Source organism: Puma concolor, chromosome C2 (genome assembly GCF_028749965.1).
Source record: "Puma concolor isolate L17-30 chromosome C2, mPumCon1.1.hap2, whole genome shotgun sequence".
Classification (NCBI taxonomy): Eukaryota; Metazoa; Chordata; class Mammalia; order Carnivora; family Felidae; genus Puma; species Puma concolor.
Genome location: NC_141675.1, coordinates 131,056,595 through 131,178,490, shown reverse-complemented (window position 1 = coordinate 131,178,490; position 121,896 = coordinate 131,056,595). Strand labels below are relative to the sequence as shown.

Here is a 121,896-nt window from a genome sequence, read left to right as displayed (position 1 = left end):
AATAATTAATAAAATGTAAGTTACATTGACACAAGAGGGCAGCCTTTTCCTATAGATTTTTCAAATAAATTTCCGGGACTAATTCTGTAGATACTTTAGCTCACTTTAGAAAAGAGATTGAAAGGAATCCCAAAGCAAAATTAGTTCTTCAAGGTGATTATTTTACCCTATTCTTTATGTAATCACTGGCAAGTAGTCCTTTAATTTAAACTATTTTATGTCAATACAATAGAACAAGCAGAAAAACACATTTTAACTACAATAAAACTTAATTGATTTAAATGTTTTATGGAGAGGCAAAAGGCTATGGAGATAGAATCTTATATTGCGAAGCTAGAGTAATTAAAACAATGCAATATTATTGTAAAGCCAGATGGTTCAAAGGAATAGAATAAAAAATACACTTTGCTGCAAGAAACAAACAAGTAAAATTTTATTATATGACAGAAGAGTCATTTTAACTAACCATTTGGAGAATGAACAAGGTTAGATTCCTGCCTTATATCACACAATAACATTAATTCTAGATTGATTATATATTTTAATGCTAAGTATGAAATAAAATACGAGAAGAAAACCTGGAAATAGTCACATAATTTAGTAGGAAAAAAAAAAGGGTCTTCCTGAGAATGTCATGCATGGCAGGTACCACAAGGGAGAAAATGGTAGACTTGAATATAAGCTAAATTCTCCAGCTCACAGGTACCTAAACAAAACTGGAAGCAAATGACACACAGCGAAAGTATATTTGCAACAAGTATAAATGGTAATCAAGAATATTCCTTCTATGTAAGGACCTCCTTAAAAATAATTAAGAAAAATATGATACTCCAAAAGAAAAAAAATGGACAAAAGACTTAATTCACATAGAACAGGAAATGATCAATAAGTTAGAAAAAACGTTCATGTTATTTTTCTTCATAAATTTTATTTGTAATAAAATCTATGAAAACTTAAAAAAGAAAAAAATTAGCACACGTGGCTTATTAGATTGGCAATTATAAAAGAAACTAAATATTGAATAAGGGTAAGGTTGTTGGAAAATGAGCTAGCTGTCTCATTTTGAATGTTTGTATTCCCTAAAATTCATATGTTGAAAACTACCCCTTCAAGGTAATGATATCAGGAAGGGGGACCCTTGGGAGATGATTAGGAATAGATGAGGTCATCAGTGGGGAGCACTAAGCCCTTTGGGATTAGTGCCTGAAGAGTCAGGTGAGAACCTGCTTCACCTTTGTCCTTTCTGCCATGTGAGGATACAATAAAAAGAGCATTGTCTGCAAATTGGAAGTGTGCTCTCCCCAGAACTTGACTTTGCTGGCATTAGACATCCAGCCTCCAGAATTATGAAAAATAAATTTCTTTTATTTATAAGCCACCTAGTCTATGCTTTGTTATAGCAGCTTGAACTAGTGCTGCTGATAGAAATGTAAATTAGCATAATCTTTCTGAAGAGAAAATCAAAACAAGAAATATTAAGCAACTTACCCTAAGTTAACAGCTAGGAAGTGACCGAAATCAGATTGAGATACAGAGATCACTACCAGTTAAACCTATGGTCCTTACATTACCATAAACTCTTGGATTTAAGGAGTGCATCATTTAGGATGCAAATCAAACACCCAAGCCAAAGAAAGGAATTTATTGTAAAACTACAGGGGTCTTAGGTTGATTTTTTGAATGAGGGTCTCAGATATTCTTGTTACCCTCTTTTGTTTCTTTCTGTTTTTCTCCACATATCTATGTTATTCTATTCTGTAAAGGACTTCATCTGTTTTCCTTACCTACAAGATGAAAAGCCAGCTGTAGATAGCCCCCAAATTTTCATTTTTTGAATAAAACCACTCTTTCCTTTCCTTTTTGTATTTTCAGTCAGAAAAGACCATGATTGAGCCTCCTTGGATTGGGTGCCAATCCCAACCAAGCACTTTTGACTACAAGTGGGGGGTGACAAGGATTGGCTTGGGTTGGGTTTTATGCATGTATTCCAAACATGTGCGACTAAGGAAACAGTGTCCTTTTATGAAATTGCTGTTATAACGTGATCATGGTGAGGCAGGATTGGTCTTTAAATGAGATTATTTAATGTGAGGCAATCCACAATATGTGTGCAGACATAATCATAATCAGGTTCCTGAACTTCAAAATGGAGGACTAGACTCTTTATAGACTCGTCATTTTGAATTTAACAATTTCAGGGAGAACTTCAGCATCCTTATGTTTTCTGAGGTGTTTTCCTCAGTACTAACATCTGGCATGCAGTAGCCTGAATAAATAGTAGTTATTATGGTTATTAACCTTGTACAGCTCCACTCTATGGGCAACAACTCTGCTTTATATTGCACCTTTCAAATCTCAATATAGTCAATATGCCTCAATTTCAGGTTTCTTGAAGCTAGTGACATAAAAATTTAACCAAGCAGGAGCTCCAGGTGGCCCAGTCAGTTGAGGATACAACTCTTGGTTTCAGCTCAGGTCATGCATGATCTCATGGTTTGTGAGATGGAGCCCCATGTTGGGCTCCACGCTGGGTGAGGACCCTGCTTAAGATTCTCTCTCTCCCTCTCCCTCTGCCCCTCCCCCACCCAGACTGTCTCAAAAAAAAAAAAATTAACCAAGCAAAACCTTCATTAGGAAGGTTGCTTTTCAGGGTGTCTGGGCAGCTCCATCGGTTGAGCACCCACCTCTTGGTTTTGGCTCATGACTTCATGGTTCGTGGGTTCAAGCCTGCGGCAGGCTTGCTGCTGTCAGCACAGAGCCCGCTTTAGATCCTCTGCCCCCATCTCTAACTTGCCCTCCTCCACTCATGCTCTCTCTTCCTCTTTCTCTCTCTCTCTCAAAAATAAACATTGAAGGGGCTACTGGGTGGCTCAGTTGTTTGAGCATCTGACTTTGGCTCAGGTTATGATCTCATGGTTGATGAGTTTGAGCCCCACGTCGGGCTCTGTGCTGACAGCTCAGAGCCTGGAGCCTGCTTCAGATTCTGTGTCTCCCTCTCTCTCTGCCCCTCCCCCACTCATGCTCTGTCTCTGTCTCAAAAATAAATGAACATTAAAAAATATAAAAAAAAACATTGAAAAAAAAAGAAGGTAGCTTTTCATTGTCACTCATCTTGGCAGGAGGTGATTTCCTTGCATTTAAAAGCTTTTTTAAAAATATTTTTTTCTACTGATGTCCCTCTTAAATACACAAACACTCAACGAGTCCATTTAAAATTTCTCACATTGGGACATCTGGGTGGCTCAGTCAGTTAAGCATCCGACTCCTGATTTCGGCTCAGGTCATAATCTCATGGTTTGTGAGATTGAGCCCTGCATCAGGCTCTGTGCTGACAGGGTGGAGCCTGCTTGGGATTCTCTCTGTCTCCTCTCTCTCTATCCCTCATCTCTCTCTCTCTTTCTCATCTCTCTGCCCCTCCCCACTTTTGGGCTCTCTCTCTCTCAAAATAAATAAACTTAAAAAAATAAAATTTCTCATGTTATGGGGATAAAAGGTACAGCATAGAAAATATAGTCAGTGGTATTGTAATAGCATTGTACGTACAGATGGTAGCAATACTTGTGGTGAGCACAGCATAAGGTATATATAGACTTATTGAATCACTGTGTTGTACACCTGAAACTACTGTAATATCGTGTGTCACCTGTACTTAATACATGTCTCATGTTTATATTTCCTAAATGGTACATGTTATCTGGAGAAAAAAATAATTGAAATCTGGAGAAATAAAACTGAAATCGGATGATTAAGGTATCAAAGAATAAAAAAGCAGTTTTGCCATAAAATGGTTCTCTTGCTCAGAATATTGTTGGGAAGCTTCCATTTAGTTTACCCGAAGTAACTTTAATAGATTTGAAATTTATCCTCAGTTAGGGCAGAATCTTGATAGAGAGCCTCATTTTTAGTCCCACTGACCATTGGGCCCCAATTTCTATGAAGGAGATGTGACAATGACATTCAATCTAGCATGAGGTAATTATGATATCTGCTTACAAATTTTTCTCAAAAGTACTGACCAGTTATTATAGATCCTGTAAATAAATTTTTAGTACCAACAGTATAATAACATATTTAGAGCACTGGAACAGACCTCACAAGACTTATATTCTAGCCTTTTCTCTGCTGAAAAAAGATGTGTGTTTTTGGGCAAATGAGCCTCAGCTTCTTCATTTATAGGGTATTTTTCTCAGGACTAATGTCTGGCATTCAGTGGCCTGAATAAATAGTAGTTATTATGATTATTAACCTTGTACAGTTTCAGCTCCTCGTTCGTTCATTCATTCATTCATTCATTCATTCATTCATTCATTCCTACTCCCCAAATCCAGTAATGAATACTTAAGCAGTAAACAAAGAAAGTTTGATTAATGTTCTTATTTTTTTTTTAATATTGCCTGAAAATTTAGTTCTTTGAAGCAGTTCAGTGAGTTTATCTGAGTGTTCTTCGGAAAAGTACATGATGGAATTCTGAAAAATTCTTTTCATAAAGTTCCCAATTGCTTCTGTGGGCAGTGGGTGAGAATAATTGTCTTTGTCCTATTTGGATGGCAGGGGAAGGAGGGAAGTAACTGCTGTGTGGGCAGCTGGATAACCCGTAGGTAGAAGGTAGAGATTACTAGTTTATGAGAAAGGCAAACCTGAGATTTTCATCAAAGAAATGACTTGTAACCACCTCACTCCCATTTTCACACATAACCCATTGGCTAACGTTCTGGAGTTCATCTTCTTATTTTCTAACAATGACATTTATTTTGATCAGATTTTTCCTGTGTGCACATATTCTAAGGAAAGAAATTGGGCCAAATGGCTGGTCTCATTTGCCTTCCAAGATCCTGTGACATGGCCCTGAGCTATGCCACTACCTAGGAATGAGGTTTTAAGCTCAGGATATTTTAATTACATTTTAAAGCAATATAGTCACTAATATAAGAATGTCTGGTTAAAGAAACATGCCAATTTTCCAGACCTAAGTATTGTACAAGCATTTGAACAATAAAAAATAGTATGATATATGGATATACATACAGAGGCATGTTAGTTGAATCAAACTGTCTTAGCTCATAGGAAATACAGTTTAAATATTACTGAATTTTCACCATTTAAGATGTTTTTTTAAAAATATAGTATCAGGTTCCTTATATAAATATAAACAAGCAAGTATATTTGCTATTAAAGGGACCAACAACCCATCAGAGTGGTTTGAGGATAACTTTAAACTGAAAACATCTGAACAAATAGCATCCTCAGAAAGAAACTTTATCTAACTTCCCATTATGGCCTTAAGTAGAGCCATAAACTTTCTCCTGAAGGGGCTCATGTTCAAGAGAATACTGATCCTTAACCCTGTCAGATGAGAGTTAGGCTGCCATAAACGCCCCTTTGGGAGAGCTTCAAGCCAGGAAGGAAACTGCCTATCAGCACCTGCATGAAAACATGTAAACACATGTAAACAAAAGAATCTTCCATACTTTTCCACTGAAGCCCTAACCCTCTCCGCTCATTTGGCAAGCTGGTGTATAAACCATTGGCCCTTGCAATTTGAGGAGCCAGTCCTTATAGTATGCTCCCACATGCATGTGAAGTAAACTTTTCTTAAATTCATTTATTCAGGCAAATAATTTCAAACAAAATTACTGAATTAACCTTTGTCAATTTAATTTTCAGGCTCCAGACTACTTACACCTAAGTTGGTAGCAGAAAAGTTTTCCTCCTAACACTACTCACCTTGGTAATTAAAGATAACCCACTTGAATACATACCCCTACTTCCCATGATGTTAAACTCCAGTATCTTTACAGGAGGCAAACATATCACAGCTTGACAGTTTGGAAACAAGGTCCATTTTCTTAATCTTTGTGTCTTTGGTTTCCGAGAGTAGCTTATAGATTGTTGTCTGTAAGATGGGTCACTTTGGAGTCACCAGCTGTCTTGTGATAGGACTCAGGATGAATTTCTCCTCATCCCATTGATGGGTTCAAGAGGAGACTCCATTGAAACTTAGAACAAGAAAAGAGAAGGCACGGTTCACCGCCCTCCAATTATTCCCTGTGAGAAGCTGCGTGCCTGTGTCTGTGGGCCATTGCAGGGGTCACTGCTGCCCCGAACTTAAAGACCTTGGACACATAGGAAGTTGCTGTCTCCGCTAAGAGAGAAAGGTGGGAGGAAGCCACTTATCCCCTAGGGAATTGAGCTTAAGTTGAACACTTGTGGCTGGAAGCAGCAGCAGGAATCCTTATTTTGGCCAGCTCCTTTTCAAAGTAGGCATGTGGGTTATTTTCAGACAATCCTGCTCCTTGTATAACAACTGACAATTTACTTTTCCTTAGAGGTTCATTCATGTATTTTCTTAGATGTTTTTATTTTATGAAAGCAGACATATTTCCTAAGCTGTTTTAAAAAATTTTTTTTAATGTTTTTATTTTTTTGAGAGAGACAGAGCATGAGTGGGGGAGGGCCAGAGAGAGAGGGAGACACAGAATCCGAAGCAGGCTCCAGGCTCTGAGCTGTCAGCACAGAGCCCGATGTGGGGCTTGAACTCCTGAACCCTGATATCATGACCTGCACCAAAGTCAGACGCTTACCTGACTGAGCCACCCAGGAGCCCCTCTAGGATATTTTAAACTGTGTCATATTATTATTTAAGATTTCCCTGACTTAAACTATAGTTAACTTTTAAGTTTCTAAACACCATCAACTGTATCTTACTTCAGTTCGTTAACTTCCTCTAATTTTATTTGCCATATTCTGATTATGCTGTCATTTTCTTACCTCTAAATATTCATTTTGCTGAGAAATAAGCTCCTCATTCTGGATGTTTCAAAATACCACTCATTGTTCTAAATTCAAGTTTAATGTCACCACCTTCATAAACTCTACCTTGTCACCTTTGTTGACTACACTGTTTATTCTGTGCAAAAGGCTGGCATCACTTCTTTAACTTACTTTCTGCTCCACACTCCCATGACAATGGGTGGGGGCAATAAATTCGGTCACTGGGAGTATTCCCTCCTTCCCTCAGGACTGTATCCTCTACAGGAGTATCTAACATACAAATACAATCACTATTTTAATATAAAAAAAAAACCCTTTGGCAAGCATTCCGAAAGAAATTCAAAATTGTTTATATTGTACAAAAATCTAAAGATTTTACCTCTTCATATCCTAAAAAAACACACCATGATCAAAGATTTATGTGTAAAATTGAATTCGGAAAAATTCTAAAACAAAATAGATTTTTTCTTAATCTTTGATTATGGAAGGCTTTCTGGGAAAAATCCCCAAAACTATAAGAAAGACTAATATGTATGATAAGATATTAACTATGTCGTGGACTCTGGGTCTAAAGTTCTCTCTTGTCTAGCAAAAGCGCTGGATGCAGGATTGAAAGTGAGAGATGGCTAATGTCCGGGAAAAGACAAGAGGTCCTTGCCCTGTTTTTATTCAGATCAGAAGGCTTACAAATGTGATGGGCATGTACAAATAGACAAAGAAACTGGGAACATTAACTTGGGCATGTGAGGGAAAAGGGGGTATTTGAAGATATACAGTGTTTGGGGGTTTGGATCAATATAACACAAAATCCGGGCACAGGGCAGTTGGGAGAAAGGTTGTTTACCGCGGATGTGAGGCAGCACCTCTGTTTATCTTAGCTAGCCTAGGGCATGAGGCAGGTAGGAGGAATAAACTCAGGGTTGACAAGGCACCTTTTCTTTTGGTCACCATCTCTGCTCTGGGCTGCTTGCCTGTAGTGCAGGGTCCATAGTCCAATTCAAAAATTTACCTAACCTGGCTCTATCCTACTGTGAAAGCAGCTTTTCTGCCACAGTACTAAATTGGGGGTGCTTCCACCCTGAACATCTAATCTCGTTTATTTCATATTCCTATGTATTGGTCACCTTTGCACTGTTCCTATTTTAGGCCTTTGCCTCTCCCTCTCTATTCTGGGGACTCTGCACCCCCTCTCTATTTTGGGGTGCCTTTGCACCTCCATATTCCTGGCGCCTTTGCACCTCACTATTCTCAGGGTGTTTTGCACCCCCTATTCTTGGTGTGCCAATCTGGTTTACCCAAACTTGGGTGTGAGCATTTTATGACTTTGTATTTCTTTATGCCTTGTTAACCCATTGGTATAAACCCGGGCCACTCCTAAGCTTATCCCCCACAAACTATATGAAAATTAAAATCTGCTCTGGAAATTAAATTAAAAAAACCCTGGAAAATTATTTAAATATATATAAAAAGGAGTGAATTTTCTTAAGATAAAGAAGGATTTAAAAATCAGCAAATAGAAATTCCTTTTAGACCTGACACACTGACATACTGAGAAACAGAGTTTTATCTCCTCGTTCTCCAAAAACCGATTAAAACAAGAATAAGAATTTAAAAAAAGAAAAAAAAAATATTTAAGCAGCAGAAGTTGGGAAAAGGGCCAACAACAAAATTTTTGACATTCTCTAGATTTTTAAGAACATAAACTAACCAACCCAATAAAAATCTCTTAACCACATATCTTCCTTATGTCCCTTTCTCTCCTCCCTTTCACAGGAAGAAACTTGAATAAATTATCCTTTTGCAGTCCATTAGTTATAGTTATTTTCTCATTCTCACTCGAAATCAGTCTGATCATGCTTGTGCCAGAATCATTTAACCAAAATGTCTTATATGAAACATCATTGCTAAATCCAGTGACCAATTCTGAGTACTTATCTTACCTGATCTATCAATAGCATTTGACACAACTAATTATTTCTTCCTCCTGGAAACACTGTCTTCGCTTGGATTCCCAGATACCATGTTCTGTTTGTCATTCTACTGCGGTTCTTCCTCATCTCCCTATGGTACAAATACTGGCAATACCCAGGGCACAGACCTTGGAGCTCCTCTCCTTTCTACCTACACACACTTCCTAGATGGTCTTATCCAGTCTTAAGGCTTGAAATACCACTGATATATAATATTTAAATCTTCAACCTAGATCTTCCTCTGGACTGCAGATTTATATGTACAAATTTCTTGATATCTATTAGATTTATGACATGCAAATCATAATTAACATGTCCAAAATTCTCCAGATATTGCTCTAAAACTTACTCCTCCATGGTTTTGCCCATATCAGTAAATGGTAATTCTTCCAGTTGCTCTAACCAAATACCTTAAGAGTCATTGGTTACCCTTCATTCCCTCTTTCCCATGATTAGAATGCTTAGTGAATGGTCATCTTTACCTTTAAAATACATCTAGAACCTGACCACTTCTATTGTTACTGTTTTGATCCAAACAACCATGTCCTCTTGACTGGATAACTTCAATAGTCTCAATATTTCTGCCCTTGTCCTACCCTCACTCCCCACACCCCATCCACAAGACATCCCTGCTAAGAATAATATGTCAAGGTTGTTACAATGACCTGTAAGTTCCCATTATCTTCTGTTCACATCTCTGCTGTGATCAACCTCCTCCACCATATTAGCCATATTCTCTTTCTTCCCTGGAATGCTTCCCCCATGGGGTCTTTGACTCTGCTGTTCCCTTTGCCTGGTGTTCATTCCTCAGATATCCACATGGCTTTCTTTCCTGCTTTGAGTTTTTAATCCCTAAACATGTTCTTTAAAAATATATATATGTGTGTGTGTGTGTGTGTGTGTGTGTGTGTGTGTACATATATATGTGTGTATATATATATCTTTTTTCCTCAGCAGTTCGCTGTTATCAACATCTAACTTTGTTATTGACCTTAATTTTTCTCTTTCCACTACACTATTCCATAAGAACATGATTTAAAAAATACATTGCATAACCCACGTTCCTGTATCCTTAAGAGGTTGGGGTGATATTGACAAGAGGCAAACCATTTTACTAATACAGGTTTAAAACTTGGAGCCATTCTTCCAAGGATGGGTAAAGAGCAGGCCTAAAAATGTGAGAACAGTTGAGAGTCAGGATAGAAAACTGGACTTCTAGGTATTCTCCCTTTTTTTCTGTGTATTCGGGTGACTGCCTTTCTTCCTCCCAGGATTTATTGTCTTGAGGAATGGAGACTCTCACGCCCTCCTATTGTGCTCTGTTTACCTCTACTATAACATTATCCTGAAATCACCTAACTCTGCATCTATGCCAGAAGACCATAAACTCCTCGAATGTTGGGATCAAACTTTTCCAGTGATGTCTGTCACCTCAGCACCAAACTCTGTGTTTGGAATGATAATCATTCCTTGTTGATTGATTTGCTTTAATGAGTACTCCAAGCAGGAAATGAAGAGAACCTGAACAAGGTCACAATGAGGAGTTAATGACTACTTAGAAATCGGAGTGACAGGAACTGTCTAGAATAACTCCAAGGGTTTTGATTGGCATGCAAGAGAATCTGCAATGTTTTCCCTTGTGATTAACTTAGAGGTGGGATAAAATCAGTGAAGATTTGTTGCCAGCCTGGGGCAAGCAGCTGGGGTGAAAGTTATTTTCCCATCCAGGATATTACTAATTTTCTCATATAGAAATAGAAGCAAAGACATTAATTATTAGGATTCATAGTGTATGGGACTGATTAACAGTATTCACTTACAGTATGTTTTCATTTATTAAACTCCCCAAGTAAGGTCCAGTAGTTGAAACAATTATTGTTATATCCAGGTTCCTTGCAGTAGATGATGTTCTATAAACTTGTTGAAAGCCAATAATTCTCAGAGTTTATAACACAGGAAATATGTGAGCTTGTATCCTTCCTTACATACTGGTTATGTTTTCTAATTACAATGCAAGTAGCACATGTGTTTCTTAACCCTAATACCTGTTAATGATATAACAAGATGGTATTGGAAACTGAAAAGGAAATATTACTGGGAACCAGGTAATAGATTACTTGATCTCATCTGCTAAAGCAGTTTCTACACACACATGAAGTAATTTTTGCAGGTTGGGCATGACTGGTAGTAGACTTAGTCCACAGTTGTGGCCTCACGTGACCTTGTAGAACCTTCTGATCAAATAACATCATCACTATCAACTTCAGAAAATATCACTTAATGCAAACCAGAGAAGTTGTGTTCACTGAACTTCCTCAGGCTTGAGGTACAGAAGCATCCTTTGTAAAAAAAGATGTCCTTTGAACTTTCTGCTTTAAAATATAATTTCTACGGAAATTCAGAGCCCCTCTCTCTCTCTCTCTCTCTCCCCCTCTGTCCCTCTCCCCTGCTCCTATTCTCTCTCTAAAATAAAAAATAAAATAAATGAACCAGAGACAAGAAATATGATTTGATAATAAATATTAAATACCATACATTAATGAAGTATCATTCTATTTATTGTTCATCATCAAGATTTAAGTCTGTCAAATACACTATATCAAACCCAGCTGACAAAAGAGGTTGGGTAATACGGTCATAGCTAATTTTCATGAACTACAATTAAGCGAGAAGTAAAGAGGCAGGTATTCCTATTTCTATACAGTTACATAAAAAGGGAAGGATCTAAAAACCAGTCCCATGATAATAAGCTTTCCTTTGGTATCCTCATTTTATGAAATAAAGCTGCAGGAGAGTAAGGCTCAGAAACACCATATTTAGACATAAAAGATAAAATGTTATTCACAAAGGAAACTAAAGCCTGCTTTTCCATCTTTGTTAGGAACAACATGCAACTCCTAAATATTTACACTAGTTTTCATTCAGAAAATCCACTGCTCCATATAGGCAACAGTCTCGGAGAGCAGGGTGCCTTATCCACAAGTGCTCAGGAAGTGACTTCTGATTGAGAAGTTAGTGCAATGCCATCATCAGTACTAAAATATAATAACTCAAAGCGTATTTCTTGTTGACAATGTGTCAAAAATACTATTACAAATACAAAAAATACTACATTATATTATTTTTAAGTTTCTGTCATTCAAGACAAAAATTTTTGTCAATTAACAGGAAATCAGATGTCATATTATTATATATTTCAAACAGCACAAGAAAGCCACGAAACTGGTCATTTAGGAGAATACCGGTTGTTTGTGTTTTTGTTTTTTTTTTTTTTTAAAGAAAATGAAGAGCAGTATAGACAAATTTCATTTGAACATAATCCCTAATATCTTTTCTTTTTCTTACACTTTCGGAACTTTTGGCTATATTCATTTCCTCTATTATTTTCTGTGCTACTGTCACTGTCACTGGTTTGTTTTTGCCTCTTTCGTTTATTCGTCTGATGAAGGTCAGGTTCGCTGGGCTGTTGGTGAGTCCATTCATAAGAGCTGGGTCCAGCCTCTAGATCTGGAACACAATTTAGGGGAGAAGACATGGCCGTGCTACTGGGAAGCGGTGCTGTCACCTCGTAGTACGGAAGCTGCAGTGCTGGATTATACGCGTTCCACTACCATGAAAAAGAAGATAATCTTCTACCAAAACAAGCCCAAACGTTTAAAAAAAAGTTAACAGTTACAAATAACTACGAGCAAACTAAACCGCGTGTTAGAAGGACAGTGACTTTTCAAAACGGCAATGTGGTAGTTTCCTTAAATGGTTAACGTGAAGATTGAAGGTAGTATATGCCTTATTACAATACAGATTAGTGCTGCCTTACAGAAATACAGTACAAGCCACAGATACAGTTTTATATTTTCTAGTAGCTACAATACGAAAATATTTTGTTTATAATACTGTTTCTAATATTAATAATGTATTTTATTTATCCCAAAATATCCCAAATACTGTCATTTGAACATGTGAATAATATAAGAATTATTAATGAGCTTTTTTACTTTCCCTTTTCCATACCAAGTCTTTAAAATTTGGTGTGCATGTTATACTTATAGCACGTCTCAATTAAGATGCTACATTTGCACAGACGATACTTGATCTGAATTTAGATTATCCAAAATTTACATTTGAAAAAGGAGATTCACATACCCAAGGTTTCAAATATTCTTAAAAAGATTCTAATAACCGAGGGCGCCTGAGTGGTTCAGCCCGTTAAGCGTCCGACTTCGGCTCAGATCATGATCTCCTGGTTTGTGGGTTCAAGCCCCGCGTCAGGCCCTGTGCTGATGGCTCAGAGCCTGGAGCCTGCTTTGGATTCTGTGTCCCCCTCTCTCTATGCCATTCCCCTGCTCATGCTCTGACTCTCTCTCCTTCAAAAATAAACATTAAAAAAATTAAAAAAATACTCTAATAACTGAACCGAGTTATCTGTTTTTAAATTTTAATAAAAATTAAAATTAAGTAAAATTAAAACTCAGCTCCTTATTCTCACATGCGGCTAATGGCCATCGTACGATAGAGCATGTTTGTCCACTATTAAGATAGACACTTTCTTGTTTTTAATTCAAGTTTCTAACTACACAAAGTAGATGAAAGATTAATAGAGACAAAATGAACTTGTGTGTGTGAGTGCATGCATGGGTGCGTATGTTTCTCATCTCTACCAACAACATGACATGTAGGAAGAAGGATATTGACAATTTTGAACGAGAACTAGTTGTTTGTTAGTATCTCACTGTAACTAAGAAAAATTTTTTCCAGAGGTTCAATTCTCGATGTTCCTTATGTTTACAAAATGAAAATGCCTACGTGAAACATCTGAAGCTCACATACATGTTGGGTATTTAAAAAAAAAATCACAACCTGTGAATCACACTACTTGTGTTACAATCCCACATCTGTCACTGACAAGCTGTCTTGGGCCTATTTGTATCCCTCAGTTTTATTAGGCATAAAATGAAGAGTTAAAAGAAAAATATTTTCCTAAGTTCCCCTTTAACTTATTGTGACCATACTTATAATTTCTAGGCTGGAACTACATTTTTGAGAGCCTTTGGAAATAATGCAGTTTACTCTACCAACTGAGAACCTAAATTAAATTAAATTTAAATTTAAATGAGAACTCTCTATTCAAATCTTCCTTGGACCACAGTGCATCCTCACTACCATCTACCCGCTTTGTGCTGACACACTCGCTCAGGTACTAAGTTTGAGACTGAAGATGCCTGTGTTAGAGCCGACCACCACTGGGCAGAAGACAGCCTCTGCCTTCACTCCAGGTTGGGATTTGAAAACCGTAAGTTCCACCATAGTCTGTATTATATTATCCATCGAACCAAAGGCATATCAAACTTACCATTTTCTGAAAGAAAAAATATTCTTGAGGTAAAGTTGCACCATTAATTGGAAAAAACTGCATGGGAAAGGAAGATCTGCCCACAACTTCTTCATTTCTTTGGGAAGGGAAAAGAAAAATTAATGAACAGTTAAAATTCTTACACACAAATGTCCTTTTTTCTAAAAAACAATAAAAAAATAATAAAAGCTCTTTGTAATTAAAAAACAAAGCTTCCCTAAGACAACTCGATTAAGATTAACTTGAAACATATACATACAAATGATCAGACATTATACTGATAAAATAGTGACCTCATAGTGCCTTATATCTTATTAATTGCTAACATACTGAAATCTAAATATATAGAGTCACATCTGACTTTCTGATAGGAAAATGTTCAATATGTTATATTTGTACAAAGAAAAAGAACACTTAGATATGAAGACAGCAAAGCTAGTCATTAGTAACCACCAAGAATGCATTTAATTTTCTACAGATATAAAAAGTGAAAGAAATACAGAATTTATCCTCAATTTATTTTGGAAGGTATCTTCACTGTTTAACTATAAAAATTATGCTCCTTTCCTAAATGGACTGTTAATGTTACCATCAAGCCATGTTTGTTGATTTCTTTCACACATGAATTAAGATAATAAAAATCCCTAATTCAAGAACAGTTGTGAGCTAAAGTTTCATTTGTAAGTGTAATATTTGCTTCTATGAAGATGTTTAATAAATTCCAATGTTAGAACAACTAGCCTTCATTTGCTACTTGCTCCTCAGTATTCCACAATTTTAATGCTAATACGACTAATCCTTAGGAAAGAGATGTGCTGGGAAAAAGGGTAAAACTAACACAGGCATGTTTTTGGGACCTGGGAAGATGGCGGCGTAGGAGGACGCAGGGCTCACCTCCTCCTGCTGATCACTTAGATTCCACCCACATCAGCCTAAATAGCCCAGAAAACCATCAGAAGACTAGCAGAACGGACTCCAGAGCCAAGCATAGACAGAGGCCCACGAAGAGGGTAGGAAGGACAGAGAGGCGGTGCATGCTACACGGACTGGCAGGAGGGAACCAGGGCGGTGGACGGGCAGCCCGCCTGGCAGGGCAGAGCCCCAAGTCTGAATTGCAAAAACGGAGGGGCTGGACTCCGTGAGTTCTGACAGCCAGCGGAACTTAACATCTGGAATGTTATAAGTCAAAAGCTCTGCTCTTAGAGAGTGGGGAGGGCGAGAGGATGCCAGGAGAGTTGTTGAGCCCCAGAAGACAGAGCTCAGCTCAGCTGGGGAACAAAGGCACTAGCAAGCGCCCTCTCCCTCTCTCATTCCCCAGCCAAAATTCCAAAGGGAACCAGTTCTCGTCACTGAACTTACTTGCACCCTGCAAACACCCAACGCTGTGCTTCTGTGGATCCATCCCTCCGACAGGCCTGCCTCCCTCCAGGTGCTGCAGGGCCCCTCCCGCAGGGGACCACCAACGTCAAAGTGAGCTAAGCCTGCCCCTCCTGCCCCTATGCACCTTGCAGATCCACCCTGGCTAATACGCCAGATCCCATCGAAGCAGCACCACAAGCCTGGCAGTGTGCAAGTAGCCCAGACAGGGGCTGCACCACTCCACAGTGAGTCCTGACTCTGGGAGAGGGGGAAGATAAGGTACACACCAGTCTGACTGTGGCCCCAGCAGTGGGCTAGGGGCAGACATTGGGTCTGACTGTGGCCCTGCCCAACAACACAAGTTACTCCAAACAGCACAGGAGAAGTGCCTTGCAGTTTGGAGCCACCACAGGGACTACCCAAAACGACAAAATGGAAGAATTATCCTCAAAGAAACTCCAGGAAGTAGCGACAGCTAATGAATTGATCAAAAACAATTTAAGCAATATAAAAGAACAAGAATTTAGAATAATAGTCATGAAATTAATCGCTGGGCTTGAAAAACACATACAGGACAGCAGAGAATCTATTGCTACAGAGATCAAAAGACTAAGAAATAGTCATGTGGAGCTAAAAAAATGATATAAATGAGCTGCAAAATAAAATGGAAGTGGCCATAGCATGGTTTGAAGAGGCAGAGGAGAGAATAGGTGAATTAGAAGATAAAATTATTGAAAAAGAGGAAGCTGAGAAAAAGAGAGACAAAAAAATCCAGGAGTATGAGGGGAAAATTAGAGAACTGAGTGATGCAATCAAATGGAACAATATCCATATCATAGGAATTCCAGAAGAAGAAGAAGAGAGAGAAAGGGGCTGAAGGTGTACTTGAACAAATCATAGCTGAGAACTTCCCTGATCTGGGGAAGGAAAAAGGCATTGAAATCCAAGAGACACAGAGAACTCCCTTCAGACGTAACTTGAATCAATCTTCTGCACGACATATCATAGTGAAACTGGCAAAATACAAGGATAAAGAGAAAATTCTGAAAGTAGCTAGGGATAAACAGGCTCTAACTTACAAAGGTAGACACATAAGAATAGTAGCAGACCTATCTACTGAAACTTGGCAGGCCAGAAAGGAATGGCAGGAAATCTTTAATGTGATGAACAGAAAAAATATGCAGCCGAGAATCCTTTATCAAGCAAGTCTGTCATTCAGAATAGGAGAGATAAAGGTTTTCCCAAAGAAACAAAAACTGAAGGAATTCATCACCACTAAACCAGCCCTACAAGAGATCCTAAGGGGGAATTCTGTGAGTGAAATGTTGCAAGGACCACAAAGTACCAGAGACAGCACTACAAGCATGAAACTACAGACATCATAATTACTCTAAACCCATAACTTTCAATAATAACACTGAATGTAAATGGACTAAATGTTCCAACCAAAAGACACAGGGTATAAGAATGGATTAAAAAAAACAAGACCCATCTATTTGCTGTCCACAGGAGACTCATTTTAGACCTGAGGACACCTTCAGATTGAAAGTGAGGGGATGCAGAACTATCATGCTACTGGAAGTCAAAGGAAAGCTGGAATAGCCACACTTATATCAGACACTAGACTTTAAATTTCAGGCTGTAACAAGAGATGAAGAAGAGATGAAGAATAATAATTACAGGGTCTATCCATCAGGAAGAGCTAACAATTATAAATGTCTATGTGCCGAATATGGGAGCCCCCAAATATATAAAACAATTAATCACAAACATAATCAATCTTATTGATAAGAATCTGGTAATTTCAGGGGACTTTTAATACCCCACTTACAACAATGGATAGATCATCTAGACACAGGATCAATAAAGAAACAAGGGCCCTGAATGATACAGTGGACCAGATGGACTTGACAGATATATTTAGATATATCTGCATCCCAAAGCAACAGAATATACTTTCTTCTTGAGTGCACATGGAACATTCTCCAAGATAGATCACATATTGGGTCACAAAACAGCCCTTCATAAGTATAAAGGAATTGAGATCATACCATGCACACTTTCAGACCACAATGCTATGAAACTTGAAATCAGCCACAGGAAAAAGTCTGGAAAACCTCCGAAAGCATGGAGGTTAAAGAACACCCTACTAAAGAATGAATGGCTTAACCAATGGAATCAAATGAAAATACAACAATCCAAACACTTTGGGATGCAGCAAAGGCAGTCCTGAGATGAAAATACATTGCAATCCAGGCCTATCTCAAGAAACAAGAAAAATCCCAAATACAAAATCTAACAGCACACCTAAAGGAAACAGAAGCAGAACAGCAAAGATACCCCAAACCCAGCAGAAGAAAATAAATAATAAAGATCAGAGCAGAAATAAACAATAGAGAATCTAAAAAGTTGTACAGCGGATCAATGAAACCAAGAGTTGTTTTTTTGAAAAAATAAACAAAATTGATAAACCTCTAGCCAGGCTTCTCAAAAAGAAAAGGGAGATGATCCAAATAGATAGAATCACGAATGACAATGGAATTATTACAACTAATCTGTCAGAAATACAAGCAATTATCAGGAAATACTATAAAAAATTATATGCCAACAAATTGGACAACCTGGAAGAAATGGACAAATTCCTAAGCACCCACACACTTCCAAAACTCAAACAGGAAGAAATAGAAAACTTGAACAGACCCATAACCAGCAAAGAAATGGAATCAATTATCAAAAATCTCCCAACAAATAAGAGTCCAGGACAGATGGCTTCCCTGGGGAATTCTACCAGACATTTAAAGCAGAGAAAATACCTATCCTCCTCAAGCTGTTCCAAAAAATAGAAAGGGAAGGAAAACTTCCAGACTCATTCTATGAAGCCAGCATTACTCTGATCCCCAAACCACATAGAGACCCAGCAAAAAAGAGAACTACAGGCCAATATCCCTGTTGAATATGGATGCAAAAATTCTCAATAAGATGCTAGCAAATCGAATTCAACAGTGTATAAAAAGAATTATTCACCATGATCAAGTGGGATTCATTCTTGGGCTGCAGGACTGGTTCAACATTCACAAATCAATCAATGTGATACATCACATTAATAAAAGAAAAGATAAGAACCATATGATCCTGTCAATCGATGCAGAAAAAGCATTTGACAAAATTCAGCATCCTTTCTTAATAAAAACCCTCGAGAAAGTCGAGATAGAAGGAACATACTTAAACATCATAAAAGCCATTTATGAAAAGTCCACAGCTAATATCATCCTCAATAGGGAAAAACTGAGAGCTTTCTCCCTGAGATCAGGAACACGACAGGGATGTCCACTCTCACTGCTATTGTTTAACATAGTGTTGGAAGTTCTAGTGTCAGCAATCAGACAACAAAAGGAAATCAAAGGCATCAAAATTGGCAAAGAGGAATTCAAGCTTTCACTTGTTGCAGATGACATGATATTATACATGGAAAACCCGGTAGACTCTACAAAAGTCTGCTAGAACTGATACATGAATTCAGCAAAGTCACAGGATACAAATTTAATGTACAGAAATCAGTTGTATTCTTATACACTAATAATGAAGCAACAGAAAGACAAATAAAGAAACTGATCCCATTCCCAATTGCACCAAGAAGCATAAAATACCTAGGAATAAACCTAACTAAAGATGTAAAAGATCTGTATGCTGAAAACTATAGACAGCTTACGAAGGAAATTGAAGAAGATAACAAAGAAATGGGAAAACATTCCATACTCATGGATTGGAAGAATAAATATTGTTAAAATGTCAATACTACTGAAAGCAATCTACACATTCAATGCAATCCCAATCAAAACTGCACCAGCATTCTTCTCAAAGCTAGAACAAGCAATCCTAAAATTTGTATGGAACGACAAAAGACCCCGAATAGCCAAAGTAATTTTGAAGAAGACCAAAGTGGGAGGCATCACAATCCCAGACTTTAGCCTCTACTACAAAGCTGTAATCATCAAGACAGCATGGTATTGGCACAAAACAGACACACTGACCAATGGAATAGAATAGAAACCCCAGAATTGGATCCACAAATTTATGGCCAACTAATTTTTGACAAAGCAGGAAAGAATATCCAATGGAAAAAAGACAGTTTCTTTAACAAATGGTGCTGGGAGAACTGGACAGCAACATGCAGAAGAATGAAACTAGACCACTTTCTTACACAATTCACAAAAAATAAACTCAAAATGGATGAAGGACCTGAATGTGAGACAGAAAACCATCAAAAGCCTAGAGGAGAAAGCAGGAAAAACCTCTCTGACCTCAGCCGCAGCAATTTCTTACTTGACACATCTCCAAAGTCAAGGGAATTAAAAGCAAAAATGAACTATTGGGACCTCATCAAGATAAAAAGCTTCTTCACCGCAAAGGAAACAATCAACAAAACTAAAAGGCAACCGATGGAATGGGAAAAGATATTTGCAAATGACATATCAGACAAAGGGCTAGTATCCAAAATCTATAAATAACTCACCAAACTTCACACCTGAAAAACAAATAATCCAGTGAAGAAATGGGCAGAAGACATGAGCAGACATTTCTCTAAAGAAGATTTCCAGATGGCCAACAGGCACATGAAAAGATGCTCAACGTCGCTCCTCATCAGGGAAATACAAATCAAAACCACATTCAGATACCACCTCACGTCAGTCAGAGTGGCCGAAATGAACAAATCAGGAGACTATAGATGCTGGAGAGGATGTGGAGAAACGGGAACCCTCTTGTACTGTTGGTGGGAATGCAAACTGGTACAGCCGCTCTGGAAAACAGTGTGGAAGTTCCTCAAAAAATTAACAATAGATCTACCCGATGACCCAGCAATAGCACTGCTAGGAATTTACCCAAGGGATACAGGAGTGCTGATGCATAGGGAGACTTGTACCCCAATGTTTATAGCAGCACTTTCAACAATAGCCAAATTATGGAAAGAGCCTAAATGTCCATTAACTGATGAATGGATAAAGAAATTGTGGTTTATATACGCAATGGAATACTACTTGGCAATGAGAAAGAATGAAATATGGCCTTTTGTAGCAACGTGGATGGAACTGGAGAGTGTTATGGTAAGTGAAATAAGTCATACAGAGAAAGACAGATACCATATGGTTTCACTCTTATGTGGATCCTGAGAAACTTAACAGGAACCCATGGGGGAGGGGAAGGGAAAAAAAAAAAAGTTAGAGAGGGAAGGAGCCAAACCATAAGAGACTCTTAAAAACTGAGAATAAAGTGAGGTTGATGGGGGATAGGAGGGAGGGGAGGGTGGGTGATGGGCATTGAGGGGTGCACCTGTTGGGATGAGCACTGGGTGTCATATGGAAACCAAGTTGACAATAAATTTCATATTAAAAAAAACTAACACAGGGGCGCCTGGGTGGCGCAGTCAGTTAAGCGTCCAACTTCAGCCAGGTCACGATCTCACGGTCCTTGAGTTCGAGCCCTGCGTCAGGCTCTGGGCTGATGGCTCGGAGCCTGGAGCCTGTTTCCGATTCTGTGTCTCCCTCTCTCTCTGCCCCTCCCCCGTTCATGCTCTGTCTCTGTCTGTCCCATAAATAAATAAAAACGTTGAAAAAAATTAAAAAAAACAAACAAACAACAACAACAACAAAAAAAACTAACACAAGCAGGTAAAGGCAAAAATGAGGACAGGTGAATGACAGGAAGCAGTTAGGTGGATAGGCGGAGATCCCATTTATAAGCGGTGACAGTACTGCAAAAACCAGAGGAAGAGTAAATTTCATTAAGGAAGGAATTAGACAGCTGTCAGTTATAAAAGAGGAAGTGTATGGGAAGTAAGGATGTGAAGGATAAAGATTTTTCGGGGGGGGGTGGGGAATATAATAGCCTGATTTGGAGACAAGGTGCAAAGACCAGAACATGTGTATAGAACAAGCGATAGTAAAGAAACAAATGGAAAGTGCAATGAAATTCTAGAGTAGGGAAGATATGACCTCAGTAGCAGAAATAGTGAAATTAGCACCATCATGAAAGCAATTACAGATTCTCTAAAACCACGATCCTTCCTATGTGAGTATCTGGGTATGCACAGTTGTCTACATAGAAGAATTGCATGTAAATTGGGAAGGGTTATGAGCTAAACTGTCGCCTCCAAATTTATTATTTTGAAATCCTAACCCCCTATACCTCAGAATGCGACCTTATTTGGAAATAGGATTGTTGCAGATATAATCAAGAGGAGGTCATACTAGAGTAGCATGAGCCGCTAATCCAATAGGACTGGTGTCTTTATTTTTTTATTTTTATTTTTTTTAATGTTTATTTATTTTTTTTTTTTGAGAGAGAGAGAGTGAGAGACTGGGGGGAAGGGGAGGCAGAGAGAAGGAGAGACAGAATCCCAAGCAGCCTCCATGCTGTCATGTGCAGACGCTGATGCGGGGCTCAAGCTCATGAACTGTAAGATCATGACCTGAGCTGAGATCAAGAGTTGGACGCTTAACTGACTGAGCCACCCGGGTGCCCCAGGACTGGTGTCTTTATAAAAGGGGGAAATTTAGAGATGGGTGCACACAGGGAAAACACCATATGAAGATGAAGGCAGAGATATAGGTGATGGGTCTATAAGCTAAGCAGTATCAAATATTGCCAAATAACCAGGAGATGCTAAGGGAGAGACACAGAACAGACTCTTTCTCACAGCCCTCAGAAGGAACTAACTCTGTGGGCACCTTGATCTTGGGCTCCTAGCCTTCAGAACTGTGAGACAAAATATTTCTGTTGTTTAAGTACCTATTTGTGGTACTTTGTTATGACAGCTTTAACAAACTAATACAGGAACTATTTATTTTATTTTTTTTTATTTTTATTTATTAATGTTTATTTATTTTTGGGACAGAGAGAGACAGAGCATGAACGGGGGAGTGGCAGAGAGAGAGGGAGACACAGAATCGGAAGCAGGCTCCAGGCTCTGAGCCATCAGCCCAGAGCCTGACGCGGGGCTCGAACTCACGGACCGTGAGATCGTGACCTGAGCCAAAGTCGGACGCTCAACCGACTGAGCCACCCAGGCGCCCCAGGAACTATTTATTAAAAACAGAAGGTATGAGAGGCAATCAATAGAAGCACAAAAACCCTTTCCAAGAAAGACCAGTGAAAGACGAAGGGTTTGACATGTACACCACTTTTCTCTGGACATTACTATAACCTATTCTCATTTTTCCTTTATAATATAACAAATAACTAGAAGATAAGGTACTACTACCGGTGAAGTGTAGTATTATGGAATATACTTATATTTCTGATTTTCTACCCTAGATTTTGTGATGAGTTAGTTTGTCAAACGTAAGTACAGAATACAAGAGTTATGTTAACATCTTATAAGGTTTGTCTTGTCTTTCTACTCTGCTCAAATCATAGCAATAACTTGTTCCTTCCTAATTCCTGAGAAAAAAGAGGTATATTTTACCACGAGAAGAGGGGAAACTCTCATATTAAATATATAGCTCAATTCAGGAGTCTATAGCACTTCCCCTACCAACACAGTTAATTACTCTCTCCTTTTTGGTAACACTGGCTGAAAGTATTCACTGAATACTTGCTATGTGTCCAGTATTTTAAATACATTGCATTTATTACAAAATTTGATTCTCATAATAATCTTTGAGGTATTATCTTTGTTTTATTTTAAGTTTATTTATTTATTTTGAGAGAGAGAGGGAGAGAATGAGCAGGGGAGGGGCAGAGAGAGAGTGAGAGAGAGAATCCCAAGTAGGTTCCACACTGTCAGTGCAGAGCCCGACACGGGGCTCGAACTCATGAACTGTGAGATCATGACCTGACCTGAAACCAAGAGTTGGATGCTTAACTGACTGAGTCACCTATGTGCCCTTTATCCTCATTTTAAAGACAGGTTATGGTGTGGTGAAATAACCTGTCCAAGGTCATAACATTAAAACAGTGGTAAAAGCAGAATTCAAATTCAGGCAATTTGATGTCAGTACCTACTTTTTAACTTCTAATGTCCCTGATACAGAAATGCTGGGAAGAAAGATGATGTGAAGCACACTGTGTTTTATTTGGGATGAAATAGTTTTACTACAGATAAGCCTGTGTAATTGTCAGTCCTAAGAGGCACTGTCTTATGCCTCAGAGGGACAGGAGTTTCGGCTACAGCTAGTTTACTTGAGAATATTCGGTTCTGCTGCAGAAGGCAAAAACAAACACGATGGATGAAATGCTTGTAATAGACCCTAAGTAAGCTGGCGGTTTATGGAACAGTGATGAAGCTGGGTTAGAGATAGAATAAGCAAATCACTTGGGAGATAAAGGCAGAATTTATAATATATATTAAATATAGATAGGAAATAAGTTAGTATCCTGCCAGACATGCTATAGATAGATTCAACAGAATATAGGATGGAATAAGTAAGAACGTTACTTATGGACAAAAAGGGAAAGAAACACCATGTCCTCATCATGTCACCTCCGGGCTAACAAGTATGTTGCTTCTCTTATCTTTGCTCTGCCTCAGAAACTCAGATAAAACCTGGGGGCATCTAGCAGACTAACCAACAAGTTACTTGTGTGGCCAGGTGTATTTGCTCCTGACCCTCTCTGAGAAGGAAAATTCTGGGAATATTCCATCTGAATGGATATCCTTATTGAACCTCAACTCTAGTTCTCAGAAGCACACTAGCAATAAGGAAGGCTGATGCAGCAGAGCGAAAAACGGTGCATGAATATTAGTGTCACCAGAACGCGGTACGCTGGTCCTTCGGCCCACTTGTACCCACTGCTTAAGTGTGCTAACCTATCCAGTATCTTTCCTGTTGCTTTTCACTGTGTCTTTTAAATTGGTTTAATAAACAGTGTGACTCAAACATCTTAATTCAGTTTGAGAGTCCTTCTGTTCCATGACCTCTGGGATAGCTTGCCTGACAATGTCCTTAGAGGCTAACGTTGCATCGAAAAATCAGCCAATGCAAAATTTTAGAATATTTGGAATATTACAATAGGGAAGTTCTAAAAAGTAGTAAAATAAATAACAGAATGGCTTAATGGCAGAAGGCTTTATTTCAAGACTAGCCACTACCACTTTTTCATCTTCATGACCTTAAAAATTAGTTAACGTTTGCATTTCAATTTATTCAAATATAAAATATGGATAATGGTATCTCTGTGATCATCACAATGACACCTTGGATGCTTAAGTAATTTAACAACTATGACAGGCACAAGGTAAACCATAAAGAACACTAGAAACATAGATCTCTCCCACCTACTGATGAAAATATTAAAACCCCACTTTAAATGAAAATATTTTGTCACTTTTCATGGTTTCAGAAAAAAAGTGAATTGATTAATTTTATCCTATGTCTAAATAGTAAGGTTTTACAATAGTCCAGTATATATAAAAACTACTGCTGGTATAAGAACACATTTATTTGCTTTACCTTTTTGAAAAAAAATATTTTTAATTACCTGTAGCTGTGTGAATTTATCTTAACACAGCTCTCGAAACTTTGGTTGGCTGCTTCAGAAGAGTGAGAGCTCCCTATGGAAGAAATAGAACAACTGATTACTTAATGGTACTTTTTTTTTTTTTTGAGTTCTAACATTAAGCCATACAGAAACTCGAAACCTGAAAGGATTTAGCACTGGTTAAAATTCCTTAATCATATAATTAAGATACCCAAATATATCTTTGATTTCCCAAGTAATATTTATAAATTATTTACATCACTGCAAATGAATGAATTACAACCAAGATTTGTCCAAAGTAATGGCTGTACAGAAAAATGATACTGAAATGGGACCATAAGGTCCCTGATGTTGTATTGTTCTACATGCCTGTAGACTAACAATGGCAAACATTTGTGTTATTTGCATCCTTTGTAGAATGCATGAGTTCTCCAACCCGCACTGGCAAAAGCGGATGCAACCTCAGGATGCTGAGCAGCTGGCTGGGATGTGTCAGAACATACTATGTCGTGGCCCATTTTACCAGTCCTTGTGAGTTAACCGGAAAGTACTTGAGAGCATTATACAGCTAATTAGCTTTGAGAAAACATTAACAAAATAAATAAAAGAAACACAAGGAGAAACCCTTTTCCTTTGCAATGAGGTATTATTTTCTTATTCTTATTCATTTTTAGTATAATGAGAGGAATAAAAAACAAAAAAGGAATACATCAATATCCTTGAATAATCTGGGGAGGGAGGGAACATAAGCATCCCAAGCCCTGCACCATGAGCATAAGCATCGCCTCTATCAGTCCCTCAAAGCATGAAAGAGGTAGAGCAGTAGCACAGTGTTCCCTGGTATTTAACCAGTTGTTGGGGGGTATGCAGGAGAAGGCATTTGAGGTCATTCATGTCAGGAAGCTTTCCTCCAGTTACTGAGGGTCACTCTGCAGCCACTTTCAGCCAGCTGCTCTTGCAGGGACTTTGATCCAGGGCAATATGTAGAGCATGGTTTTCCCAGAAGAATGACTAAGACACTCACTATACCTTCCAAATAGTAGGTATTTGATACCATACATTAGCACTGACGAGAAGATTAGCAAATAGCCTTGCTGTATAAAGGCTAGAGCTGTGTGTCCGCAGTTCATTTAGATTTGCTTAATTTAAAACAGCAAATAGCAGTATCGTAGCTACCTTCTGGCTGGGACTAAGATAGAACATTTTAAATTTTCATATAGAAAAAAGTGCTATAGAGTTGGCAATACTAATTAGTCATACAACATTTTCAATGTCCACATGTATTTTGAGAAAATTTAACAGAGACCACAAGGGCCCTATACATCATATAGAACACACACTATTTACACCTCTGAGAACAACACCATCAACAAAACACACTTGGAAGATTCATCGATGGCAAGACCTACCAAATCGATACTGTACATTAATTGGTCTTCCATATAAACGAATTCCATTCAGCAAAGCTATGGCATAAGACACTGATTCAGGGTGTTTAAAGCAGACAAATCCAAAAGACTTCGGCTTTCCTTCTCTGTCTTTGCATATAGTCACTTTGGTTAATGGCCCAGCCTATAAGAAACTTAAAAATTATTTTCTCATAAATCTAAAGATTTTTTTACATTCAGATAAATAAGTATATTCAACTTCAAAGTTAAAAAATTTGTTAGCAATAATAGCTTTATGTAGTTCTGCAAATATACATTTTACTAACAGTAATATTTCATCACACTTTCTGGTATTTTTTGGCTGATCAAGGAAACACTTGTAGTATTAGGAACAGAAAACCCCCTGTTAGGCTTAATAAAACAATGTAGAGAGCATTTAAATCTAAGAATGAAATACTACTTTTCTCCATACATATTAACTGTGTAAACTCAAAAATAAATTGAAATCACCAACCTAATGTTATTTGAGTGATCCTAAAAAAAGCGTTAATATTGTATTGAGGCCTAATTTCTTTTGTCAAGATTAAACATTTTTACAAGAGAAACTAAATTTATCATGTGTTTTGATCTAATAATCCTATTTGGTAAATATTTCCAAAGAAAAAAAAGTTTTAATATCTTTAAAACTTTTAAGTAGGTGCACTATTTATATGAGTGAAAAATTAGAAAGATTCCAAATCCAACAATGGGTGAATATTATTCCATTGTGTATTGCTAAAGTGGGATAAAATAAATTTAAAATATTCAGATTGTATTTACAGTAAAACCTATAATTAGCAAAACAGAGTTAAAAAGTAGAAGCAAATATTATAAAAAAGTGTTAATTAAAACTAAAAACTTACATCTCCCCCATTATAAGTGTTACAGGTAGTACCCACAAAGACTTATAAACAAGATTTAATGGCAAATGGCTCATACTTTTTAATTGTATATTAATGATTGATTACTTTTCTCTGTAGAGTTTGGATAAATAAACTGCCTTTAAAGAAAAATGTTAACTATTATCCTTAAAATTATACTATATTTTAAGATTCAGTCTTTCTTTTTTTTCATTTTCTGCTTTCCCAGGGACTAGCTCATCCTTCCCTCTGACTTTAAGGACCACTTCACCAACAAATCTGTTATGCTCATGACTCTTAGAGACCTCTGTGTGACTGTACTTAAGACTCAACACATTTGAAACTGCATTCATTATCTTTCTCCCCCACATCTTTACTTCAGTATTTCTTAGTCAAAAGTACAAAAATATTAAACCTGATTTTCTCACGTCAAAGGATAATGAGAAATTAAAAAAAAACTAGTAAAAGGATAAATACACAGTAATAAAATAAAATCAATTTTAATCAGTATTGTTCTTCTACAGATAGTAAATATATAAAATCACAAATGAACAGAATATGCTTAAATGCTTTGAATTTCACAAATTCAAAGATATACCAAAGCATTTTTAAAGATAAATTTCAATAAGATTTGCTCATAGCAACAATCCCATCACCTTTCAATCTTTTTAAAGACTAAGGTTATGTGTTTTAAAAAGCCTTTTTAAAAGATACCTCACTTTAGCAAATCCTTCCAGAATACAGAAGGACCAAGGCAAAAATAAAAACATATGCTTGGTTGCCTGATCTCTAATGGTGAAATTATAAAAAATGAAAAAAATTTTATATATTTGTATATAATTTATATATTACATTATAATATAATATAATATAATATAATATAATATAATATAATATAATATAATATAATATAATATAAATATATACATATATATGTATATAAATAGATGGATCCAGGCCATGCTGACTAGAAATAATGTAAGTGCATGGGGCCTTCATGATTATCCCCAACCCCTTTACCAACCCCCCGCCTTCTTTTTGGAAGCTCATCATTAAAGAAGCCTTCACGGGAAAACAACTATAAGGCTTCTTTCTGTTTTCCTTCCTTTCTTCCTTCCTCCCTCCCTCCCTCCCTCCCTTTCTTTCTTTTTTTTTTTTTTTTTGTCTTAAATTTTTTTTTTCTTTTAGTTAGAGTCATAAGTTTCAAATGATATTTGGGGAAATAACTATAGGAAACTATCAGAACAGATTTAAAAAGGCCAGTTTTTTAAACTTTTTAAACTTAAGTATGTTTTTAAGAGGGCATACTAGAATAAGCATAAAAGTCTTAAAATCAACAATATTTTTCAAATAATAACAAGTTTTATGTTCCTGGGGTGGGGAGGGAATTCTCTCTACCAAATTGTGTATATCTATAATTAGCAGTAGACAGACACAAAGTTAGGGCTTTTCAGAAACTGTATCAAGAACCCTTTTCACCACCGGTACTCATACTTCGTCCTAGAAATTTAGTTTTGCTATAGTCTCCCTTGGAACTTGCCCTTATTAGGACAGAGAGAAGTCATTCTTTCTTGATTTCTCTTGATGTTAGTAGTAATAGTAATACTATCAGTAGTAGCAGTAGTTTGCAGCAGCAAACGCTTAAAAGTGCCAGACTCAATTCTAACTGTTTTACCTGGATTAATTTATTTAACCTTCACACCACATCATACTGTAGATGTTATTACTACCATTTGACATTTAAGGAGACTGAAGTACTGAGATATTCATTTACTTGCCCAGTGTCACTTTGCTGACATCAGAGTTAAACAACTACGCTATATTACCTAACCCCCTCTTTTGTAGATTATCTTAAATCAAAAATTTAATTAAAAATTTTCCCTTTTAGAAAAACCAAGGCGTATCTCTTAAATTTGTATGCTCAGCATCTTACTTTGTGTTTGCCATGTAATTTCTGTACCATTAAACAGTTAGATAAATGGCTGGGTGAAGATATCTCTTTAGCAAGTGACACCTACGTGTATATAATAGGTGAGTGTTTAGAGGAGACAGAGGAGGCTTACTCATGGAAGTCCTAGGTCTCAAAAAGTTTCCAGAAGGTCCTCTTGGATGAAATACAGGGAGCTTCCCAAGGAATCAATTGGTCAGCTATGATGCGGCTGCCAAATCACTAAATTTCATTTACTATACTGGAGTAAAAATACCCTCCATATAAAAGGGCTTGGGGGCATAAGTAATGTATAGGGCAACATTTTAAAATCTGTACCTCTCATTTCGCTGGATGTAAGGCGTGAGGGTGCTTATTGCCTGAAGGAAGGCAGTGACAGGGCTGTTTTCTGTTTGCCCAAGATACTCAAGGCCCAGGCAGTTTCTGGGAAGCCCTCACTCAGGGCTGGGCGCTGGGGAGAGCCAAGTCACCCCCTACCCGCAGAACTCTACAGTGGGGACGGTGATAGGACGCACATTATAGCACTTCAATACCAGCTGCTCACGTAGGGACAGGTGCGCCCAAACGGAACTGAACTGTAAACCTAGGCACAGGATGGGGCGGGAAGGGGGCCGGGCACCGGGTGGTCCAGGTGTGCCCCGCCCCTCGGGCTGCGCTTCCGGCTTGACGCTCCCCGCCCCTCCGCCGCCCCCCGCAGACGGTACCTGAAGGAACAGCTCGTAAAGAATCTCTTCCCGTACTCGGGCCTCTAAATTCCCCACAAACACCGTCCTGTCGGCCTCCTCCTGAGCAGGGAACATCCCTCCGGTCTCGGGCCGAGGATAGAGGAGGCACCCAGACCCCGCCCCCTCTCGCCGTGTTACTGCGCCGCTCGGACTAGGGGAGTCGGACGGACGACGGGAGCGCGCGCGCCAGGGGCGGAGCGAGGTAGGGGCTACGCCCCCCGGCGCCCCGCGGGGCCGCCCACCATGCCGCTCCAACGCCCTGGTTCCGGCCGGGACCGAGGGGGTGTGAATGAGAATAAAAAAGATTACTGTGTTCGGGGCTTGCCCCTCTTGCTTGTGGAGTACCCTCCATTTTCTTGGGCACACCGTTATTAATTGACTTCGGATTTATTCAATAAAATTTTTCAATAAAATGTGTGTAGAGAGGCTTTTAAGACGTACTACCTGCTGTACAGTCGCTCCTAGGCTAATGGGGCTAAGATTTGTTTCCAAAGAGTAAATGTATAAATCACTAGGATTTTGAATGTATATTCTGTACAAAATACTTTTTGAAAGAATAAATCCATGCATGCATGTCAATGGGTGTGGAATACAATGGAGTGCTAGAATTAAAGTTTATTTACCTAGGAAGCGCACCCTAGAGAAGTCTTTGAAATGGGCATAGACGTTTTAGGTGGACTGCAGAAGACATTTTTCAGGCCAGAAGGCATGAGAAAACATCCTATACCTAAGAACACTAGAAAGAGTATAGCAGGTTTTGTGACTGAAGCCAGAATTCTTGAGGATGGCTGCAGGGCGCTTGTAGCGGGATCCAATGTTTGTATACAGTGACCAGGGTGAAGAATTCATTCTTTTTTGAGGAGGGTTAGGAAAAAAAAAAAAAAAAGAAGAAGAAGAAGAAAGGTAATTAAAGGGGGAAGAAAACCTACTCAGAATGTCAATAGATTAATAAATCAACTGACAGCTATTAACTTGGTTTCCTTTTGAAGAATCCATGTCTCCAAAAGACCCTGAAATTATCCTGTAAATAAACAAGTAATCAGGACATCATTTGGCCTTTAGTTAGGAGTGGTGATAATTCATTTTGCATTGCACGCATTTACTTAGTTGGTGGACAAAAATGCCCTTCTTTTCTAATGAAAAGGAACACATCTTTGGAAACCTGATTTCTAATTGAACTGTGACATTATTTAATTTTATGATTTTATATAAGTAATTTCACTTTTAGGAATTCAAATTCTATTTCTTAAGGAATGTATTGAGCTAATGTAATTACAGTACTTCATTTAATATTTTCCTATACAAATAAATACAACATAATGTGTCAGTAACTTCAGCAGTCACCTTCTGTTGATATATCATAAGTATACAGGTCCTGTCTCCATTTTTCCTTTCCTCTGCCATCAACATTATTGTGGTAGGGTAGGAAGGGGTTAAAGAAACTAGCACATTGTAGTTATATAACAAATATGTGTTGATCAAATGAATGGATACCCGAAGATTTCTATTATGTATAATTCTATTGATTTTTTTTTTTTTAAAGAGAAAGAGTGTTTACAATTTTTTTTTTTTCAACATTTATTTATTTTTGGGACAGAGAGAGACAGAGCATGAACGGGGGAGGGGCAGAGAGAGGGGGAGACACAGAATCGGAAACAGGCTCCAGGCTCCGAGCCATCAGCCCAGAGCCTGACGCGGGGCTCGAACTCACGGACCGCGAGATCGTGACCTGGCTGAAGTCGGACGCTTAACCGACTGCGCCACCCAGGCGCCCCTTCTATTGACTTTTAAAATTCATTTATCTCATAAATCTTATCCAAATGAACATATTTTTCGTTTCCCCTCAGTCACACTGATCTGGGAGCTGTTATCTTCAGGTTTCATTGTAAAATTTGCAGTGCCCATGTATATGATTGTGAATGATACAAAACTTTAGCTATATTTACAAATAGTTAATGATCATGTTGTCTTGCTATATTGAGGTTTGCATCATAGTTTTGAGGTTTGCATCATAGTTTTTTTTTTCTTTTTTTAGAAATGTGTATGATTTTCATGTTCTTATCAATCCTCTTTTCTTTTGGCAGGACTAAGTTTATGGTGCTTGTATTTCTATGGTACTTTTTTTTTACAGTTATAAGCTCTGGGGTGCCTGGGTGGTTCCGTTGGTTAAGTGTCTGACTCCTGATTTCTGCTCAGGTCATGATTGAGCCCCATATCATAGGCTCCGGCTGCTCGCTCTCTCTCTCTCTCTCTCCCTTTCCCTCTGCCCCTCCCCCGCTTGCTTATATGGGTGTGCTCTCTCTTTGTCAAAATATATAAGCATTAAAAAAATTAATGTTATGAGCTTTGAAAGCTCGTGCAGTTAACTGTTCAGAATTTGACCTTAATATATGTCATTTTTCTAATGTAAGCTTACTGTACTTCCTAGCTTCTGTTGAATGAACACGTAGTAATAAACCTAGCAGTAGCTAAAAAATAATTCACTTATTTTTAATGTTTACTTATTTTTGAGAGAGAGAAAGAGAGTGAGCGCGGGGGAGGGGCAGAGAGCAAGGGGGACCCAGGATCTGAAGTGGGCTCTGCTGACAGCAGCTAGCCTGACTCAGAGCCCAAACCCATGAACCATGAGATCATGAACTGAGCCAAAACCAAGAGTCAGCTGCTTAACCAACTGATCCACCCAGTTGCCTCAAAAAGCCACCTTCTTAATGGATTTTAAAAACTTCACTTTTTGCTTTTGCTTGGTTTAATTTTTTTTTTTTTTTTTTCAGAGAGAGAGAGAGAGAGAGAGAGCGCGAATACAAGTGGAAGAGGGTAGTGGGAGAGGGAGAGAAAGTGAGTTCATGACATAAGCCAAAGTGGGACACTCAACTGGTGCCCCCAAATATGATTCACTTTATTCTCAGCATTTCCTGGACCATTAGCCAAATATAAGTTTCAATGTGTTAAGTGCATGGTACACTATAAAGAATTAGCCTTTCTTAACTCCTATCAGGATGTTTTGTACCCCTAACTTTATGTATTCAAAAATGAAAACGTTTATATATAATAATATATGTAAAACTATAAGCTATGTATATAAATAAATAAATGTATCTATTTACCTATCTATCTAAAACTAGAGCTTCTTTCTTCCCTTCTTTGCCCAACTGACTCTTACTCTCTTTGGCAGTTCAGCCCAGGCAGCATGTCCTGAAGGTCTTCCCTGAAGTCTGCACTCTAGATTAGCTGGCGGTCCTGCTGTGTGGTGCCATAGTTTCATAGATACGCCTTTTTCAAGCCCTCCTCACTGTGAATTGCTATAAGGTAAATAAATATATTTCAGTACTTAGGACAATCCCTGACATATCTGTGGATATATCATAAATAATTGTTGATATAGTACAGTTTGAATAAACAAATGTCTCTACTTTGTATGTTCGACAACTACATTATACCTGGAAATTAGTATATGCTTAGTAAAAGTTGGATAAATGAATGAATGAAAGGAGAAACTTGATAAATTAGTATTAAGGGACTCCAGTTAGTGGATGCTTTTTCTAAAATTGACCTCACTTTTGACTTCACTTATTTCCTACCTTCATTTTTTATTTATTCTGATTTTCTTAACTGTATCTGTCCCAAGCTTTTTTGTTTGTTTTACTTGTATTAGATACTTATTGTAAAGAAATATTTTTAATGTTTAAAGAAATAAATAAGAAAGTAAAAATCATCAATAAGTCTACCATGCAGACATAAACATTTTGGAGGAAAACCTTCCTTAGTTTGAAATATACATGTGCATATACATATACATATATACATAAAACATTTTAGGAAAATAAACCTTACCATACATACTGTTTTGTAGCTTACCTTTTCTCCCCTTGTGCTATGTAACGGAGACTTTCTTTACCAATAAATAGTGATTTATACACATCATTAGTTTTAATCCACCGTATGTATCCAATTAGACTAATCCCCCACTATTAGACGTTTACATTGTTTCCATTTTTTTTGCCATTAAAAAAATACTGATATTAACATCCTTGCTCATATGCCTTTGTGCACATATGTTAGTAAAAAATTTATGTAGGAAAATATCTTGGATGTTTAATTGCTGAATCAAAGGGTAATAGCCATTAAGCATTTTGACACATATTGCTAAATTATACAAAAGATTGTGCCAAAATATATTCTGATAAACAATGACTACCCCATCTCAATATACACTACTCAGCTACCTATTATAATTACCTATAAACTGCCTGGAAGCCTGCCTGGTACACAGAGCTCAATCAATTTTATATCTTCATCCTCATCATCCTCATTATCACCTTTATAGTATTATTAATAATGTATCCATGTCTGTAAGTTTAAAATAATTTTTTGTTTCTCAGGAGGACTAAGAAAAGCACAGAAATATTGTCTTACTAAATTATAGACATTTTATATAATATTTTGTTACTGCTCAGTATTATGCTATTTAATGCAATGGACATTCATCTGTTTTATCGCTATTGACAGTAAGTAAAAAATATGAAAACAGTATAATTTTTATATTTTGTTACTGCTATGTATTGTACTGTCTTAAATGCCAAGTTGAGATTTTCTTTTTTTTTTTAATTTTTTTTTTTAACGTTTTTATTTATTTTTGAGACAGAGAGAGACAGAGCATGAACAGGGGAGGGGCAGAGAGAGAGGGAGACACAGAATCTGAAACAGGCTCCAGGTTCTGAGCTGTCAGCACAGAGCCGACGCGGGGCTCGAACTCATGGACCCTAGATCATGACCTGAGCCAAAGTCGGACGCTTAACCGACCAAGCCACCCAGGCGCCCCCAAGTTGAGATTTTCAATATAAGCTCTTTAGAATGACAACGATGAAAATAATGTATAAGATTCATATTACAGTGTCACATCAAAAGCACAAAATAAAAGAAGTATATGTTAAATAGGAAAGGTTTATCTTTTAATTTAAGTATAAACTTGTTAATAATCTCTTTTAACATGTACAACAATTGCATTACATTTTTTCCCACATTTTGAAGAGATGTGGTTTATTTATATTTTTGTTAGAGAAGTACAGTTGTTACAGCTAAGTGATATTAAAGGACATAGGTTATTTGGTGGTCTCCAGTCAAATTATAATAATGGCCCCCTTCTAAAAATGAAGTTTCACATAAACCCCCTAGAGATCAAACAATTGAAAATGATGATTTTTACATTTTTCACAGTTTTTAAATGAATATCTCATTTTGTTTGTGGATTCTTTGAAATATTTCCCTAGACTTCAGATTAGTTTCTGCTGATACTGTTCTTAAAGTATCTTTGCAAATTTACAGAAACTTGAATTTACAAAAAACAAATTTAATTTTTGAACTGATAATGCATGTACTGAAAATGGTTCTCTATTTTCCTGACCTACTAAAGTCTATTACTGGAAGGAAAATAAGGGGAAAAATAAACATGCGAAAAGAAACCTATAATAATTTTAAAAAAATGTTTGTTATATTAAAAACAAAAATATGTTTTTTTGATTTTCCAATTGTAGAACTCAAGAGACAAGCTAGCATTTTGAATTTTAAAATAGCCACTGAATTTGGGTTGCAAAATGATATAAACATGAAAAGGTCATATTTTATATCTGACAGCTTGATGGATATGGATTTTATTATTGATTTTATGGTATATGAAGACAGCTTGGTTTGTAATCAAAATGAACATAAACCACAACGTTTTCTGACTTTTTCCATTTCTAGCATTTTCTAACATCACATTTGCTCTAGGCTTTCAATAAACATATTCTTCCTGACCGATTCTGAAATTCTGAGGTTAAGAGGAATAAGGAAAGATATAATTAGCTTTTTCTTTCCCTTCAATTCAACTTGTGCAGCTGTTTGTGACTTATTACAGAGTTTTGACTTAAAAATCCTCTTACAACCACAAGCCAGATGAGAGGGGAAAAAAAAAAAAAAAACAAAAAAAACAAAAAACCACCCTACCTTACCTTTTCAACAAACAGGGAGGAGCAAAAGATCAGGGATCTTTTATGATAAAACCTACCAGACTCTGACAATCTTACAAAAGAGAAACCTTAATGAATTTCAGAATTTCTTTTGTGTTGAATCTCAGAGCTGCTTTTACTTTTACTGGATTCCAAATGAGAGTATACATTTTTCTTTGTTTGATGTGCTGGGCAAGATCTGGTAAGAACTTAATAATTTGATTTATCTTACCAAATTGTGTGTCAAATAATGAGTATAGTATTTTGATTCTGGGATAAAAAATTCTGTGACATCATGGTATGAAAGGAAATAGTATGACTGTGAATACTAACTATATCAAATGGTTAATTATGAATAAAGTTTGCGTGTGTGTGTGTGTGTATGTGTGTGTGTTTGGTAAATTTTATATTCTGTATTTTACTTAATTTCCAGTTAATAACTAAGTAAATAGAGAACAAATATTCAAGAGACAGAATAATTCAGTAATAGAGAAATTAAATCTATTTGAAAATCATGACTTGATAAACATCTTATTTCAATTTGAATGCTCAAATAATCTTACTTTTGAGGAAAATGTTTATATAGGTAAATTGTCAATTGCAAAACTAACAAGTAAACGTATACTACAACTTTTTTTTTGTCCTATTATGCTCAAGTGTGACTAAAACCAAAATTAGTTTATAGTAATAAAGTAGAACTTTATTCTCCTGTTTTACAGATTTATGGTAATAAAGTTTACTAATGTTAGTAATATCATTTATTTCTTTCTGGTAATAAAGTAGAAGTACTTGTTCTACTTTATGATAATGTTATAAATTTAAAATTCATGATGCATATAGATTTTTGTCCCTTGCAAAGGCAGATGATTTTGTTTTAAATTTTCTTTTAAAAAATTATTGACTGCATACTTGAATAACCTTAAAATATCACCTAGAAATTCAAATCATTTCTTGTTTCTTTTCAATTAGATATTTGAGTTTATCATAAATTCTAGAAATGTTTGAGTTTTATATTCAAATGCAGAATCTAAATGGTGCTAATATACAGTTTATTATATTTTTTCTCATTTAGATTTTTCTTGGTAGGCATTTTATATTTGTGTAATGCATGATAGTGCCACCTTAAATTGGAAGTCAGAGAAATTTGAAGTCTAAGCCCCTAACTTTTATGTCATTTAGAGTTGGCATTATCTTAGTATCATAGTTTCTACTCCAACCTCATGTGGCAGACTTTCTAAGATTATTGTTTTGATTAGTAGTTAGGAATTACCTAATTTTTCAATTGGAAACCCTCAGATATAATTACTAAGTATGTTTCTGTCTCTGTTGACTGAAATAGAACACAAGACCTTTTAGATATTAATAACAGTAAATAGAAAATAAGGTGAAGAATTCATATATTCTCAAAATCATTTGTAACCCATGCAAACTCTTGTGCTCTCTGTCATTTTCCTTGAAATCCCACATGCCTAGGGAATTTTGTTGAATTTTCATTAATTACTTTCATGTAAGTATGTTTTATTTAAACCATACATTCTCCTCCCTTCTCTGCTAGAGATTATTATAGATGTCTCTTAGCATCTCCTCAATCCTCACACTCCTCAACATGAGAATCATTATATGGTTATATCTGCCTTCAACAAAGGAAAAACATTCTGAAAAACTGAGATTAGTCAAATGTTTTTAAAAAAATTTTAATGGAAAAAATGGGAATGAAGAGATAGCTGAACAAACTGTACAGATATGTAGCGGTATGCATATATATTCAAATTATATGAATATACATTCTTGTTACAGTTTTTTGCTCATATAAGTGCTTAAACGGTAGTTGTAGTTGCTGCTATTATCATAGCAAGGGGCAGCAAATGTTTCTGAAGGGCTGGTTGATCAATATTTAAGGCTTTGAGGGCCATATGATTTCTGCTGCATCTATTCAGCTCTGTCATCATAATGTGAAAACTGCCATAGATAATTCATAAATTAATGAGTATGGTTGTGTTCTAATAAAATTTATTATAGACACATTTGAATTTATTGTAATTTTCACGTGTCACAAAATATTATTTTAATTTTTTTCAACCATTTAAAAATGTAAAAACCTGCCTTATCTTGCCAGCCGGATTTGGCCTACTGGCCATACTTTGCCAATTCTCTTGTTCCGGTAATCTGGAAGAGATATTAAAGATAAATTAGGGATTCATAGGGGGCTAAGTCAGGTAAGCACCTGACTCTCGATTTTGGCTCAGGTCATGATCTCATGGTTCGTAGGTTCTAGCCCTGCATCAGGTTCCATGCTGTTAGCATGGAGCCTGCTTGATGTTCTCTCTCTGTCTCTCTCTCTCTCTCTCTGTCTCTCTCTCTGCTTCTTTCCTGCTCATTCTCACTCTTTCTCAAGATAAATAAGAAAGAAACTTAAAAAAAATAATTCTTCTTTCTCATTTTACAGTTGAAGAAAGTGAAATTCAGAAAAATGGAGTCACTTTTCTAAGATGATAGATAGCACTTATCATATGTAATACAAAACACCTGGGAGTCTTGTTTAAAATACAAATTCTTATCCCATAGGCAGGAAGTGAAGTCTAAGATTCTGCAGTTCTCATAAACTCCCAGAAGATGCCTGTGGGTATATGGGACTGCCCTTTGAGTAGTGAGAGTATAGACATTTGTAGAACTTTATTTAGTGGGCTGTTTGTAGGGCAGTGGTCTTTCTGAAACTCATGGCATTCTAAGCTCATGGACTCAATAAATTCATCATTATGTAATTGTATAAAAATTTATATATTTGTATAAAAATTTTGTACAATTTATGTAAATGTGTATAATTTGTATTTAAAAATCTGATATGACTAGTAATTCATTTCCACTGATCTGCTAAAATCAGATGACTACAAGCAACTTATTGTACAAAATTTATTGGTACAATTTATTGTACCAAATTGTCTTTAAAATAAGGGGAACATGCAAGAACATGGAATTTGCAATTGAAAGACCCAGATTCAAGTCCTGGCAGCTTATAATCCCAGACAAATCACTTAGCTTCTGTGAACCTCAGTTTCCTCATTTTTAAATGGAAGTAAAAGTTATAATACTGTCTCACTGCATTGAGAAGCTTAAAGGAGATAAAGTACGATTTGGTCAGTTATAAATTAGGTTAGAATAATCCCCTGTTTTCTTCCCATATACCTTTTCTCTGTAATTGTCTCAGATTAACTTCCAGGTATAAGCCTTCATGTTATATCTACCTGTACACAGTTGTGGTAGACTTGTATGGACTACCTATATCGGAATCCCCTGGGTTATGCATTTTAAAATGCAGATTTACCTACGAAACCAGAATCTCTGGGGATGGGACCAGGAAACTACACTTTGAACAAACGTTCCCAGTCATTTTTTACACCCATTTTTTAAAACCATGCTTGAGAATTCTTGGCCTCAAGACCTATCAGACATCAAGTTTATTTTGTGTGTGTGTAGTCAGCTTCATTTTTAACAACTTTCCAAATATTTGCACAGTTAGAAGAGTTGTGGATTGAATATCTGGACTACTTATGACTTGTTAAATAAGTGTACATTTTCTAAATGTGCTTTGGTTGCTTCAGAATCAGAAAATTAAGGATACTTTTACCTTTAATTTTGCTTTCTGCCTTTAGCCTTCCGAGATATTACAGTTCTACCTACAGTTTTGTGTCTTAACTGGCTCTATGACCATAAAAATCTCTGATTTTGTAGCTATAAAGTCAGTCTACTGTTTGGTACCTGATATTTTGCTAGCCCCCAAAGGTCTTCATTCTTTTTATTACACATGAGTATAATTAAGCTAGTGAACTTATGTTGCTCAACTGTTTACATAGTAACTTGTGCTGTGAATATGGTTATGCTTTTCAGATATCACTCATAAATGTTCTGTTGCTTCTAATTGTGTGACCTTTCTTCATATATAAAATGAGGGAAAGGATAGCAAATACAAAAGCACCACAGTGCCCAACACAGAGTGAGTGCTAAATAACCATTAGCCATTATTACTATCATTGATGGTTTTGTTTATAGGTGTTAACAAATATGTTTTGTTTTCAGAAATGGGGAAAAGAGAAAAGAGGTTTTCATGGAGTCTTTTTAGGGTGAGTGTGGGATTTCCGAGGATTATCAAAGGAAGTAGCAGTAGACCTTTCCAGAATGTGTTGGGATTTTTGGCTTTCTTTGGTTGGGTTTTGAGGCTCCTCTGTTATTGGCTTGGTCAACACTGAAAGTTACAAGGCAGACTAACTGGTCTTAGCAGCTTACTAAGTATGAAAATAGGTTTGGAATCAAAGAATGTTAGAATAATACAAGTCATAGGGAGCATTTGCTTCAACTCCTTGCATTTAAAGAAACCAAGACTCAGAGATGAGAAGATTTACTCAGAGTCACAAGAGATATTTGAGGAGGCTAGAGGCACTTGGGTCTCAGCTGCCCATGTCCAGGGCACTGTCCATGTTTCTGGACTCTGTCCATTTTGATCCCCTTGTCTTCATCACAGCCATTGTCACTGTAATGGAAATATATTTCAGAGATACAACTGAACAACTTAGAATGATTATCCTAATTCCACCATATGTCTTTGATATTTTTTAACAATTTTACTGCTTCTGGAATTGAAGTCTCAGAAGATTTTCAGAATTCTTTCTCAGTGTACCTCTGTTGAGATTACTAGAGTCATCATCTCCGTACATATTTGGCAATGGAATCTGATACTGTGCCCCTGCTACTGAATTTCTTACCACAATAGAATTACTTACTGTATTCTCTAGACCCTCAATTTGTTATTTTTCAAACAGGATTTAAAAAAATGATACTTGCCTTTCTGTTCTCAATATATTCATCCTTTTGCTGTTAACTTATTTTTGCTATTGTCATTATCAATTAATTGAAGCCTATTTAAATCATTTTTCATTAGTGTAAAATTAATGCATATTTTAGATCTAGAACATTTAGAAAATGGTGAAATACAAAAAAATAGAAAACACACATAAAAATACAGAAAAAACGACTCCAATATTGCCAACAACTAAGTTGTTTTATTTCCTATCAGTTCTATTATAATAAATATGTATGTGTGCACAAATGTGTATGTTTTTAGTGTAATATATATATATACATATATATATAACAGATAAAACTTACAACTGTGTATTAACACACACGTATATATAGATTATATAAATTTTTTGATTGCTGCATACAGCCCCCATCATATGAATACACCATTAATTTATTTTTCTAGTCTCTCATTTCTGTGCATTTAGTTGATTCTCAAATATTCACTGTTAAAAATCCTGTGATATAAATTGATGTTATTAATGGGTATAATAAAAATGTGATAAGAAAATATTGTAATTTTTATTTGATTTTTAAGAAGATTAAGTACATTTTGATAACTTTATGAGCCATTTTCATATTTTATTTTATAAAATATTTGTTTATATCTTTCACTTGGTATTCAGGTGGGTATTCTTTTTCTTCATTTATACTTACTTGTAAGCATATCAATTCCTTTCCTACCTTACATTGAAAATATTTCCCTAGCTTATATATTTTGTCTTTTGGCTGGTATATAGTTTTTATGTACAGAAGTTTTAAATTTATGTGCTGTGAAATCTATTAGTCTCCTACTTTATAGTTTCTTTTGTTTTTATGCTAAAAATTCATTCCTCAAACTGAGGTCATGTACATATTAACTATATTTTTCTAGGTCATATAATTTAATTTTTACATGGCATTTTTAAATAGGACTAACATCAATTATCCTTGTCATTGTTTATTTAAAAATCCATTATCTTTGACCATGAATTGCCATAATTATTATGGGTAATATAGTTTATTTCTGGATGTTCCCATTTAGTTTCATTGATCTGTATATCAATTCTTGATGCAGTTTCAGGGCCTCTTTTTAATTAGTTTATAATATAAACATAATTTTAATCATGCCCATTTATTATCTTTAAAATATCATTCATTTTCCTTGAGCATTTATCCCCTCCCTGGAAAGATCTCATTGAGACCTTAATTTAGAATCATATTACACATATAAATTTAATATGAGTAGAATTGATTTTGTGATTAATAGATCTTCCATTCTGGATCATGGTATATCTCAGTGTTTATTCAAATCTTTTATGTTCCTTTGTAATATTTTTAAGCTTTGTTTTTCTTTTAGGGGCACTGTATATTTCTCTTTCCCTTCTGGTCTTCTTTCCTTTTCTCTTTTTCCTCCTTCTTTTCTTCATCCTTTCTTCTTTCTTCTCCTCTTTTCAAAGGGCTAGTTAACTTGCAAATCATAGGAACCTGGTTCAAACTAGCTAAGGAAAGAAGGAACTTTATTTATTTATTTATTTATTTATTTATTTATTTATTTATTTATTATTTATATTTAAATTTTGTTTAGTTAACATGTAATGCAATATTGGGTTCAGTTGTAGAGTTCAGTGATTCGGCACTTACATACAACGCCCAGTGCCCATCCCAACAAGTGCCCTCCTTAGTACCCATTACCCATCTGGCGCATCTCCCACCCACCTCCCTCTGTCAGCCCTCAGTTTTTTTCTCTATTGTTAAGAGTCTCTTGCGGTATGTTTCCCTCTCTCTCCACCCCCACAACTTCCCATATGTTCATATGTTTTGTGTCTTAAATTCTACATGTTAGTGAAATCATATGGATTTGTCTTTCTCTGATTGACTTATTTCACTTAGCATAATGCATTCTGGCTCTATCCACGTTGTTGCAAATGGCAAGATTTCATTCTTTTTGATGGTTTATATATATATATATATATATGTATATATATATATATAACTTAACCATATATATATATATATATATGGGTGGAATATATATATATATATATATATATATATATATATATATATATATGGAAGTAATTATGTCATATAACTGAAAATTTTTGCATTAAATACCACTGGATCCAAGTACTGAAAAAAAAAAAAAAAGATTGCCGTCTGTAGCTTCAGGATTTATTTCCTTATAGCTTGAAATCTGGAAAGAAAGCCACTTTCTCTCCCATGGTCTATATCAACCTACCCCAAAGGGTCCTGAATGGACCTGTTTGGATTTTACATTCCCCTGTGGTCTAATCTTGGGTCTAGGTTGTTTGGGTATTCAAATTGGTCTAGGATGAAGGGAGAGCATATCTTTATGGTTAGCTCCAAAAATTCACTTACTGTGGGGGAAGTGTTGAAAAAGAAAAGCTGGAGAACTGTAAATATAAAATATATTTGCAGAAATTATTAATATTTATATTTTTGTGGGTTTTAATAATTTTATTATATTTTATATTGACTATTGCTAATATGAGCCAAGGCTAATGATTTTTATATATTTATATATCTGTTTTTAAATATTTATTATTTAAAAATTTTTCAAGGTTATTTATTTTTGAGAGAGAGACAGAGAGTAAGTGGGGGGAGGGGCATAGACAGAGGGAGAGAGAGAATCCCACGCAGGCTCTGAACTGTCAGCACAGAGCCCAGTGTGGGGCTTGATTTTGCAAACCACAAAATTATGACCTGAGCTGAAACCAAAAGTCAGAGGCTTAAGCAACTGAGCCACCCAGGTGCCCATTTAGTTTTATTTACTTTTTGAGAGAGAAAGACACGCACAGAGTGAGCAGGAGAGGGGCAGAGAGAGAGGAGACACAGAATGTGAAGCAGGCTCCAGGCTCTGATCTGTCAGCACAGAGCCTGAAACAGGACTTGAACCCATGAACTGTGATATCATGACCTGAGCCAATGTCGGAGGCTTAACCAACTGAGCCACCCAGGTGACTCTTTTATGTGTGTATATTAAAACTTCCCCTTGGATTAATTTTTTGAGTTCCTGTTTTCATATTTTTAATAGAATATATCACATTAAGCAAGTTATGTCTGTACCCAATGATTATATTTCTTTTCTTACATATATTTTTTGCTGGGGGGCCTTGAATTTTTTTATTTTTTGAATTTTTTAAAAATAGTTCATTGTAAAATTGGCTTATATACAACACCCAGTGCTCATTCCAACAAGCACCCTCCTCAGTGCCCAACACCCATGTCCCCTCTCTGCCCCTCCCCGTCAACCATCAGTTTGTTCTCTGTATTTAAGGGTCTCATGTGGTTTGACTCTAGCTACTAGCTATCATAGGGTAGTTCTATTTTTAATTTTTTGAGGAACCTCTACACTGTTTTCCAGAGCAGCTGCACCAGTTTGCATTCCCACCAACAGTGCAAGAGGGTTTCCTTTTATCCACCTTCTCACCAGCATCTGTAGTTTCCTGATTTGTTCATTTTAGCCACCGAGCTGTGTGAGGTGGTATCTCAGTGTGGCTTTGATTTGTATTTCCCTGATGAGTGACGTTGAGCATCTTTTCATGTGTCTGTTGGCCATCTGGATGTCTTCTTTGGAAAAGTGTCTATTCATGTTTTCTGCCCATTTCTTCACTGGATTATTTGTCTTTCAGGTGTTGAGTTTGGTTCTTTTTCTTATATTGTTGCTGAGTTAGACAGAAGAATGTATGACAGCAGATGTTTTATATTTTTTTAATTTTAATGGAAATAATGTCACTAATGTTTCATCACTAATATGACAATCGTTATTGGCATGTAATAGGTAATATTTTGTCATTTTAATAAAATACACTTCTATTTTTAATTTATATAATATAGTATTAACTCTTGTTCTAGTTTTATGCTGTGGACTGTGCTATGGACTGTATATGCTTGTGAGTGTGTTATTTGGGAATTTTGCCTTTAATTGTTACATGAGTTGTAGTAATTTATAGCTCCTGTATCTATCTATGTGGATATTTGCCCTATTTTTGTTATGCTTGATATTAGAGATATTCTAGCTTCTAAAAATGATTAAGCTTTATGATTTTCTCTGTTTTGTAAAAAAAATAGAACTTTACTATAAGTTTTTTTTAACTTTATTGAGGTATAACTTATATATGCTAAAATGTACTCATTTAAGAGTATACTTTGATGAGTTTTTAAAAATATGTGCACCACATTTTACATGGCATGTAACAGTCTTATCAAAAAATAAAATATTTATTGAATTACCAAAAGTTAGCTCTTTGCAAGTAACCCCCTCTCCTTGTCTGGTTTTAAACAAATCTGACCTGCTTTCTGATTCTAGATTAAATATCCCTTTTCAAGAATTTCATAAAAATGGGATTAAACAACATGTACTTTTCTTTGTGGAACATGTTGTTCAATATCATGTTTTTGAGTCTTATCAAAGTTGTTGCATGTATGGGCAGCTTATTCCTTTTTATTGCTGGGTAGTGTTACATGGTATAATTATGCCACAATTTGTATACCTATACTCCTTTTATTGACATGCAGGTTTTTTCCAGTTTGGGGTCCTTATGAAAAAACGTCTATGAGCTTGTACATGTTGTGGACAAATGCTTTTATTTCTCAGAGGTAAACAATTGAAACTGATTTTTTAGGGTCATAAAAGTATATACTTAATATTTTGAGAAATTGCTAAATAGTTTTCCAAAATATATCATTTTGTTACTTCCCTTAGCAATGAAGGATGCTTCAAGTTGCCCTACATCCTCACCTATACTTGGTTCTGTCAATATTTTTTTTTAAGTTTATTTTTGATACAGAAAGAGAGAAACTATGCACCAGTGGGAGAGGGACAGAGAGGGAGAGAGAGAAAATCCTGATGCGGGGCTTGATCTCTCCAAGTGAGAGATCATGACCTGAGCCGACATCAGGAGTTGGATGAACCAGCCGGGTGCCCCTCCGTCTTTTTAATTTTAGCCTTTCTAGTGGGTGTGTAGTGATATTATTATTTTAATTTAACTTACATTTTACTGGTGACTAGTGATGTTGAGCATGGATCTTAGGCCATTATACCATCTTTTGTTAAGTGTCTTCAGTTATTTTGACAATTCTGAAAAATTGAGTTCGTGTGTTTAACATATATGTGTATATAAACACTCAGATTCCCTCCACCCCACCATATTCTGGTTACAGGTGATTTTCAGGTGTTCATATTACAAGCCTACATATTCACATTCTTTTTTTTTTTTTTTAATTTTTTTTTTCAATGATTATTTATTTTTGGGACAGAGAGAGACAGAGCATGAACGGGGGAGGAGCAGAGAGAGAGGGAGACACAGAATCGGAAACAGGCTCCAGGTTCTGAGCCATCAGCCCAGAGCCTGATGCGGGGCTCGAACTCACGGACCGCGAGATCATGACCTGGCTGAAGTCGGATGCTTAACCAACTGCGCCACCCAGGCGCCCCAACATATTCACATTCTTAACGATGAGTGTCTTTTCAGGAACAGACATGTTTCATTATGACTGTCCAATTTATCACCTTTTTCTTTTATGTTTCACACTCACTGTAATCTTGTCTGAGAAATATTTGCTTACTTCAAGATCATTAATATTTTCTCTCAATATTACAGACATATAGCCTGCTGCCTGCCAGAGAATGAAGCTGAATCAAAGCAAGTAGAGTTGAGAGAATGAAAAGAGGAAAAGATGAGTCTCTCACTCTAGAGCTAGTTTAGCTCTCTTAAAACCAAATGTGACCTTTCTAGGGTCTCTGTTGAATGTCCATGATGTTCCTTAGGGTCTTTCTACTCTGGCTAGCCAGGGCTTCATTGTCTCCCAGAGCATTGTGACCTCTGGAACTGTTCAGTTTACAGCTCTTTGTGGAGTTTCACACTATGCATGCATAGGTCTGTATACAGCAACCGATTCTTCGGGACCCCTCTGCAGATTTCAAGCCTCTGCCTCTTTAGAGCCACTTCTTTTGCAGCATATAATCTAGAAATTCTAGTTGTTTTACTCTCCTCAAACCCTGATCTTTCTCCCCAACTTGGTAACATCATCATGCTCTCCTTGGGTCCAAACTTCCTGCACTAAGGGAGACTATCTCTAGGCAGGAAGCTACTAGATTATAGTGTTCACATAATTTGTTTCCTTTCTTTTAGAGATCACAGTTCTGTGCTTTTTGTTGTCCAGTGTCTAAAGTTTCATATACACATTTTATCCACTGTTCGAGTTATTTACAGAAGTAAGAGAAGTATGGAATCTGATATATTTCATGACAGGAATTGGATTCTAGAAGGTTTTGTTTTAATTGTGGTAAAACACATATAAAAATCACCATTTTAATAATTTTTACAGTTCAGTGGCATTAAGTACACTCACATTTTGTGCAACCATTGCCACTATCCATCGCCGGAATGTTTTCATCTTTCCAAACTGAAACTCTATACCTATAAAAAACATAGTTCCCCATTTTCCTCTCCTTCCCAGCCCCTGGCAACCACTATTCTATTTTATGTCTCTCTATATTGACTACTTTAGGTACTCATGTAAGTGTAATCATGCAGTATTTGTATTTTTGTGACTGGCTTATTTCACTTAGTATAATGTCTTCAGAGTTCTCCCGTGTTGTAGCACATGTCAGAATTTACTTTCATTTTAAGGCTGAATAATATTTTATTGTATGTGTATACCAGATTTTGTTTATACATTGATCTATTGATGGATGCTTGGATTGCTTCCACCTTTTGGTTATTATAAATAATGTTTCTATGAACATGGGGGTATAAATATCTCTTTGAGTCTCTGCTTTCAGTTCTTTTAGGTTTATACCCAGAAGTGGAGTTTCTAGATTATATTGTTATTTTATTTTTAATTTTTTAAGAAACCACCATACCATTTTCCATTCCCATCAGCAATGGGCAGCATTCCAATTTTTCCACATTCTTGCCAACAATTGTTATTTTGTGTTTCTTGGTAGTAGCTACTTCTTTTACCTTCAGATTCTAATGGAATTGAAGTGGTATCTCATTATGGTTTTGATTTGCATTTCTCTAATGATTAGTGAGATTGAGCATTTTTTCATGTGCTTATTAGCCATTTGTATATCTTATCTATATGTCCATTCAAATCTTTTGCCAGTTTTTTATTGGTTGTTTGTTGTTATTGAATTATGGGAGTTCTTTATGTATTCTGAATATAAATCCCTTATCAGATATATGATTGTTAAACATTTTCTCCCATTCCCTGGATTGCCTTTTCACTCTATTTATAATGTCCTTCAATGCACAAAAGTTTTTAATTTTGATGAAGTACATTTCATCCTTTTTTCTTTTATTGTCTGTGCTGTTTTTGGTGATTCTCAAAAAGTAATTTTGAGACCCAAAGTCTTGAGGTTTTCTCTTGTATTTTCTTCTAAGAGTTTTATGGTTTTAGTTCTATTATGTCCTTCTTTATCTCTTGTAAGAATTTTTAACTTAGAGTCTATTTTCTCTGGTAGAAGTATAGATGTCCCAATCTCTGTTCTTTTCTTATCCCAAACTTTATTGAGGAATAATTGACAAATATACTTGTGTATATTTAAATTGTACAATGTGATGATTTGATACACATATGCATTGTAGAATGATTACCAAGATCAAGATAATTAATACATCCATCACCTCTCAAAATTAACACTTTTCCTGTGCATGATGAGAATGCTTAAGATTTACTCTCAGCAACTTTCAAGTATGCAATATTATATTATTACATAATCAAATATACAGTATTGTATTATTAACTATAGTCACCTGATGCACACTAGATCCTAAGAACTTATTTATCTTGTAACTGGAAGTTACTGTACCTCCCCATTTACCAGTCCCAAGCCTCTGGTAACCACCATTTTATTATCTGTTAATATGAAATTGTTTTTTTTGTTTTTTGTTTTTGTTTTTAGATTCCATTTATAGTTGATATTATATAGCATTTGTTTTTCTCTGTCTGGCTTATTTCACTTAGCATAATACCATCTAGTTTTATCTACTGTTCCAAATGACAGGATTTACTTTTTTATGGTTGAATAAATTCTATTATGTATATATACTACATTTTTAAAATCCATTCATTCGCTTAAGGAAATTTAGGTTGTTTCCATGTCTTGATTATTGTGAATAATGCTGCAGTGAACAACATGAGTGTGGAGATATCTCTTCATATCCCTGCTCTCTTTCAGTTACTTTTTGCATTGAGTATCTTGTTTGCATCCTAACACTTTCAACCTATGAATGTCTTTAAAGTGAGTCTCTTGTAGACAGCATACACTTGGATGTTGTTGTTTTTTATCCACTCTTTCAATCTATTTCTTTTTATTAAGCAGTTTAATCCATTTACATTTAAAGTTATTACTGATAGGAAGCACTTATTTTTTCCCATTTTCTTATTTGTTTTTTATATGTCTTAGAGCTCATTTTTGTCTTTCATTTCCTCCATTACTGTCTTGTATTTAATTTTTTTTTTTAGTGACACATTATGATTCCCTTCTCATTTTCTTTTGTATATGTTCTATAGATTATTTTCTGTTTGGTTATCATAGGGATTACTTGTAACATCCTAAAGTTATGACAATCTATTTTAAATTGATACTAAGTTAACTTCAAGAAAGTAAAGACCTCAATAAAAAACAACTTTTACATAAACAACTACTCCTTTATAGCTCTGCTTTCCTCATTTCAGTTATTGATGGCACAAATGTTATATTTATATTGCATACCATTAACATAGATTTATAATTGTATTTATGCATTTGCCTTTTATATTCTGTAGAAAATAAAAAGTAAGAGTTATAAATCAAAATTAAAAAATATTTTTTGTATTTGTTTATACATTTGTCCTTTCCAGAGCTCTTTATGTTTTCATATGACTTTAAGTTATTGTCTAATGCACTTTCATGTCAACTTGAAGGCTCCCATTGTTATTTCATGTAGAGCCAAGTCTATGGCAGTGAACTCCCTCAGCTTTTGTTTGTCTAGGGATGTCTTAACTTAGCTCTCATTTTTTTAAGGGCAGTTTTGCTGGATATAGAATTCTAGGTTGAAAGTTTTTCTCTTTCATCACTTTAAATATATGTCATCTCACTGCCTTCTGGACTACAAAGTTTCTGCTGAGAAATATGACAGTATTATTGGGAATTCTGATAAGTTTTTGATATATAGAACTTTATTTTTCTATTCCTAACATCTATCATAATTCAGTTCAATGTTTTTTAGGAGTTTTACTGTATACTAGTGTAACATTTTATTATCTTTTAAAGACGTTTGTTTTTATTTTCTGTACCTGACATTAATATTACCAATGGAATCAATTATATCATGTCACAGTAAAGCCAAACACCATGAAACAAAACAAAACCCCAGGCCCTCAGTAGCATTTGACTTAAAGCAGCATTAGTCACACTTGTGGAGTCAGGTGGGGATTTTGTGGTTAGGTAGTATTGCTCTTCTGTTGGGTTCACTTGCATTTTTTTGCTTTTGACTGGCTGTCAGTCGCCTGGGGTGACCAGCTGGGAACTTGGTGAGCTGGGCTCTTCTACACCTCTTTCTTTTCTTCTAACAGGCCAGACCAGGGATATTCTCATGGTGATGGCCAAAGTAGGAGAGGCCAACCCCGCAAAGTAGAAGCCCATTTTAAGTTTCTGCCTGTATTATATATGCCAAGATCCTATTTTCCATGGCAAGGAAAGGGGGATGAATTGGAGCCACCCTTATAATCTAGTATACCAAACAGCTTTCGTTTTATTTTGTGTAGAATATACCTTCCCATTTATTTAAAATCTCTGTTACTTCTTTTAAATAACTTATAACTAAGTGTCATTTTTAAATGAAAACTGAAGAGTCTTTGTTTTTGAATAGGCAATCTTTATACAGTTACGTAAGTTTGTATATATCATATATTTTTTTCTCTAGTATAATTGTGTTATTTTGTTTCATGGATTTAACTTTCTATATTTCTTTTTTTCATTTTTTCTTATCTTATGTATATATACATTGCTGTACTTCTATGTTTTTAGTGTGTACAAAGTTACATGTACTGTTTTACATAGTACAGGGTTTAACATTTCAGGTTTCAATATCTTTTTAAAGCCACATTTAACTATATATTAAAATTAAAAATAACTGATATCTTTTGATCCCCCAGTTAAAGGATTTTGTCCACACCTACTTTGTTGATACTACTTTTAACTGAAATTCCCATCTTATTAGTATATTGACTTGTCTTAATATTTAAATATTCTTATCAAACATTCAAATAAGAATGCCTTTTGATATTGCATTTGTTTTACCCAGTTTTTAATATTTACACTTATATTGGTGTCTAACCTATTTCTATGCTCACTTTCAATCTTTTTATACTGTGAGTTTCTGTGGATCTTGTCTTCATTAAATATAGCACTTATTTAACAATGATGATGTCGGGAACTGTACTGTGTCATTTGTGAGTGGTGCACTTAAGGGAGGATATAAAATTCTTAGGCCACAAACTTTTCCACTTATAACCTTCATTCATTACACTTTTATCTGTCTAATGTATTGCTTCGGAAGGCAAATCTGAAGTCATCAAGACTTCGTTTCTCTATTATTTTTAACATGGATTTTCTGCCTTGATGTTTTTAGGATATTTTTCTCTTTCATCAAAACCCAAACCAGTTTCTAGGAAGTCTCTTGATGAGTCTAATTAACTGATTTTCTCTAGATTGTGTTGAGTCTTTCAGTTTGCACACCCTGGTGTGCAATTATTTCCTTAGTTATTGTAACTGCTACCCTCTCCCTCTCCAATTATTTCCCGTTCCAGGAAAACGATGATTTTTAACTTGAATCATCATTTCCTGTCCCCTATCTTTGTTTCTCCTCCTCATTGAAATCTTTCTTCCTTCATTTCTTACTGTCAGGTGGGTGTTCCATGTTTTCTCATGTGTAACATGAATTTTTATCCTGCAATTGCATTTTTTTCTTTCCTTGAATTGCAGTATCTCATTATTCCACTTTTAATGTTGTCCTATTATTTTTTTTTTACCTCAATAAATTTTCTCTTAATGGCCTCCTGTTTTTTGAGACATGATTTTTCTTGTACTGTAATGAGACTGCTATAGAATTTTCTGCAGTTACTTCAACATTTGGCAATAGATAATAGATTTCTCTGTAGATTGTTTCAGGTTTTTCTGTCCCTTACTTTATCACAGGGGTCCTTCTGTTTATTCTTCATTACTCATTCCAGGGCCAGGTAAAATCTACACTGGTTTGGAGTGGACCAGCAGTGTGGATATATTGATTGCATATGGCCCTCTCAGAGTTTCAGCTGATGGAAACATTTCAGATGGTGGAAAAATGGATGTACACAATTCCCTATGCAATTTGTATAGTGTAGCAAGCAGTGATATTGCACTGTGATTTGATTTATTTCTCCTTTCCACTTCCTCATTCTCTAGCACTTAGAACAAATGAAGTTTGTTTCAAACTTTTTCACTTGTCTAAGTATCTCTTAGCTGTTAACCTGGGAATTAATTGTGGTACTTGCTTTTCCTTCACTCCCTTCCTCCTTCATCTTCTGAATAATTGTGACAGTATCACATATATACTCTCTGAACTAGAAGGTAGATTGTAATTAGTGCATATTATTATGGATTTATCAAACATCTATTATACGTCTATAGTTTTAAATATATATAACATATATATATATATATATATATATATATATATACACACACACACACATATATATTATATGTATGTAGCTTACTTAATCACATTATTGTTTCTGGACACTTAAATCGCTTCTATTTCTCCAGTGCTAAAATAATATACATTAGTTGATTTTATATGTTTAAATGACTATTTTCTTGGGATAAATTTTTAGAAGTAGAATTACTGACATGAAGGATATTAACGATTTTGTGAATTTTTGATATATGCTGGCAAATTGTTTCCCAAATCTTTTAACAAGTAAAACTTCCAGAAACAGTACAATCATATGCTCTCATAAAAAAAAAAAAAATTGAGGGGTGCCTGGGCGGCTCAGTCAGTTGATCAGACTCTTGATTTTGGCTCAGGTCATAGATCCCAGGGTCCTGATATCAGCCCCCTGTTGGGCTCCACGCTGAGTGTGAAGCCAGCTTAAGATTCTCTCTCTCTCTCTCCTTCTGCCCCTTTCTCCCACTCACATGCTCTCTCTCTTTTTAGAAATAAAAAAAAAAAAATGGGATTACATGCTTACTTTGAAAGAAATTACAATTCTGAGAACCTATGGAAAAGAAAATTAAAAAAGCAGCCATTGTTTCACTGCCTAGCTATGATTCTTGCTATTGATTTGGCTTAGATATTTTATTTTCTTCCCTACTTCCTTGTAGGATAGATGGATGGATAGATAGGTAGGTAGGTACATAAGGTAGATGGATAGGCAGACATATAGGATGCATGCATTGATAAAAATACTATAAGATGACAGGGTGCCTGGGTGGCTAAGTTGGTTAAGTGTCTGACTCTTGATTTTAACTCAGATCATGATCTCATGGTTTGTGTGTTCAAGCCCAACATCAGGCTCTGTGCTGACAGTATGGGCCCTGCTTAAGATTCTCTTTGTTTCTTTTTCTTTCTATGTCTCTGTTCCACGTGTCCTCTTGTCCCCTCAACATGAATAAACTTAAAAAAAGTAGAAAATACTAAATGATGATATTTAAGTTGTTTTAAATTTTTGTACAATTATGCATAAACCTGTTATTAATGTCTTATATTTAATACAAATTGTTTATTTCATTAATATAAATCCTAGAAGGAAAGTGAGGAAGAATACATATTTTTAAGATTATGAATATGTACCACATAATTTCAATTTCAAAAGGAAAGGATGTTACACCAATTTATACTCTTAGCATTCATTTATATAATTATGTGTCAAATTTACCTTCACAAGTATTAAGTATTAATATGATTTTCTTCATTTTCTTTAATTTGATAGGAAGAAACTTATACCATATTATTTTGATTTTTTATTTGATCGCTAATTAGATAAAATATATTTTTGAACGATTATTATTCACATGTAAGTATTCTTCTGCAGAATTTCTTTTAAAGCTCACAATCAATTTATGTACTTTTACTGGTGTGAATAATACTTTCGTTACTAACAATATTAATGATTTTAGTCACACCATTGCTGTTTTGTACAGATAAAAAATAATTTTTCTAACCAACCATATTTCTTTCTATATTTTAAAATTTTGAATGCTTCTTGTTCAAAAAGTCTTTATATAATCAACAAATTAATCATTGTAGTTGCTCAGGATATTATGTTGAAATACTAGTGAAATAAAATCCTTCCCACCCTTCAAGTTCAAATCTGTTCTTTTAAACAGTAATAAGAATTGTATCAAATACTATCCCAGTACTCAGCTTAACTGAATTTTTTTTCAATTTCAGAGAATAAAAGACCATGCCTTGAATTCTCTCAGCTAAACATATTGCATTCCATCAAAGATTTGTTTTCTCCCCAAATGGACATTGTTTTGATGATGTATACAAGAAACAATCCTTCCTGTGCTGAGCCACTGTTTGAGCAGAATAACTCACTTAATGTTAATTTCAATACAAGCAAGAAAACAGTCTGGATTATTCATGGATACAGACCAATGGGCTCCACTCCTAAATGGCTTCAGAACTTTCTAAAGGTTTTGTTGAATCACGAGGATCTGAATGTAATTGTAGTAGACTGGAACCGGGGTGCTACAACTTTTATTTACAACAGAGCAGTTAAAAACATCAGAAAAGTTGCTGCTACTTTGGGTACATACATTCAGATTCTTTTGGTAAGAATTTTATATATTATGTATGTTATACAATATACAGTGTTTTATGCAATACCACAGAGTGGTAGTAAGATAAATACTTTTTTTTCTATAAGCATTAAGAATTATTGCTTTTATATGCTACCATTTACAGCCATCTTTTCTTTGTGGAAATGGATAAATGCCATACGTAGATGTGTACTGTCTTATTTTTAGAAGAAATGTCTTAAAGACTTAGTTATTACATTTTGTCTTAAAAATCTTTTAAGATTTTTGGGGGCACCTGGTGGCTCAGTCAGTTAAGTGACTCTTAGTTTCAGCTCACGTCATTATTTCACTGTTTGTGGCTTCGAGCCCCACATTAGGCTCTGTGCTGGCAGTGCAGAGCCTGCTTAAGATTCTGTCTTTCCCTCTCTCTCTGCCCGTCCCCTGCTCACATGCGTGCGTGCCTGCACGTGTTCTCTCTCTCAAAATAAATAAATAAACTTAAAACAATCTTTTAAGATTTTTATCCTTTTGTAACTTTACCTATACTGACTTGAGGTTAAGGTAGTGATTCTCTGTGCACCAAGGAGATAAACTATATAATCATTAAGTTCTTTTCTAAGGTATGGCTAATATGTTTATAGTTAATTGAGTATGAATTGGTAAAAGTGAGGGAAAAACATCTTAAAAAGTTGCATACTTGTGCCAATCTTCAAGACCAGTCTTAATGCCATTTAGATTTGTCCAGAATTTAGGTCCAGGGTTGGGATGAGTCTAACAAATTGAGGCTAATTTGGGCTTATCAGGAATTTACATCTACATTTACTTTGTCAACCCATATGGCGATCAGTGTCTATTCTAGAGAGAGATGTGGTGGTGATGAGCGCTTGAGAGAAAGAAAGGTAATTTCTGGGGCATTCATGGGCTTGAAATCTGTTTTGAGTTGTGCTCAACTCAACTTGCTCAGTTGTGCTTGGGAGACTCTCTTAAAACTAAGCAGGCATAACTGATCCAAGAAGCAGTTACATATAATGGTTAGGAGTCAGACTGGAGGAGTTCAAAGATCAAATCAACCTGTTATCCTCTGTGTGACTCTGACCAATTGTTTAATCTCTCAGCCTCATTTCTTTATCTATGTATTTGAGATAATCAAACTTTATGACAATATTTTATATAAGTATAAAATGACATTAATTCTTAACCAGGACCTGGCATAAAATAATCTGAGTAAAAATCAGGATCAGTATAATTTATACATCCCCAAGTTCGGACAAAACCAAACCATCTCTCTATAGAGAGACAGAGGAGGTGATTGATTCACCTGTTCTTATCACCTGTAAACTACATAACTGATTTTTGCTTATAGAAGTGGTCTTTTCTCTAATACACATGTACTTCAAAGTGTTGGAAATATGATTATTAAATATAGAAATTTAGAAAAAGGCTTTATATTAAGGAAAAAAATGAAAAGATTAATAACACTAAAGTTGAGAGCAATACCCCTTCAGGTTTCTGGGCATTGCTCTGAGAAATTTGAAGAAAATTAACCTGTGGCTGGAAAGCCTGGGTCTAGTTTCTCATTGGCAGTAAATGTTCCACATCTTTCTCCAAGCCATCAAATGTGTCACTCTGCTGAATGGACCACAACCTGCTTTCTGAGAGGTTTCCCTCCTTGTTAGCTCCCTAGTGGCCCTCCAGGGCTAAGACTCTAAGAAGTGCTCAAAACTTGGGCTTGGAAGATCAGATTCCATCACTCTCCAGCTTGTGGATTTGGGAAATCACTTAAAATCCATGAGTCTCATTGTATCATCTCCGAAATGAGAATTATAATTCACACTGTTCCAGTCTTCCTAGGGATTTTGACACAATCTGATCAGATAAAACAAGGAGGCAGATTAGTATATATTTTGGAGTTAAATAGGCCTGGACTTGAAGTCCATCTTTTTCCCTTACAGTAATAAGTATGTTTGGCTTTGGGCAACTCATTATCAAACTATTCATTCAACACTTAATATGTGCTCTTAATAACTTTGGGCAATAGGATAAAAATAAATAACTCGTAGGACTAATGTGAATATGAGATTTACAAAACACTTATTCAAGTTAATGGAATATGATAGTTATAAAACACTTATTCAAGTTAAGTACCTGTTAATGTCTATTACTATTATTACAAAATTATTTATTAATTAATATATTATTTTGCATATACTATTTTAGATAATAGATAACAAAGGTTTTTAAAAGCTTAATGTTATTACTAAAAATATATTGAGAAAAATCAGATATCTTATGGAAAAAGTTGAACAACAATATGTTGTTTTGAAATTATAAAATCCCATTCTCTATCTCCCAGAAATGTATTAAACCAGAAAAAAAAAATAGTGAATACTATAATATTGATGCACAAGGCATAATTTGTGATTTCTGAAATGAAAATCATAACACTTCATTTTCAATTACAGAACCATGGAGCGACTCTTGATAATTTTCATTTCATAGGTATGAGCTTAGGGGCTCATGTTAGTGGATTTGTTGGAAAGATATTTCAAGGTCAACTTGGAAGAATTACAGGTAAAATATTTTTGATAAAATTAGTGTTTTAGCATAATTTTAACCATGAGAAATTACTTTATTTACAAGTTAACAGGCACAATAGTTAAACAGTAAAAACGATGCACATTATTTTTTTCTGTATTATATTCAATGCTCGCCTTTGTTTTAGTTAGATTCTAAAGTCTTCTTTCTTGTTTAGTTCTAAGCAGTGTTGAAGTGCTCATATAGAACTGGGAGGAAGATCAATTTCTGCAGCTCCATGTGAATTTTAAGAACCTATTATTGTAATAATCCAGAGAAAAGCTTGACTCATTAAATATAAAACTTTTTTCTTTTTTTATATTAAATATAATTTATTGTCAAATGGGTTTCCATACAACACCCAGTGCTCATCCCAACAGGTGCCCTCCTCAATGCCCACCACCCACTTTTCCCCTCTCTTCCACCCCCCATCAACCCTCAGTTTGTTCTTAGTATTTAAGAGTCTCTTATGGTTTGCCTCCTTCCCTCTGTAACTTTTTTTTTATAAAACTTTTTTCATGTATTAACTAAATATATACCCATGTATTTAATTTTCATAAACTTTAACATATTTCAGTTCTTTTAAAAATTTTACTTGAACATCAGAAGAGAGAATCAGGAGTTGACAACCAGGCTTGAGGGAGTCTAGATCCTGATTCCTCTCATATTTTCCTTCACAGAGTTCCTGCATGCAGAAAGTTTAGTAGCCAAATAATGCTGATGTGGATTTTCATGCTTCCTTTTGGGAATGGTGGTGATTTTAGAACCAGAAAGTTAGTATCCTTCCCCAACCAATTTAGCTTAAAAAAAAAAAAAGTTTATTATTTGAGAGAGAGAGAGAGAGAGAGAGAGAGAGAAAGCACGAGAAGAAGGGCAGAGAGAAAGGGAGACTGAGAATCCCAAGCAGGTTCCACACTGTCAGTGTGGAAACCAAACCATGACCTGAGCTGAAATCAAGAGTCAGACACCTAGGTGCCCTATAGTCAGGTTACTCAAGTGCCCTATAGTTGTTTTTTTAAAACAATTATTGAGATATGTGTCTGTAGAAGATTTATAATGATTTTGAGTGTTAATAAAAGTAGTAGAGTATTAAGTTGAAGCAAAGGGGGAGGGGAGAGGTGAATAAATTGCATAAGTAAGAGCTTTACAAACTTTAAGTATACCTTTCTTACTTTGATCAGTTTTAGTAATATCCCTGTTATACAGATACGAAAACAGGTTAACTGAATGAATGTAGGAAGGTCAAACGTTCTTAACAGCTAAGCCAGGATTTATGCAAAGCTTTGTAGCAACCAAAGCCTATTTCTCTTTCAACCATCACAGTAATCCTACTTTATGTTAAAGTGTGTTTATTCACACATTAGTGCAGTTTGAATGGCTCCACATGTCAAGCAATCATCAGGGTTTAAAATTCCAGCAAGTGTAGTAGTTCTACATCAGAATTATTTATGAAAAGAGAAGTTTCTGCCTCATTCAGTCAAGTGGGCTAAATACACTAGGGAAAATAGAAGGGCTTGGGATGAGCAACATTATATTTTAGTTTAAAAAAATCTGTCCTTTTTTTTTTTTTAAATTTTTTTTCAACGTTTATTTTTGGGACAGAGAGAGACAGAGCATGAACGGGGGAGGGGCAGAGAGAGAGGGAGACGCAGAATCAGAAACAGGCTCCAGGCTCGGAGCCATCAGCTCAGAGCCTGACGCGGGGCTCGAACTCACGGACCGCGAGATCGTGACCTGGCTGAAGTCGGACGCTTAACCGACTGTGCCACCCAGGCGCCCCAAAAAATTGAGATGAGTGTATCTCCCATTGCACAGATGTTCTCAAGGTGTTGAATTTTACCTCTTTGCCCCTTTTTGACAGTTGCCAGTAGGTCATGAGCCTAGAATTTCTATGTAGAATTTCACATGCACCAGAAATAATATCTGTATTCCATGGAAATTTTAATACATTTTTCTTTTCTTGTGTGTATATGGGAAGCTTTTGGTGGAAAATAAATGATAACATAATAATAATTATGTTTTATACCCCACCACAAATTGTATTTGGCACTTAAAATTCATTTTAGAACTGCAGATAGATCTGGGATGAACTAGTAAGGCATGAAGTTCAAGATAGGACCAGGCTATTACTCATTCCCCTTCCCCTCAACAATATTTTGTTGAGGCATTTCTAGTGTGGCTTAACACTAGATTGTTGGTAAATTCGGAAGATTGGTATAAATTATTCAGATAATGAAGATATTTGCTATTCATCCAATTTCATTTATATTTAGATTAGTTTTTAGACAAGTTTAAAGCTGTATAGACTTATGTTTATAATATAATAATGCAAACATATGATCTAATAAACACTATAGTAGAAGTTGATTAATTGATTGATAGTTTCTTTCTTGAATTTCAGGTCTTGACCCAGCTGGGCCAAAGTTCTCTGGACAGCCATGTGATCTCAGATTAGATTACACTGATGCAAAGTTTGTGGATGTCATCCATTCTGATATCAATGGTAACAATGTAGGATTTATTGCTTAATTACTTGAAAATGAAAAGGAGATGTAGACATTGGGATGCAGAGAACATAAAAGGAGGAAGATTAGTGGATAAAGTGATGATGAGTCTGTAATTATAAAATGATTATGTTTCCCACAAGTGGTATTTCTTGGAGTTAGTGATATCCTATGGGTGTTAACATGGCATTTTGCCTTCAATTTACCTCCTTCAGGTTTCAAGACCTGTCCTATCATCCTAAAAAGCAGAAATTTGATTAAAAAATACTTCATCTTGTTCATGCTATTGACAATTTTGATTTGATCACAAATTCTCCCATGCTTAATGTTCCTGATGTATTTAGGTTACCATTCTCCACTCATTTTCTTGCTGTGATATCTATCAACTAGAAATGAAAACAGCATTTCAGGCACAGATAAAGAATACCTTCCCCTAAAGGTAGAGAAATAATTTCTCTATTGTTTTTAATTATCTTCCTGAAAATGTCAAATATGCTATTGATAGTTTGGTCCAGAATGCTTTGGACAGGCACTTTCAAGGAATAAGTTAGATGGCCCTAAGCCCTTTTCTGATTTGGAATTGATGATACTAATATTTATTGAGCACTTCGTATATACTTCAGGCAGTGTTTTAAATGTTTTATGTGAATTAATTATGGCATTCTCCTAAGTTCCCATGAGATAAGTAAATGTCATCTCTTTTTTACTTATGGGGAAGCTAGAGTCAAAGTCACAAGGCCAGTAAGCAGCAGAGCCGCTTTCAAATTTCAAAATTTCAATTTTTTGAAATTTGAAATTTCAAAATTTCAATTTTTTGAAATTTGAAATTTCAAAATTTCAATTTTTTGAAATTTGAAATTTCAAAATTTCAAAAAATTTGAAATCTTTTGATTCCAGAGCCTGCCTTCACCAGTTTCTTGCTCTGATTAGCTGATAATTTACATGTGTTGTCACTGTAGGCATGGGGAGGTTATGGTGCTACCATGGAGAAAGGAGGAAGTGATGCAAAGACTATTCTGATTCTCCTATTTCCTCAGGTTACTTTTCTCTTTGGTCCAGGTAATTTATTTGCTCCCATAGTCCTCTGAATTGACTTCATGGTGATCCATACCAGTGCCTTTGCAAGAGATACAAATTCTATAAATGCCATAGATGACAATTTCTCAATATCAATGCCTGGGCTAACCCTATATGGGTACAGTTTTGCTTCTAAAGTGGAATCTGAGTTCACCTATATCTCACAGGGAGTCAGTGCCTAAGGTTCACAGTTCTAGTGTGATACCTCAACCTCTCAAGTCTTCCTTATCTCTAGCTCTTATATCAGCTTAGCATTCCCACACATAGTACACCTACTGCCCAATTGCTCTGCAGTTCTTTGTCTGAGCTCTTCTTTCTGAAATCCCAACTTCAGCTCTGCCTATGGCCTTGGAATTAGCTCTTCCTACTTTTTATTTTATTTTATTTTATTTTGGATTTTCCTAATAAACTGTTTTATATTGTCTTTCATTCTCAACATCTTTTGATGACCCAACCTATCAGATCTAACTTACCACTAAATGCCACATTGTTTTGGCACCTTTGGTTGATCTTTTCATGACCATCACAAATGAGGGACACAGAATTTTGATGCTGCATATCCACCTGTCTCAAGGAATTTCTGAATGAGATATTTGGGGTCAGTACATATCTGACAGATCAATTCTTCCTTGAATACTATTCAGAGTGCATCTTTTACTTACCAATAGGTTTTGTCCTTATTCAGTTGTATATATTAAAAAATCTATGTCGCCTTCCAAAATTGTGAATTAGGTAATTTGGGCTAATATTCCTGCTGGGATATCAGGGAAAACTTACCAGTCCAACATCTAGAAAAATTCTAGAAGTGAACTGGCGATTTGGAGTCACTTTTCTCATAGTAGGTTCTCTGATGCAGAGGTATCAGAAATATTTTTGAAACCCATACATGAAGCTTGTAAAACATCTCATTTTTATCTTCTTTCCATGAAATGAAGGAAATATAGAATGCTTAAATTTTATATATCAGTCTCCATGTTAATATATTCTTTGAGAGAAAAAAATAGAACAAAGAGAGAAGACACAATATCAATAATAAACAGGAGATAGTGTTACAGATGCTACAGGTATTAAAATGACTGTATTATGATATAATGAACAATATTATGCAGAAATGAAAATATATGATTATATGGTATGATATATAAAATAGAAAAATTTTATGAAGAAGAAAAAGCATTTACCAAACTAACAAATTAAGAGAGAAAATTTGGTTCTATAATTATTAATGAAATAGAAACTGTAATTTAAAAATTCCCAGGGTGCCTGGGTGGCTCAGTCAGTTAAGCATCTGACTTCGGCTCAGGTCACGATCTCGTAGTTCATGAGTTAGATCCCCACATCAGGTTCTGTGCTGACAGCTCAGAACCTGGAGCCTGCTTCAGATTCTGTGTCTCCCTCTCTCTCTGCCTCTCCCCCATTCACACTCTGTCTCTCTCTCTCTGTCTCACAAAAAATAAATAAATGTTTAAAAAAATTAAAAAGTAAAAAAAAAATGTAGGAAACTGTTTAAAACCTTTTTAAAAAGCCTTCATAAATTTAATGTCAAAACTTGAGACAGACATTACAGAAAAGAAAATTTGTGGACATTTTCTATTATAACCATGGATACAAAAATTCTACATAAATCATCACACTAGTAAACCAATTCAGCAACATATAAAAATGGATAATGAATCATACCCAATTTGGATTATTATAAAAAAGCAAGTTTATAATAAAAGCATACACAAAAGGATACATGAATATGAGTCAATTTTTATATGGGAAAATATAAATTGTAATGTTTTGGGAGGCATCCTTAGAAGCTAAAGATTAGCAAAAAAATCATTTTATTAAAAGGTAGTTATTATTATTGTAGGAAAAGGAGTAGCTGGTGATTAGATAAGAACACTGTAGGGGTTTCCAGGTGCTATATGTTGGCATTGGTGTGGTAGCTAATTGGCTATTTCCCTGATAGTAATTAATCCACAGCTTTATGTTTTCTTCATATATGTATTATAAACTACAATAAAAAGAAAATTTAAAAAGCGATATATGCTTTTCCTATACTTCCTCAAATGAAGGAAATGAATGACCTAAATGACCAAACTGCTCATCTTCCTCCATCTGATAAAGGGAAAATGACATCAAGGGCTGTTTGTTAAGTTAATATAAATGTCTTTTGCTTCTCTTTGATCCCTGAGGAGTCTTCTTGGCTTGATTCTACTTTAGTAGAAGATTGGAGAAAATGATGGCTCCAACATGGAACCCCTATTCTTGGAACTCCATGTTGAGTTCAGACATAAGGAAATTAAAGGTCTCCAAAATCATTGGCCTTTTTGTTTTTTGGGGCCATATTTAGGAAATTGCAGGCAGTTGATGGAATATAAAGAGGCTATCAAACCCTCACCACTGTTACAGTCAAATCACACTTATGCTTCCCAATTCTAAGGAGTTCCAATGAATTCACCCAAATTTTTCTTTGCTGGGGTGCCTAGGTGGCTCTGTTGGTTAAGCATCCGACTTCAGCTCAGGACATGATCTTGTGGTTCATGAGCTCTGTGTGGACAGCTAAAACCCTGGAGCCTGCTTAGGGAGCCTGCTTCAGATTTGGTGTCTCCCTGTCTCTCTCTGTCCCTCCCCCACTCACATTGTCTGTCTGTCTCTGTCTCTGTCTCTGTCTCTCTCAGAAATAAATAAACATTAAAAGAAGGAAAAAAAAAAGAAAAAAAAAATTGTTCTTTGCCTTTCCTTACACATTGAATCCCCTCCCCGATATTGCACATGCCCAGTGTTCTTATGCTCTGGTAATAAATACCTCACTAACGGTTATCTTTTTCTGTTACATACTAGAACTAAATCATGTTGCTGCATCTTAATCCTGACTGTCAGCCGCAAGTATTTACTTTGTTATATAAATCTATTGCTGATCACTTTTAAGAGTTTATTATGTTGTAGGAAATTTGTAGTCCCTAAGCCAAAGCCCAGCAGGCTTACTTGGCAGCAAGATTTTCATTTCTAATCATAGTCCTGAGTATTCTGAACTTGTTACCCTCTTTCATTCCTATGACTTCCCCAAGTTATAGATCCCGTATTGGTAATCATGGACTCAGAATTTGTAATTCTCCAGTGTCTTGAGGATCTACAGATATACAAAAGCCCTTAAATCATAGCTACAGGTTTATGTCACTCTGGCCCAGTTTGTTCCAGCTGAAGCAGCATATTTAGATTTTTCCAGTTAGTGAATCTAGTGCCAAGTCTTAGGCCTTATTATCCAGGGTACAAGCAAATCATCACACTGGCTTAAAAGGTCCTGTATGACTTGGCTTCATTCTTTCCAGTGCTCCCTCATCCACGTTGTACTCCAGCTAGCCTGGCTTCTTTGAATACTTTAGGCACGCTCACATGGTTTCCTGCTTGGCTCACTGTCTTACATCTTTCACATTTTGTGTGACTCTACCTCCTCAATGGAAATTTCCCTAACCAAACTGTTTGAAAGAGCAACCTGCCACCCTCACTAGGCACTAACTGTACTCTTGTTCTACTTGTGTTTTCTCTACAGCCCTTATTATTATCTGGCATACTATATTCTTACTTGTTTATTAGGTCTTTCTCTCACTAAAATTTAATTTCCACCAAAAAAAAAAAAAAAGGATTTTTTCTCTCTTTTTCTTTTTTACTTGCATATTCATAGCACAAAGAACTGTGATGGGCATAGTAAATCGGTGACTGATAAATATGTTAAATTAATGACATAATTTTCATGAGGAGTTAATTTGAGGCATTAAAACACGTCTTCTTAAAAATAGCATGTATTTTATTTTCAATTCAAACTGTAGGAGTCACTTTCAATGGAATTTATAGGAGATGCTATTTGTACAAGTGTTGCTGACCTGATTATGTTCACTTTGTGATTCTCGAGTGCTTTTCTTCTCAGGTTTAGGCATTAATGAACCTTTGGGACATATAGATTTTTATGCAAATGGAGGAAAAAAGCAACCTGGCTGTCCCAAATCCATTTTTTCAGGTATACAAATAATATTTTTGAATGAATTACAGATGATTCAAAATGATGAAAGAAAATCAGTTTACTTTTTTTCCCTCTTAATCTATGGGCAAGATTTTGATCACTGTTGCTCATGATTAATGAGAGTCATTGGTGAAAAATGGTTTAATTGGGTTTTTATTGGTTCATAAAGTTGACCAGTATATATACTATTTGGTCATGATGAAACCTATTACATTAGTTTCAACAGTTGTATTTCATTATTTTAAACATTAGGAGAAGTTCTGAGTTATTGAAGAAGCAATCTGGTCAAAGTATCACATAACATGAGTTTGGTTCCAAGACTTAATCTTTACCATCACTATAGTATTGTACAAACACAGATTCATAATCTCTTGCCCTTGGTTGTTACATAAATAGCCAAACAGCTGCTCCAGGTGTGGAGTTTGGCTCAGTTCAGAGCCATAGGAAGCATCTACAGTGACACCTGTCAAGTAACATATGGCCCAAGCCCACTGTAGCTAGAGAAGTTTGATCAAAGGTTATAAGGATGTGAGAAGTTGAGGAAAGAAAGGGACATAATGAAGTTCTAATGTTACCTGGTTTCATAATCCTCTCTGACATTAAATAGAAATATTAGGGGTGAGGGGTTAGAAGAGAACCATGTGTACATAGCCATTAAGTGTTGTGGCACTGTGTTTGTAGTGTGTCAGATTATTGAAATTAAACACATTTTTCCCCTGTGGTAATTATTACTTTAGACAAATGTCTTTTAAATCTCCTGTAAAAGCATACTGAATTTACATTTTCAATGGTACTACCTCTAGCTGCTTGAGATAAAACGGCACATTGTGGTCAGGCAACATTTCAATATTCACAAGTGCATGGTATTGAGTAGAACTTAACCTTTAATTTTTTTCTCTAATTTGCTTGAACTTGGTTTAATACATCTGCAGTTCTTTTGTTGTTTTTTGTTTTTTGTTTTTTAACACTTAAGGCGTTGCATTTATTAAATGCAGTCACCAGAGAGCCGTTTACTTGTTCATGGCATCTTTGGAAACAACCTGCAATTTTATTTCATTTCCTTGTCCTTCATACAAAGATTTCCATGCTGGTTCATGTGTGGACTGTGACGACTTCAAGGAAAAATCATGTCCTAGGCTAGGTAAGTGAGATTGGTATGATGACTATAAGATTTTGTGGAAAATGAATAACATAATTGTTAGTATTTTTTGCTGGAAGCTTTTTATTTACTTATGAACATGTTAGCATTTTATGGAAAAATTGCCTGTGGAACAACCAGACACAAGAGTTTATTTCCTACTAAGTATTTTATAAGGTATTTAGTGAGAGAAGTTTAATCAACTGCCTTTCTATGCTCAGTGTAGTATACAGATATGGTGGGTCTCATGAGGATCTTTGTTCTTGCTTTGCAGAGGACTCTCACTATTTATCATCCATGTATATTTCCATTAAAGAAAGAGACTGCTTTCTTTCTTTCTTTCTTTCTTTCTTTCTTTCTTTCTTTCTTTCTTTCTTTTGAGAGTTGTTCATTCTTAGTGGCATTGAGGGGTTTTATTTTTATGGAAAGCTTTAGGAGCAAGTGGAGAGGTATAAACCATTGTTAGCTTTTCATTTGCTATTAGCAAGTAGACATGAATCATACATGGTTCACACCTTCCAAATTGATAAAACTTGGCAAGAGCGGTTAAGTATTCCAACTTTCGATAACTACAGCCTGCTGGTGGGAAATTATAGAGAAAAATGAATCCACATAAAAAATAGAACGTAAGAGCTGGAAAGAATCTCAGAGGTTGTTTGTTCAGGATTTTCCAAAGACATTACCAACCCCCAGGCATGTTATGAGCATGTAAACATCTGATCAGTGTCATGATCAGGATCTGCCAGAAATGTTTCCAGAGCCAAAGGGGCTCTATTAAATGGGAAGCAATTACAAAGGCTGAATTAAAAAGCTTCCTGCAGTTTTCTTCAGCAGGAGGTTTATACTAACATGCATAGAGAATTGCTAGGAGAGACAGGCAATATGCAGGCTTTGTCAGACTTATTTTCTTGTAGACCTCTTCTGTCCAGAAAACATCCTGTGGGATTCCTTTTCTTCAGACCTCATGTTGGGGATTGCTTTTCTGGTTTCATTGCTCTTCCATATAAATGAGAAAATTGTGACCCAGTGTGAGCATAAGTATTGTGTAAGGACACAAGTGAGAGCTAGAGTTAAAATCCTTAATTCTCAATTCAGTGTTCTTTCTACCTTGTTCACATTTCAAATTCAGAGGTAGAAAGTGGAAAGAGACAAATACATAAAGTGGGAAGCATTTTCAATATATATATGTGTGTGATAATATTTCAAATTTAGTAATAATGTATATATTGGAAATATACATATTATATACATAATATATAGTGTATATAGATGCTATCTACACTTCATGTATTATATATAATGTACAGACATATATACTGTATCTCTTTGAATGTGTATTTGTAGGAGAATTGGGGGGTGTACTCATGGAACTAAATTCTGTGTTTATTTTATCTAATAATTTTATTCTGCTATATTTACTAAAAGATACAAATAAAATTCTTAATTTATGATATATTAGTAAAGACTGCTACAAATGGATTGTAGCCATATAGAGTATTCTAACCTCTGATAAGATTTCCAGGGAGTAGATTTGCTTGTGAATCTTTAATTTGAATTATCATGTAATTAAAATAAATATAATGTAAAATTATTTGAAAAGTCATTTTTAAGTGATAAAGATCCTGAACTATAATTATAATAATTATTATAATACATTGATCCTTTAGTTCCTTTAGTGATTTGAAAGCTTTGGGTGCTATTTGCTTGAAGTCGAGTTTCTAATGTTTTCTTTCTCAAATCTCAGGTTATCAAGCTGAGCTATGGAAAGATGTTTTAAAAGAAAGAAAAGAAAAAAGATTTCTCAGGACCACTGTGTTTTTGGATACTACTGGCACAAAACCATTCTGCAGTAAGTTAACATTTTCAACAAATGAACAAATAATTAGTTTTATATACTAATTTATATATTCTCCAAAATGTTCTTTCTACCCACTCCAATTTCATCATGTAATTTCAAGGAATTCTGAAATTTGTTAGAGCCAAATTCAAATAAGGACTTGATATTTTAGATTGAATGAACATATGCTTTGGACAATATTTTCTCAAAGAAACAATAAAGTCTGTTTGTTTTTTTCCTCCAAATTTGCCTGATTATCTTTCCCACCTTTAGAGTTATGTCAACATATACCTGATTATAGAGTTCAAGACATCTGTCTACACTATTAATATCCTTTGGGAACTGAACCTAAACTATATAAATACAAAATGTATAAGTAAATAATAACCTCCCCTATATATTTAGAGACAAGAGAAAATTCAGTGAACAAGAGAGAATCTCTTAGAAATATATTAAATAATTAGACTTATGAGGAGCTATTTTAAATTTTATTCTGTTTAAAGATGAAAAGCTGGTAGTTGTTTATAAATAAAGGTAAATCCTATTATAAGAAGAATCTTACGAGAAGTTTCAAGTCACTGCCATTGACTTTAGTTACTGATGGATAAGTACTTAAAATCGATTCTCGTATTTAAAAGTATTTTGGGGGCTCCTGAGTGGCTGTCAGTTAAGCATCCAACTTTGGCTCAGGTCATGATCTCCCAGTTTGTGAGTTTGAGCCCTGCCTTGAGCTCTGTGCTGACGGCTCAGAGCCTGGAGCCTGCTTCAGATTCTGTGTCTCCCTCTCTCTCTGCCCCTCCCCTGCTCGCATTCTTTTTCTCTCTCTCTCTAAAAAATAAATAAACATTTAAAAAATAAATAAAAAATAAAAGTATTTTTAGGGCTGTTAGTGTTAATATTTTGCAGACACAGTTGCTATCAATTTTAAGTATTATAATTTTTAAAATAAAATAATTTTTAAAATATTAGTGTTATATTGTACCATTTGGAATTAGGCCTATTATTTAATTAAAATTTTTACTAAATTAAATTTAGATTCAAATGCAGATATAAGAAATACAGAGAGCTCCTGTGTACACTTTATCCAGTTTTCCTCAATGTTAATATTTTGCAACAGAGTATAATTATAATATAATATCACCACCAGGATATTCATATTTCCCCAGGCACTCCTCTGTGTCTGTGTGTGTGTGTAGTTCTGTACAATTTAATCATACGTTTAAGGCTAGTATCTGTCACTACAGTGAAGATTGTGAACAGTTCCATCACCACAAGGATCCTTTGGGTGATACTTTTATAACCACATATACCATCCTGTCCTGCTTTTCTAAAATTTTGTCATTTTGCTCTTAATGATAGAGAACAAACTGAGGGTTGATGGAGGGAGGTGCGTGTGGGATGGGCTAGGTGAGTGATGGGTATTAAGGAGGACACTTGTGATGAGCACTGGGTGTTGTATATAAGTGGTGAATCACTGAATTCTCCTGAAACCAATATTGCCCTGTATGTTAACTAACTAAAGTTTAAATTTAAAAAAAAGAAAAAAAAAGAAGATACAATAAAAAAATAAAATTTTGTCATTTTGAAAATGTTATATAAAGGGACTCATTCAGTATGTGACCTTTTAATTGCCTCTTTTTTTTTTTCACTCAGCTTCTCTGGAGGTTTATCCATCATTCCTTTTTATTTCTGAGTAGTATTCCATGGTATATATGTACTACAGCTGGTTTACTTGTTCATCTCTTGAAGGACACGAGGGATATTTTTAATTTTGGCTTTATGAATAAAGCTATGAACATTTATATACAAGTTTTTGTGTGAATTTAAGTTTTTATTTCTCCAAAGGCCTAAGAAATGCACTTGCTAGGTCAGAAGATAATTAACTTTATAAGAAATTGACCAAGTGTTTTTCAGAGTGCTGTATCATTTTGCAATCCCCTCAGCAAAGTATGAGTGATCCAATTTCTCTGATTTCTTACTAATAATTGGTGTTGTCATTATTTAAAAAAATTATTCATTCTAATAGGTGGATAGTGATGCCATATTGTGGTTTTAATTTTTGTTACCCTGATGGTTTATAATAATGAGTATCTTTTCTGTATATCCTCTTTGGTGAAATATGTGTTCATATCCTTTGCCTATTTCTTAACTGGATATTTTATTTTATTTTATTTTATTTTATTTTATTTTATTTTATTTTATTTTATTTTATTTATTTTTATTTTATTTTACATTATTTATTTTTTTTATATTTTACATCCAAATTAGTTAGCATATAGTGCAACAATGATTTCAGGAGTAGATTCCTTAGTGTCCCTTACCCATTTAACCCATCCCCCCTCCCACAACCCCTCCAGTAACCCTCAGTTTGTTCTCCATATTTATGAGTCACTTCTGTTTTGTCCCCCTCCCTGTTTTTATGTTATTTTTGTTTCCTTTCCCTTGTGTTCATCTGTTTGGTCTCTTAAAGTCCTCATATGAGTGAAGTCATATGATATTTGTCTTTCTCTGACTAATTTCACTTAGCATAATACCCTCCAATTCCATCCACGTAGTTGCAAATGGCAAGATTTCATTCTTTTTAATGGCCGAGTAATACTCCATTGTATATATGTATACCACTTCTTCTTTATCCATTCATCCACCCATCGATGGACATTTGGGCTCTTTCCATACTTTGGCTATTGTTAATAGTGCTGCTATAAACATGGGGTGCATGTGTCCCTCCGAAACAGCACACCTGTATCCCGTGGGTAAATGCCTAGTAGTGCAATTGCTGGGTCGTAGGGTAGGTCTATTTTTAGTTTTTTGAGGAACCTCCATACTGTTTCCCAGAGTGGCTGTGAGAGCTTGCATTCCCACCAACAATGCAAAAGAGATCCTCTTCCTCTGCATCCTTGCCAACATCTGTTGTTGCCTGAGCTCTTAATGTTAGCCATTCTGACAGGTGTAAGGTGGTATCTCATTGTGGTTTTGATTTGTATTTCCTTGATGATGAGTGATGTTGGGCATTTTTTCATGTGTCAGTTGGCCATCTGGATGTCTGCTTTGGAGAGGTGTCTATTCATGTCTTTTGCCTATTTCCTCACTGGATTATTTGTTTTTTGGGTGTTGAGTTTGATAAGTTCTTTATAGATTTTGGATACTAACCCTTTATCTGATATGTCGTTTGCAAATATCATCTCCCATCATGTCGGTTGCCTTTTAGTTTTGCTGATTGTTTCCTTTGCTGTGCAGAAGGTTTTATTTTGATGAGGTCAATAGTTCATTTTTGCTTTTGTTTCCCTTGCCTCTGGAGACGTGTTGAGTAAGAAGTTGCTGCGGCCAAGGTCAAAAGGTTTTTTTCTGCTTTCTCCCTGAGGATTTTGATGGCTTCCTGTCTTACATTTAGGTCTTTCATCCATTTTGAGTTTATTTTTGTGTATGGTGTAAGAAAGTTGTACAGTTTCATTTTTCTGCATGTCGCTGTCCAGTTTTCCCAGCACCCCTTGAAGAGACTGTCTTTATTCTATTGGATATTCTTTTCTGCTTTGTCAAAGATTAGTTGTCCATACGTTTGTGGGTCCATTTCTTGGTTCTGTATTCTGATCCATTGATCTGAGTATCTGTTTTTGTGCCAGTACCATACTGTCTTCATGATTACAGCCTTGTAGTACAGCTTGAAGTCTGGGATTGTGAGGCCTTCTGCTTTGGTTTCCTTTTTCAAGATTGCTTTGGCTATTCGGCGTCTTTTCTGGTTCCATACAAATTTTAGGATTATTTGTTCTAGCTCTGTGAAGACTTCTGGTATTATTTAGATAGGAATTGCATTGAATATGTAGATTGCTTTGGGTAGTATTGACATTTTAACAATATTTGTTCTTCCTATCCAGGAGCATGGAATCTTTTTCCATTTTTTTTGTGTCGTCTTCAATTTCTTTCATAAGCTTTCTATAGGTTTCAGTGTATAGATTTTTCATCTCTTTGGTTAGATTTATTCCTAGGTATTTTATGGTTTTTAATACAATTGTAAATGGGATCTATTCTTTGATTTCTCTTTCTGTTGCTTCATTGTTGGTGTATAGGAATGCATACGATTTCTGTGCATTGATTTTATATGCTGCAGCGTTGCTGAATTCATGAATCAGTTCTATGAGTTTTTGGTGGAATCTTTAGGGTTTTCCATATAGAGTATCATGTCATCTGCGAAGAGGGAAAGTTTGACCTCCTCCTGGCCGATTTGGATGCCTTTTATTTCTTCGTGTTGTCTGATTGCAGAGGCTTCCAATACTATGTTGAATAACAGTGGCGAGAGTGGACATCCCCATCTTGTTCGTGACCTTTGGGGGACAGCTCTGTTTTTCCCCATTGAGGATGATAATAGCATTGGGTCATTCATATATGGCTTTTATGATCTCTAAGTATGCTCCTTCTATCCCTACTTTCTTGAGGGTTTTCATCAAGAAAGGATGCTGTATTTTGTCAAATGCTTTCTCTGCATCTATTGAGAGGATCATATGGTTCTTATCCTTTCTTTTATTGATGTGATCAATCATGTTAATTGTTTTGTGGATATTGAACCAGCCCTGCATCCCAGGTATAAATCCCACTTGGTTGTGGTGAATAATGTTTTTAATGTATTGTTGGAGTCAGTCGGCTAATATCTTGTTGAGGATTTTTGCATCCATGTTCATCAGGGAAATTGGTCTATAGTTCTCCTTTTTAGTGGGGTCTCTGTATGGTTTTGGAATCAAGGTAACGCTGGCTTCGTAGAAAGAGTTTGGAAGTTTTCCTTCCATTTCTATTTTTTGGAACAGCTTCAAGAGAATAGGTGTTAACTCTTCCTTAAATGTTTGGTAGAATTACGCTGTAAAACCATCCAGCCCTGGACTCTTGTTTCTTGGCAGATTTTTTATTACTAATTCGATTTCCTTACTGGTTATGGTCTGTTCAAATTTTCTATTTCTTCCTGTTTCAGTTTTGGTAGTGTATATGTTTCTAGGAATTTGTCCATTTCTTCCAGATTGCTCATTTTATTGACATATAATTTCTCATAATATTCTCGTTATTGTTTTTATTTCTGTTGTGTTGGTTGTGATCTCTCCTCTTTCATTCTTGATTTCATTTATTTGGGTGATTTCCTTTTTCTTTTTGATCAGACTGGCTAGTGGTTTATCAATTTTGTTAATTCTTTTAAAGAATTAACATTGACCTGTTCTACTGTTTTTTTGGTTTCGTTAGCATTAGTTTCTGCTCTAATCTTTATTATTTCCTGTCTTCTGCTGGTTTTGGGTTTTATTTGCTGTTCTTTTTCTAGTTCTTTAAGGCGTAAGGTTAGGTTGTGTATCTGAGATCTTCCTTCTTTAGAAAGGCCTGGATTGCTATATACTTTCCTCTTATGACTGCCTTTCTGCGTCCCAGAGATTTTGATTGTGGTGTTATCATTTTCATTGGCTTCCATATACTTTTTAATTTCCTCTTTAACTGCTTGGTTAGCCCATTCATTCTTTAGTAGGATGTTGTTCAGTCTTCAAGTATTTGTTACCTTTCCACATTTTTTCTTGTGGTTGATTTCGAGTTTCATAGCGTTGTGGTCTGAAAATATGCATGGTATGATCTCGATCTTTTTATACTTGCTGACGGCTGTTATGTCCTAGCATGTGGTCTATTCTGGAGAACGTTCCATGTGCACTGGAAAAGAATGTGTATTCTGCTGCTTTAGGATGAAATGCTCTGAATATATCTGTTAAATCAATCTGGTCCAGTGTGTCATTCAAAGCCATTGTTTCCTTGTTGATTTTTTGATTAGAAGATCTGTCCATTGCTGTGAGTGGGGTGTTGAAGTCTCCTACTATTATGGTATTACTATTGATGAGTTTCTTTATGTTTGTGATTAATTGATTTATATATTTGGGTGCTTTCACATTTGGCACATAAATGTTTATGATTATTAGGTCCTCTTGGTGAATACATCCCTTGATTATGATACAATGCCCTTCTGCATTTCTTGATACATTCTTTATTTTAAAGTCTAGATTGTCTGATACAAGTATGGCTACTCCAGCTTTCTTTTGTTGACTATAAGCATGATAGATGGTTCTCCATCCCCTTATTTTCAATCGAAAGGTGTCTTTAGGTCTAAAGTGGGTCTCTTGTAAACAAATGGATCTTGTTATCTTATCTATTCTGTTACCCTATGTCTTTTAATTGGAGCATTGAGTCCATTGACATTTAATGGGTGAGTACTGAAATATATGAACTTATTGCCATTATGATGCTTAGAGTTTCTGGTGGTGTTCTCTGGTCCTTTCTAATCTTTGTTGCTTTTGGTATTTATTTATTTATTTATTTATTTATTTATTTATTTATAATTTCGTCTTTTCTCCTCTCAGAGAGTTCCCCTTAAAATTTCTTGCAGGGCTGGTTTAGTGGTCATAAACTCCTTTAATTTTTGTTTGTCTGGGAAACTTTTTATCTCTCCTTCTATTTTGAATGACAGCCTTGCTGGCTCCATATTTTTCTGGCTCCATATTTTTCTGATTCAACACATTAAATATATCCTACCACTGCTTTCTGGCCTGCTAAGTTTGTCTGGATAGGTCTGCTGCACACCTGATTGGTCTTCCCTTGTAGGTTAGGGAGTTTTTTCCCCTTGTTGCTTTCATGATTCTCTTCTTTCCTGAGTATTTTGTGAATTTGACTATGATGTGCTTTGCTGATGGTCGTTTTTTGTTGACTCTAATGGGGGTCCTCTGTGCTTACTGGATTGTGATGTCTGTATCTTTTCCCAGGTTAGGAAAGTTTTCTGCTATGTTTTGCTCACATAACCCTTCTACCCCTATTTCTCTCTCTTTCTCTTCTGGACCCCTATGATTCTGATGTTGTTCCTTTTTAATGAGTAACTGATTTCTCTAATTCTCTAATTCTCTAATGTCCCTCTTTTTTCTGCTTCATAATTCTCCATAATTTTGTCCTCTATATTGCTGATTCTCTGTTCTGCCTCATCCATCCTTGCCCCTGAGACATCCACCCATGATTGCGGCTCAGGTGTAGCATTTTTTATTTCATCCTGACTAGTTTTTACTTCTTTTATCTCTGCAGAAAGGGATTCTAATCTATTTTGAACTCCAGCTAGTATTATTATCATGATTCTGAATTCTGGTTCAGATATCTTGCTTTTATCTGTGTTGGTTAAATCCCTTGCTGTCGTTTCTTCGTGCTCTTTTCTTTTGGGGTGAATTCCTTCGTTTTGTCATTTTGAAGGGAGAAAAGGAATTAATAAGGTAGAAAAATTAAAATTAAAAAATATTAAAATTAAAAAATTAAAAACACACTCATACAAAAAATCGAATAAATGATGCTAGATCCTGGGTGTGTTTTGGTTTGGGTGTTGAAAGTGGTTTGATAGATTAGAGAAAAAAGGGGGAAACAAAGGAAATTGAGAATTTGAAAAAAATGAAAATACTGAAATAGACTAAAATGAAATGATGGAAGTAAAATAGAATTTGAAAAAAAATACACAAAAGTAAAGAATATAGTAGAAAAAATTAAAGAAATATATTTTTAATAGAAATTAAAAATAAAAATAACTTTTTTCTCTTTCTGTATTCAAGAAAAAGAGGTGAAAAAAAGAAAAAGAAAATTGAATAATTGGACCTGCTAACAGATTGAAATAGTACTTAAATTACTTCATTTTCCCCTGGAAGTCAGACTATGAAGCACTTTATAGTACATAAACTAAGCAAGCGGTGAGACTTGTGTTCTTGAAGAGCTTGGTCAGCCCAGTTGGTCGGGGCTTAGTGTAACGGCTCCCTTATCCACTAGATGGCGCTGCTAGCCTACTGGGGTGGATTGTTGTGGCACTTGTAGGTGCATATGCGCATGTGTGGGAGCAGTAAAAATGGTGTCACCCAGCTACTCAGTCTCTAGTATTGGAACTCTTTTCTCCCTGATCAGCAATCGTGCACCCGTCCTTCATCTTCAGCTTCTGTCCACTCGCCGCTTCCACACCATTAGAGACCAGACCCCAGGCAACACCTCCCTCCAGAGTTTTGTCTCAGATGCCGCTGCCTTCCCCATCCCCCCACTTTTGAAGTACCGTGACTTTGACCTGCTCTGCCCCTCTGCGGAGGGTCTCACAGAGCAATAGTTGGGTGCCGGCCACACCCAGGAATGCTTGCGGGATCATGCTGCTGCCGATGCCCACTAACTGCGGCTGGGTGCTAGCCCACCCAGAAAAAGTTCGTAAGACAGTGTAGCAGCAGCACCTCAGGGGTATGGAAAATAATAACACACATCTGGCACCAGTCTTCACCCCCAATGACCTTGTTCCAGCACCAGTGAATGTGGCCCTTCTCTGGGGTCTGCTGGGCACAGGTGGCCTCACAGCCTCTACCAAACGTCCTTCCAGCAGTGGAACCGCTTCTCTCCAGCAGTGGAACCGCTTCTCCCCTTGTAGCCCGAGAACCTGTCGGACCCCACTCTGCTCCTGGGGATTCACCCTTTACACCAGACCACCGTCAGGTATTGAGCTGCAGAGTTGCAGACTGTGATCCCCTTGTTTACAGTCTTAATGGAATTTAAACCCTCTCCTTTCTCCTTTCTCCCTTTTTAGTTCAGTCCCTGCAGCTGTTTCCAATTTTCTACTTTCTGTCCAGCTGCTTTTAGGGAGGGGTGCTTTCCCCTTATTCTCCCCCACCATGTCCATCCTCTCTCTGCATGCAAAAGCAGTTCCCTGCCCTCCATGTTTTCTCTCTCCCCAAGTTCACCTCTCCATGCCACGTACCTGCTGAATTCTGTGGTTCAGGTTGTGTAGATTGTTGTGTTAATCCTCAGATTAGGTTTCTAGGTGTGCAGGATGGTTTAGTGTTGGTCTGGCTGTATTTCATGGATGTGAGACACACAAAAACCTTCCATGCTGTTTTGCCATCTTGGCTCCTCCTCCCAGTTTTCTGAAGTTTAGTTTTGAGATGACATGGTGAGGATTTGTTTAGTATCCTGTTTACGTTCACTCAGCTTCTTGAATCTTCATGTTAGTTTCCTTCACCAAATTTAGAAAGTCCTCAGCCATCAGCCATCATTTCTTTGAATACTCTTTCAGCCTCACTCTCCTTTCTCTCTTTTTGATATGATGATAACACAGAAATTACATCTTTTGTTTAGTCCCACAAGTGTCTGAGGCCCTGTTAATTTTTTCCCCCTCAATCTCTTTTCTCTACATTGCTGAGATTGAGTGCCAAATTGATCTGTCTTCAGATTCACTGATTTCTATCCTTTATCATCCACTCTACTGTCAGGCACATGCAATGAGTTATATATACATTACTGTAGTTTTTGCTTATGTAATTTCTACTTTCTTTTCCAGTTTCTATTTTTTTGCTCAGATTTTTCTATTCATTTTTTTCAAGAAACTGACTTTGAAGCATTTTTATAATGGCTTCTTTGAAATCCTTGTCAGATAATCCTAGCATCTGATTCATCTCAGTGTTGGCATCAATTGATTTCCTTTCTCACCAAAGTTGTGATTGTCTTTGTTCTTGGTATAATGGGCAATTTTCAATAATGTTTTGAGCATTTTGTCTATTATGTTGGAATTTGAGTCCTATTTAAATCTTTTATTTTGAGTAGACAGCTATTGTTTAGATTTTAGCTTTATTCTGAGACTATGGCTTCTTAGATGTATAAATGTTCAGGATTTTTATAGTTGTCTGGTGACTTCCTTCTTTTTTTCTTTGTACATAAAATTGCCTCCTGATTTTATCTGATTCTATCACAACAATTTGTCTCATAGACCCCTTGAATCTGTGTCTTTTTTTCCATCTTGAATATTATGTTCTATAGTATTTTATTTCACTTGTTGTTTAACCATTAGTATTTATTATGGATGCTATTACATCAAATACTCTATTTACCAGTTGTTTTTCTACATTTTATCTGGCCTTCTTCTCCCTCCCCTACTTCTTCCTTTTGGGTTTAACTTCTATCTTACTGAGCTCCTTTACTTAGCATCATGCCTCCTGTGCATGGAAGCTGACATGCATCCTCTGTCTCCATGCTAAATCTAGTTCCCAGGTCCTGTAGGGATCCAGGGCTTCAGTCCTCCTTATGTTTTGCCTTTATTTTCTCTTCCTTTCTGCCTTATGATATTTTCCCTGCCTTCATCTGAGCTTGGTTTTGTATTTAATTTATGGATTGTACAATCATCATTTCCATGTACTTGTAACATGAGATGGGCTTTTTCTGTGACATCTTAATATGTCACACTACCAGAAATCATCTGAGAGAGTCTGAACACCTACTTTTCCGGGTGAGGTGAAAGTCTTTTGTCTAAAGCTGGGGAGTCACTTCAGAGTAAGAAGTGGTTCTTCAGTCTCTTGTGTTAGAATTTCTTGAGGTCCAGTGGTAAATAAATTATCTCATTTAAGGTGGTACTAAGTAAGCATCAGGCATAAAACAAGAAGTTACTCTTGTCTGTTCGGTAGCAACATTTAACACCTAGCCTGCATGGTGTTACTACATGTATTTCTCACAAGATAATTTCATACATTCCATGTTCCGTTTTTATATGTTTTCTTCTAAGAAATAGTTCACAGTACAGGGACTAGTATCTACCTCCCTTATATAAAGTATGATGGAGATGGACTGTACATTCTAGTCCATAAGTTACAATATCACAACAGGATTGGGATAGAACTAAAAGAGTGGGTATTGCCTTACACTGGATTGCAGCCAAATGTAGCCCACTTGGCTGTTATTGGTACTATGGAATGGGCATCTAAGCAATAATAGCATCGTGCTTGAAATACAGGAGGAAGAGTGGATATTGATGTAAGTTGGTAAAAGGGGTAGATGTAGTGCATACTTAAAAATATCTCTTTGATGTGAATTTAAATCTTCCCTCTGGGTATTTCCTGTCCAGATGTGTTAATATTTTCTCATCATAGAAATGAAAGTGTCTTAAACTTGCTTTCTTAGCTAATCTTCTAGTTCATGTTTGGAAGTGGTAGCAATGGAATCTTAAAGCAGTCTGTCCTGTGATTTTGGGGCAGTGTTTCTGGCTGAGCCTTGTTCTCTGGCCCTGAATGCTTGTTTGAGCTACATATTCCTTAATAAATTCTTCTGTGCTAAAAAAAAATCTCACAGGGAGCCAGAACTTTCTCTATAGTTCAGACAACACTGAGTATGGGGGTGAGTTCAGTATCCTTGCCTCTGAAATATGTATCAATTTTTAGCTGGGAATTTTTTTCTTCCTCTTTTATTTTTTTAAATTTAAATCCAAGTTATTTAACATTTTATGTAGTAATGGTTTCAGAAGTAGAATTTAGTGATTCATCATTTACATTTAACCCCCAGTGCTCATCCTGATAACTGCCCTCCTTAATGCCTGTCACCCAGTTAGCTCACCCTCTCACCCCATACCCCTTCAGCAACCCTCAGTTATCTGTATTTTAGAGTCTGTTATGTTTGACCCCCTTTCTATTTTTATCTTATTTTTCCTTCCCTTTCCCTATGTTCATCTGTTTTGTTTCATAAATTCCACACATGAATGAAATCATATGATACTTATCTTTCTCTGACTGACTTATTTCACTTAAGCATACATAATACACTCTAGTTCCATTGACATTGTTGCAAATGGCAAGATTTTATTCTTTTTGATCACCGAGTAATATTCCTGTGTGTGTGTGTGTGTGTGTGTGTGTGTGTGTGTGTGTGTGTGTGGACATTTGGGCTCTTTTCACAATTTGGCTATTGGCAATAGTGCTGCTTTAAACATTGGGGTGCATGTGCCTCTTCGAATCAGCATTTTGTGTCCTTTGGATAAATACTTAATATTGCAATTGCTGGGCCATAAGGTAGTTCTACTTTCAAATTTTGGAGGAACCTCCATACTGTTTTCCAGAGTGGCTCCACCAGTTTGCATTCCCACCAACAGTGCAAAAGGGTTCTCCTTTCTCTGCATCCTTGCCAACATCTGTTGTTTCCTGAGTTATTCATTTTAGCCATTTTGACAAGTGTGAGGTGGTATCTCATTGTGGTTTTGATTTGTAGTTCCCTGGTGATGAGTGATGTTAAGCATCTTTTTAGGTCTCTGTTAGCCATCTGGATATCTTCTTTGGAAAAGTGTCTGTTGATGTCTTTTTCCCATTTCTTCACAGGATTATTTGTTTTTTGGGTGTTGAGTTTGACATGTTCTTTATAGATTTTGGATACTAACATTTTATCCGATATATCATTTGCAAATATCTCATCTTATTCTATCGGTTGCCTTTTAGTTTTGCTTATTGTTTCCTTCACTATGCAGAACCTTTTCATCTCAATAAAGTCCCAATAATTCATTTTTGCTTTTGTGTCCCTTACCTCCAGGGATATGTTTAGTAAGAAGTTACTGTGGCCAACGTCAAAGAGGTTGTTGACTGTTTTCTTCTCTAGGATTTTGATGGTTTCCTGTCTTACAATTAGGTCTTTCTTCCATTTTGAGTTTATTTTCGTGTATGGTGTAAGAAAGTGGTCCAGGTTCATTCTTTTGCATGTCGCTGTCTAGTTTTCCCAACACCATTTGCCTAAGAGACTGTCTTTTTTCCATTGGATATTCTTTCCTGCTTTGTCAAAGATTAGTTGGTCATACATTTTTGGGTCCATTTCTGTATTATTTATTCTCTTCTGTTGATCTATATCTATTTTTGTGTCAGTACCATATTGTCTTGATGATTACAACTTTGTAATAGAGCTTAAAGTATGGAATTGTGATGCCTTCAGCTTTGATTTTCTTTTTCAACATTACATTGGCTATTTGAAGTATTTTCTGGTTCCATACAAATTTTAGAATTGTTTGTTCTAGCTCTGTGAAGAATGCTCATGTTCCTTTGAAAAGGGGTTGCAGTGAATATGTAGACTGCATTGGGTAGTACTGACATTTTAACAACATTTGTTTTTCCAAATCAAAAGCATGGACTATTTTTCCATTTCTTTGTGTCTTCTTCAGTTTTTTTTCCCATAAGTGTTATGTAGTTTTCAGTGTACAGATATTTTGACTGGGTATTTTGAATAAGAGCTACTACGAGCTGGGTATATATAAAAATACTTAATTTTACAGTCATTCCTAAAAAACAATGAAATTGGGAATTATATTTGTCAAGCAATTTTAGCCAAGACAATTCCTCAGATAAATATGGAAACTTATCATATTTATTTTAGGTGTGCTACTGAAAAATAAAAATTGTTTCATTGACCTAAACTATGATTTTTTATGGTTTGCACACCAGTTAGTATTCTCTATTTGGCCAGCTATTTACCATACCAATGACTTTCTGGCAGGTTTTTCCATTTCTCATTTTCAAGTCTAGTTAAAAATTGACAAAATGAAAATATATTACCCATGTACAAAATGCCTCTTGATATATGTGCATATATAATATGTGTCTAGATTACATGTATGTAATTACATGTATTACATGTATATCACATATAATACATATATTATACACACATATTTACAAACACACATCTATATCTGTATAGGTACCAAAAATAAGTGGAAAATAATAATAATGTCAATTGCATTCTATATTTTTTGTAGGCTATTATTTTGTTCTCAGTATAACTGTTCTGGATAACAATATGAAAAATGGCTGTATTACATTTAAGTTATTAAACCAGCTTGGAATGGTTGAAGAGTCAAGGGTCTATGAGTAAGTATAATTTAGTAATTTTTTTCTTTCGTAAATTAAATGTTTGTTTTCTTGAGCATCCACTTTGGAATATAATACAAATAGTGTAAATTTTTTTCTCCAGAGAGTCTTAAAATATTAAATATTAAAATATCTCAGGTGTTATATTCTAATTCATTCATTGTCTGCAGAAAGATGTGGAATATGAAGTCTACTACTTAACTTCTTTATGTCATACACACCTAGGGACTACAAACATTAGGAAAACTTTTTTTTTTTCTCTTTTGATTGTCATTCCCGTGTTCTTCTTCTCAAACTACCTTGCCTTCTATTTCTCTCTAGTTTTCAGGCAACATTGTATTCACAGTGATATGACCAAATGTCAAGTAACTTCTGTCAGTAGAGCGACCCAATTTCAGTATTTCAGAGAAACACTTGCAGCTACAAATCCTACAAAATAGAAGAGGGTTTTTTTTTTGCTTAATCTTCTATTTAGCTTTTTGTGTATATATGTATGTTATATATACATATTTTAAAAGTTATCTAATCATCTCAAAGAATATTCTCAGCTTGAATTTGTTGAAGGTATACCTGTCTATTTCATAAGTTCCCAAACAAGGAAATTCATTTTCTGTTAAATAAAAGAAAGGTATGAAGATACATGCTACTATTAAAATTGTGGTTTCCTCAGGGTGCCTGGGTGGCTCAGTTGGATAAGCGTCCGACTTCAATTCAGGTCATGATCTCTCGGTTTTTGAGTTCGAGCTCTGCATCAGGCTCTGTGCTGACAGTTCAGAGCCTGGAGCCTGCTTCAGATTCTGTCTCCCTCTCTCTCTGCCCCACCCCCGGGCCCCCATCTCTCTCTATCAAAAATAAATAAACATTAAAAACATTTTTAAATAGTAGTTTCCAACCTGCTGTGCTAGACTTCTAGAAATCTATTAAATAATGTAACTTTTTGAAAGGCTCACAGGTAACATATCTAGTGATGAGATAAAAGAAACACTTTATTTTATTACACCTGGGCTTACAACAGTTTGGTTTAAGTTTAGACTGATTACTGATGACATCATTCGAATTTCAGGAAGCATAGTTGGTATATCCAACGTTTACTGTTGTCACAGTCTAGGTAGTTACAATACCTGAATTGACTAAATCTAGTGTGTGATGGGATTCAGACTTGAGTACATCATGACATCCAAATTCATGCAACCATTAAAGTGAACCAGGAAAAAGTCTCTGCATGCTTATATATTTGCACATTAGTGTCACAAATAACGGCAGTGATGTATGTAATTTTACAGTATTATTATGAACCTTTGTTTAAAGTCTAAAATAACAAAAATATACAAAGTAGCCATAGCTCATAATAAACGAAGTTTGTTTTGTAGATAAATCTTTAACACCTTAAAATCCACAAAGAAAATAATAGTAAAAGAAGTATATTATGATCAAATATTGAGAACCTGTGTACTGACATAACATAGAAACTATTTATAGTATCATGGGATACTAAGGCCACTCTTGGAAATAACATTCTGAGTCATAAGTCAGAGAAAATTTTTTTAACTTTGAGATAAATGTATTTTTAATATTAGAGCCTTACCAAATTAGTTTTCATAAAATTTTAAAAGGCTTTGCAGATAATTTAGTAGTTGGATAAAACTTGTCCTGAGTGAGCATCAATTATTTTTGTTTTTTCCCTTTTCTCAACTTCTTTCAGTCACCCAAAGATATTAAATAAATCAAACCGGGATTTCAATCTAAATTCTTCATTTACATCAAGGCCCATATTTTAATAAGAGAAACTTCAAATTCTTTCCACCTAATTCTCAGCACGATTGACTGGGTTATAATAGTTATTTTGTAATAGTTTATTGCTTTATGTTGCTTAAAATAGTGTATGCATGTGCCTATCTGTGCACACACATATGCATATGATCCTTTATTTATTTTTATGAAATATATGCTTTCTTAGCTTTTGAATCCACTTATTCAACAGTGTTATACAGCAACACTAAAATTTATTCAGGCGTTTCGCTAAATAATGGATACTCAAACTAAAATAGCACTGTTATGGTTCTTAAGGAAGTCACAGAACACTGAAGGAGACTGATGAGTAATTACAGCTTTAAGTAATAAGATCTACAGTAGCAGAATACTTATGTGCTGTGGGTGTATGAAGAGGATGCAAGGAAACATTTAAAGGAGAGATATTCCAATCAAGGAATGGAGACAGTGTTTTCAAAGGCATGGAGATAGGAGAGTATCTGAGTTCAGTAACAGCTCACAGACTACAGTCCTAGAGAAGTTGTTTCCAACTTGTTCAAAAGGCAAAGAAATTGTGATTCTTCATTTCCCTTATAAACATCATTGTGTATGCAGAACACCCTGAAATATTGATATATTTTATTCACGTCCTTGAATTAGTGCATTTTTCATGAAGGATGATATATTCATGACAAATCTGTCCATCTATTACTGGCCAAGGGCTTTATTGTTTTTCTATTAATAATTCTTTGCTAATAACTTTAGTCATGCTTTGAGATTTAAACTGTTTCAGAAACCAGGGAAGTCAGAGATTTTTAAATGACCTTTTGTTTCCCTCTTCAAAATTAAAATAGGAAGATTTGCTTACTGTAGAAAATGTGTCATATTATACAGTAGAAAATGAGAATCATATATAATTATATCATCCAGGGATGTTCACATTTACTATGTGGTCTACAACTATGTCTCCTCTTCCTTTACCTCCTCCTTTTCCTCTCTTCATTCTGGTATATACCCTTGTGCACACACATTATTTTCTTCATTTAGCAAAATTAGGATCTTACCACAAATGTGTTCTGTATCCTGATTTTTATACTGAATGCTACAGTGCAATCATTTTTTGACGTCACTAAATATTACTCACACGTTATAATATGCTAAATATAATGATATATAAATATAGGATTTTAAACAAGAGGTATCAGTTTTGGACATTCTGGTTGGAAGGATTCCCCCAGAGGATGAGTAATGGAGAGATTAGAGTGGCACGTGTCCAAAGAGGTGGAGGTGCCTATTATAATAATTTATGTGAGACATGATAGAGGTCTAGACTCAATACGTGGAGGTGTTTCTTCCTTTTTTTTTTTTTTTTTTAGGATTTAAGATAGATATTTTTTATGATTAATTAAATATGTGAAAGTTAAGTAAAGAAACCAGTTTCAAGGTAACTAGTTAAATTATGATGCCATTTATTGAGCTAGGAAGTCATGGAGAGGAGCCAGTTTAATCATTCAGTATAATTTCTTGAAAGCTTCTATAGGCCAATGACTGTACTAGAAATTAGGGATACAATTCTGGACAAATTAGATTGCTGTCTTTACATAACTTCTGTCTAGTGCAGCAGATAGACTTTACACATACATAATACAAATAAAATGATGATGTTCATCGTTCCTCTATTCAAACAGAGGAATCTACATTGAGCTAGGAATTGTGCTAAGTGCTGAAGATACTGTGATGAGAAAGATAGACATGGTCCTACCCTCTTTAAGCTTGAAGCCCTAATGAAATATATAACAGTTATAAAAATTAAAACTACATAAATAAAATCTGAAAAATGTCTTGAGGCAAATTATAGTGTGCATGGAAACATGAAATAAGGGACATGAATTAGTGAGGTCACTAAAAGTTTCTCTGAGGACATTTTAGTTGAGACCTAAATGAGGGACAAGATTGATTTTCTTTGCTATATTACAGGACAAAGTATCAACAAATGCACAGATCCTGAAGCAGGAGGGAACATAGCCCATTTCAGGATCTGAAGGAATTTTCTAATGTCTTAGAATGGAGGCAGGATCAGCAAGAGAGATATGAGAGAAGTAGAGAGCCCCTGGATTTTGTAAGAACTAGAACTTGTAGGGCATATTTTGGGATTTATATTTTACTCACTGAGCAAATGAAAATCACTAAAGGGTTTTAGTTGGAGCAGTTTGGTTGAAGCCGGGTTGGATTTTCATTTTGGAAAAACAGTTTGACCACAATGTGTTGACAAGGAAAAAGACAGGATGCTGTTGCAAGAATATAGGAAAGGAACAGTGGTGTCTGAGTGCTTGCTGTGGAAATGTATGAATTCAAAGCATATTCAGGATATTTAGTAGGAATAATCAGTAGGAATTTATGATAGATTGGATGTAGGGATTGAAAGAGGGGGTGATATCAAGCGTGAATCCTAGTTGTCTAGCTTGGGTAATAGGTAGTGATGCCATTTAAAATAATAAGAAAATTTGTTAGTTGTAGGTTTTATTTTTATTTATTTTATTTATTTTTTTGTGAGAGATGGGCGTTGGGAAAGATGTCATTTAGATTTGAACCCTACTGAGTTTTAGACATCCTTAAGGTATGCAGGTACACATGGTGAAAAGCAATAGATCTCAGCAAACAGAGCTCAGATAGAGGCAGAGGTTTGGTGGTCACGAGCAAATAGTTGGTATTTGAAATCATTGAAGTGGATGTGAAATTGTAGGGAGAGATAGCACGTTCCCATCTGGACATACTGACTCTGAAGTATCTCTGAGAAATCTAGATAACGTCTTAGAAATTAGAGATATGAACAATGATATTATATTCCATGAAAGAGGAGGTAATATCAGTTCCTGGGGGTAATAGATATGGGCTTTGAGGAGAGTAATGACAACCTTTTTGGAGCCCAGCTGTTTCGAAGAATCAAAAGCAGGAAAGAGCAGGGATAAATATAAGATGGCACAAGAGCTGGAGACACCACTGGTTGCTCCTCAGCTGTTTTACGTATGATTGTTGCCTTTGCTCAAGCAAATCATTGTCACCTTGAAGGAGGAAATTACCACGACAGATTTTTTAATTTTTTTTTTTTTTTGCTCTCTCCTCTTTTCTCTTTCCTTCCTTCCTCCTTTCCTCTTCCCCCTCCTCCACCTTCCTCCTACTCTCCCTCCCTTTCTTTCCTCCTTCTCTTACTTATCCTGCTCCTACTCCTCCTTCTTCACCTTCTTTGGAGTTTCCTTTGTAGTCAAGCAGATCCATATTGATCTGACTCCAGGCCCCCCTATGTTTCTGGCACATAGGGGTGAGGAATTTGAGTAGAGTGATGAAGAAGAGCATTGACGTGGCTGTGTTTGTTTTGCATTCACTAGCTTTGGAAAGTCATTTGTATGCTCTGATATTCAGTTTTCTCATCTGTAATCGGCAATACTAATAGTACCTAGTAAATGGAGTTGTCAAGATAGTTAGATAAGGTCAAGCATGTCAAGCTTCATTATAGTTATGGGTACTCTGTAAATGCTCAGGACATTGTACTTATTAAATTCTACATTAATTTTTTTCCTTTTGAATCTGAAGCTTTTGTAATAATTCACAAATATTTGACAAAATGGCACAGATCAATTAAGAATTATTATTTGAGTATCCTGTCCATTCAGGGAACTGTAATAGTTGTTACGGTGTCTAAAACAGGAAGCATAAAATGACTCCTGTAATCTTAGACAAATGTACAATCTAGACACAAAGTCAGAAAGACAAGATGCCCCACTTTTTTCTCAAAAAGTGTCCCCAAATAATTTTGTATGAGGATACCTATATTATTATTTTATTTTGTTTTCATTTATTTTAATAAATACTTCACAAATATGTTTTGGCTTTTTTTCCTTTAAGATTGTTGTTTCTATACTACATTAAGATTATATTGACTTTAGAGTTAAATTTTAAATTACTAATATGGTAAGCATATTAAATTTTCTGTTTAGGAAGAACAGATCATTTTATCAACTTCAAGAAGTCAAGATTCTTGCTCAGTTTTCAAATGATGTTGTAAATATTTCAGGCATTGGTTTGGGATATTTTCAGAGCTCAAATTGGCAATGTTTCCAATGTAATTACAACATCCACCGTGTCATGGTACAATCACTTACCTATCCAGAAAGGTAAGAAAACTAAATTTTGATTTCAGTATATTATCTTTTAAACTTGAAAATATCAGTATGCTAAGAAATGGCTTAAGAATTCATGTGTTCAGATATATGTTTATTGTGTATTTCAGATTATATTTTACACAAATATTAGAATATCTAAAAGGTGCAAAATGCACTTTTTAAATGAAAATTAGTTTGAGTGAAGTTTAGTTCGGAGTCACATTACCTAGGCAAAGTAAAAAACACAATCATTTCATTAGACACGATAAAAATGAAAAATGTGAGACAAATATCTGCCTTAGAAGTTGATCAATAATTTCTTACATATACATATATATTTATAGATTGGTTGAGATTCCTTTTGTACAATTCTTTAGATGGGGTTCAATGGCTGAAAACTCTATCACGAAGCATATCATCATAGAAGATAGAAGTCAACAGGACTTTCAATGATTTTTCTCTTTATTTTTATTTGGGAAGAGAAAAAAATCCATTTTTATCTATTATATATCAGAGTCTAGACATCATGGAGATTCAACCCTAGGAATATATTGACATCAGTGAAGCTCTAGCATATATACAATAACAGCAGAGGAAAGTCTGACTCCTATGCCTTGGTTTCTCTGTTACATCACAAATATCTCCATTACACAAAAATGTGATACTATCCTGACTTGATGGGGATATTTGAAGACGATAGACTGTAGCAGTATTTTTCTTTGCCCATTTAATATGCTTTTCTTAGTTCCATGTTCTCACAACTGAAGTGGTTTTCCTACTATCCTTGTGCCCATGATATTGATGTACATGTTCACCATGACAGAATTCATATTCCCACAGAAACACCTCTGTGAAAACATTAAGAATCACTAAGACCCCTTTAATGAGTTGACCATCTGTCAATTTGGATATGTGAGATTGAGTTGTTCCAACTGTGAGTGCCAACTGAGAGTCAATAGCAATGGGTCTGTGAATTGCTAGAAATCACTCTTCTTTAGTTGACTGTAGATCTTTCTTTTTATTTCTCTTTATTTTTCTGTATTTGTATATTTGATTCTCTAGTTACCTTTATATGAATGTTGAACAGAGTAAATAAGAAGTTTTGGAGAATAAAAATAATAAATGACAAGAACATGCATTTAGATGAGGTCTATATTAAACTGGAGGAAAACTGGATTGTTTGAAGTGTAAATTATTTTGTGACTTTTGGTATGAGAATATTTAGTCACTCAAAAGTCAATAATTAAGATGTCATTATAGTGGAAAAAATCTCAGGGTTATTCTACTTTTCTTTGCCTTTGATTGAAATACCTACCAAAAATACCAAAATATTTGAAATTTTCAGCTAGAAATATTACCAATATTATTCCCTGCCAGAGTATACCAAAGACAGAGAGAGAGAGAGAGAGAGACAGACAGACAGACACACACACACACACACACACATACACACACACACACACACACACACACACACACACACACACACACATATTAGGGGGTAATGTTTAAAGGACTAGTCTCAAGATTTGTAATCTTCAACTGATCTCTGTATTTATTATCTTAAACATGCAAATATTCTGGTAAACATAAGAATTCAGACTATACTTGTGTTTCCAAAAGTTAGGCTTTAAAGGGACCAAACTTGTTGCACCATCATAGCCTCCTAATTTCCCCCATTAATACTCCTCTGAGCTTAAGGAAGGTATGAACAGAGAAGTTTAGAGGTTGTAGTTTTATACCTTCTGTCTGGTACTTAAGTGTAAAGAATTCATATTGTCCCTGAATAAAGTCTTTTCCCTATATATCACAACTGGAAAAAGAAAAAGAATTTTCTCTTCAGTCTAGAAGCATATAATGTAAGCTTTGGCCAGACACCAGGTATTAGCTAGAACCTTTATACATAAAATAGCACAGAAGCTCAAGATGAGAAAGAGAAATTTAATTACATACACAAGGACAATAACAGGAACTAAGAATAATCCACTCTTTGTTTATATGGGCAAATGATAGGACTGGATACTGCTTTTATCATTTAAGCAAAAGTGAACAGGAAAATCACAAAAAAACGATAACAACAACAGTGACAATGACAACAACAAAATGCTGCCTATTTCAGCATAAGCAACATAGAAAAAAAGATCTAACAATCAAGATTTAGAAATAAGGTTGACCCTTTAAAAGATTTATTATAGGAAATAGATGGAAATTATACAAATCATTGCTTGGTGTTCTTAATAATATTTAAGAAAACAGTAATTCATTAAAGAACAAGAGAAGAGCACTTGTTTGTGATTATGAAACAGCTGACTATGATGCAGAGTGAGCTCACAGTTAAACTAAAGACAGTATCAAGTTTAGTATCAACATTAAAAATAAAAAATAGAATTGATCACTAATGTAAAAAACTCATTTTATAATAATTGACAGAATAAGGTGATATACATAATATAAAAGATTGAGGAACAATTGTTGGGAAAAAATAATTGAAATGCAAAATGTAGCTATCTGGTGTTGTTGAAGAGGAGACACAACAGAAGAACTAAGTGCAGATGTGATACAAGAAAACTGTCTTCAGAAGAAGATACAGATCGCAAATTGATAGAGTAAACTAAGAACCAGAAACTAAAAGAGATCAATCTTTAGACTCGCTCTTATATATTTTATTTTTTAAAATTTGGTGATAAAGAGAGAATTCTGGGGGTGCCTGGGTGGCTTAGTCGGTTAAGTGTCCAACTTTGACTCAGTTCATGATCTCACAGTCCATGAGACCAAGCCCCACATCAGGCTCTGTGCTGACAACTCAGAGCCTGGAGCCTGCTTCAGATTCTGTGTCTCCCTGTATCTCTGCCCCTCCCCCAGTTATGCTCTGTCTCTGTCTCAAAAATAAACATAAAAAAAAATTTAAAAGATAGAATTCTGTGGGGCACCTGGGTGGCTCAGTCTGTTAAGTGTATGCCTCTTGATTTCGGCTCAGGTCTTAATCTCATGGTTTGTGAGATTGAACCCCTCATCGGGCTCTGCACTGACAGCATGGAACCTGCTTAGGATACTCTCTCTCTCTCTCTCTCTCTCTCTCTCTCTCTCTCTCTCTCAAAATAAATACATAAATAAACTTTTTTAAAAAAGATAGAATTCTGCAAGTATTCAAAGAGATCTTCATAGAGTGGAAGATTAAATGTAGCAACTGACGTGTCCATCAAATGGATGAATGGATCACCATATGTATGTGTGCATATGCGTATGAATGTTATTCATCATAGAGGAAAGAAGAAAGAAGGACATGCTGCAGTTTGTGACAATATGCACAGACCTTGAGGACATTATATTAAGTGATATAAATCAGGGAAGCATAAATACTGTTTCACTTGTGTGTGGAATCTAAAAAAGCCCAACTCATAGAAATAGACACTTGAATGGTGGTTACCTGGGCCTAAGGGGCAGATAAAAAGGTAAGATATTGGTAAAAAAATACAAATTTCCAGTTATAAGATGAATAAGTTCTGGGGTTATAATGTATAATGTAGTGATTATAGTTAACAGTACTGTATCATATGCTTGAGAGTTGCTACAAGTAAATCTTAAGTTGTCTACAAAAAAAATGGTAATGGTGGTAATTGTTTTGTAATATATAAGTGTATCTAATCAACATGTTGTATACCTGGAACTTACGCAGTGTTATATGTCAGTTATATCTCAATAAAGGTGAAAAAATAATTAATTTAAAAAGATATCTTACAAATCAATAATAAAAGGATGAATATATTACGAGGATAAACGGACAAGGACACAAAAGAGAAAATGTACAAACTACAAAAATGATCTGAGCTTTTTATTTTATGTTTTATTTTTCTTTTGTTGTATAAACAATATGTAATGAAGATGTAAACAAATATACTTTCTAATAGCTGTGGACATTCTGCCAAGTGCTTCCCCCTTACCTGTTTCACCAAATGGCTTATTCATTAAAGACCTTATCCCTGCTGCTCAGAGTTCACATGAAGCAAAAGGCAAACTCTGTCACCACCCCCTCAGTTGTCTATTGTTTTTTTTTTTTATTATTGTTGCGTGGTAAGAGCTCTTAACATGAGATTTACATTCAACAAATTTTAAGTGCACAATACAATACTGTTTACTATAGGCACAATGTTGTATAGCAGATAATACAAACAAGCGAATTCCCTACTACAAAAGACAGAAAATCCAACTGCAAGTCCCTAAAGATAAAAGGGTCATGTAGCCAGACATATCTGAAAATCCCATGGAAGATATAGCTCCTGGTTTGGCTGCATTCAATAACAGTTCTGTGCTAGCTCTTGGCTTTACCATTCACATTGCTTCATACTCTGTCTGTATAATACCAATTTGGCTGCTACTTGATTCCAAGTTCTAATCCCATGAGGATGGGTGGAGAAAAGGTTTTAAGGTCTCCTTGCATCTCAGTGACTTTGGGCAAGTACATACTTTTGAACCTTACACTGTGGTCAAGGAAATAGATTCTTCTGATTGGCCAAGGAAATATGTCCTTTGGTTTATGCTTACTCTGAAACAAGATGGAATCAAATTCAATCAAAGTTTATATATTGAGAGTGGGATAAAGAATGATAAAGGTATGTGTCGAGTAAGAGATTGCTACGGCTGAGGTCAGAGAGGTCTTTTCCTGCTTTCTCCTCTAAGGTTTTGATGGTTTCCTGTCGATGAATGGATAAAGAAATTGTGGTTTATATACACAATGGAATACTATGTGGCAATGAGAAAAAATGAAATATGGCCTTTTGTAGCAACGTGGATGGAACTGGAGAGTGTGATGCTAAGTGAAATAAGCCATACAGAGAAAGACAGATACCATATGGTTTCACTCTTATGTGGATCCTGAGAAACTTAACAGGAACCCATGGGGGAGGGGAAGGAAAAAAAAAAAAAGAGGTTAGAGTGGGAGAGAGCCAAAGCATAAGAAACTGTTAAAAACTGAGAACAAACTGAGGGTTGATGGGGGGTGGGAGGGAGGAGAGGGTGGGTGATGGGTATTGAGGAGGGCACCTTTTGGGATGAGCACTGGGTGTTGTATGGAAACCAATTTGACAATAAATTTCATAAAAAAAAAAAAAGAATGATAAAGGTAATATTATCAAAGAAGATTATATTACCTGAAAGGGGATAGATGCTTGGTGGCAAAAATAACACGACACTACAGAAAAACTGAAAATATTTTGATAAATCGAGCAAAACATTAATTGAAAGTACATTGGCTTGTAATGTATCCTACTAAAGTTAAATACTGGTTTAACAAAAAAAAAAAAAAAATTGTTTGCCAGATGCAATTAACCTGTGAATGAAGACAAAAAATGAATATTTAAGTGGGAGTACGCAAATTCAGATTTTTCAAGATACTTTAAACAATTTGGGGGTAAGTTAGGTTTTTTAAGTGGTTATATTTATTGTTCTGGATGGCTACAATGTAATATTTTGCCTGTAAAACAACTTGAGATTGAACATTGTAGTAACTCCTCAAATAATTTCCTCCAATATATCTTGGAGGGCTTATAAATACATTTAGATATTTTGTCCTTTTTCAAATTAATTAAATATTTTGATCAATAATTTTGTAGCTTTTGCCTGAATGCTTTACTTACTTCCTGATACTTCTCTAGTTATTTAGTATTGCATTTAGCTGAATGGTTTCAAGATTCTTTTGAAAATACTATACATGGAACTTAAATTTAATGAGAGTATTTAGTTAGGAAAAGGCAACAGTACTGTCTTCAACTTAAAGAGTAATCTTAGAAAACCCATTTACAGTTACATTATTTGTGCTAAAGTCTTCAACCTTGCATTTGTGTCTTTGAAATTGCCTGGCTGAAAGCCGACCCGTGCAGTACTTTGGGGGAATATGAGGATTGGAACTCTAGAACTCTGAAGGGTGTTTACAGGTAGCAATTTTGACATAACTCATTTTACATTTTCCCAAAATTTGTTCATCCTTCTTGAAACCTGTCTTCCATCTTCAATATCCACACCCCACTTTTTCCTATGTCCCTAAATGATGTTCTCTAGGTCACTGTAATTTTGAGAGGTGATATGGGTCAGAAACTCCAAAACAATGTCAACTATGTGAGTAGTGCATGCATATAGTGTTTCTATATGTAATGTAAGCTACACCTCATATAAGAATTAAGTAGTTTTAGGATGACTGGAAATGAGCTTTTTCCTTTCTGTTCTTTTCTGTTCTTTTCTTTGAGAGAGCAAGAGAGTGGGGAAAAGGGGCAGAGGAAGAGAGAATTAAGTAGTTTTAGTATGACTGGAAATGAGCTTTTTCTTTTCCCTTTCCTTTCCTTTTCCTTCTTTCCCTTCCTTTCCTTTCCTTTCCTTTCCTTTCCTTTCCTTTCCTTTCCTTTCCTTTCCTTTCTTTTCTTTTCTTTTCTTTTCTTTTCTTTTCTTTGAGAGAGCAAGAGAGTGGGGGAGAGGGGCAGAGGAAGAGAGAATTAAGTAGTTTTAGGACGACTGGAAATGAGCTTTTATTTTCTTTCCTTTCTTTTCTTTCTTTTCTATTATTTTCTTTGAGAGAGAACAAGACAGCAGGGGAGGCGGCAGGGGGAGAGAGAGAGAGAGAGAGAGAGAGAGAGAGAGAGAGAGAATCTTAAACAGGCTCCATGCTCAGTTCAGAGCCCTATGTGGGGCTCTATCCCACAACCCTGGGATCATGAGCTGAGTCGGAATCAAGAGTTGGATGCTCAACTGACTGAGCCACCCAGGCACCCAAACTCTCATATTATATACTATTACAGTCATTATTGAACAAAAATGTTATACCTAAATATTTTTAGAAATTCAGTTTTTTAATTATTAAGGGACAAGATAGTTTTATTCATATTCTCCTAACATTGTTTTAGATTAAAATTCTCTTGCAGTTATATAAGGATTTTTAAAATATTTGATAATTGAAATAAGTGGTTCTCTTTAATTTGCTTAAAAGTTATGATGACATAATTCCAATTTGCAATTGTAAAACTGGACAACATAATCAGGGTTTTCAAGTTGTAATCATAAAAGGTACAACACATATATTTTCACTATGCTGTTAGGTGCAGTTATAGTTATTACACAAATATCCAATAAGCAATACAAATCTTAACAACATTGAATTAAAAGTACCTTACATAAATATATAACAAACAAATATATTTTCAGTCAATCCTTACTGTTCATAAAACAGTTGTTTTTTTGTATATTTGTCTTGTGATTTAATTTGCTCTAAATATTTTCAGTGGCAGAATATACATAAAGTTTGTATTTGGATGATAATAGATGGTCAATTAAAGCAATCCCTTTTTTCTCATTTTTCTTCTCTTCTCTTTTTGGTCCCTAATTTAACTTCTCTTAGACCTCATTTAACCTGTAAATACACAGCTAAAGCAAAAGATTGACCAAGCCAATAATTACATGAAAGAGATCTGTTTGTCTTGCTAAAGCAATTCATCCTTAAAATGCCTCATTCCCAATATTTTTATGAAACTGTCTCATTCTCCATATATACATCCTTCTACCTTCTTGTAAAACTTTCCTTTTGTAGTCCTTTTGAAACTTCCTACACAAACTCTGTATTCGCTTTCCCACACTATCCTCTCTGATAATGCTGTGATCAGAATCTTCACCTAGTGGCTTTGTTGGGGACATAGGAAGACTCTGAGACTATTGATTAAGAACTTCAGAGAAGAAAACTCGCATTGATTCCAATTTCATCTCATAAAGTAGAACTTACTGTCCAAATTATTTGCCCTAAATGTAATTTAACCTTCTTTTTTAGGGAACTAGCACACATGAAAGGGATTTTTTAGGTGCATGTTTTGTATGATGTATACCATTTAAAGGAAAATTCTTATGTACCAAGGAAAGATGACTTCTTTGAAGAGGTAGGCATGAAAGAGATATCCCAAAGTTTTCTTTTTTCTGTTAGTAAGCTGCTTTCAAGATGAATAATAGTGGCTAAATTTGTTTAGATCTACTACATCCCAGACACTATTTTTGTGATCTTTGCAACACCTTTCTGAGGTAGGTATTTTCTTTGTTTTATTAGTAAAGGAACAGAAACTGAGGGGTTTTGTATAACACATCTAAGGTTTTTAAACCTAGAAGTGACTTTGCAATGATTTGAAGCCTGGCTTTTCTTGGGTTTTTAATGTTCTTGTTTTCTTTTGTTTTAGTTGCTGTTATTTTTATAGGAATAAACATTTTTTTCATTAATTAATGTAGTGAATTATTTCCATTATGGAGTATTCAGACAATTCAAATATAATGTTACAACTAAGAGATATCACTGTTAATATTTTGTCATGCTTACTAATAATCACACATGTTAAAACTGAATCATGAATCTAATTATTGTTTTTAAGTTTATATATTTTGAGAGAGAGAGAGAGAGAAAGAGAGAGAGAATGAGCAGGGGAGGGGCCAAGAGAGAGGGGTGGGGAGAGAGAATCCCAAGCTGGCTCTGTGCTGACAGCGGGGCTTGAATCCACACACTGTGAGATCGTGGCCTCAGTGGTAACCAACAGTCAGATGCCTAACCAAATGAGCCATGCAAACGCCCCTGACTCTGATTATTTACGTTAAATTATAAGCAGGCTTTCTGTGTAGAATCATGCAGCTTATTCACTGCAGTAGCTTTGCGAGAATCACTGTTTACATAGATAACAATGTGAACATAATGTACTTGGGGTTGTGCAGTACCTTGGGCCTGATTAGAAGCAATTTTTTCTTCCAAAATGTAAGTTAATGGCTGCCATTATATTCTGTCTTTTGTGGAACATTCAAATTGGTCTTTCCTGTTTTGTTGAGTATTTTGTTTTTTTTTTTTCCCCCCAGTGCTTGCTTATCATAGATACTGATTTTCTGTGCAGAGACAACTATCTGCACGGTAAACAATTTTCCTTGTTTTACATTCATAGAAGGAACATCAAGGATGAGGAAGAGTTTCAAATCTTGCACCTTAGCACATGATGTTCACACCTTCATACAGATTGTTGGCGAGCCGTAGAGAGTTGTGACTTTTTCCATGCATTTCTCTTTTCTAAGTCACTCATAAGGGAAAAAGAAATGGTAAAAGCAGACAGATGTGTCCACTATTATATGTCAATCCCTATTTTCTTAATCATTTTTATACGGCAAATATTGTACACAATTCATTCATTGGTTAATCAGTAAAAATAGGGTAATGTAATCGAATATGCTATAGAGAAAAAATAAGCATGCATGTAATTTTAACTTTTATGTAAAATATAAACAGTGAATAGACTATGAAAATTTACCAAATTTATGCAATTTAGATACAGTTGTTTCTACTCATGAGGGAAAAAAAAACAAAAAACAAACAAACAAAAAAACTTGTGGGTGGTTAGCAAAACACAGCATTCCCTGCTGGTTGAGGGTGCTAACAGATGCTTGGATGAAATGTATACTTTAAGTTTAATTACCTAGATAATTGCCATAACTGTTTAGTTGCTTTTCCTATTTAGATCTGTCCCTACAGATAATGTGCAATTAATGAGAATTAGCACTGCCAAATTATTGGGAACATGAGTTATAAAAGTGGGACGCCGTATGGCCCAGATATACTGTGTATGCATTCAACCAGTAATTATCTCTCTGTAACAAACTCTGATAGAGACTACAGCATCGTTCCTTCAGGGCATTTCCAGGAGAGTAGGGCCTTTGAACTTAGGGACTGAGAGGAATATTTCTAGTGGAAGTGACCTGGGATGACTTCCTGCGAAAAGTGGGACTAAATCTACTTTTAAAAATTTTACCTAACAGTAAAATGTACTCTTTGGTGTATAGTGCTATGAGTTTTGATAAATTCATAGAGTCATACACCACCATCACATTCAAGGTACAGGACACTTCATCAGTGACAAAGACTGCCTTGTGCTGTCCCCTTATTTTCAACCCCACTACCCACTCCCACTCTCTGGCAACCACTGTCTCTAGTTTTTTCTTTTCCAGATCATTATATAAACGGAATCATACAGTATGTACAGCCTTTTAAATATGGCTTTTTTCATTCAGCTTCAAACATTCCAAATTCATGCATTTTGTTGCTTATATCAATGGAATGTTATTGATGACTACCGCAGTTCGTTTAACCACTCACCAGTTTGAGGACATATGGTCTGTTCACAGGTTTTGATATCTATCTATGAATAAAGCCAACATAAATATTTGCATGTAGGTTTTTATGTGAACATAAGTTTTCATTTCTCTTGGATAAATATCTAGCAGTGAAATCGCTGGGTCATACTGTAAGTGTATGTTTAACTTTATATGAAACTGCCAGACTGGTTTCCAAAGTGACTGTACATTTTGCAATCCTGTCAACACTTAGCAGAGTTCCTTTGCTCTCCTGCATCATCAAGTTTTTTTGTTGTTTGGTTTTTATTTTCTCATTACTAATTTGTGTTTTTAATTTTGATTTCTCAAATGACACATGATGTTGATGGCCTCTGCCATTTAATTGAGGGTATAAAGATTAGTTAGTTTAATGTGATTATTAATATGGTTGAGTTAAAATCTTATTATTATCATCTTATTATTTTCTTTTCTATTTGTCCCATCTGTTCTTTGTTCCCAGTTTTGTCGTTGTCTGCCTTCTCTTGGATGAATTGAGTAGTTTTAGGATTATGTTTTATTTCCTTTCTGGGTTTATTATTATTGTTATTAACTCTATCATTATTTTGGTGGTTTCTTTGGGGTTCATATTATAATGCTTAATTTATCAGAGTCTACCTCCAAGTGAATTTTATCACTTCACATTTAACATGAGAACCTGAGAGTAGTATAATTCCATTTCTCCCATCCTGGCTTTTGTGCTGTTGTTGGCAGACATATTGCTTGGATATCTGCTAAAAATTCCATAATACAGTATATCATTTTTGTTTAAAGGGTCAATCTATTAAGGAGATATCAATAATTAGGAAAAGTCTTATGTATTTATATATTCACATAGTTACCATTTCTGATATGCTTCTGTTATGCAGATGCATATTTTTATCTGGTGTAATTTACCTTTGGACTAAAAGAGTTCCTTTAAGGTTTATTGTTGGTTTGGTTTGGTTTGGTAGTCTGGGTTTGCTGGTGTGAATTCTTTCAACTTTTATGTGTCTGAAAAATTCTTTGTGATGCCTTGATTTTGAAAAGTAGTTTCTCTGGGTATAGACTTCTAGTTTGACAGGTTTTTTTTTTTTTTTTTTTATTTCAGTTAGTTAAAGATGTTGCTGGACTGTGTTCTACTATGCATTGATCCTAATGACAAATCTATTGCTATCCTTCCTTTGTTCTTGTAAATATAATGTCTTCCCCACCCCCACCCCCCCTGACTGGCTGGTTTTATTATCGCCTTACCATTGATTTTAAGCAGTTTAATTATGACGTGACTTACTTGTAATTTTCTTCATACCTCTTGTGTTTGGTATTTGTTAACCTTTTTTGGACCCATAGTTTTATTGATTTCATCAAATTTCATCTAAAATCATAACTAGTTTTTAAAATACAATTTTTCCATGTCCCCCTCTCTCCTGTGCCTTTGGGGACACTAATTTCAAGTTCATTAGGCTGCTTGAAGTTATCCCACAGCTCACTGATACTCTGTTAATTTTTATATTTAATTTTCTCTATGTATTTTATTTTGAATACTTTTGTTGTTATGTCTTTGAGTTCCTATTCTTTTATTCAGCAATGTTTAATCTGATATTAATCCCATCCAGGGTATTTTTGATCCCAGACATTGTAGTTTTCACCTCTGCAAGTTTGACTAGCATCTTTTTGTATCTCTCATGCCTCTATTTACTATTTGAACATATGAAATAAAGTTATAATAACTCCTTTAATGTCCCCTGCTGATTCTCACATCTGTGCTTTGTTCTGGGTTGGTTCCAATTGGTGACCCTCATATGGGTTCATTTTCCTGCTTCGTTGCATGTTTGGTAATTCTTGATTAGATGATAGATGTTTGTGTATTTTATTATGTTGGGTGCTCTATATTTTTATATTTCTATAAATATTCTTCAGGTTTATTCTGAAGATGCACTTAAGCTCTTATAAACAGGTTGATTTTTTTTCGGGTCCTGTTTTCAAGATTTATTAGGCAGTCCTGGAGTAGTTTAGGGTTAATTACTCCCACTACTGAGGCAAGAACCTCCATATGCCTTCCCCAGTGACCTGTGAAATACTGGCTTTTCCCATCTGGCAGGTGGGAACAGGCACCTGAATTAATGCTGAGAACCTTAAGTAACTTTTAAAAACAGTATGATAAGCTTGGATGTAGTGATTTATTGTACAAAGGCCCTAGGGAGCTTTTTAAAATAAGGAAGTACGTGTATTTTTTGTAATTTGGAATAATACATGGATTTAAGTTTTTAAAAAATGAACTATGTTTGAATTTTAGAGTTTTCTATTACTAGATTTCTTCTGTTATTTTATATAATCAAAGTAATGTATTTATTTCACTAATCTGTGGTAAGTAAAGCATTTGAAATGCAATATTTAGTGTTCTTTTTAAAACTAAACAAGTAAACATATAATAATCTCCCCATGGTAGTTCAATATATAACACAAGTTTTCTTCTAAATTATAGTTTTTAAAAAATTTTATAGGTTGGGGAGTAGGAACTAATAACATAGAATAAATGATGTCAAAATTAGAGTCCTGGCAGAGGAAGTAGACAGGCTTTTCACAATGTAAAAACAAAGAAAATTAATTTTTCTCATACATTTTGATGAAAATTAACTTTTGGTAGGTATTATAAACCTGCCGCAGCTGACTTGTAATGCTTGCAAAGATTTGTAAAATGTAGAATATTTAATTCAAAAATATGCATTTATTATATTACTGATTGAACATACTGTGATATTTTATTGTAGAAAACAAGTAAAACCACACTTGTCTTTATATTATAAATATGTGAATAGAATAATTACTTAATGGTTGAGGTAATTTGCCTATTAATAAGTCTAATGACACACTTGTTCTACTATGACAACTTAGAAATGAGGTAGATCAGGGAGGTCCAGAACAGTGAAGGCACATTCAATGGATAAGCGGTATAGCGGCATAGGTAAAGAATTGGCACAAGTATATATACATTTGTTTGGAGAAGTGGTAAAGTCATTCCTACACCTATTTCTTAATAATGAAGGAAGGTTGATGATCTCTGATAATGTGACAAAAAACTACTTTTGCTAACACCTAAAATTCTTATGATTGAAGTATTATCATTTTATATTCACTGTTATAGCATTAAAATTAAAATTCCAAGGTGCCTTTATTAATTCAAATAGAAGATACTCTAGTATTCTGTTTCAGTTTTCATAATTAAAAATGAATATGTCTATATTTTATTATTTTAATCAAATTTGCAGGCATAGAAAATTGATTTATCTAAAAATGAATAACTTGACTAAAAATGCTGTTGAATATTTTAAAAACTTGTTCAGTGGTGTCTCAAGCAAGCTAGAAGGAGATTGGGAGCAATGTATATCTTGAATTAGAGCAATGCATCTTTTCTTTAGCTCCTTTCCTAAACTTTAACCTATCTTTTCTTATCCTCCTTGATTACCTGTTTTGAAAGTTTTTAAGACATTAATGGGAGATAAAAACTAGACAAGATGCTCGATTCACCACAGTGATTTGACTTTTCAGAAATATTCAAATGCTAAATACACAATCTCTCCAAGACACAGAATTCTTTAGTCATTATTACTTCCATTTTAGCAGGTGGAAAAAAGGAATGATTACATTATTTTGACAGAATTTGTCTATGCAGTTAAGCTCCATTCTTTCATGGTGGCTCTCCCAGTAGAAAAAGTGGCCCAGCCACTAAGAGTTGAGTTCAGGCTTCAGCTATTTCAGTATCCAAAAATATTTCCCATATAAAGTTAGTATCCCAAAGAGGCATCAAGGAGAGAAGAATTTTAAACACAGTTTTTTTCTTTCTCGTAAATATTGTGTCTACTTCATCCCTGTGTAGCCAAGTGAGATGGAATGGAAAGAATGCTATAGGTTTGTCCCTGCATTTGGAAAACTAATTAATTACAGGCATTGAATATTCTAATGTTTATGAGAAAAAAATAAACTTTGCTGCTTTTTATTAATAATTAATTCTCTCTCTCCCTTGCTTTTTCACAGACCACCACTTTGCATATATAATTTTGTTCTTAAAGGAAATGAGGAATTATTTCTCAATCCAAGCACATGCACATCAGGATTTGGTTTGTGATTAAAGAACTTGTAAATGGGGACAATGTAATCAGCATTTCTTTATGAAGGCATTGTTCAATCTGGGATTCACATATTTCTACTTCCTGAATAAATTTTAAAAATAAAAAATATAGAAAAATGTTAAAATGCATATAGTAAAGCATTCTGAATATATTCTAAAAGCTATTTATCTCTGTTTACCTCAATCAAATGTTTATCATTAAATGTTTCCCTTAATTACTTAATAGATAATATATCTTTAGAAAAAAGAGAAGCCTATTGTTTCAATACACTGTCTAAACTATCATTTTCTACTTGTCAAACTGCAGTCATAAAAGAAGTATTTTTAATTGTAAATTTGTCACTTGGAGAAGTCACTTGGATTAATGTAAATTTGGTAAACATAAATACACCTTGTGTTTAGTGATCTATTTGGCATTTAGAGATATATTTGATTTATTTGGCACTGTAAATAAATTTATTTCTGTGGAGCACAGTAATATATGGGTCTGTAATGTTTAAGGTCAGACTTTGGGTCCACCTACTGATGGTGTGAACTTGAGTAGCTAAACTTCATCATGTTTCAGTCACCTAAGAATTTTTGTGAAGATTGAGTCAATATTTTGACTGGTGTCTTTTCAAATTAGTATAATAATAATAAGAAATACATAATGAAAATAATAATAAAAATACTGATAGTTAACACTTACATACATCCCTGTATTGCTACACAGTTTAATAACACATATATCAATTCATTTAATCCTTACAAAAACCCTATGAGATTAACCTCGTTATTTCTGCTGATAAAGACATTGAGGGATTCCTGGGCCTCCACTCTCTCACTTATGTCTGAATACTCCCAAGGTTTGTTTCATGTGTGTTTATAAACCAATATGTCAACTACAGTCACAGTCCGTGTGTTTTGACTTCCTGCTATATTAGTTTGCTACAGCTTCCACAGCAAAATACCACAGAATGGGTGACTTAAACAACATAAATTTATTTTCTCACAGGCATGGAGGCTGGAAGTCTAAGATCCAGGTGTCAGTAGGCTTCATTTATTCTGAGGCCTCTCTCCTTGACATGCAGATGGCTGTCTTCTTGCTGTTTCCCCACATGGTCTTTGTTCTGTGCATGATGTCTCTTCCATGTGTCTGAATTTCCTCTTATGAAGACACCAGTCCAGTTGGATGAGGGTCTACCCTAAAGGACTTATTTAAATTTAATCACTTCTTTGCAGACCCCTAACTCCAAATATAGTCACAGTCTGAGGTGCTGAGGGTTAGGCTTTCAGCATATGAATTTGGCGGTGGTGGGGGTGGCAGTGGAAGGGAGTGGGGTCAGGAGGCACAGTTCAGTCCATAATACCTGCCCTGACTCATTAGCTCCACAATGATGACCTTTGCCTGATAAGCCATTTGAAGATTAATTGGGGTCATTTTTGTTGCCCATCTGGAAAACACTGATGTGTGAAGACTCTTGATGTACTAGATGAGTGTTCCAGGCAGAAACAAGTAGAAGTCTCCTCACTTTTTGTCCAGGGATTTAATCAGTGCAGCCTGTACCTCAGCTGATAGTCCTTTTTGAAAACAGCGCCTTCAGGTTTTGCCTCAGCCTTCACCACACAGGCCTCTGACTCAAGTCTGCAGAGACACCTGTTTGCTCCTTTCTGTCTCTGAGGTGTCTGCTCACAGTCTTAAACAAAACTACAAACCCTAATGTAATTGCTAATCCTCTCTAATTAATTTGCCAGATATTCCCAGCAACTTTTGGATCTGTTTGTGATGGGAATGACATTTAAAATTAAATGTCAATAAATGCACTTCAGATAAATTATGAGGACCAGAAATTCTGTTCCAGTATTCCAGTTGCTTAGGGTTTCTGGATAATAGAGAAACTGATAGCATTTTCATGGCTCCTGTAACCTTTATAATAAAACACTTTGCCACAGGTGATAGACTCTCCCAAGGATAACTTGGAGACACAAGCTTATAAAATGTTTATAGGTTTCCATATTATAATATCTTCCAGGATTCTAATTATTCCCATTTTTTAAAAGATAAAAACAGAGAAGGGAAGAAGGCTGTGACTCCTCTGACCTCAAGTTCATAGTCCTTAAGCAACATTTTTTATCCTACTTTTTTTTTTTAAATTTGTGGAAATCATAGATCAAAAATAAAAGGGGAAAAATGTGCTTTTTGGAGGATTACGGTGAAGCACAGGTATTCTATAGCAATAATCAGGGACAACAAAAGGAACAAATAAGAATTATGCACAAAATATGTTACACCACGATGCTTTGAAGGCATGCTGTTCTGGAACAGATAGAAAAGGAAACAGAGATGAGATGTTTAATTTCTATCTTTCATGATGCTTACTTGGCATGAATCACAGAATCAGACTCAACCCTGTCTTTCAAAGTCCTTTCAACAATGCAGTTTGGTTATTTTTAGGTTAGTTTTAGGATTTATCTAATTAAATAATATATTACAATTTTATTGATGTGTCTTCTTGTGTTTCCATGGAATAATAAATTTTATATTTAAAAAAATCACCAGCAAAGCAACAAATCATACCTTTGTTCCAATAATGGTTGACTGAAATGAGGAGTAAATATAATCCTCGGCAAACTGTATTTTGTTTTAATAAACTACACATTAAAAAAACCAAATTGCATCATTTGCATCGGCTGTAATACCATTCTAATGTATTGGATAATTGTTTAATTTGTGTGTGTGTATGTGTGTGTGTGTGTAGTCAATATAGATAAGGCAAAATTATGTAAGAATACTTAGAAATAGTTTTATTCATAAAGGTGTTGTGAGTCATAAAATTTATGGCCTATGTATTAGTCCTGTTTTTTGCATTATTATAATAATAATAACAAATACATAATGAATACTTACTATGGGACAGTCTGTGATTGATTGATCGATTGATTGATTTTTAGTAATTTCTACACCCAACATGGAGCTTGAGCTCATGCCCTTGATATCAAGAGTCTCATGCTCAGGGCACCTGGGTGGCTCAATTGGTTAAGCGTCCAAATCTTGATTTTGGCTCAGGTCATGATCTCATAGTTTGTGAGTTTAAGCCCTGTGTTGGGCTCTGTGCTGATGGTGCAGAGCCTGCTTGGAATTCTCTTTCTCCCTATCAAAATAAATAAATAAACTTAAAATAAAAGAGTCTCCTGCTCTACCAAATGAGCCACCTAGGTGCCCCACCAGTCTGTGATTTTAGGAAGTCCTTGACTTGCACTGTTTCATTTAATATTGAAAACTACCATATACATTAGGTAGTTTTATTACCTTCAGTGACTAAGGGGAATAAAAGAGTAAAAAAAAAAAAAAAAAAAAAACCCTTTGAACAATTGGCAATACTTGAAAGATATGTTTGTTGTATTTTGTTGTCTACCGAGTATGTAATAAGCATTATGTGAATGTTTGTGGATGAATAAATGGATAGATGTGTGAACAGGAGCTCAAATCCTCTGGAAAAGACGCATAGGACAAAAAGAAGAGCCTGACTCAGAAATTGTGATGGGGCTGGTGAGTGCCTGCCAACTGCCAAGGGGCTTGCTGGTTGTAACCATTCCAACAAATCACCAGGCACATGTACTGGTTTTCTGGCATGTGCTTTTAGGATCTTAGTATGAAGACATTGTTAAAAGTTACCAAATACCTGACTCCTTCCCCAAGACAATACAATCTGCTTCTCTGGGTGGCATAAACAACACTTTCAGAGAATATCAGTGGATGACTTTGGGATAATGAAATGTAGGACTTCAAAGCACAGAAAACATTTTCATTCATAATTTCTTTTTTCCCGTGAACATGTGGTACATGAAAAAAGAAGGAAATATGGGAGGTGAACAGCTGGTTATGCAGATGGTGTTGAATTGAATTTGGATTTCTGTATCACGACTTAAGTTTCTGGAATGCTAGGCTCTTGGCTAAGGGTAGAATTATTTCTCACAGGGACATGGAAGAATGTGTTTGCATGTAGGCTAGCAGTCATGATTAAAGTGTTTTAAATGGAACATAATATTGTAAAAGCGTATGAAGATTCAAAGCAACTTATCATTCACCCAGATTCTCTAGGACTCAGTTGAATAGTCTTCCAGCTTTCTTGTTTGATCCCCATAGCACCTTCCAGTTCCTAACTCAGATTTGTCTTCATAACTTCCTTCTCACTTGGGCCTTTTATTGGCCTTTTCCATGGTCAGCTTGTTGCATATCTCCCCAAATGACTCCTTCCTTTGCTTTTGCCTCCTCCTGTGTTTCCCAGAGATGCTATTTCATGTCTCTGTTACAGCCTGGGATGTTAACTCTTTGCTTACTTGTCTATATCCGTCACAAAGATGTGATTTTCCTGAGTAGGAAATTTTTGTATTATACATCTTTGTATTTTCAGGGTTTAGATGACTAACTCACCTGTTTCAAGGGTTCCATGAATATTTGTTGAATGATAAATGCAAAATTAAATGAAGCAGTAAATATTTTTTAGCTTAGTTGGGAAGAGTGGGCAGTGACCATTGACTGCAAGCTATTTAGAAGAACAAAATGTTACAAGTGGTTCTGGCTAGAGATCACAGAGCTCTCCTGTACAGCAAATTTGAGATTATCTATGCCTTAAGCTCTTTTCTAATGTAGTAAATGTAGTAAAACCAGATTTTAACATTAGATGATGTTAGTCAAAACAGAGTATTTAAGAATAATTTTTGTGTTTAGAGCTGAATTTTAAAAATTCTTTCACACGTATCACTGAAGTATTAAAACATTAACACTCTAAACACATAGAAGAATGATAAAAATTCAGGCCTATTAAAAATAACTACCTGGGAAAAGGAAAAAAAAACACACACACACAACAAAGTGTGCGAAAGGTATAGATTCTGAAACCACCGGACCTTTTTCAGTTGTACTTGTCATAAGTTATCAAAGAGTTTTTTTTATTTTCCAATACTTGTTAATTTTGTTACTCTTTAACAATTGATAGGAGACATGTTTAATTGGGAAAATGTCTATGGAGAACGTTTCCAAGATAAGGGTTGTCAAAGTAAATGAAGAATGAATAACTTGGAAAATGGGCTTACTGTTAGCAGAGCACTTTTTTTAAGTTAGGGGGGTATGGGATGAGAGAGAGAGAGAGAGAAGGAGAATTAGAATTTATCAGTATTACATCTTATTTTAATGATTAAATGGAATGTATTTTCAGAACCACATGGCCTAGGACACCCCCCGAAAAACTTTCATTGTGAAACACAAGATATAGTTTCTATGAAATAATGAATTACTGATGATACGGACTATCTTATTTCAATCATATTGTCCTAAAATCTGTACAAAAAAGTAACACTTGACCAATATTTATAGATTTGAATATAGGCACAATTTTAATATAAAGAAAAATGTGGAAAGCACCTCAGGGTTATGATGATGGCAAGCAGTAGTGCCAGATTCACCCTTACCTCCTTTTCATTTGAACAAGTCAAGGAAATACACAGAATCTAGGATTGAAAATATCTGCAGCATAGGGAAATTAAATATAATATTCCAAATTTCAGCAGGAAGTTATAATAATCACACACAAATGGGACATTCAGGCAGATAATTGAGCTGATCCCCATTATGCCCCCATTGGGCAGGTAGAGAGGTGACCCATTGCACTGTGATTCCATTTCACTTTCCAACTAGAGGTGTATGGACATTTACCTACTGGAAATCCGTAACTTTCTGAGAGCAAGAAAATTTCCACTCTTCAGATTCTCTTCCATTATTTGACTTTTTAGTCATCAGTATCCCACAAAACCAGGAAAATTATATGATTGGAAATTAATATAGACAGGCTATGTGGCTTTCCACCTGTGGTAGATTGTTTCTGTAATATTGCCTAGTTTGTTCAAATCTCCTAGTAGTCATTCCCATATGTAATACCCTCAAACCCTAAATCTGGGCTTGAACATGTGTCTTACTTTGCCCACTGGGACAATAGTAAATGTAACCCAACCTGAGACCTGACAAATACTTCCTGCCCTTGGATCCCAGGGACATCATGTTAAAATGCTCAAGCTAAGCTGCTGGAAGGATGAGACACTGAATGGAGGAGAAATGATACACCTCAGCCAACAACTGCCACTCAACAGATTGACCACAAGCAGAAAGATTGGTAGAATTGGCCCAGACTTGAAGAAATGCAATAGACCAAGGCACTGTGTTGGGATGGTTTGTTATGTAGCAAAAGTTAAGCAATATACTTTCTGAAACATGGAGTAGGTATACCATGGATGGTAACAAGAAAAACTATGTGGTGCTTCTAGAAGGATGTGTTACAGAATGTGCAAATTAGATACGTTTACATAAACATTCACTCATTTATTCATTCATCCAAACATACACCGAATGTTTATTATGTGCCTGACATTTTATTGGAAACACAGCTATGAGCAAAGTGAGCAGGTTCTTGAACTTAGAAAGCTTAGTTTTTAGTGGGTAAGACAAAGACTAAATAAATTAACAAAAATATGATTTCAGAGAGTGATAAGGCAGTAAGAAAAAATAACAGTGAAAAGAGATAGTGATACTAGAGGGACTGAGTTAGTTGAAATGGTCAGGGCAAGCCTCCCTGGAAGAGACCTGGGGGATAAGGCAGAACCACCCATGTAAGGATCTAGGGAACAGCATTTGCAGCAAAGGTATAGCAAGTATAATGACCCAAGGAAGGAAAGTGTGTTGGAGAAACAGGAAGAAGGCCAGTGGAGCTGGGAGTCTAGAAATCCAGAGGCATGATTGCAGGAGTTGAGGATGATGACATTGGCAGATGCCAGATTTTAAACATCTTCTTGGTCATGGTAATAGTTTGCATTATATTCTAAATATAATATGAAACCATTAATAATATAATTCACACATGAGAATAACAATGGCTGTGTTTCATTACTGGAAGGGCACCTTAGGTAGGCAGGTAAGTTTGGAAGCAGAGAAACCACTAAGAAGGCTGTGTGATCGTGGTGGCTTGGTCTATGATGTTTTTGTTGCTGTTGTGTGTTTGTTTTGTTGGATGTAGTGGTTAAGCTCAAGTATTCTGAAGGTAGAACTAGGTCATGCCACTTATTAGATATGGAAGTTGAGGGAAGGAAAGCTCCAGCATGACCTCATCTTAACTAATTACATCTGCAAAAACCCAATTTTCAAATAATGTCACATTCTTAGGGTTTGAATGGATGTGGACTTGGGGAGATACTCTTCAACCCAGTACAAAACCTAAAACTCATCTCAAAAAAAGGGAGGACAAAATAAAACTTTATTAAACTACAAATAAAAGGAAAGTTTTCATTTTAATTAATAATACAACAGTCAAGCTACTCTTGTTGAAATCATAGTCAAGGTAAGGTAACCTGTTAACACTATTAGTAGTATTTTTATCTGGAAGTTTTGCCCAATTAAAATGTGAACTGGAAACATGCATATATAAAACACGTATAAATTTGATAGACAACAAAGAAGATATATGATGTGTAGCTTATATAGGTATTTTATGTAATACACTCTAGTAACATATTGTATTATGTATTACTACCAACTACAAGCACCACTAACTCTGAGTACTCATTTCTAAAGTTATTTGTTGATGGTAATACTGCCTCACAACAAAACACAATAAAATCAGCTACCCTTGTAACAAATAAAATGCTGGAGAGTGGTAGGATGTAAAAGAATATAGAGACATTAACAACTACTTTATATTACTAAGTTTGAAAGCACTGAAACTACAACTGTAAAAGAGATATAATTCACATTGACAATAGAGTATACCTATGTTATTTGTATGAAACATTGATTTTTTTTATGTTTATATCAGTGGCAGAAAAATGGACAAACAAAAAGAAGTAGAACTCAAAAATCATAAAATCCTATCCCTATTAGCATTTCCTCTTAGTTTCTCTTTTTCTCTCCCCACATCACACATGTATATATGTATAAAAATACACGTTAAATTTTTCAGATCATATTTGTCAATAACTTAGAAGGGTCTGAGACGTTACCCTACTTGCAAGCTAACAAGTTTTCTTGCCACAGTTTTATGGATGTTCACTAAAGACATAGGACTTCTGGCTCAGAGGTGGCAGGGCGGGGGGGTGGGGAACAACAAACTATTGCTCATAGCAACAGCATAGCGGGAGTACACAGCTCTCACAGGACAACACAAAGGGGCCAAGTAATGCCTGTACGTGGTACCGCAGGAGGACAGCCACAAGCTTAGGGAACCTACATCTTCTATTATGGCATCTTATGTGCCAGAACTTTTCCCCAAAGAGAGAGACATTTTCTATATTACACTGGACAGTAAGCAAGCCTTTCCTTTGCTCCAAAAGGAGACACTAATCTATAATCCTGTTTCCTATACAAATGTTCTTGAATAGATATTCAAAAAAGGCAGCCAGTGCTTATAAATTGGGCAGAAATGAGATACCCACGAACACCTCCCAAATCCAGTTTTTTTTAATCCAGTTTTTCTTAACCAGTTATTTTTCTACATAATAATGCACCACCAGTATGCTATCATATTCTAAAATGGTATTAAGAAATACTCCAATTTCTGAGTCTAGAAGGATACTATGAATTTAATTTTATTTAGTACTAGTTTAAATAGGAATGATTGAAATAACTAAGAGGTATTAACTTTATATTATAAAGAAAAAATGATAGTAATATTGTGAAGTGGCATGCAAAAATAATGCCAGTCATTATTCCTAGTTGTCATAATGAGTGTAGAGTTTATTTTATGTTATAAAATCGTTAGACTGCAAAGAAAAAGATTAGAATAAATGAATTAAATGGTTCATTTTCAAATGTAGGTGGGTAAAATGGAATTGGCTTTTGAGAAGAAATATCTCAACAGAAATGCCCATGAAGTATCATCCCTTAATGGTAAGAACTGTCTGGACATCAGAATATCTAAATTAGACAGAAGAACTCTGTAGAACTCCAGGATGAACCAACTGCTATGGTATTAGGAACAAAAGTAGACTCAACCTGGAATACCTACATTCAAGGATACCAAGCAAGAGGTAAGGAATCTGGTCCATGAATGTCCCTATATCTGAGCCAAAAGAGCCTGAGAATGGGACTCTTTTTGAAGCATTTTCTCAAGATTATAAATACTCTGCCCACTTTCTGTACATTTTACCAGATTGAGTGTATCTATTTATAACTGTGCAATGAGCATACAAACTATGTGTTCAGGCATAAAACGTTGTGATGAATAAATTTATAAGAGAAAATATGCTGTGCCTCTGTTACTGTCACTAGTTCCTCCCTGAAATCCCATTTTACAAAATAAGCTACAGAAGGTTAGTGGTCGTCCTTCAGGACTTCATGTCTTAAACCCTTCTGAGTGCATTTTCACAGACCTGGAATGCCTAGGATTCTGACTCTGTGGGAGAGGACTCCTACAACGGGTCTGTGGTGACTGAGAGTGGTTTCAGGTCCAAGCCCAGAAGCTAGGCTTCCCGAGTTCAAATCTTGAATCTGCCACACACCATCTGTGTGGTCTTCATCTGACTACTTAAGCTCTCTGCCTCAGTTTCTTCAGCTGAGAAACGGTGATAATAATCATGCTTTCTTCACAGGGGTGGTGTGAGGATGAAGAAATTATAATGCCTAGCACATAACAGAATAATACACTATTACCTGGATGTGGGGTAACCACTCCCTTTACATGTAGTAGAGGCAAGAAGCAAGGTATTGTTCATTGGTCATTGGTGTCAGCTACTTTAGCAGTTACAGAGCAGCCATGCTGTGTGGACAATATATGTCAGGGCAAGGTTGTGCTATGAGGTCATTAGAAGCTGGTCATCTGGCTTGATTGTAATCCACATGGTCTCAATTCAGACACTGCCTGAAACATTTTCTTTTATTAAAACTTTATTTTTTTTTTTTTTTTAGAGCAGTTTAAGCTTCAAAGCAAGAGTGAGGAGAAGGTACAAAGATTTTTTTGTATACCTCTTGTAGGGTTGCTGACAATACTGACCATATTTGGCCTTCTGTCTTTTTTACATACTTGCAATGACCTTCCTTGGGGCTACATGTTCCAGGCCCCTTGAAGGTTATTGTATATCCTGACCTCAGTGCAGGAAGGCTTGTTCTGATCTTCCCTAAAGTTGGTCAGATAACTATTAGAGATAACATAGTTCTTTCCCCTCCCTCTCCTCTAGCACACAGATGGCATCACTTTAGATAACCAGTATCCTCTCCTTCTATACAATCAGATTAAGATCCAGATTTGGGGGAGAATAGCTGCATAGCATCTGGATCATCTGCCTGCCTTATCGCCAGTCAGTAAGTTACCTTGAATAAAATTGTGTAAACTGCAGGAGGGACTTGCTTTGTTTTTTGGTCTCAAAGTGCCTTCCTAATGTGGAGCATACTTCCCCTCCTCCACCTTCTAACACCTCTGCTCACACACTTGCAGAGCCTCCCTCCTTATCAACATCCCCCACCAAAGTGATACATTTGTTACAGTTGATGAATCTCATTGATCCCTCATAATCACACAAAGTCCACTGTTGACATTATGGTTTACATAGTTTACATTATTGGTGCTGTACATTCTATGGGCTTGGACAAATGTATCGTGACATATATCGATCACTATGATATCAGTCAAGGTATTTTCATGACCTTAAAAATTCTCTGTGCTCTATTTATTTATCCTTTGTTTTTCCCCAATCCATGGCAACCACTTGTCTTTTTATTGTTTCTATAGTTTTGGTTTTTACTGTTTCCATAGTTTTTTGTTTGTTTGTTTTTTTGAAGGGAATCATACAGTATATAGCCTTTTCAGATTGGATTCTTTCAGTTAAAAATATTCATTTGAGATTCCTCCATGTCTTTTCATGGGTTGGTAACTCATTTCTTTTTAGCACTGAATAATATCCCATTTATCTAGATATATTACAGTTTATTTATCCATTCACTGACTGAAGGACATCTTCCTTAAAGTTTTATCAATTATGCATAAAGATGTTATAAACACTAATGTGTAGGTTTTTGTGTAGACATAAGTTTTCCATTCCTTTGGGTAAATGCTAAGTGCTACAATTGCTAGACTGTATGATAAGAGTATGTTTGGTTTTATAAGAAATTGCTAAACTGTCTTCCAAAATGGCTATACCATTTTGTACTGCCACTAGCAATGAATGAGAGTTCTGTTCTTACATATTCTCACCAGCATTTGGTGTTGTCGGTGTTGTGGATTTTGGCCATTTTAATAGATATGTAGTGGAATCTCACTGTTGTTTTAATTTTTACTTCCCTGATGCCACTTGATGTTGAGCATATTTTCACATGCTTATTTGCTATCCATATATCTTCTTTGTGAGGTGTGTATTAAGGTCTTTTTTACATTTTTCAGTTGGGTTGTTCATTTTCTTATTGTTGGGTTTTAAGACTTTTTTGTATATTTTGGATAAGTCCAGATGTGTCTTTTATAAATATTTTCCCCCAGTCTGTAGCTTGGTCTTCTCACTCTCTTGGCATTGTCTTTCAGAGGGCAGAAGTTTTTAATTATAATGAAGTCTAGCTTATCAATTATTATATTCATGGATCCTGCCTTTAATGTTGTATCTAAAAAGTCATGGTCATGCCAAAAGTTGTCTAAGTTTTTTTCCTATGTTATTTTCTAGGAGTCTAATAGCTTTTCATTTTACATTTAAATATATGATCCATTTTGAGTTGATTTTTCTGAAGGGTAAGATCATTGTCTAGATACATTTTTTTTTTTTTTTTTTGCCTGTGGATGTTCAATTGTTCCATTATTCAACCATTGTTGAAAAGACAATCTTTGCTTCACTGTATTACCTTTGTTACTTTATCCAAAATCAGCTGGCTGTATTTATGTGAGTCTATTTCTGCATTATCTATTCTGTTCCAGTGATCTATTTGTCAATTCTTCTGCCAATACCACCCTGTCTTGATTACTGTTGCTTTATAGTAAGTCTCAAAGTCAGGCAGCTTTGCTCCTCCAGCTTTGCTAATCTCCTACAATATTGTCATGGCTATTTCTTGAAATACTTTTTAGAGGGTGTATCCCTGAAGTCTTGCCTTTGAAGCTTTAAAATATTTTGAAAACACTTAAGTGTTTTTCATGCATCTCCTTGAAAAGAGTGTGGTTACTGTGTACTTAAACATCTCAATCAATCTCTTCAATAAGCCTTCCTCAACTATGACAGGTATTTGGAGTACAAAAATGGAAAAGCTTGAATTCTTAGACTCAAAGAATTTATATTGTAATGAGAAAGCTACTTGTTTGTATAAACATATGTTGTGATATACCACGTGATAACTGATGGAGGGAGCATAAGGCAAGCTGAGGGCCAAACACAAGCTAACAATATCCCCCTCCCACAAGTGGGAGATGGCTGATATTCTTCAGGCACTCCTGGATGAACAAAGGAAAGGACAGAAAACAAAGGATTAAACTGATAGAGTCTCCATCAGTTTACAGACATCTTAGTACATTACAAGAAAGAGGCAATCTTATCAAGAAAGAGGCAATCTTATCAATAGCCTAATCTCCAGGAACTCCTTACTGTTTTAATGATAATGCTTTTCTACAGGGAAACAACCTTAGTTTGACACTAGCTAGGCATCCAGTCATCTTTGAGTCTTCTTTAGCATATAGATCCCATTAAGAACCTTCCTCTTGATTTTGTCTCCCCAACTCCATAGCATATAACCAGTCATTCTTCACAACCCCAGTGCAGCTCTTTCTGCCCACTCGTCCTGTCCCAGTGCTGTAATAAAATTACCTTTTTGCACCACAGACGTCTTCAAGAATTCTTTCTTTGCTGTCACCTCCAAACCCCTGTCACTCCAAAACCCCATCAGTAGCTGCAGAAATAATGATTACTCCAAGAGGCGGCGTAGAGAAAGGCTGAGTATCAGTCTCAGCAGAGGAGGTTAGGGAAGGCTTAGTGGATAACAGAGATGATTAAATTGGTTCTTGAAGGAGCTGAGGTGATGGTGGCTGAGGAGGCAGTGGTGGCAGTGGTGGTGGTGGTGGCTCTGGAAGCCCTGCTCTGGGTCCTGGCTTCAGTCCCAGTCTCCCCATGGTGATGATCCCTGAGTGGCTGGTGCTCCTGGCCACGCTTCAGGCCACAGCCTTGGGCTACTTCATCGGCATTGATGTGCATGCAGAGGACTGCGGGTCGCCTCAGGCATCAACATGGGCCTCATCTTCCAGGTGGCCAAGGGTGGCTTCCTGGACATAGATGTGGAAATTACAGGGCCTGACAATAAAAGAGTTTATAAAGGAGACAGATTGATCAGTGGGAAATACATATTGGCTGCTCATATGGATGGAACATATTAAGTTTTGTTTTAGGGACAGAATGTCTACCATGACTCCAAAGAATGATGTTCACCACTGATATTGGGGAAGTCCCCAAAGGACAAGGCATGGAAAGAGAAGCTCATGAGAACAAGCTAGAAGAAATGATTGATGAGTTGGCAGTGACAATGACAAGCGTAAAGCACAAGCAGGAATGCATACAAGTTCGGAGAGAATACACAGAGTAATTAGTGGAAACACAAACAGCAGAGTGGCCCTTTGGTCCTTCTTTGAAGCTCTTGTTCTAGTTGCCACGACACTGGGACAGATCTACTACATGAAGAGAGTTTTGTGAAGTGTGGAAGATTGTTCAGAAAGCCTTTTTTTTGATGATCTCAAAATCATAATTCACTGTTTACCAAATATCTAGGTCATAATAATGTCATTAGTTTCTATAATTTTACTTTTGGAACTGTATATTCACAGCTTATGTTTCTTTGTGATTAATAGATATTGGGGCCGGAGCGCCTGTGTGGCTCAGTTGGTTAAGTGTCTAACTCTTGATTTTGGCTCAGGTCATGATCTCACATTTTGTGAGACTGAACCCCATATGGGGCTCTGTGCTGACAGTGTGGAGCCTGCTTGGGATTCTTTCTCTTCTTTTCTCTGGCTCTCCCCTGCTCTCTCAAAATAAATAAGCTAAAAAAGAGAAGGTATAGAGTGAAAACGCCTTTTTAGGAAAGTTGTAGTGAAGATCTGACAATCGATTGGCATAATTTCTTATTTGAATTCTGCCTGCATTATACAGGTCTGTCAGAACTCAAACCCTGTAAGTGAAAGATAGGCATATAGTCCCGATTATATCTTCCTTTTGTTTTCACGATAAAATGGGGTTTGTTTGGAATAGTACGTTACTGACAGTACTTTAACTAAAAGGACTGCATTCTTTGGATCCCTTACCCTGCAGCTCAAGTATTAAAGATTCATTCTGTTCAGTCCTTATGAGAAGCAACAGTCTGAATCTTGACATTTTGTACCCATCCTGTTGGCAGAGCTCTGACAGGAGTATGTTACTAGGTTGGTACTTTTATGCTTGTCTCTCTTGCTTTTTCTTTAAAGGTAAGTCTTAACCCAACTACACCCCCCACACACACCAAATTGGTATTTTGAACCTTAGGACTCAATCACTTCCAATTAAATTGATGACGCAACCAGCTAATAACCATTTTTCGGTTTCTGCCTAGCCTTGTAAGAAGTCTCTCCTAAAGCTAGTTCTCTCTATATTGCAACAAACAGTACCTCTTTCCTTGCTATGCAGGCACATCCACATTCTCTACTCTCAGCATGTAGGAAACACGCATTCATGAAATTGGGAAAATCTGGATTTCTGATGCCAAAGGGTTAAAGTCCCTTGAATTTAATTGCCATGATACACAGCCACTGTTTTATCAGTGGCCGTTTGGCCTTTGTTTAATTAGGGTACTGAATATCATTGTCAGTACTAGGATTTTGTTTTTGTTTCTCTTGGGCCTTTCTTTTTTGGCACATGTGGGCTTTGTCTTGTATAAAATGAAAAAAAAATTCTCTTGGTCTCTGATGACAGGCTTAAAATAAAAGAAACATTTGGTAGTGGTGAGGGGATGATCCAGAGTTATATTGTGACTGAGGTATATTAGTTACTTGTACTTTTTTTTTGGGGGGGGGGGTTCTTTATAAAGAGAAAACTAATGAGTTTTATATAATTGATTTGAATATGTTACAGGTTTTCTTGTTCAGGACAAACAGCTTTTCAGTCTTGGGTAATATTACTTACAACAGTTTAAGGTGACTATTTTACCTTAAGACAACTGTTGCAATGCCAGTGTGTGTGTGTGTGTGAAAGCACTTCAAAATTGAATTACAAGATGTAAGCTTGGGGGTGTCTGAGGGGCTCAGTTGGTTAAACATATGACTTCAGCTCAGGTCATGATCTCTTGGTTCAGGAGTTTGAGCCCCGCATTGGGCTCTGTGCTGACAGCTCAGAGCCTGGAGCCTGCTTCAGATTCTGTATCTCCCTCTCTCTCTGCCTTTCCCCTGCTTGTTCTCATTCTCTCTCTCTCTCTCTCTCTCTCTCTCTCTCTCTCTCTCTCAAATATTAAAAAAAGATGTAAACTTAAAATTCGTTGTTATCTAATCTGCCCCAGTTCAACAAATAATCAATTCTTTTTAAAAACAAACAAATAAAATTGGTTCTTGATGGATGGTTAGGGATTAGTACATGCAAAGAGAGAAATATAGAAGAGTATGGTACAGTTGTAGAATGAGAGGCAGGAAGGAAGAACAGACGTGATACAGGCAGGTGAGATTATATGAAGTTTTGTGTATCACAGAAAAGGATTTACTATAAATAGATCTACTTAAGATTCTGAGGTAAGAACAGGCCATGAACATACTTATATTTTCAAAAGGATGTATCTTTCATATCCTTTACTGAAAGAGTTGTTTCCTACCTTGGTGCTGGGGCCCTGGGCACACGGAGTAGGATAATAAAAGATGTTAGGTGAGGACGGCAAGCATCTCCAAGAAGATGGAGAAATTCAGCATAGCAATACTTTGCATTTTGTCACAACTTTCTGGCAGGAGAGAAAGAAAAGTTTATGTGTTGTATAGATGTAGCCTTCTAATATGACATCATTTTTTCATCCTTTTTCTAAATATGTTGAGACCCCCTTTGCAGCCCCATCAAAGTGAAAATCTAGCCGAAGTTCCGTAAGCGGGCTCAAATGGAGTGAGGGGCAAAATAAGAGAAACAATTGAGGATTACTGTAGATCATCCACTTAACAATTGCATGGGCTTTAGTTTAAAAATCTTAATAGATTTTCTCTTCCGGCAATAGCAGAGATGTGAGGAAAACAGCAGGATGAGTTGATGTACATAGTAGAGGTCAATCTGGCTGGTACCTGCTATTTGAGGGGCAGCTAGTAGAAGTGCTTTGCAAATCCATGCCTGCCAATCATATATATTCCAAGTGAGTTAGGTCCATCCTCGGTAGCTCTGAATTGCATCCTATCTCTGTCATTTGTTCTCCAGAATAAGGATTTTTTTGTTTGTTCCTTTTTTTTCTTTTTAAATAGACATCACGATAAAGGATCTTCAACGTTGTTTTTATTTTCTCCTTTTTCCTAGGAGAACTCGCTGACTGTCTACGGCCATACCACCCTGAACGCGCCCGATCTCGTCTGATCTCGGAAGCTAAGCAGGGTCGGGCCTGGTTAGTACTTGGATGGGAAAACTCGCTGACTTACAACTATATATATCTGCTTACATCCCCCTGTGGGCGAGGGGAAACAGGGTTAGAAATCTCCTCAATTTTCAAGTGAGTACAATTGAATATAAAAATTGAACATGTAAGTTATGCTGTGAATAAAAATAAATTATCTACTTATAATATTTATTAATCATACATATTATGTAAGGCATTTAGATTTCTTTGACATTTTTAGAAATTCTCACATTTCATGAAATAATTTAATCAAATGCATCACATGCATTTTTTTATATCAATGTCTTTTTATCAGTTAAGACCCCTTTAGCATATATAACAGGGTTTCTAGGCCATATGTTTCATGTCTGTATACATTGTATGAATTACAGAACTTTTGAAATATATGTGTAATGTTGTCACAAAGAATTTCCTATTCCTTATTTAAGGGTTTAATCTCTTGACATGACAGTGAATCAAAATTTACTAAAAATACATCTATCCAGAGTTCCTTGCCCTGGAGTCAAAGCCATTACCAATCTCTTCTGTATCCCACTGGAGTTAAACTTTTTATTTAACTAATCATTAAAGTTGTGTTTAATTGCAATTTTGATGTCACTCTATCAGGAATAATTATTGTCTTTGATAAATTAATTTTCCTCCCTCCTCTCACCCCCTTTTTTTTGGTAGCTTGACTCTGATGGGTCTCAAATTATCCTAATTTGGAGTAAAGTAGCCAGGACTTTATACACCCACATTTGCCAGTCTTTGGATACCGGCTGTCTCTGAGAAGGGTCTGTGAACTTGTTTAAGATGTTTTTATTCACCTGTGACATTTCTGCAAGGAGTCAGCTATCAGCACCCATAGGAGCTGGGAGAGTGGTGCTTTAGTGCTGAAGAAGGCATCTGGGTGTCAGAGCACAGCTTTGGTAAGCAGAGTCAGAGCGTGGGGACAGATGGTAGTCAGGTGTTCAGTTGACTGTCTGCCTCTCCTTTGCTATTTCTGCAGGACTCATTGAGGCCCACAAGTCCAATGTTGCTTCTTGCTCATGTCTGGAGTGCAAACATCCTCTCATGAGTCTGCCCATGGCCCTTTCTGCCTAAACACCATTGTAACTTTTTAAAAAAATTTTCTGGGATCTTTACATCTCATGGGGTATTTCTAGGAAATAGCTTCTAGGTCTCCACTGCTGATCAAGGGACACTTCTCTTTTCCCCTCCTTTCAACCATGAGGACAGAATGTAGAGGTGCAGAGAGTGGATTTCTTCCTAATCTGGGGAAAATCTGTCTCCTTTCACATTTATACTGTGTTTCTCAATCATAAAAATATTTTTCTCCACCAGTTCCACGATTCTTCTAAATTTGCTCTAAGGCTTAAGTTTTTAGAAGTTATGAGTCAGAGAGAATTGTAGGTCACTTACTATTACTTTCCATAAAATGCTTTCTTTACATTCCTCTAAGTCAGTGAGCCCAGAATAACTTTGCTCCTAGAACTGGGAAGAAGACCTAGAAAAAATACTGGAAGAAAACAAAATTAACATCACAAAACACCACAGTAACTATATTTGTAACTATAGGGTGTGATAAAATGAAAAGAAGGGAACAGTTTCAAGAGATATGGAGAGAAAATCCACTGAACATCCACAGAACGTTATAAACGCTTATCATATTGTATTCAAATTGTCTACAGTGTTGTTTTTCCATTACAACTCAGTTCCTTAAGAGTAGGGATTAAATATTTTCATTAATACATTTCCAGCATCTAGGGAGTACTTAGCATATAATAAAATCCTGTGTGTCTTACTCAAATGTCAGGTGTCTCCAATGTTAGCTGTTTCTAGTCTGTTTCCCTAGTTCTCTACAGAAAAGCTAAGTACTTTCTCTTCTATATTTCCAGGTGTAGTATTTACACCTGTACTGTAGCATTTGTGATTTTTCTTTGTAATTGCTTACATGACCTATCTCCTGTATTAGACCAAGAGCTCTTCAAAGCCAGAAGATATGAACTATTTATCTTTCAACTAGTGATACTTACTGATTAACTGACTCTTCAATCTGGGGGTGACATTCATAGTTACAGTAACATAGATGAGTTTCTAAGTTCTGTGATGTACGCCACTGACACCTCAGTGTGTAGCAAAATTAACTAATTTTTTAAAAGCAGAAAAGTGGGCCATATATATTGGAAATATATGTATTAATAAATTAGTTAAATAATGAGATGGGTTTAAATTTCAGTTCCCAGGAACATCTACCTAATCAGAACAATTCATTACCTAAAATTGCCATAAAAGCAAGATATTTTTTAACAAAATAAAATTTTTAACGAAAAGAAACCACATCGAGGTTTTATATCTGTTTAATGCTATTATGAATTGTATTTTAGAGGGTATAAGGTCATTTTACCAGTAAAACATACAAGACGTTGTCACAAGAGGGCAGTCTTTTAACATGAATTGTTCCCCAATTTGCAGACAGTCCTTGAAATTTTAAGTTACTGAGATCCATACAACTAAACAATAAAACAATACGAAATATTCATGCAGATACTTTGCTTTATGCATGTTGATTTTTTCTTCATTACTGCTAACAAAAATATTTTTTAATCTATAAAGAAAACAAAGGCTGAAATTGTCTCATGTAACAAAATGGGTTTATACAAATTGTACTTTTTAAACATTAAGTCAGTAGATCAATGGCTGGGTTGAGTGAACCAAAGTTTTATAAAACCAAAGATGTCTAACCAAGCAAAGGCAAACTGGAAGTATCAAGACTGATACATTAGCCAAGGGCAAATTAATATCACTGGATTGCTTGTTTCTAGTTTTGAAACTTTTAAGTGTCTAAAGACACAATGCCATTGGATATATTGATAAAGAGTAAATTGCAAGGCGTCTTGGTGTATGCATGGTTTGGGTCTATAACACGGGTGAATGGTTACCTCCCCCAACGCCATGAGTCCTTTCCAGGAGTAGCACCAGGTGTTATAACCACCTGACCCCCAACTTGCCCCACCTTTCTCCAATTTAGGTTTCTCTTCTTATTGAATCAGAAACTGTCCCAGCCAATTGTGGCTTCACAAGCCCTCCAGGTGATTCTGATTGAGGAGTATTCACAGCTACTGGCAGAGAGCAGCAAAGAACCGAATTTCCCTGTGTGGTTGAAAGACTGCATCTAATTTTTCAGCCTTAATACCTCTCTCCTATCCATAGCCTAGCCGTTTAGTTGCCCTCCCCTTCCCCTTTACTACCCCAACACACCAATATCTGTATACTATACTTGACTTTCTCTCTCTCCAGGACCAATCCCGATCTATGGCAGAGGGGTTAAAAGCCCTCATGTTTTGAAGTTGTATTTATGCATCACCTCTGACAGTTGTAGAGTATTCCAGTTATAACTATGAGGCAGAGGAACCTCTCTGTCACCCCATCCTGGACACTGCTTTCAAAAAAGAGCAAGGTGCTTAGTCAAATTAATGGATTTCATGCAGCGGGTGGAGTGACAGGGGAGCTTCATAATTATTCTGTGGACTTGAGCTAAGAAATGTTTGTTCTACAGACCTGGCAGATCTGGAGAGGGCTTGTACTTGTGCCTGGGACAAAGTGGACACAGCAGTGATCTCCAGACTAATGAGTAAGTCTACCTCTGTGGTTAACATTTGGTGCTACTTCCAACCCAATGCAAGATCTCAACAATATCGAAAACCCCTGCCTGGTCCCTGGAATCTAGATGCAATTCTGGGAAGAGGATGGAGGAGAATCTGAACAGATAATTAAATTTTGCCACCTAGTGGCTTTGTACTTGACATCCATCTGATGGCAACTTACAGCAATTTTCAGCCTTGT

The 121,896-nt window shown here is 35.6% G+C and overlaps 2 protein-coding genes and 1 pseudogene across 10 annotated transcripts; 2 read left to right on the top strand and 1 right to left on the bottom strand.

The window, feature by feature from the left end:
- Window positions 1-404: 404 nt before the first annotated feature.
- RBM11 (RNA binding motif protein 11) lies at window positions 405-30,076 on the bottom strand. The gene is made up of 5 exons (XM_025914007.2): window positions 29,867-30,076; window positions 26,337-26,499; window positions 24,928-25,000; window positions 14,092-14,188; window positions 405-12,348 (listed from the first exon to the last, which is right to left on the bottom strand). The coding sequence occupies exons 1-5, from the start codon at window positions 29,960-29,962 to the stop codon at window positions 12,064-12,066; spliced, it is 714 nt and encodes a 237-aa protein (XP_025769792.2). The 5' UTR covers window positions 29,963-30,076; the 3' UTR covers window positions 405-12,063.
- Window positions 29,827-101,969, top strand: LIPI (lipase I). 9 transcript variants are annotated; one of them, XM_086675746.1, is made up of 12 exons: window positions 30,071-30,172; window positions 33,060-33,193; window positions 54,156-54,541; window positions 56,971-57,079; window positions 59,484-59,585; window positions 64,580-64,669; window positions 65,646-65,813; window positions 67,555-67,659; window positions 81,206-81,317; window positions 87,139-87,238; window positions 95,031-95,136; window positions 101,402-101,969. In XM_086675746.1, the coding sequence occupies exons 3-10, from the start codon at window positions 54,230-54,232 to the stop codon at window positions 87,188-87,190; spliced, it is 1,050 nt and encodes a 349-aa protein (XP_086531872.1). In that variant the 5' UTR covers window positions 30,071-30,172; window positions 33,060-33,193; window positions 54,156-54,229; the 3' UTR covers window positions 87,191-87,238; window positions 95,031-95,136; window positions 101,402-101,969. The 9 variants fall into 9 exon arrangements, with proteins under 9 accessions (XP_086531866.1, XP_086531872.1, XP_086531867.1 ...); XM_086675741.1 differs by having other exon boundaries at window positions 87,062-87,238; XM_086675740.1 differs by lacking the exon at window positions 95,031-95,136 and having other exon boundaries at window positions 29,827-30,089; window positions 87,062-87,238.
- A 12,618-nt stretch (window positions 101,970-114,587) lies between these two features.
- Window positions 114,588-115,163, top strand: LOC112849808 (transmembrane emp24 domain-containing protein 2 pseudogene; annotated as a pseudogene).
- The last annotated feature ends 6,733 nt before the right edge of the window (window positions 115,164-121,896 follow it).

Excerpts from the sequence above, each read along its gene's own strand:
- RBM11 (XM_025914007.2), bottom strand. The coding sequence starts at position 29,962 with ATGTTCCCTGCTCAGGAGGAGGCCGACAGGACGGTGTTTGTGGGGAAT. Across the intron at positions 26,500-29,866 it reads TTTACGAGCTGTTCCTTCAG|GCTGGGCCATTAACCAAAGT; the intron begins GTACCGTCTGCG and ends AGTTTCTTATAG. Across the intron at positions 12,349-14,091 it reads ATTTTTTCTTTCAGAAAATG|TGGAACGCGTATAATCCAGC; the intron begins GTAAGTTTGATA and ends TTTTCATGGTAG.
- LIPI (XM_086675740.1), top strand. The coding sequence starts at position 54,230 with ATGGACATTGTTTTGATGATGTATACAAGAAACAATCCTTCCTGTGCT. Across the intron at positions 67,660-81,205 it reads TGGCACAAAACCATTCTGCA|GCTATTATTTTGTTCTCAGT; the intron begins GTAAGTTAACAT and ends TATTTTTTGTAG. Across the intron at positions 81,318-87,061 it reads GAAGAGTCAAGGGTCTATGA|GAAGAACAGATCATTTTATC; the intron begins GTAAGTATAATT and ends TTTTCTGTTTAG.